Source organism: Paramormyrops kingsleyae, chromosome 15, assembly GCF_048594095.1.
Source record: "Paramormyrops kingsleyae isolate MSU_618 chromosome 15, PKINGS_0.4, whole genome shotgun sequence".
Classification (NCBI taxonomy): domain Eukaryota; kingdom Metazoa; phylum Chordata; class Actinopteri; order Osteoglossiformes; family Mormyridae; genus Paramormyrops; species Paramormyrops kingsleyae.
Window position 1 is genome coordinate 17,261,004 of NC_132811.1, and position 115,525 is coordinate 17,376,528.

General features: G+C 43.0%; 7 protein-coding genes and 1 long non-coding RNA gene across 12 annotated transcripts; 5 read left to right on the top strand and 3 right to left on the bottom strand.

The window, feature by feature from the left end:
• Positions 1–10,403: 10,403 nt before the first annotated feature.
• On the top strand, positions 10,404–13,388 carry dmrt2b (doublesex and mab-3 related transcription factor 2b). The gene is made up of 3 exons (XM_023794438.2): positions 10,404–11,078; positions 11,545–11,638; positions 12,189–13,388. Exons 1-3 carry the CDS (start codon positions 10,734–10,736, stop codon positions 12,929–12,931), a joined length of 1,182 nt encoding a protein of 393 aa, XP_023650206.2. The 5' UTR covers positions 10,404–10,733; the 3' UTR covers positions 12,932–13,388.
• A 19,863-nt stretch (positions 13,389–33,251) lies between these two features.
• cfap144 (cilia and flagella associated protein 144) lies at positions 33,252–35,422 on the top strand. The gene is made up of 4 exons (XM_023794382.2): positions 33,252–33,436; positions 33,532–33,591; positions 35,002–35,105; positions 35,233–35,422. Exons 1-4 carry the CDS (start codon positions 33,304–33,306, stop codon positions 35,344–35,346), a joined length of 411 nt encoding a protein of 136 aa, XP_023650150.1. The 5' UTR covers positions 33,252–33,303; the 3' UTR covers positions 35,347–35,422.
• ebna1bp2 (EBNA1 binding protein 2) lies at positions 35,337–40,122 on the bottom strand. The gene is made up of 9 exons (XM_023794381.2): positions 39,918–40,122; positions 39,544–39,627; positions 39,214–39,386; positions 38,483–38,606; positions 37,874–37,963; positions 37,688–37,763; positions 36,917–36,998; positions 36,605–36,782; positions 35,337–36,051 (listed from the first exon to the last, which is right to left on the bottom strand). The coding sequence occupies exons 1-9, from the start codon at positions 39,996–39,998 to the stop codon at positions 36,004–36,006; spliced, it is 936 nt and encodes a 311-aa protein (XP_023650149.1). The 5' UTR covers positions 39,999–40,122; the 3' UTR covers positions 35,337–36,003.
• Positions 40,123–51,085: 10,963 nt separating this feature from the next.
• On the top strand, positions 51,086–54,915 carry tmem125a (transmembrane protein 125a). 2 transcript variants are annotated; one of them, XM_023794401.2, is made up of 3 exons: positions 51,086–51,623; positions 51,828–52,024; positions 53,548–54,915. In XM_023794401.2, the coding sequence occupies exon 3, from the start codon at positions 53,602–53,604 to the stop codon at positions 54,268–54,270; it is 669 nt and encodes a 222-aa protein (XP_023650169.1). In that variant the 5' UTR covers positions 51,086–51,623; positions 51,828–52,024; positions 53,548–53,601; the 3' UTR covers positions 54,271–54,915. The 2 variants fall into 2 exon arrangements, with proteins under 2 accessions (XP_023650169.1, XP_023650168.1); XM_023794400.2 differs by having other exon boundaries at positions 51,086–52,024.
• A 1,508-nt stretch (positions 54,916–56,423) lies between these two features.
• On the bottom strand, positions 56,424–71,236 carry ap1m3 (adaptor related protein complex 1 subunit mu 3). Of its 3 annotated transcripts, none has more exons than XM_072699567.1 (12): positions 70,778–71,236; positions 65,747–65,903; positions 65,520–65,587; positions 65,268–65,407; positions 63,907–64,054; positions 62,723–62,849; positions 60,872–61,011; positions 60,437–60,508; positions 60,010–60,168; positions 59,285–59,410; positions 58,741–58,816; positions 56,424–57,129 (listed from the first exon to the last, which is right to left on the bottom strand). In XM_072699567.1, the coding sequence occupies exons 1-12, from the start codon at positions 70,817–70,819 to the stop codon at positions 57,107–57,109; spliced, it is 1,278 nt and encodes a 425-aa protein (XP_072555668.1). In that variant the 5' UTR covers positions 70,820–71,236; the 3' UTR covers positions 56,424–57,106. The 3 variants fall into 3 exon arrangements, with proteins under 3 accessions (XP_072555668.1, XP_072555667.1, XP_023650488.1); XM_072699566.1 differs by having other exon boundaries at positions 60,872–61,014; positions 70,778–71,235; XM_023794720.2 differs by having other exon boundaries at positions 60,872–61,014; positions 65,268–65,398; positions 70,778–71,234.
• Positions 61,668–64,111, top strand: LOC111834898 (uncharacterized). The gene is made up of 2 exons (XR_002836095.2): positions 61,668–62,067; positions 63,490–64,111. It is a non-coding gene; the product is annotated as an uncharacterized lncRNA (long non-coding RNA).
• A 287-nt stretch (positions 71,237–71,523) lies between the features above and the next one.
• Positions 71,524–79,634, bottom strand: c15h1orf210 (chromosome 15 C1orf210 homolog). Its single transcript, XM_023794398.2, has 4 exons — positions 79,511–79,634; positions 76,949–77,069; positions 76,064–76,160; positions 71,524–75,239 (listed from the first exon to the last, which is right to left on the bottom strand). Exons 2-4 carry the CDS (start codon positions 77,054–77,056, stop codon positions 74,857–74,859), a joined length of 588 nt encoding a protein of 195 aa, XP_023650166.1. The 5' UTR covers positions 77,057–77,069; positions 79,511–79,634; the 3' UTR covers positions 71,524–74,856.
• A 12,751-nt stretch (positions 79,635–92,385) lies between these two features.
• On the top strand, positions 92,386–114,200 carry tie1 (tyrosine kinase with immunoglobulin-like and EGF-like domains 1). Of its 2 annotated transcripts, XM_023794703.2 has the most exons (23): positions 92,386–92,699; positions 94,609–94,905; positions 97,049–97,159; positions 97,754–97,909; positions 97,992–98,123; positions 99,120–99,260; positions 99,727–99,855; positions 99,954–100,099; positions 100,215–100,359; positions 100,794–100,952; positions 101,138–101,275; positions 101,551–101,835; positions 102,243–102,533; positions 103,166–103,359; positions 103,852–104,062; positions 104,494–104,604; positions 104,896–105,086; positions 107,112–107,225; positions 108,835–108,905; positions 109,613–109,653; positions 110,553–110,649; positions 113,210–113,309; positions 113,433–114,200. In XM_023794703.2, the coding sequence occupies exons 1-23, from the start codon at positions 92,657–92,659 to the stop codon at positions 113,502–113,504; spliced, it is 3,375 nt and encodes a 1,124-aa protein (XP_023650471.1). In that variant the 5' UTR covers positions 92,386–92,656; the 3' UTR covers positions 113,505–114,200. The 2 variants fall into 2 exon arrangements, with proteins under 2 accessions (XP_023650471.1, XP_023650472.1); XM_023794704.2 differs by lacking the exons at positions 92,386–92,699; positions 94,609–94,905 and adding an exon at positions 96,013–96,057.
• The last annotated feature ends 1,325 nt before the right edge of the window (positions 114,201–115,525 follow it).

Genomic DNA, 115,525 nt, shown 5'->3' on the forward strand with positions numbered 1-115,525 from the left:
TATTTACTCTGAATAAAGCAAAAGTCTAAAGGAAACTCCAACTTTGTTTTAATTTGCATAATTGCTTAATGCGGAGATGCCACGGTCCCATTTCTACGACCAAAGTTCTCGTACGGTGTACAACACCGACTGGTTGGAGAGCTGGTCGTAAGTCCGGGTGGCCGTTAAACAGGTAGGTCGTTAAGTGAGTAGTGTCTGCATAGGTAAGAGTGAAGTTTAAGGCCCCTAGAGCCGTTGCTATGGGTTTAAGGGCCTAACAGAGACATGGGGTTTTGAACTGGTTCACTGCTGGTTCACTGCTGATCACAGGCACAGAGACTCACCCTCTGAGCCACATGTCACCCCCAACAAAACTGGCTTGAACCTGGGCCCCTCAGCACTGATCTCAAACCTATCAGTCTATTGCCTGATGTCCATTTTGATTGTGTCCATATTCATTGTCATGCAAATGGATTCAGTAAGTTGTCTGTTTTCAAGACACACATTTACATTAGCATTTCCTTTTGTTTCGAAGTCGGCTGCAGGAAGCCAAATATACTAATGAAGACGCCCTATCAAATGGTAGATACAGTCGCTTTCAAAACACTCGGAATGAGCGAGCAGATGACATCTAGAAAAAGCTGGGAATCGATACTTACCTGGCGGCTTTTATAACCACACGAGGCGGATTTGTTGGGAATGATTGAAGCCTGACTGGCATGTGTTAGAGAGTCCAGGGCTAGACAGAAAAAACCCAGGAGTAGCAATGAGAGAGAGAGAGAGAGAGAGAGAGAGAGCAGGATGAGACGGCATGAAATGTGACAAGTCTGTGACAGCAGGCATACGAGACCAGTACCGGGAAGCCACTGGGAGCGGGAGTGGGTGCACTCCCGCTGATCGCTGGAAGGTGGCAGCACTGAACGTACCCAAGCTGGGCGGATGAAGGGGACCATGTGGCTGTTTAACTAAACAGGCCCTAAAATGCACCCATACCACTGCAGGTAGCTCAGGAAGGCCGTTCTCCTGGAATTTTCCCACCAGAGCGACAGCAAGCTGAGTTCTTTTAATCAGACCTTTCATTTGGAAAGAGCTGCAATGTTCGAGCCTAGGTCACGTACGCATAACTCCTAGGTGACTAAGATGTCCCTCTGATCTTTAAAGACCCCAAAGAGCTAGATGGTACATCAAAGGTTGGATCTTCTGCATTGTAGCTCAGAAAAGCCACCAAGAGTCCCACCAGCCAGACCCTTGACTTGCACCAGGCAGGATTAACAACTAAATATTTGTCCAAGGCCTATAGCGGGTTAGTGCTCCAAAAGGAAAGTATGTTTACTAGACAAAAAGTAGCTTTTTTCCCTACTACTGATATTGATACTTTTCTTTCTGTGGGATGGCTGCAAAACTATTGAAATTAAATGTTTATTCAAAAGACATGTAAAAATGAAGATATTACAATGGAATAGGCAAGTCCTACAGGCAGGAACGCTGCTAGAGATCATACTGGGACCTCAACCCAGACCAATCCAATTATGTTCCAATTTTTTTTTAGGGCCTCTGTCATCCAGGGGCCCTTGAAATCATCTTAGGGGGCAGTGTGTGGCTCAGTGGGCTAATCCTCTGTGTCTGTGATCTGAAGGTCACTGGTTTAAGTCCAGCCTCGGCACATCTGTGGGTCCTTGATCAAGGCCCTTAACCCCCAGCTCCCTGGGTGCTGCCCTTTGTGACCAGCCTGCTATCACCTCCCAAGAGTAAGAGAATTTCCCCATATGGATCAAAAAAATATTAATTATTATTATTATCCCCCACCTTATGGCACCCCAGCCTACATGACAAAATACTGCTGTAAAACTCATCTAGGTTTTAATATTTGAATAGTCAGCTAGCCAAACTCTGATGACAAATTAAGTATCCAGTTTTTGCTTAAGCAACATAATTTGGTAACACTTAACTTGGGGCGGCACAAGTAATTTAGTAACTTAGATATTACTCAAGTACAAATCATGACCAAATATAGTAGCTGCATGCAATACGCTCATGGGAGTTTTACTTGCAGAAAAATGTTAATTTAAAATGAAAAAATGACTGGTTCAGAGAGATAACCATTCAGATTGTAAAGGAGGTGGGCCCAAGCAACTAGAGGAGGCCGGACCAGTCAATCTGATGTCTTTGTCCTGCCTCCTCTAGTTCTTTAGGCTCACCTGCTTTACAATCTGATTGGTTATCTCTCTGAACCAATTATTATTTTCTACCCTCAACACATTTTTCTGCAAGTAAAACTCCCACCAGCATTAAGTAAATGAACCACTATGATGAGCTATTACTTAAGTTCTCCCCAAACGAGCTTGATGGGCCGAATGACCTTCTCTCGTTTGTACATTTCTTATGTTCTTATGATTGATTAATGATGAAAAACGTGGGATTGGTACGTAACCGACACTCGATTTGTGGTTAATTAATAAATTAAGATAGAGCGTACAACTGCATTATTTGTGCCCCTTCAACTAAAGTGTTACCCATAATTTTATAATATAGAAAAATAAATAACATAATGGGTAGGATTGCCCTCAACGAAGTCATGAAATGCATTGGGAAAGGAACGGGTTTATGCTGGGTCCTCCGAAGCAGATGTTAGAGGACGGTATTTATACAATATTTTACATTAATGCCAACTATTAGAAAGGCCCCATTATAAGAAGTTGCGTCTGTGCGTTTTACGTGATTACAAAAGTAAACAGCCCTCATAAAATGCCAGAGAGAGAGAGAGTCCTTTTTAAATATTAAAATATATTTTAAATAACTAGACTTAATCTTATTATGTTCAGCAAAAAAAAAAAAACAGAGAATGTAGTAATATATTATGGAATTAATATTCCTATAATAAACTCCAGTCACAGAAATGCAAACACGTCCACGCACGCTGGTCTGTTTGCCAAAGACGCTCTTTACTTATATCGAAATATTATTTATGAGTTAGCGCATTATATGTATTGCCCCCCTCCGCCATTTACACATTTTCTGGTGGTTTATAAAACATAATTTTGTTCACAAATGGATTCAATAAGGGAAGCAGAGAATAATAATGAGATGAGGGCTTGCATGGTAACTGCACTGTTCACACGTGATTTTATTCAGTGAACTTTTAAAACGCATCTGCTGCAGTGACCGGACGCTCATAATCAAATTTGTTATAAATAAATTCGTAATTTTAATAGCGGCATTTTCTCATTTTTCCCATATGTCTATATTTATTATAGACTTGATTGAGATCACCATTAAAGCGTGCATATGTTTTTAAACGATTCATAATTATTTTTTAAAAGCATTTCTGAATGCCCGTGGTATTCTGGGTAATGTCTAGTCTTTTTTAATATACCGACGGGCAATTATTTTTTATCACAGTTTTTGTATAATATAATTAACTAGCAATTTGCATAAGGACGTGTAATTTGGCTTCTCCATACAGAGGTCTCAGAATAATAAGATTCTAAGATAATAGGTTTGGCAAATGCAAAATAATGCAAAACACATATTTATTCCGCTTGGACTGACTTAAAATCTCCCAGACCTTACATTTCTAAAACAAAAGAGTAGATATGAGAATAATCACATAAAGTTTATGTTCTTTTTTTAATCTTTCAAATAGTCTGCGCAGACGAGCGTTTGGTTACCAGTGAGGGGAAAAGGCGGATCAAAGACCTGACGCACTGCCAAGTAAAAATCCCAGGTATGGGTGTATAAATTATTCAACAGCTCTCATTAACCTCGACCAAACCGCTAAAATCAATACTCCTGCTGACGCAGAGCGCCCCGCTTTTATTGCCTTTGGTTCTGTTAATGAGCGACTCGTCGGCGGAGGTAAGACGCATAATAGCGGATAACGACGTCAAATATCTCCGCGTCTAATCTGGAGCCGAAAAACTGCGTTGATTCTTCAGCCACATGCATGTTAAACAATAAAACCCAATTACTTTTTTCCATCATTGTGGTCCTCATATTCACAGACTATCTCCAGCAAGGGCTCAGTTATATTCCAAAATCTTTCACCTAAGTTAATGTGACACTTTCCACCGACTCCCACCAATCTATATGCAATATGCAGAGCAGTAGCAGTGCCGGAATTGTCAGTTCAAATGGGCCAGAATGGAGTGAGTGGTAGGTAGGAGGTTTACTCTGGTGATTGAGCAACAGATCTATGAATTCTGTGCAAGTGTGCAGTACCTGTCAAGGATTCCATTGCACAACTATTAATATGGAAAGGTCTAGGTATGGTCCTGAAAGATAAAATAACGTTATCTCTTTCTAACCATCCCTGAACTTCAAGGACTGTCAGTTGGTGTGTAGAGATCCTTTCAGATCTTGCCAGAACTGTCCACTCTCCTCTTTTGATGATACCCATCAAAGCCTTCTTTCAGCTTCAGTATTACATTTGTCTCTGTACCGTTCCTTTGGAGACATCCTGAGGACTTATACCTTTGCATTCTCCTGCAGCCCCATGCCCATTGGTCTGTAAACACTCCAGGAGTCCATGTGCGTGATGATATGCGTCCATAAAGGGCCGGACAGGTAAACTGACAGGATGTGATCATTTACCCTGATACCGACACAACTTTCCCCGGAAATGGACACATTTCCCGTAACTGTACTGGCGGGGAGTCGGGGAGTGGTATTATAGATGAGAATCACATGCCCAGAGTGCCACCACCCACTGGTTCCTAAGTGCCTATGAAGCGTTTAATCTGCCATCTTCTGCTGACCCCTCGTGACCTGGATGGAGCCACAACTGCAAAATCCTGTCCCACGTCCCCTTAGAAACCCACTCGTTTGTTTTTGCTTTCAATCCTCACCAAGGAGCAGTATTCTCCTCCTGCTTACTCAGTGTGGGCTGTCTGTGCAGTTGCTACTTAGCCCCGTTTCCTATGAAAAGGGCACTTTTTTCCACAAATAAAGACCCTGTTCCCTGCCCTGCTGTGTGCTTCAGTTCCCAACCGGAGACTCTCCCACATCTACTTTCTGTTTTTTTAATCCGTCCCATACAAACACGATTTGTTTTCTGACTTTAATATGATATCCTCCCAACCATATCTTCCCAGCATGGCTAACTTGTAGCAATAGTTTAATCTGACATTATCTTCTGCTCAACACAAACCACAATCAAAAGCAATATGTGTATCTTATCAATTTATACATTTACCTCTTTATTCGAAGATAATTCAAGTTAGGTATCCTGGTCAGGAACAACAACAACTTCCTTGCCTTTTGATGTGCAACTTTTTGACCAACATAAATATCTCCAAGTAAAATGCTTACTTCTGCCTTAAATTATCTAATAAATTAGCCATTAGAGTTTCTCTATGTTCTATCTCAAGCACAATCCAGGAAATATCCAACAGAACGATGTCAATTAATGACAGTAGATGCTTACAAACATTTGGCAGTGTGGCTTTCTGAGAGGCTACTCTGCTCGTAGTCTCATAGAGATCATCAGGAAGGTGACTGGTAGGCTTGAAGACCAGTGGTGGGGGGGGGGGGGGTACATTAAAATGTGTTGGGAGAAACTGGACAATCATTGAGCATTTTAAGAATGATCAGAATACACCTTCCCAGGAACTAGAGCTGACAGGTAATTATTAATGCCATCAAAGGGGGAATCCAGAGCATACTTATGGTGCTGCTGTTACTCCACCACAGAGAGCTGGCAGTTCTTCTCCAGTTTCATCAGTAAATACAGAGAAGGCTCACGTTCTGGAGGTGCTCCGTTGTCACGGAGGCGCGTTTCGCTCAGCAAGTTTGCGGCATTTCAGTTGACAGGATCTGACCTTTAATTCAATCGGCTCCTCCTGTCAGTCCGGTTCCACGGAGGACAGACGGAGGGGAGAGGGGGGTGCCATGAGTCCCTGGGCGACGGCACGCTCACGCGCAGAACCGTGTGGATTAACAGGCGAACATCTGCTCCTTCTGTCCCCCGGAGGGCACAGTCAGGCTTGGGGTGGTGGGGATGACGTCCCTCACAGAGGGACGCTGAGGCTGCAGGAGAGCGTCCCAGCAGACCTCACTTCTAGAGTTTTAGAGTGTTTCACACCTGAAACAGCTGCTGAGGTGACATCTTTGCAAAGTACTTAAGTTAACCAGACACTAATCAGTGTAATCAGGGGTGATTCTAGGACAATGATAATCCATAATTCATACAAATGGGGCAACTTCATCATTAGGCAATGGTGTGTTTTGAATCAGAGAGTGACAGCGGAGGGGGCACAATGGGGGCCAATTAAATTTCAGCTGGGGCCAGTGCCCCTTTGGCCCCACCCCTGTATATGACCACCCCCCCCCCCCACACACACACACACACACACACACCCCTCATTAGTTAGCATCTCCTTGTTTTGTTAGGTGACTGACATCTACATGTTATTGTGGGGTGCTATAAAAATATTTTTGAGTTAAGATCAGGAACTGGATTTGTGTATTAAAAGGTAAGACGTCTAAACTGATGGAAAGAACATTAACATTTTGATACCCAACAGTACGAACATAACAGAGACAGCAATTTTTTCCCACTGTGGCTAGGAGTGTCACTTATACATTCCAATAGATGGCGCCAGTATTATTTTTTTCTCACACTTGCCGGTACCCAGTTACTATAGACAAATTTGCTTAAATGAACGCGCCATATAGCTAGATTTAGAGTTGGCAACAACAGGAAAGATAAACTGATAATAATTACATATTCATGTTCTTTACAAAACATTATTATCTTGATATAATGAAGTATGTAGACCAATGATATTCTCAGCACTAAATCCTGCTCTGCGTAAAGAACGGTACCACCAACAGAGATAATGTACATTAAAATACACATTGAAAATCCATTTCTTGAAATGGGTTTTGCAGTATTGCAAAGCAAACTTGATACAGAATTCTAAAGCTGAATGCACCACATGTGAATATATATTATCTATTCGCAAATAAGAAACTTTTTAGACATCCTGAATGAGATGTGAATTGTGATTTGCGTATCAAACTAAAATGGCACGAAGTGCGTACACGTCACCAGGGAGTCTACGATCGAAGTACACATTTTTTCTTCGTGCTTGGAGATGGATGAATCAATCCGAGTGCAAAATAAGCTGCAAGTGCTTTTCCACCAGGCGATAGGAGTGATCGACCCAAAACATTCAAATGGTCATACATTTTCAGCCGGTGTCCCCAAATAAATCATTTATTTTTGATTATATCATGAAACCACAAATATCTGAAATAAAAGAGACCGGGCTTATTTCAAGAAAACGCCAAGAAGTACGAAGGCTCATTTTTAAGAACTTCAGGTCAGTTTTTTTTCTTGTAGAACAATTATTAAAATTTACTTTGGGTCACCACAAGGTGGCACTGTTGGCATGCCAGTGTGGACACGTATAGCCGAGTATGTATTTTTAAACATTATTAAAGGTTATCCGCAGTAAACGGTCTAATTTTATATAACTACTTTGATGCGCTACATTGGACATTTAATCTTCAAATAAGGGCCGCAGCATAATTTAATCCCTTTAGTGTTAAGGATGCTAAACCCAAATGCTTTTGAATAAAGACTGGGCTTTGCCACAAGTTATAAAGCTGAAAAACAGCAGTTACCAGCTTATTGTTCAAAATCATCTAAAGCCACTTAAATATAATTTTATGCACTGCATAGCACAAAATAATAGCAAATTAAAGCAACTATTAATCACTTAAACTTTTAATCACTTACTAACAATAATATCGGTTCTAATAATACAGGCCTAATCAGGGGTGTTGTTTGGCCTGTTTTCTCTCTCACCCCCAATGTATTCATTGGCCTAAATCATTCATATTATATACTGTATAAGTTTGCCATCCCCCTCCCCAAAGTTAAATCTCAGTCCCCCTGTCCATTCATCTCTAACTACACCCCTGGGTCTAATTAATTAATCCATCCATCTATTTTCTATAGGCCTACAACCACTGTTTATAAACATTTATAAGCGAACTTTGACATCATTTTTCGAGGAGCGAATTAAATGTATTTCGTTTCGAAGGAGGTTTGACATTAATTGTTATTTTAAAAAATCACCAAAACTAGCTAGAATTTTTAACACCTGCAACCCTAATTATTGTGTTACAATCACATTTGAAATCTCCGCTAAGGGCCCTTTGGACATGATGGTCTCAGACACACTGGTGGGGTCTTATCTAAGTTTTAATCATTGTATACGAAAAGAAGGCGCCTGTTTCTGCTGTGGGAAACTTCGCGAAATGTGCCCGCGTCAGTAGCATACAATCGCTGTTAAACGCTGATAACACCCGCGTTGTAATTGATGCTGGAATCGGCAAAATTGCAACCCCGTATTTATGAAAGAAATATAATATATATGCGACAAACCTGGCAAACATCATGAATTGCAACAAATGCGTGAACTGTGACAGGTAGCAACTGCATTTTCCATAAGCATTCCCTAAAATATGCAGCCGTAGCTTCTTAGCAAACTTTTATCTTTATCTTACGACAGCCAACGAAAATTTACTTTGCAGTAATAAGTCTCTAATGATTACTGTTCATTTGGAATTTGCATCCGTTTTAGATACATTTAGCTTCAGTTCTTTGTATTCAGCAGTGTTGGTGGGTCAAGACAACGTGTCGACGGTCCTGTGATTATTCGGCCAGAGATTATAATCGGAGCCTATAGAGGTTTTTGGGAATGTGATAAAGTGTGAAAACCCCATGAAAGAGAACAAAGGGTCCCCCGGCAGTGACAAAGAGCTTCACTTTCAATGCACCGAAAACACAACTGTGACGAGGCAATGGTCAGGATAACTGAAGGAGCAATTCACACTGCTCAAAGAAACCTATGGCTTTTGAAATTCACAGAATGGGTGCTTGTTTGAGCTTCTTTGGGATAGGCGTTCATGAGGGGTTCGTAGACCGTCGGGCCGATGCGCGAGGCCCTTAACTCCTCCAGGGGCTATCGCTATCTGACCCTTCATTCTTGTGCATTGTTTTGGGTAAAACTATCTGCTAAATAGGCCTATGTACAATGAAAGAAAAAAGGGGTTTGAAATGTGTACCAGAAAATTAACCTGCTTAAACAAAAGCTTTTCAAATTTAAAGTTAAGTTTCAGCATTTTTCCATCAACATGCACAGATTACGGTAATATAAAACTTAAGCAGATATAGCCTACAAACCATCTTAAGGGCTTGCCTCTATGCACTTTTTTACGGCACAAAACGATGAACTGTGATGAATATCCTTATGGATGTAGGACACTGTCATGAAGAGGTGGGAAATGTAGTTCTCGTTTTCACCGCGGCTTCAATGATAGGACGAGCTCCCTAAACAAATTTTCGGATCATGTGGTTAAAATAATACGCAATTAATCCGACATGGGCCCCTAGCATTTAAATGAGCATTACTTTAACGAGTTAGCTAATTATAACATCGTATGTAAGATTCATTTAATGAGCCCATGTGGTATTTCGTTACAGTTTTAATACATTTCTGCTTCAGTGCGAGTAAAACATAACGACAGTAATCAAATTTATCCATCCGTTTGTCTTTGGACTGCGGGGGAATACCGGTATGACGCAAGAAGCGCGTGCTCCACGCCGGCGTGCAGGAACCCACCACCCCGTACAAGCTAGGCATCATTGCCATCAGCTGCACCAATTACTTGTGGATTTAGTTCGTGACTGAACTAACACAGGTGTTATTTATTGTATGATTCTGAAGGTGTTTTGTATTACTCTTATTCCGATATTATACTGCACTTGTTACTGGTTGGGGGCGGGTCTAAGGGGCGTGGTCATTTTCACATGTAAATACGCGTCCACGTGCTGCCAACCCACGTCACAATAAAAAAAACGAAATATATATTTTATTTTCTAAGCGGAACCATAGAATAGACGAAGTATAGTGCAGCTCCAAAACCCTACCCATGCAGATAGCACACATATGTTGAAATGACACTGATTCCATATCAGACAAAAAGGTTGAAACAAAGTTGATCTTCAATCTTTCACTTTATATCAACATTGAATCAAGGTTTTGCCACCATCAATTTTTCAATGTTGAAAATTTGACCAAAAATTAATTCGGTTTCAACCTTGATAATTTGACATATATATCAGCACTGGTTCACAGGTTGGTTTGCACGAAGCATTGAAGAAAACTGTCTCGTGTATAAACACATGCGAATTAAATAAGTAGGCATTATGTTTATCTAACTAGCATATTTTTGTCGGACCACCTGCACGCCACCAAGAACCCGTTATTAATAAAATTATAATTGACAGTCCATTTATATTGACATGGGGGAGTCAGTCTGGTTGCATAGCTGAACGGCGCTTCGGGCGGGGGGCAGAAGGGGGTTTTCCCTCAGTCAGAAGCCCTGGACTATGACGTCAGGGAATCTGGCTGAAATAGGAGACGAAGCGTTTCAGCCAGATGGCGGTATATGTCCTGTATCTATGCATTCCGAGTCATTCCTGGTACAGCAGCTCACCATGGGCTCGGCGGTGTCTCTGATCCTGGACACTTCGGCGATTTGTCAGTGAGAGGTTGCATAAAGCGTGACTTTTTTCAGTTTACAGTTGTTGCCAAAGCAAAAAAAGTGCTCCCCCTCTGCTTTTGCGCAAGTTCTTTGCGCCTTAAATACAGCATGAAACTTAATCGCGTCTTTAAACGTGGGCCAGTGTGATGTCTTAAAGCAGGGAGAGGGGATAAAGTTAGCAGAACTTAGGCCTATATATGTGCACTGTAGCGTTAGACTTAAATTCAATGAAGCTTGATGTGGTCAAATCCGAGAGCAATGAGGAGGACATTGACGTGGAGAGCATCGACGGATCTGTGCGTCCGGAATTGGACGGCGGCAGCGAGAAGGGAGGCAGCCCGGCGCCGGAGCAGCAGCCGCGGAGGCTGAGCCGCAGCCCCAAGTGCGCCCGGTGCCGGAATCACGGCGTCGTATCGGGCCTCAAGGGCCACAAGCGCTTCTGCCGCTGGCGCGACTGTCACTGCGCCAACTGCGTGCTGGTGGTGGAGAGACAGCGGGTCATGGCCGCGCAGGTCGCCCTGAGGAGGCAGCAGGCGACCGAGGTAAGACCACCATTCCCCGCTGGTGGCTCCGCACCGTTATGTTTTCATGTTGTTCAATTCATAAAATAAATAATTGTGACGATAAATTATAGATTATAGTAAAGCAAAAAAAAAAAAAAAACTTTATTTATACGCACTTATTTATGTAGTTGCTGTACTGCTACATTACTCTCGTTGATGAAGATGCTAAAAGACATACTGCCATTTAAAAAATGCGTTATTTCAGTGTTAAACATCAGTTGCCACATTATCACGTGTATTTAAACTTTTTCAGTTTTAATATCTGCTTTTTATAGTGAATTACTTTGGTTTTAGAAAGTAGTGCTGGATCGATCGATAATAAAATAACTAACTTTTCTTTAGTAAAATAACGCACTATTGAGATCCGTAGGCGGATCTCTGTCTCTTACATCTTTGAAAATCCGCCATGCGGTTGTCGTGGCCTTTACATTTTCTTCTTTTACAGGGGAAAAAAGACGGCAGATCATCTCTGTCATTTAGAAAATCAGCGTATCATCGGTACCAAAGACCCAGCTTTCTGGCAAACAGCATTTTGCAAGGTAAAGCAAAATCAACAAGGGGTAATTCTTAATCCCTCTAGGTATTTAATAACAGCTTGTATTTTGCAAGGTAACATATAAATAATTTATACTCATTCATCCAGAGATTGTGTTACCCATACAGTCCACTTAGGTTCCAAAATGAAGTACAGACCTCGTATGCAAAGTACATAACACATAGTACAATAGAATTTTTGCTACTTAGGAATGTAGAAAAATAGCAATTTCCCATTTCCATGATATTTCAAAATAGGATAAACTTTATTGATTCAAGTCAAACTTTCTTATATATAAAGCAGCAAGGTTTTTATTACCATGTATAAAATTTTACCATGTATGGAAAAATTACCTTTATTAATAATTTGCTGGATTACATATGATTTACTTGTATACGTGCACGTACAAAGACAATACATTGTTTTCTACTCAGTTTGGGATTTTTTATTTGCCTTTTGTGCATTCATGCATAGGAATTCTTCCTTGCACCATCCAGTCAGTAACATGCAAAATGTAACAATAATATTTATTGCCTCCCCCCCCCCCCCCCCAGGGTATAAGCCTATTTTGGAGGACCCCACCTGGCCAAGGAGAATGCACTACCAATCTCTCAGCGACCGCATGAGGAAAAGGCGAGCGTTTGCTGACAGAGAGCTGGAGGGCATCATGCTCGAGCGGGAGTTACAGCAGAGGGAGTTGGAGGAGCTGTCCGGCCTTAAATTCCTCCACCCCACGTTTCCTCCAGCCCCTGCCGTCCAGTGCTGCCCCTTGGCTGAGCCTCTGTCGCTGGCCTACCTCCCCATGCACAAAAACAGCCCCCTGCTTCTGAAGGTTCACTGTCACCCAGAAGAGATCTTCAAAGCCCGGGCGACGGGGAGCAGCTACGAGCCGCCGGCCGCCCCGTGTAGCTTAGCGCCCGGTGGGGTGGAGTTGGGGCTGCTGGAAACCTGGGAGTGCTGCACAGAGGACGAGCTGCCGGCGCCACCTGTCTGCCAGGGTTATTTCAGCAGCCTCGAAGGTCTGCATGCTGACTCTTTGGTGCCAAAAATCAACGTGAGTGGCTTTGGTGGCACCGCCGCGCTCGAACCCATCGCCAGCCGGCTGCCCCGCAGGCCAGAGCTGCTCTTCCAGGATGGTTCTCTCTCCTCACGGCCCTGTGGATCTTCTGAGTCCCGCCACTTTGCAGCAAAGCCCAGTTCAGAGAAACAGGCCCAATACTGGTCCGAAACGGACCCTGGGAAAAAGAGCGTCCCGTCTGCGTTGCCGTTTTCAGTGGAGTCGCTGTTGAACAACTAAAAAATACACCCCCCGCCCGTCACATGAGTTGCTGAGGCTTGCGTGAATGATTTTGAGCTGGGACCACATAGATATTCAGTTATACCTGGGTCTGGGAATTTAGAGAGGGATCCTGAGAATGAATGTAACACAGTTCGTATCACATTTATGTGCTATTGGGCCACCAGGGATTTCGTTGGTTTGTTACACAATTCTGTGTTACATGAAACTTTGAGTTGTAACACATCTACTGTACAGATATGTTATATTTCATAAAAGCGTATTTTGAAACATTGGCAACAATCTAGAAAAAAATGGTATTTTCCTAACCCTTTCTAAAACTTCACAGCTAAAGTGTCATTTTGTATAATTATATATTTTTTTAAATGAAACATTTATGGCTTGTTGAAAACAATCAGAATGCAGTATACTAAGTTTTGTAAGTCTGAATAAATAATAAATTTATTTTTAGTATTGATTCAAAGTGTATGTGAATATTTTAAAATGCATTATAGTTTGGACTAAAATTATTTACCCGATAGCATTGTAACATTAATTTAATCTAATTATATTGCAATACAGTAGTAATATTGTATTTGGCACCCAGGGGATAAATATTTTATTAACCAATATTTACACTCATGCAGTATGTTTTCTCTTTATAAAATATCATTTAACAAATGTATAATTTTATTAACGTAAGTTATTTGTATCCTTTATTCCTTATCATTAACAAACAATAAAACATGCTATAAATATAGAGTTTTTAATACAAATCCAACATCAAAGTCCTATTTCATTTCTTCTGCAATTAAAATATTAACTTCTTAAAGTAATCAGTTATTGGTAATGTAAAGTAATCACTTGTTGGTTAAAGCTCATTAGAAGCAGGTAAAATGAGAAATTAGTCAAATTATTTAGCAGATTTTCATATAACCTAAGAAATCCAGGTTTATAGATACTGTCTCACCTACAGTCACAGTATTATTCTTGTGATTCTGTTGCTTTTTGCTACTTCAAGATCATGGGGTGTTTGACCGCTGTGTGTAACCTGCTGCTTTCCCCATCTCCCCTCAGACCTTACGAGGCCTGAGCTTTGTACCCTCAGCAAGCTTCCCTTCCCATGGGCAAAAGCGTCGCGTTGGCAACATTGTTCTTTATGGCTCTGGCTGTTCTGGAGCCGCGGTGAGTGTGTTTGTGGCCCCTGCTGATCCGTATCTCGCATTGGTTTGTTTTGTTTTGTTTCCGCGCCCATTGTGCGCCGGCAGTGAGATAGCTTTGACAACTCTGGACCGTGCGGCGTCAACATGGGCGATAACTGCGCACAAACGAAGAAGTACGATGCTATCGTGGGGCCCCTGGGCATATGGGTGCCCAGCCCTCCCCCCCCCCAGTCTTCTGACGCCAGGCACAATGATACTGAACAGGATTTTGGAAATGTTAACGTTAAGATTAACATTTCCAGTGCCACAGACAAAAGACGTGAAGCGAGATAATTACTCTAAAAGATGGGTATAATTATTTCTCAGCTGAAAGGAGGAAATCCCTTTTTAAATTCTGAGTAATTGTGGTGTCTGTGGAACATCAGGCTGTGATGTAATGTATTCTGACCTCTCTGAATAACATGCATATTCCAGCCATTGTTAGGATGGTCTGAGCTCTGATTAGGCGCATTGTCCAATCCTTCAGAGATGCACTTCATTAGCTGGTTCATTAACATTTGGTTTGGCGGCTGAAATGGCCCAATGGCACTGAGCGACAGTGACAGCTTCGGCCAGTAGCTAAATTGGCCCCAACTCTGAATACATTAGGATTAGATTCTCCGTTTCAGTGGCATTTATTTCCCGAATATTTAAAATAAGGCCAGATCAATGCTTTAGCTCAGTATTTCCTCGGGGACCCCCAGACAGTCCACATTTTTGCTCCCTCCCAGCTCCCTGCCAGACAGTCCACATTTTTGCTCCCTCCCAGCTCCCTGCCAGACAGTCCACGTTTTTGCTGCCTCCCAGCTCCCTGCCAGACAGTCCACGTTTTTGCTCCCTCCCAGCTCCCTGCCAGTCAGTCCACATTTTTGCTCCCTCCCAGCTCCCTGCCAGACAGTCCACGTTTTTCCAAAAAGGAATGAGTTGGGAAAAGCTGCTTTAGCTAAATTCCTTGCTCCATCATAGCGACGGCGTGGAATGAAATAATAACGATACTGCAGAATCTCGTTCAGAGCGGGTCTGCATCGGCGGTTTGTGCGTAGCATGACGCCACCTTAACATTTCGGTGCAATCTGAACATCGCCCACCCTCCCTACATGGTATATCAGCAGTGTTTAGCATCAGGGCCTGACGCCGGGCTTTGATCTTCCTGCCAGGCCCCTGATGTGCCCCCCCCCCAGCCTTGTCTGGCAGGCCTGGCCTGCTCCACTGGCTATACGGTTACAGTCCTGGCCCAGGGTATCCCTGGCAGTACACGAGGGCCCACCGTACGTCACCTTCCAGGCCCAGTGACCCCCAAACCTAGCACAGGGTGTTTTCTGAGTGCAAGAGGGATGCAGTTATGGGGGGAAATCGTGAAGGAGAGTCATTGTACCTTTAGATCAGTGTTTTCCAATCTGGTCCTCGTGGACCCGCTGACAGTTCACGTCTGTGGGTCCCCAAGGTCGGGATTGGGAAACACTGCTTTAGACAATTCGCATATTTAGCTGTTTCTAAATCCTGTCAAAGGTTCAACATCTCCCTCCATCTCAGATGTCAGGCTCTCAGCAGACACTAAAATTCCATATTCAGGGTGGGGAATTTGGACTCTCCTACAGCTGCTAACAACTGTGGTTGTTTATGTAATGGAAAAAAATACACTGTTATCAAAATACAGGTATTGTTGCTTCCCTCCGCCGACCCCCCCTCCAAGATGTTAACTAAACAAACATCTGGCAGTAGTAAAGCCAGGATTCCTTATGTGGCATACCTTTCACTTGGGAAATGCATATGATTTTCAATAATGAAATGTACATACATACAGTCATTTAACCCCCTGAAGTCATTTAATCTTTTGTTTGCTCACATCTATTCATGTACATACACCCTAGTCAACCTCTGTAAAAATATCATTTAAGGAAAATAATAAACACAAAAATGCATATTTTTATTGCAGCCATTCGTACCGAGGGGCCCAGCAAGACGTTTGTTTATTCTTAAGCTTTTGTGTACTGTAATGGAGTGAATGATAAACAGGCTTTTACTTTTCATTTTTTTCCACTTTGCCCAGTTCTGCTGTCAAAACAGCAGATATTTACTGACAGATTTGGCCTCTGATATCCCCTCTGTCATCACCTGATCTCGGTTTTGTTCACCCAAGGCTTTTGCACACAGGCTCCCAAAAGAGAACATTCAAAAACCAGTTTGAAACCACAGGTGGAAATTTCACAGTTCTCAAAGTGTCACTGAAACATTTTCCTCGTATTCTGTTTCTGCCGCTCTCTCCCGCTTGGCCGCCGCCTCCAGGCCAAACTTTAATCAGCTCTGCATTTCTAGCTCCCATTCATTAGCTGTTGCTATACCAGCACTGTAAACGACGAGGTCACCGGCCATGTGACCACCCACGGTCTGCAACCAAATCATGAACATCAACATTCCTAGTTTGCACGGCTAATTAGAGCTTTGGCATCTCAAGCAAAATCTAAATGCCACTTCTGCTAATGGGGCGTTTTGTTCTGGATATACTGAACTCAGTTATTGGATGTAAAATTCAGGTCTGTATGTACAACGGCCGGTCCTAAGACCCAGTTTGTTTGTTCATTGACACCTCCTTCAGACCGACTGGTGGTAGCACATACTTGGTCATAAGGCCAAAAATGATTACACATGTTAAACAGAATTTTGATGTTAGGAGGTGGTAACAGTATATAAAACATAAAATAAAAATAACAGTCACTAAGCCAAGAGAAATTAGTAGCAGTGCATCTGGCTGGCAGGGAGAGATTTACATGATATGAGAAGCTTCAGCCACTTAGGGGGTTGGGGACATGGGAGCAGCCAAATACAGAGGCCGTGTAGAGGTTCCCTGACTGGCTTAACCACCATCGCAATCACTTATTCAGTACAGGGTCGGCATGAACACAAAGCACAGACATGTGTGTGTGTGGATTATGTTTATATTACATTGTGGGGGACCAAATGTCCCCCACAATTTAATAAAAACATATTTTATTTATTTTTTTTACATTGTGGGGACCATTTTCAGGTCCCCATAAAGATCTGTGAATGCAATTAAAACAGTAAAAATGCCGAAAGTCAAAGTATTTCAGGGCTGGGTAGGGGTTAAGGTCGTCATGTTGGGATTAGAGCTTTCCCCCTTAAAAAAAAATGTCCCCACAAAGATATAATTACAAACCTGTGTTTGTGTGTGTGTGTGTGTGTGGTCATGTATATATTAGATTGTGAGGAACAATGTGATAAAAACCTGCTATTTTGACCTTGTGGGGACATTTTTCCAGTCCCCTCAAGTTGAAACTCAATTTTATAAATAACTGTGACTGCAATCAAAAAACTAAAACTCCCAAAAGTCTCATATTTTGTTTGGTTACTTATGGTAACAGTTAGGGCAGGGTAGGGTTTAAGGTTGTCATGTTGGGATTAGAGTTTCCCCATAGAAATGAATGGAGAGTCCCCACAAAGATATAATTACAAACCTGTGTATGTGTGTGTGAGAGAGAGAGAGAGAAAGAGAGAGAGAGAGAAAATCCCCATTTTGAGAAACCACTTCAAATGGGAAAGCTATGGTGATTTTCCACAATACGTCCAATATGTTGAGATTAATTTTAAAATTTTGAGTATTATCAAGGTGGTTACAGGGCATGAGACCGGCCAAGACTGAAAAAAAATTAAACAAATAACAAATAAATAAGAACTCTGACATTATCCTTGTCTTTTTGTTTTGAGGCTCCTAATTCCTCTTTTTACCTTTGCGGTGAAAACGGATTAAGCTGTTTTGCATTCTTTGTGTAGTTTGTTATTCACACATGGCTGTGACCCTGTGCCGGATAGCTGGTTAGAGGCCTTTTTCTCAAAGGGTAATGGGGGGGGGGGGGCAGACCATCAGCTCCGACAGCCTTCATCCCCTGGCCTGGCTTCATGTGTCAAGGGGGGAGTTTTCTTATGCCATCCCCATGTTACTCTGGGTTTCATCCACCCATCCAGTCCTATACTAAATGGGTGCTTATGGATGCATAGATGTAACGGGTCAGTTTACAGTAATGGTGACTCTTCCTATTGTGCTGTGAACTAGCAGCAAATAACCTGAGAGTCTGGGATGACAAATTCCCCCCGACGCCAATAAGCTGCCTCTTTCACTTCCGCAGACATGGACCTGGAATGGGAGCACTGGAGTCCAGTGCCAAACCGGGATCTGAAGATACAGCCGCCGGGCAAATCCAGTGCATTTAGACCCAAACAAGCCTGAACAGAGTATGAAAAGCACCAGATTATAACCTGATTGAAGGAGTTTGCATTTGCTGTAGAACAAGCAGATCAGAGATGGCATCAGAACCACCAAGTCAGAGATTCTGTGATAGATTCTGTTTGCTCACATATATATGTAAATGTGGACTATATATGTATTTTAATGTACTTTTTATAATCTTCTACACCTGATCAGTTTTTAAGGGCAGTGTGATTATTAAAATTATTGACTACAAAAATGGCTACTAGATTTAAATTCAGTCGTCAGTGGTTATTTTCCATACTGCTACACAGCTCAGCATTAAGCTACCTTACAATATCCATCTTAGTTTGGAAACTGGATTCATGTTACCTATGTTATGTTATTCACTAGTTTACCTGGTTCAGGTTAATATTTATGATTAAGGTTTGCCTCTCAGGGCAAATCCTACAAATTCAGCTCTAAAGCCAACAGCTAAGCAAAGATACATTCCTGCAAAAATCATCAAGTGCCTCTTGCATAAATGCCTACAACACGCAAACATGTGACCGTGCAGAGACATGCTGAGGTCTCGCCCAAGTCCATGAACCAAGCTGAATTCACAGATTGCCACTGTCTTTACACGCTCTTCTGGGTAGGAGATTGATGCCACAAGACCAAAACTTATTAAAACATATCTGGTTTCACTCCCATCTAATTTGAGAAGACCGTAGAGGAAATTATTTGGAGTAGATTAGCATGACCTACAGCCTTCAGCTATGCATCAGAATTGCTGAGATGCAAAATATCATTTCTACTATTCCGATTACACTGGGAAAGTGCAATTATATGATATAGATATATAGAAAACCAAGACAAATGGCCCACACAGTCCATCCAGCACTGATGGCAGAAGAAGCCACTATGAACGGCAAATTCTGCAGGGATTAATGACACCAGAGCGTAAACAGTACTCTGCTTTAGCGAGGTCCTTCATGTAAATATTACTCTTTTCCCTCTGGCTCACGCTCACGGTTCCTGTTTCCCTGGAGGTTAGACTTCGATGTTTTCTCTGTAGACTTAGGACCGAATACAGACCTGATTGCATGTGTTACGACTCTGAGCCGATGGCTTTTTCCAAAAAAATATTTAGCTGTAACATGACCCTTGATGTGTTGTGTTTTCACTTTCAGGAGTAGTCATAAATCAAGTTAATCGCCCTGATTAACCCAAGCGTGAGGAGCGTGTCAGGGTGGCTTCTGTTCAGCCTCAGGTTCTAGGCCGCAGAACTCTCACGGCATTCTGGGATTGATAGCAGAACACTAGCTACGTGACAAACGATCCAGAATCCCGCCAGCGTCAAGCATGATGAATGTTAAAACTAATGGCCAACATAACACAAGACCCTTGACGGACTGATGCATGAAACCTTGGAAGAAACGTAGCTTCTCAGATGAGAGGTAATACAAGTGCTTTGAGTGACTGCGGGCAGCCATTTCAGCTCGCTGGGGGGACGGGAAGAACAGGCCAGGATCCAACCGGGTATATAAGATGCTGCAATGTGGTAAGGAGATTTCTTGCATCCCATGGAATCCCATGGAATCCCATGGAATCCCATGGAAACTCGAATCACATGGGCTCCATAAGATGATTAAAATCCATTCAATAAAGGAGAAGTCATTAAATTTAACACAAAGAGCTAAAATATGATGTGCAAAACCATGTCATGAAGTTTTTTTTAAATAAAAACACCCTTGGTGAGCATTGGTAAGAAGCAATTGATTCACATCCATTATCTTGCTGCTTCACTGAGTGTAGGGCCACTATTTTTGTTCTCTTTGATTCATAATGCAGGAATTCTGGAGGGTGGAGATGTCTCTGCACCCAGCTACCTCTTCTAAAGCAACAGCTAGTTTTGTTAGCGACTGATTCGGTGGGCATGTGCACATTTACAGGTGGCTTGCATGTATCTCAGAGGCTTTATGAAAACAGGGACATCCTTACGAATAGCGCAGATCAATTATAGAAAGTTAAAAATGCATCTGAAGGTCAAAAAATGGATTGTTCCAAACCTGGTGAACAAAATCAACCTTGGAGAAGAGTAGCTGGCAAAAACAGTGAAACCACCATCGCTGACTGTGAATAATTCACATTCCCCTGGCGGGGGCCCAGGGCTGCCCCCCTTCATCCTCTGCTCAGAACTGACGCGGATCCATCTCCGCCCCTGATACAGCTAATACCCGTGGCTTAGCTGCCGAAAGTGGGCAATCCACAGCGTGCTGAGCGAGCTGGGATTTCCTGACATGAATTCTTATTCCAGGAGCAGCAAACATATGTCGTCGCTGCAGAGGAGCGCCTGAATTCCGGAGCATGGACAGGACCTGTCGCACAAATGCCCGGTCCTGTTCTATGGGACAAAATTGGATAAAAGAAATGGGGTAGAACCGATGCAGGCAGTGGGGATGGGGAAAGGGTGTGGCCATCCCAGGGGTGTGGCCATCCCAGAGCCTGGCCAATCGAAAACATTCATTCATCTCACCCGTGCCTCAGTCACATGACAGGTTCTGTTTCACTCTTGGCCTTCAGAAAAAAATAATTTATAAAGCAGGTCCTTGAATAATGTTGTTTCGTTCAACGTCATTTCGTTCGACATTGTTTTGTTATAATGTTGATGCGGGGAAAAAAAACAAATTATTGTAAAATAAAAATTCCTGTAACCTTCTGTGATGAAAATGGCCAGGCTGTCACTCAGACATACCTTAACCAATCACCAGTGATGAGGATTAACCCAGGGTGTAACTGGTTTTATATGTTGTTTCGTTGAAAGTCGAAGTTTCTAAGAAATTATCAACGATGTTGAGTGAGGTCTTACCGTACATATCATTCGCGAAAAACACACAGTTGAACACATCAGACATCAGGCCTTAGAAATTCCTGTAGTGTGGAGTGGGTGCGGGCATCAGGAACCGGGGCCAACAATTTAACAGAGCCCCGTTTTATATGACTGGTATTATGGTACCGTACAGCACAACACAAAGGGAATGAATTCACTTATTAAAAAAGGTGATGGCTTACATTAACATCACCTTCATAATGGATTCATTATGCATTCATAAGCAGCACGTATGTATATTTTAACAACCGAACAAACTTTTACAGCTTTAATATACATTAATAATAACGATTATATGATTAAAATGTTTGTTATTATCAAATTATAATTGTTAGTAATGTATATTAAAGCTGTGAGGATATGTTAATGCTCTATGAATGCATTATGAAAACATAATGAAGGTGCAGTTCATGTTCTATGAATGCATAATGAATGCATTACGAAGGTGATGTTAATGTAAAGCGTTACCAAAAAAGAGTTTTCCTTAAAAATTTCCTTAAGAAACAAATGACCTGATTGGATCAATTTCCCTTTCTGGCTCACGCACCAATTACAACTTATATATGCATTCTTTTGTAAAACCACTAATTAATAGTGACATTTTATTTAGTTTTTTTTTCACTGCTTGTTTTCTAGGTTTACCATGGTAATTACAGAGTGAGCCAAAATACCAGCAGGCCTACATTTATAATCATACCCTATAATCTGAATCCGCTGAAACTAAACTCTGTTCCATTAAAACATCCTGTTGTTTTACCACAGGACTAAACAGATCTTTTTTTGCATAGCCGCAGTAAATCGCTTTTCAAAAGGACCAATCATGCATCTGTAAAATGATATCACACTACAGAGATCCAGGAAGTTAATCCTCATTAATCCATGGGTGGAAAAGTCACTTCCCCTCAGTGCCTCTCCAGGTAAACCATGGCATTCCTTAAAGACTGTGAGGCCTTCTCAGCCTCGCTGAAGAGTATCCAGTGAAAAACAAAAAACAGCTGATCATTCCGTTCTTCTCTAGAGTTTTTAACGCATTCCAAATCTATGGGGTTGACCCCCAATTTTAAGTGCACAATTTTTAGCAGCACAATGGAATTGTATGCCATCGTGCTACTATTTCTTATAGGTTTACAGGATTTATAGGAATTATATGATTATATATTTTTATATAATACAATAAAATCGATGGACTGAAATATAAACAAATATAAATAATTAATCATGTATACTGTCCAACCATTCAAATACTGGGCATTAATTTCTATCGTTGAATATTTCATAGTGGTTTTGTCCTTTCTCTTTTCTACTGACATCATATTTTACATTACTGCCAACAGTATGTAATTATTTAAGCGTAAACATGCCCATTCTGTCAGTAAATGAATCCTCTTTTAACAGTGATCTGGGCCGGTAGAGACTGACTTGTTAAAAGCAGACAGTTTGCACTGTGGCTGGTCCTGCGGCTCATCTGTAGGGCCTCAGTCACATCGACAGTAACTGGAAACGCACAGTGGACCCGTCATTAGCAGTGAATGGAGTTCTGGCTTGTTAGCATGTACCCATCAGCCAGGACTGGATCCCATTCACTACCCCTTGACATACTGATTCTGCACTCCAAGGACTACAATTAAGCAGAAAATGTCGACGAATTTCCAGAAAAATTCTAGCTGAGTGTGAGTAATTTCTTTAATGAGCCCTTCTCATAAATGAAGGCACTGATGACTGTAATTCTTCGGCCTCTGTTGGGACCCTCGGCCATCCACAGGGGGAATTAACACATTAAAACTGAAACCTGCCTCAACAAAATCACACCCCCCCCCTCCAGCTCAGGTTGATAAATTATGAGGAGAGACCAGCTGGTTTCTAAAGCCGTGTGTGTTTTCTATGTGTCTCAGTGGATTAGGAGACTGTGCCTTTGATCTGAAGGTTGTTGGATGAGCTCTCCAGGTCACAGGCGTGATTTTCTTGTGAGGCCCGTGAGCGAAGGCCTTTAACCTCCAGATGCTCACCCTATTTTGTCAAAAAATGTACATCACTTTGTGTAAAAGTGCCTGCTAAATAAATAAAATAATAAAATAATAAAAGCAATGACATTAGCTCAGGATATAACAAGACTTTCACCAGTGAGTTGAACTATAGCACATAAGAAACTGCACTTATATTTCTTATGCTGTTATTTTTAAAAAATTTCTCAGCTGGTTTATTTTCGGTGGCCTGTCAAGCCGGCCTGCCCTCAGGAGCTCCTGAACTGCCCTCACACCACGGTAGCGAGCAGCCATCGAACCTGGGATAATCCCCCAGACTTCCTGGCACAGGTTAGGCGGCATCTCCTCTGTGTTTGCTTTGGGCTGAGCCCGGGGTGTGGAACTGGGACTCGCCGTTGCTTCTGGGTCTCGGGTTGCCTTCGGCGATACACCTCTGCTCTTCCCAGTCTCAGTCCATTTTTTTTTTTTGGTGAAGTTTCAATTCCAGCAGGCCCCCACGAAGCTAGAGGCTAGAGTGCCACTATTTAAGTTTATTCACTTAAGTTCGTTAGGGAAAAAAATGAATCTAGGCAATTTATCACAACACTATTTAATTCAAGAATGTTTGTTTCAAAAATCACAGCAGAAAATTAAAACTGTCATGTACACAAGAAAACAGCAGGGAAAATTACAGCATTGCAAACAAATGAATCTGGGTTTTTTACTCTACTTTGGCGTTCCCTTTCAGGTGAGTGACTTCATTGCTTATGTTTTAACATAACAGGTCCACATGCCCAGTGTAAGGGAAATCCAGATTTTCGCTGACTGACTTTCTCCGGTGTCTGTTACCAGTCTTTCAGCTGGCATTGCTTGGCGTGGGTGTGGGAGGTAGCGCTCACTGGGCATCTTTCCGGTGGTCTGAAGGCTCCATGCAGAAAACTGTTCATTTCATCAGAATTGTCGTCACTAACCTTCATTCAGGTCGAGGGTCTCACATCTCCAGCATGGACTTTTGGAAAAATCCCAGTGAAAACACAGCAGTAATGAGTCATGTGCAATCATGAGTATAAATGCAACCTTTATTAAGTATGCAGTAGGTGTGGGGGCGGGATTAGAGGTGGCGACAGGGTAATTGAACACATATTTAGACACCTTGCATATCTCCATGGACCTTATTTACTTTGTAGACTTGGTAGTACATTCATTTTTGTCCATCCAGCCAAATGTTTTTTGAAACTGTTAACCAAGGACATGAGGTTAGAGAGTTGTGGCATAGACAGAATGGTGTGTGACTCACTGGGCTAGGAATGGTTAAAAAAAAAAAGGGAGAAAAAAAACGGAAGGTTGTGGGTTCAAATCCTGTCGTGTGGCTTGCAGAATAATCACACCATTGTTGGGCCCATAAGCAACAATCTTAACCCCAACTGACCCCAGGCTCATTTACACCGTGCCTCAGACAAAGGTGTCTGCTAAACACATAAATATGACTGCATTACTAATGCCGATATGACATCTGCATTTGGTGACCCATACCTCTGTTAGGAGGGTCCACCATCTGCCCTGATCCAAACAGTTATGCTCCTCCAGCATCCAGGTGGGGGCCGTATGCCCAGTGTGGTCCCTCCTGTCGTGCCGGCTGAGCAGCCACGGTGCGTGACCAAGGAGACACTCGACTCGATCGTCCCCCGATTGTCAGCCTGCGTGTCGGCTGTGACGCCACGCGGCCCCTGGCATTATCTCGGGCCCATCGGTGCCCCCCTGCCGCATTTCTCGCCAGTCTGCCCCCCCTGCCTTGTTTCGACAGCACAAGCCCCAGGTTTCTCTGATACTATCACCTGGCCGACCGCGCCCGAGTCGTCTCCAGGGAGAGAGAAGATACAGGACTCCATCGCTCTGTGAACGGGCTCCGGATCACAGACGAAACACAGTCAGAACGAATCTCATGTCTCACTTTTTACAAGGTATGCTGCTCTGCTTTCTGTTACAAGCGATAGAAACCAACTTGTACCAACAAGAATTTCTGCAGTTTTTCTTTTTAAATTAGTAAATTTAAGGTCTAAGCTCTATGAATCCAGAGAACTTCATTCGTTTGTCCTTAAATATCCAAAACATGACGATTACATATTAAATAACCGCATGTAACGATCACTGTGGGGATGTTATGGTAAGGAATAACTTGTCTAAGTAACTCTTATGTATCTGAAGAAGGAACTAGTCACTTTCTGTGGGTGAGTTTGTGTGCAGCTCCAGTGCAGGAAATAAGACTTATCTGTGTGGTACGTAAAGTGGAAAAACCGGGCCTTTGATACAAACACAAGCGGGCTTTCTGTTTAACAAACAGCCATTAGTGTCAGTGTGCCTGTCAAACAGGATCAGGGAGTTTTGGGGGCCCCTCCAATTAATATGAAACAAATTAGCCCGTGTTTTTCTTTGTGTGGGACCTACAGCTGGTTTGGAACTCTCCGGAGGGGAGGCCGAGTCCGTCATCTGCAGCCAGACCCATTCCCGAAACTCATCGGATTTCATGACTGGGGAGTTGTCCCCCCCCACCCCGAATCCCAGCCTGGACTTAGCTCTGAGGGGAGCTTTCTTTCCTTGCCCGTGGCGTCCGTGTGCAGGCAGCGTCAGGGAGCGTGCCCTGCTTGGCTCCAAGCCCGCCAGACCATCTCACCAGCGGCACGCCGGCATAGCCAAGAAACCGGAGAGCGCTGCTTACATACACTTTTCCGTGTTATACCCTGGGCCGGCCTACAGAGAGGGCTTGTTCAAAGCCCCAAACGCTACAGCCTGCCTAACCTGAGCCATTGCTTGTTTCTTATCTGCCTGAACGTCATACTTTACTGCGTACAGTACAGATACACTTCACTTTATCAATCGCTAACATGCATTGGTTGGAAAACACGATAGCTGATATCAGAATCCACACAATACTACATTCATAGTGCGGTGATAAGGTCAACATGTATGGTTATACATCTGTCTTTGCAACGAAATGTAATGTAATGAAAATTTTATTACGAATTCTTATCTATAAAAATTTAGGTTTTTCCAGTCACATACATGGGAATTTCCCTACAATCCATTTTCTCTGACTGCTTGTCCAATATGGGCCGGGGGTCATACAGAGCCCAAGGAACAACCCAGGCCAGGGCACCAACCCATTACCAGGCACACTTACACCATTGGGCAATATGCCAAATCCAATTATACTTAAGCATTTTTTGGGCTGGGGAGGGAAACTGTAGTACTCAGAGAAAATGCGATATGGGGAGAACATGCAACTCTCAATGCATAGAAGCCTGATCTGAGAGATGCGAGGCAACAGCGCTACCAAGGTCTCTCAATATAGACAAAAATAATTTAAAACAGACTAATTGTTCCGATCTCGTACACCCTATACACCATCAGGAAGATGGCCCACTGTGTCACGTCTGAAGGGGGGTGTATGACCAAACAGACAAGGACTTTATTGGGCTCACAAACAAGGAACCAGAAAATAACCTTGACGGGTGTAAACGGTGAGCAGGAAGGAACAATGACACAGAAGTAGGGTGAACCACAACAGGGACAATGACCAAGCTGGAGAACACAGTGAGAGCAGGCACGTTGTCACGTTCAGCTCCGAACGATCCTCGTGTGTGCCACGCCCCCTCATTACCTCATGTCGACTCCTGATTGTTCCCACCTATGTCTAGTTAATTCCAACCTGTCCTGTGTATTTAGTCCACGTCCGAGTCCAGTCCCGTCAGATCTGTCATTGACGTTAGTAGTGTATTGTCTGTGACGTCATGTTCTGTTTGGTGCTCATCGCCACACTGCCTTGAATAAACCCCCTTAACCTGTAAGCTTGGCTCCACTCGCCTGCTTCCCGGCTCGCCTGTTCTGGAACTCTGTCAGGAGTTCGAAGCTGAACGTGACCCATGTATACACTGAACACAAATAGTAAACTCAAGAAAAGTGTGGGTGGTTAAGACATTAGGGCTGGGAACAATTATGTGATTATGACATAGCCAGTGACCTCTGATGGCCATATGGGGACATGACGGAGGCAGATCATGACACACTGAGAGGGCAGCAGGTCACTCGCAGTCACCCTTATCCGGCAGGCCTTCTTTAGGTGGACTGCTAGCTTCACCATCACCCTGGATGAGTTTCTCTTCCTCGTCGCATATGACACAGCAGCATGAATGTGGAATTCCTGACGAAGAGAGCTTGCTGCTTCACTGGGAGGGATGAAATGAGGGAGCCCGCTGGAGGGGGTTTTGGGGGAGAACATGATGAAGGATGTCCAGACAGGAGTTTCACAAGTCACACTCAACCCTCCCACCATGACCGTCGGTTGTTTGTGCACCTCAGGATGCCAAAACTGCAAAGACATGCTGTCAGATGCTGCCAGTCATTCGTGTACATTGACCCGGGAGGGGGGGGGGGGGAGGCACTTCCCCTGAAAAATATATTTCCTGCTATTTTATTCGCTATTTACCTTAACAGGGATTCTAGAGTCTGAACAAAGTCTAACTCCATATGTCATGTGATGGCTGAAGAAGATGCTTGTCAGCATTGGCAATGAAAAGCTGTTATTTTACATCCATCCATCTGTCCATCCATCTGTCCATCCATCATCTAACCATCCATCCTTGTCAGGGTTGTTGGGACTATTTTAAGATGTGCTTCAAAAAAGATATTACAGTTTCGATTAACCTGTCCAATCATTGATTTGGGTTGGGGATATAGCTTTTGTTTGTTCTGCAGAGATCCAAAATCTTCAGCCTTACCGTTCTCCTTTCTCTGTTCTTCTGTCTTCTCTGATGTGGGCCAGACTACCCCCTCAGTCCCACAAGCCTCAGACACAGAGACCGGGGTGCTTAGCATAATTCATACTCTCCCCCAAATCTGCCAGTTCTAGGGTCATGAACTCTAACAGCTTTTACAAGTATAAAAATCCATAATATCTGCTACCTTAATTTACACCTTATTAAGGTAAATTCTTCCGAGTCTTGCCACATTTCTCAAGAACAAATATTAAATTCACATAAATGAGATTCCACCAATCAGCTCTGTGCATTTTACCTTTAATCCAATGCCTTATTTTTTTATGACTGAGAATGCAAGTGAAAAATAAGCTGAGGCTGTAAAACGCTGTTAAGTGGTACACAGTTGAAGGATTTAAATTACTGCATCAAAACTGTAACATTGGGGAACCTTCCAGGTGAAAAGCCTTGACGATTCTATCATGGTTGCCTCACTGTCATCTCGGAAAGTGTCAGATGATGAGGTATCGCTCCCCAGACATTCCTCATGGGAAGAGCTGAGCAAGGTGTGCTTTGAGTTACACCTGTGTAAACAAGAGACGAGTTAAGGAATTCCTCTATGTTGATAGTACTTAAAAAAGTTAAACATTTCCACATAATGCAGATCTTTGTAAGGTCTAATGTGCTGCTGTTGTTCCCTTCCTCAATATTAATCTCAAAACTGAATTGCTTCTGACCACAAACTAAGACACTACAGGAGGAAATCCCATATGATTTTTTAATTTTTACCTGAAGGTTTTCAAACTGAACTTTCATGGAATGTCAATGAATGTGTTTTTTTTTAATAAAGCATTGAACAAGAACCCAAAAAATTCTTGCAAAGGGTGGGAGAGGATTTTACTAGATTTCAAAAAATGTGACTTCAGACTTCAGCTGTCAGGTTCAATCACTCAGTGCTTCTTGGATACACTGCCAGCATGAAACTTAGATAAGTATCCTGTTAACTCTTGAAATGCATTACAAATATTTAGGAGGTTTTTAGCAAATTTGACCCATAAACCTCACTACCGCCAACTGGATAAATAGTTTAGACAATGGACAGAAACAAGGAAAGTAATCTTCAAGCAACTCTGCATGGGAATTACAGCTTAATTTGTAGTAAATTGAACTACTCAAATCTACATTAACTTCTCATCATCTGAGTCAGTCTTCATATTTATTCATGGTTACAGATTGGCATGGCTAAACCTTCTCTGCTGTTAAAGGGATCGAAATATAAACTTTTCCTGCTAAAGAGTATATTTTTGACCCCTTCATTTCTTCCCTGGAAATGGAAATCCAGTAGAACATCTTCACAAACAGTTACTCTACCCTCCTTTGTGGATGCATATTATTTTACACATATGACTTTTGTTTGTAATGTCATTTCCTACATACTGAGGTTACTTGATTCAACAAAAAAAAAAAGACTGACAACGCCTCTTAACAGATGACTAAGGTTACACTGGTTTTGCCTTCCTTGTCTACATAAATGCGACAGAGCTCAATGGGGAGGACCAAGTTGACAGCAGCAACAGTATCTCCACCACACTTCCACCACAGAGACCAGGACCCAGGGCCCACATGTTGTTCCTGCTTCTCAGCCCGAAATCCAACACTGCTTTTGTCGTGCGGCGAAGTGGTTAGCTGTGAACAGACCTGACGTTTAGTTGGCTTGTCAAGCAGAGGAAGAAACCACAATCGAATTTCCCCCAGCATCTTAAAGAAGAGTTGGTTTACCCAACTCGGGCATGATCTAATCATCCCCAAAGTTATGCTTTTAAAAGATTAAACAAGGAGCTGTCACATATTAAATGACCTACAAAACAAATCAGGCTCCTTGTACTGTTCTTGTTCCATGGGAAAAAAACAGTCAACCTACGTTCTTTATTTATATACCTAGGTAAATTATATGTGTAAACTGAGACGAGCGACTTAGAAAATGTGGAAATTCCTGGAAAATGAGCACAGAAAATAAAGTAATCAGAATTTCACTTTTCCAACGACCAGCAGAGTTTACCATGCGAAACCCGTTGATGGGAGATATGAATTCACCGACATGAGCAGTTTGAGTACTTCTGTACCATTTGACTGTGTATCAGTCACAATCAAGTCCCTTCATGGGAGAAATCACTCTTCTCTTCTCCTGATTGTTCTCCTTAAGCTCAAAAAACAAACATCTGCAAACCTTAAAAGAGTCCATGTAATGCCAACAATGAAAATCTGAAGGATTTCATCTGTAAACCTGGTCTTACTTGTGCCTTGTTCACCTGTCAATGAATCCCACAGTGGCACGACACGCCGGTGTGTGTACAGAAGAGATCCCCTTTCCAAACAAAGGCCACTTTACGAAGGAATGTGACATGAGCGATGGACCCATCTCTCACACAACAGGTCTGGGTTTAAGTGTCATTGCCTCAAAATTCATCGTGATGATTTACTGATCACTGGCTTAGAATGATGAAAAAAAGATGAATGTTCATGCCACAGTAACAAAATCCCCAAATCCTGACTACAATTTCATTTATTATAACCATTATGTTTCCTTTATAATATTACAATCATACACGCAGTTCAAAAGGGTTTTAGTATTTCTAACTCAACGGCTAAATTAGATCTACCAAGCCTGCAGATTGCTGAAAATGTCCTCCTTGTGTTTCTAATGAAAATATTTGTGTTGCACTAAGAATGCAAACACAAAGCGACAAATATTCTGTTAACACTAATAATAAATAATTGTTAATTGCCAAGAACTCCAAGTGTCTGAAGATTCGGATATATCTGCAGTGTTAATCGTGGTATTAATCGTATACATTTTCACTCACTGGGAAAAAACTTCATTGTGTATCATTGCAACTTCACTTTAAATGATGTTTAAATGATGATATGGCTGCATAACAGGCAGAAAACAGAATTAAAATAGTCATTAGATTAGCTGTGTGAAGCATCACTGTTTTTAGGTCAAATGAAAACACCACGTATGAGTATGTTTGGAGGTTTTGACGAGAGATGCACTCGACAGCCAATGGGACATTACAGAGGCAGGCTAACTAACATGGACATTTGGAGCATGGAATCCAGTACTAAGTTGACTGATAAAACATTAAATTAAATTGGCAGTTATTTCATATCTGTTCATCTTCTTGCTGTGTTTCAAAACGAATGCAGCTAAGTTCCTTCACTGGTTCCTTTATTCTGAGACAACTGTTGGGTTTATGTTTTATGTTTTATTTGCACTGCAATTTGAGAGTAAAATGTGTTGCTTCCCCTTGGCATATGTTATAACCCCACAACAGAAGGCGTCCCAAAGCAGGTTTAACATAACAGTAGCTGTCTTTAATATCTCCCATGCTGCTGTCCTTAACTCAGAGCCTGTTAAATATCAGAACTTCTGTCCTCTGCTCCCCAGACACATACAAACCTGAGAAGTACAATGTCACTGCAGAGACATAACAGGGAGATTAGCAAGAGGTGTGTGTGTGTGGGGGGGGGGGGGGGGGGGGGGGGTTATATTTATATTGCGTTGTGGGAACCAAATGTTCCTAACAATGTAATGAAAACCTGTTATTTTTACGTTATTTTGACCATTTTTCAGGTCCCCACAAAGATCTGTGAAAGCAAAAAAACTCAAAAAACTAAAAATGTTTTGTTTTTGTTTGGTTACTTGTGGTTAAGATTAGGGCTGGGTAGGGTTCAAGGTCGTCACGTTGGGATTAGAGTTTTCCCCATATAAATCAATGGAGAGTCCCCACAAAGATATACTTACCAACGCGCGTGTGTGTGTGCGCATGCGTGTGTGTGTGGCGGGTAGGTGACACGTACAATCTGACATCTAGGCAAAGTGCAATATGTAGACATTTCCTACAAATGAATTGCCATCCCAGCACCTGGGTGAATAAAAAAACAGTTAAGACAGTCATAGCTGATAGACGGGGGTGGGGGGGCGGCGGGTGTCTGTTTATCTCCAAGATTACGATTTTCCCGTCTCTCCCATTCGCCGGTGTTTAGGGGAAAGAGGTCTCCTCCATAATAAAGCCGCAGCCATGGAGCCGAAGGGCGATAGCGGGAGCATTCATGTGAACCCACACAGCTAGCGTTTTCCACTCTACACATGCAGTACAAAGCGATCTGCGTCAGATTAGCACTCGCTTTATCGGAAAGTCTGTGGAGACGATCAAGGATTTATTTATATGTCGTGTGCGATTGTGGTTACGGATGACTGGCGGTCTGAGACAGACAGAGAGCCCCGTTTCTGCACCGGAGACACTTTTCTCATGGCTTCGCTGCAGATAAGAGTCTCGCAGAGCGATCTTTCCATGCACCTGTGAAAGGTGAAACTTTAGAAAGAGAGAAGTCATGCATCTGACACTTTTTTCAGCTTTTACTAAAACAATATTGATGTTGGAAATGTAGTGACATTGTTACAAAATAGCACAGGCTTAGTAACGCATAGCTATGGAAATATTTCCTTTTCGATGTTTTGAAAAGTAACCAAACACTTGTTGACAAAAATCTATCCAGTAACTGAGCTGTATTAGTCAGTACCGACATTTTCTATTAATTTATAGGAAGCAGATATAAAGTAGGTGAACTTAAGAGAAGGGTTCGATCAAATTAAGATAACTATATATTTAATATAGGCTATTAAATAATTATTGCTAAATATTTATAGATTTCCTTGCTTTATAGTAATATATAAGCACATTCTGAGCACCTTTGATGGGAAGTCTCCTAAAATTATGCCAATCTAAAGTTAAATCCGAGATGTTGAAGAAAGAGCGACTCTTTACGCTCTATGCAGTTTTGTGTTGCCATCCTGACTACCAGCAGTTTAAGTCTTTAATGCTCATTTCGCCAGAAGAGAGCCCATGATTTCCACAAACTGCCAGCATTATATACTACAATGTAATATAACCTCATTTCAAAAAAATGCATATTTTGAAAAGTGAATCTGTGGTGATTATTTCTATTAGAACAATAGCTACTGGAAAAATAACCAGGTCTCACAACTAGGGGTCAACACCATGGCAAATTCTGACATTGTAATCAAAACGCAATTTTTAGTCTACAGTTTTTACTTAATTGTTTGTTTGTTTGTTTATTTATTACCACGGACACACACGTTGTACGGATAGGTTTACGATCCCTTCCCACAACTAAACACTAAACTACAGTTCAATGACTTAACTTTCAAGATTTCGTGCGCCGATAACTGCGTATGGGGCGCCCCCTGGCGGAATTATAATTGTTTCCCCTGGCTCGTTTACTGTTGCCGCGCAACGGAACCGCGTCCACCGACAGCTTCGCTTCGGTAGAGAGGCTTTGCCAGCTCCGTTAATCGGCGAAATGGCAGCCGTTAAACCCCAGGAAAAAGTAGTGGACGCTGTTCACCAAAATGCTATTCGGGTCGAGACGATACGGAAGGAACTACGGTGTCAGAAACTGTACACGGAGTTTCGTATCAATCCCTACACAAAGTGTACGGCCACACTGAGTTATACGATGCACGCCTGCAATTAAGAATAACTAAAATGTTACCTTGGTGTTCTTGACGTGTACCCATTTATGTTGCAGTCCATCCATTAACTGACAAGCCCATGGGACGGAAAACCGACAACGATGAAGAGGGGGACCGTAAGTGTTACATGTATACAGCTGCGCCGTGCGGTTTTCTTAAAAATAAAATAAAATGCAAGAGAAAGAAAATGTTCAGTTTGACCACTCAAAATGCGACAGAGGTGATAAAGAAAGATCTTTCGTATCGTTGGGGGCAACAGTCAGGACTTATTTCTAATGATGCAGCTAATCAAATTTTTATGCTGATAATTTGTAATGACACCACTGGTAAAAATCTTTCTATTTTGCATTCCTTTCTCATTAAATATTCATTCATCATTAATTCATTTTCTGTAAGTCATTTTCTGTGTTGTCCTATAAGTACGGAAGAGTTCATTACAAATTATCAGCATAAAAATTTTATTAGCTGAATCGTTGACTGCACTTGAGCTGGCGATGACTCCAGAAGTTTGTGCAAAACCTAATGATCCTTGTTACCCCAGCATGATTCGATGCTGTTCCAAAAAGCATCTTCCGATGTTACTGAATTATTGACTTTCTCGTTCTTCAAGTGCCCCCATAAATATGCTGTGAGGTTGAGGACATTATACTGCCCTAAATCTCAAACTTGGTCTCATCAGCAAATAGGACTTATTTCTAATGATGCACGGTGAAATGCTGGTATGTCTTTAGCTCGTGCCAGAACTTACTGTCTAGAATTAAATGAATGAAATCCCGGTTTTTCAACATGGTTTCACTTTGGATCGCACTGTATATATAAAAGAAACAAGATTCTGTTCTGAATCTACCAGCCAGGTTGAACTTGTCTGGTAGATCATTTCCCTAAGCAAATCTGTAAAGCTCACAGCATTCTTACTGCATTCTGTCTACTAGTTCGTTCTCAATTGAACCTGAAATCTCCTTGCGTAGGTCAAGGAATAACCGGTATTCTTCATCTGCATGAATAACTTCAAAATCACATTATTTTCCCATATATCTAAAGACCTGGTAAACATGCCTTCTATTTAACTATTTCAATAACTGGAACCTATATTTTATAATTTTCTTTTACAACACCCGACTGTAGCAGACACCTGTAAACCTTCCAAAAGGTACGCCATATAACAATGCATTGTCATAACTTGATAAAATGTAACAAATTTTCATCACATGTGATATTACGTGTTACACACCATGAAACAACACATTATGTGATAACTCAACAGAATGTAACAAATTTATAGAAATTACAATTTTAAATTGCAACATCACCCTATTATTATCATAATCATCATTCAATTTGTTACATTCTATCGAGTTACTACATAATGCATTGTTACACCGCCTTATCTTCCCATTCTTTTTTGGTGGTATTTGGTGTACTCATTGAAGCAGAAATTATAATCATTTCCTATCATCCATCCATCTTATTTTCTATAATTAGGATATATTTACCTACCAGAAGTAACTATCATCATTTTCTGTTAGGTGCTTTTCTGGAAGTAATCCATAGAGGTCAAATGGAACCAAGAAAGAAGTACACCCAGCCAATGACTGAGAGCCAGGAGATTGGCTGGATATCAACACCCTTGGTAAGGCAACTGACACACACAGCAGCTGTTAAATATCTGTATATAATCCTGCTTTCATTACCATTGCATTTAGGATTTAAATATTTCACATAAGATTAAACCTGACTAATGCTGCTTAAATGCACAGATCATTTCAGATCGTAGCGACCGAAGACTCAACTTCCCTCGTCAACAGTCCGAAATCACCAAGTTCATGGATGCAGCATGGCGGTTACAGGAGCAGACACGAAACCTAGGGTAGAGTTTTATTGTCCGAAATCATACAATTCATAGCTGGACAATACAAATGGTATAAATAAACTGTTGACATTCATGAACACGCTTTGAATCATGTCATATTGATGAAATGCAACAAATACACTGTACCCTTTCTACTTGTGCATAAAATGAAGTTTAGCAACATGACAAATGGCTATAATCAAGCAATCTTTTTTAAATCATTACATTGGCATATTGTCATTGAACTCTTCACACAACTATTAACATTAAATCCAGTCCTCTCAGTGGAAGAAGTCTTCTGGGGGGGGGGGGAAATCTGTCATCCTGATGAACCGCAGGAAACCGTTCCATCATGGGCTACTCAACTATAACAATAAAAATCTGCCGGAATGAAAAATGAAAAACTAACGTGCCTGGATAAGCACCACCTTGTTTCCCACGTTTGCGGAGGGGGTCAAAAACCAGACTTATTCTCAGACACCACAGCCCCCCAAACTCAGTCGCCTCAGAGAGTCTTACAGAAATGACAGTCTGTTCTGGTGCCGTACGCCAGAATGCAGGAAGCTCAAAGAAGCGCGTGTGATTTTACAGGCTACTACACCACACTCCTGCACAGAGGTTGTTGGTTCGTTTAACGACAAAAAAAAAAAAACAGCAGCCTAAGGACGCATGCAGGCCATTAAGATCGACTTTTCATCTTTCTTCGCGCGTTTTTGCCTGGTCGCTTCTGCAAGAGAATCATGAGATAAAAGGAATCAGACAAGCAGCAACTCAAAGTAACTCAAAACACTTTTGGCGCTTTTCCACTGGCATATTGAATCCATTCCATTCCGCCATTCTCTAGTGGGAATGCAGCAATACATTGCGATGTGCGATACAACTAATAATGAAAAATATATAGAATATATGCTTTCTCCTTCAGATAATCTATTCGCAGATCACTGGTATCTCCATGCATTTCGACCAATCAGATGGTGGTGATGCAACCAGCTGAGTTTGGTCACACTCGTAAGCTGGACCAGGTAAAGCTCAGATACTTTACAATGGAAAACCATCTGTTTGCGGTACGGCTCGGATCTTGGTGGCAGTGGAAAAGTGCCATTTGATGGAACATTGGTAACTTTTTGTGAAAATACAGAGCAATTCTTACACACAGTTAGAACTAGTAATCAGCCAAATAAACATAACAATTGTAAATGTTATAAATATGGAAAAAGTAACTGTCTTCAGAATTCGTACATAATGTTTATACAGATACTGTGGCAGAGGTGGGTACATACATTAGGGATCTTCTGTCCTCCTTTGCCAAACTTCTTCCCCCCTTTCCCATGAGCCACCTTGGCTCGGAAGCCCGACACATCATCATAGCTCTCCTTGGTGTTCCATTTGGAACCTCGCTTCTTCCCACCAAACCCAAACCTCTGGTCTTTGTACTTCCTCTTGGCACTGGGGCTGTGGCTGTGAATTCACACAATTATTTTGGCAAAACGGTCCACAAGCCTGCAGACGGGTCATGGCCACTGACATATTTACCACCGGCACATCTAGCAAAACAATTTACTGCTTTACTAATCTATGAAGACAGCTCTTACATTTTCTTCGCCGCAGCCTTGTCCAGCGCTTTCTTTCCTTTATCTTTATCTCCGTCCAGGAAGTCCAGCTTGTCAGATATTCCTACAAAGGATAAACAAAGTCACAGTAAATCTAGATCTTCATTTATTGTCTATTTAAGTCTATAGTATATTTACATTGCTCAAACTCTCAAATTTGTAGTAAATGCAATGATTTAAAGTGGACTACATAGCAGAAATGCTGTGGTGAACTAATTCTGTTCCAGTCCCACACTTAATTTTCACTGATGGGTGCAAGAACTCCAGGATTATGATACTGAAAACCTTCTCTGGACCAGAACCCCACGGAATTACTCCGGTCAGCAAACAACACTCCTACTAGAGAAAGATCACTACAACTAAATGGCATCATTGGTGATCTGATCTCTGTTTGGTTATCCTTAAATCGCTTGCTATCAGCCAGAAAGTCATAACTATGACACTGTCATGGAAAGTGGGAATTCTAAGATTCCCATGTTAAATTCCAGCAGATGATGCATTACAGTCTAGGTGTGTGAGATTTGCCGATATTAGATCGTGAACAATTTAAATTTCTCCATGACCTGCCTCTATGGAGAGATTGCTAGTATCGTGCTACAGTGTACATTCTGTCAGTTGCAGTTCTAGAGCTCATACATGCACCTAAACAAGCCAAATCCATTTTGACACACCAATAAACCAGTAATAGCAAACAGTAGATAGGGCCTTAGATTTGGACTTTGGCAAACAAACCAAACTGAAACAGCATCACACCTTTCTGGTATTTCTTTACAGCTGTCATCATGGCTTTTTTCTCTTTCTGTCTCTTCTGAAGAACTTCAGTTTGAACCTGAAAAACACACAACACACATCTTGATATTAAACACAATTGAGACGCTGAATGAAAAGTCCTGCGATTCTGTCATGTCGTTTGTAAAGCTGGCCAGGTACGGCACGCACCTTTTTGCCGTACTTCCTCTGTTCTCTCAGTTTCTTGGCCTTCTCAGACTTCTCCATCGCTGCCTGCTTCATCACTAGCTTTTTTCTAATCTACAAGGGGGAAAAAAAAAAGACAAGAACAATATGGTCACCAAACGCTGAAAAACTCAAAACCATCCATTACATTTTACCATTTTCTACACATGAATTTTAGAATATTGTGCAAAGCACGGAAAATATTGTGATACCATTTTTAGGGCATACCACCCAGCCCTACTCAAACCCATTCCCTGGAACAAGGCAGTCAAAGAAAAAAAAATAGCAATAAAAGGTACGGTCCTTGGCGCCATCCTATGGCGTTTTTTTTTTTTGTATGATGTATTTATTAAAATTAAATTTCACTGCAGTCCATTCATTTTGTCACCTTTTTCATGTTTAAGGGCAATTCTGAGAGAATTTTATGCAAAAATGAAGAGCTAAAGTTCAGAAATAATGACTTCAATTCCATTGTGATAATTATCAATACAGCTTGATATGCAAAAATTATCATAATAAAATATTGCCCAGTCCTATGTACAACCTTTTTATATTCAGGCTGGAGTAAAAATGCGAGCATCACCATAAACACACCTTCTGCATTTGCTGATCACTCTTGGCCATTTCAGCAAAGTAATCTTCAGGACGCTTGGTGGGAAGCTTCAACATCTGCAACCGTGGCAATGCCTCTAAGACAGCTGCTTGTGCCTGCCGGTAACTGGAAATAAGTTTGAGACGAAGCATTGTGTGTATTAAACAGATTTGATTTTAAACTCCTTAAATGCTGTAATTTTGCTAACCGATAAGCATTCACCCCAAAGGGGTTCCTTTCTCAAATAATTCAAATATGTTGTCAAATATATGGTGTATAGATTTTCATGTATTCCCATCCATCCATGCCTACTTTTCCTATTATTTTTAAGATGGATTTTTTTCCCCACTGGTGTGGGGGTGGATTTTTGGGATGGCCTCTCAATCAGCCAATAACAATGGGTGCCCAGGACTGGAGTTGAGAACCACTGCTTTATTATTGCCTGATGGGGAGGCCATCCCAAAAACGCACACCCACACTGGCCCTCCATGGAAGAGGTTCCCCACCCCTGCCTTACACACTGTAGGCCATCTACAAATGGTACTTCACCTAGCTACATGCGTCAGGACTGTGGGGTTGGGGTTTGTGCATTATGCTCTTTCACCATTTCCAGTAAATATGGGACTGATACCTTCCCTTTTATTATATGGGGAAGGAATAAAAAAGGATCCCTATATAAAACAGCATTGGAGTCATGTATCTTTAAGCTTTAAGCATCAAAAAAGATACTCACAAGTGCATTTCCCTCTGGAAGTCATCCTCAGCATTAATTTCTCCACGATCCTCCACGGATGTCTTGCCGTCAGCTTTTGCCACAATATCAGCTACAGGACCGTTGGTTAAGTCCAACCTTTCCACCCAAGGAAGATTTCTCCGGAAGTCAGCCAAGCATTGCTTGAGAGCCGCCTGTAAATGTTTCACATCGATATTCAAAAAATATTTTACAGCAGATGGGACACTAGCGCTTTTGCGCCAAACTCACAAACAAAAACAGACATTTCAGACGTTTTCGCTCATTAATCCAACAAAACATAAATTACATAAATGTTATACGCGTACTCACCACATTATTGACTTTCTTCTTAGCTTCTTGTAGAGGAATATTCAATCCCGGTTTTAGCAAACCTTTTGAAAAGGCTTCTTGAAGCTTAAAAAAGTATTAAAATCTCGATTATGAACTAATTTCTCTTCAACGTTTTATAATTAGTCCACATTTTCAATTATAATGGTAAAACTCGTTTAAAAAGCTCTTTATAAATCAATATCTAAAGGCCACAAATACCTTTTCGGTTATGATATGAGCTTAAATCAGTTACAACTTATTAAATGATTATATGACCCTTTCATTGAGTTACATCGCACGAACTATACTAATTATATAGCATAATTTAGGGTATATGGTTCAGTTCGGTATACAAGTATAAAATAATAAGATACCTCTCCGTCTGAAACATCGCTCTCTTCTTCCTCTGATTCAACACCCAACTGATTATCGTTCTCGAAATCTTCCATGTTCATTTAAATATACCTATTAAATAAAAATCTACAGTGAACTATAAACTCATGTCAAGTTAAGTTGATCGTCACATGGGTAACAGGAGGAAGTGAACCTCGTTCCGTGCGTAAATTGTTCCGAGCAACAGCAACAACCTCCAAAGAAAGGTTCCTGTTTGAATTCCGCATTACGGCGGTGTGTAGGCTATGTGTGCGGCTGGGCTCTGGTACGGGTGTAGCCGAGAAATATCGTTAATGTTTCAATCGTAGGAACTTTAATAATAAAGAACTAATGAGAAACTGCTATCACTTATAATCGAGTCTGCCATTGTAGAATTTACTGGTCGTCTCAGAGAGCATTCTAGTGTAGGTTGTTGTGATACAACTACTATTCGATAATAATTTTAATTTAATGAATATTGAATATAGTCAATTTTTTGTTTGTTTGCATAGTTCTCCTTTCAGTTATATATACACGCACGCACGCACGCACATGCACACACACACAGATTACTGCATTATTCAGATACATTATATAGTACAAAAGTACTGTGACACACCTCTTAACCATTAAATTCAGGTGTTTCATTCAGACCCATTTTCTAAAGTGTATAAAATCAACACCTAGCCATGCAGTCAGGTTTACAAACATTTTGTGAAAGAATGGGTTGTTCTGAACAGCTCAGTGAATTCAAGAATGGTACTATCATAGGATGCCAATAAGTCAGTTTGTGAAATTTCTTCCCTGCTAGATATTCCATTGTCAACTGTAATTTGTATTATTGCGAAGTGGAAGCATTTAGGAACAACAGAAACTCAGCCATGAAGTGGCAGACCATGTAAAGTAACAGAGTGGGGTTTCTGAGTGCTGAGGCGTGTAGCGTGTAAAAGTCGCCAATGATTCTGTTGATTCAATAACTGCACCAGGAGCTTCATGGAATGGGCCTCCATGACCTCAGTCCCATTGAGCACCTTTGGGATGAACTAGGATGGAGTTTGCAAGCCAGGCCTTCACATCCAACATCAGTGCCTGACCTCACAAATGCTTTCCTGAATGAATGGGCAAAAATTGCCACAGACACACTCCAAAATCTTGAGGAAAGCCTTCCCAGAAGAGTGGCAGCTGTTACAGCTGCAAGGGGGGGACCAACTCCATATCGATTACTATGCATTTAGAATGGGATGCCATAAAAGTTCCTGTAGGTGTAATGGCCAGGTGTCCCAGTACTTTTGTACATATAGTTAGGGATTCACATAACTTCATATAAAGGTTAAAATACACAATCATTTCATGTCATATCAGCACAAATACACATGAAATATGTATGCATTTGCTCTGTTATAGTAATCGATTGCCATTGTATCACTTTTAATGGTGAATGTGTACCAGTTAAGTGCATCCTTGCATATAGTGTACCATCGTCTAACATTTCTGCAGACAGAACATTCTGTGCACTTGGGCCTACTTAAGCAGAATGGTATGGCACCTCTGCCTAATTTACAATAATAGCAATGACACTTTATTGATCCCTGTGGGGAAATTCTCCTACAGTGGCACTTTTGGAGCTGGAGGATACAAGCTTGCTCAAGGGCCCAGAGATGGGACTATTCTGCTGAAGCCAGACTTGAACCAGCAACCATTTAATTACAAGCAGTTGCTTAGCCAGCTGAGCCAGACACTGCCCCCTAGTGTTTCTCACCCAGTCCCACCAACCAAGACTGGGGAGGAAAGGGAGGAAAACTAGTCTAAGCAAAGAGGAAAAGTGGCCCCCACCTTATGCTAAGGTCACAGCTGTATACGATGGGGAATAAGGAGAATTCAGCACTAAGAAAGGCAATTTACAGCACTGCACTTAAGAGCCTCGTTTTTACAGCAGTGGGGCTATACTGGACAAAGTTACCACATTCTAACTGTGTAATACCTCAGCTTTCACTTTTCTTCCATAAAGTTGTAAAGGGAATGTCAAGCTGAAAAATCAGAACTAATTTTACTGACTTTTCAAGAATAGTGAAGAGTGTTATATGCTGCACTGGGGCAACATTGCGTGATGGTGAGTCAGGAGTCTGCCCCAGCCCCCACCAGCTTGTCTACATGAGGTATTTATGTCAGTATAGCCCCCCCCCAAGGTCATTGCAGGCCCATATCTGGTTCTGTGCCCACGAGCTGTCCTGTCATTCCAAGCTGCATTTATGCCGTAAGGAGATTTAATCATCATTTTCATGTTTCTTATGGACTTATTCAGTGTAACATATACATGTGCCAACTATTTCAAGATAATGGCTTGTGTTTAGTGTGATATGTCTGTACTAGTACATATATTTTATTCCCATTTCTGTGACGTAACAATGAGATCATTTTTGCGTATACTATTATTCAACATTTTCACAAAAACTTTTTTTCATACTTTAATATTTTACTTAATCCACCTTCCATAATCACTTAACCATAGGCCACTTGCAAGAAATAGGCATGAGTTCACCCTACATGGGATGCCAGTTTATCAAAGGGCACACGTACACCTGAAGTGTATGGCTGTACGGAACCCAAGCAAATGTCACACTCAAGCCACATATCAATTGAAAGCGAGGCATCAGCGTTACTCTCCGCACCATTACAAGACCACAGAGTAAGATGAGAACTGGGAGTTTGTCTGTTCAATTTACAGCTCCATGGTCTTGGAACAGCCATGCTGCTATTGGCTTTTTCATCCTGGGAAGAGTGACAACAGTGATTGAAATCACGGAAGCGGGTTCTGCTTCGTCGTTGCTGGTGGAACTTTTCAGCTTTTTCATTTAAACTGGTTGGGGTTCTGTCAAATCAAGGGCCCTGCAGAATTGCTTAATAATTGACATAAATTCCCTTAAAAATCAAACAGTGACTGTGATGTTTCACATTTCAAAGCTGCACTGGACCTTCTTTTGCAATTGAGACATTATGGCTACAGGAGAATGACAATCCAAAGAGGTGAATCCAAAGTTAGAGTGAATCCAGAATTCCCAGGAATTCAACTGGCTGCAGATGGATGGCAATATTGGTGGAGGGATCGGAAATAAGACTAGGTAGCTGTTTTTTTCTCCCAGGGAAATATGCATATAAATGTAACTCATTGTACTGTACACATGGTCTGTGCAGCAGACTGATGTGTGTCGCTTATTCATGCTTTGACCGCTAGATGGCAGATCTTAACCAAACAATTTCAATCTACCATTTTTAATATCTAATAGGCGTAGCAGGCATCGCGTGTCTTCCAGGGCACAACCCAGGCACGTAAACATATCTTCAGTGGGACATTTATTGACTCACACGAATAATTCCTATAACGTAGCTGCCAATTCGCTTAAACCATGCTTCTTTGGATTATAGAGATACATTTGTGAAAACAGAACTGAAGGTAGAATGAAACACTTTGGAGACTGGAGGACTCCGGTATCATATATTAAAAACACTGATGCTGTATCATGTATGAATTAATACGTCCAGAAAACAATCAATAATTCCATATTTAGGTGTTTTACGGAATAAAGTTAAATATCGATTATTCCTTAAAAGCAATACATTTGCAAAGATATTGTAGCGTCGCATAGAGGTTATCCTTTCGCATAGAGGAGCTTATTTACATTTCCCGTCGTGCTCCGCGAGGCTAATTGTGCATAGCCCCATGTACGTTTTCTTCTTGTAAGTGCGCTGTGCCCCCAATTTATATTAATGTACTTACCGTTGTGTGCTCCGATATGTACCCGTTCCTCGCGTATTTCCGTGCCCCTTGTAAATAATTTCTGTGAGCAAGACCTTCCCACATCTCCGGCTTATGTATAGAAAGCTGTCTGCTTCGGAAGCCTACCTCGTCAGTTCCATTAACTTGGCCTGGCTGCATATCCATAGACCCCAGTTGATACAAAGTTGTTGAGGACTTGGGCGGTAGTTATCTAACAGTCTTTTTTCCAGAAATGCTCCATGGTGTACCTCTGCCAGTCAACTGCATCCAATTCTGCTGGATGCAGACCACATCTTCAGTAGAGAGACCCAGAAGCTTGAGAATGACAATCCAGATGAAGTCTAACCCGGGAGTGCAAGATGCTGCCCTCTCCCTGGGCTCTCCAGCTGAAGCAAAGCATGTTCTGAATCATGGGTCATCAAGTGGTCCACTTCCTTTGGGACAGCTCTCAGAAACAAGCTGAGTTAATCAAGCGAAAAGTTAGAAAAGGAAAATTTGCATTGCCCTGCGGGGACGGCAGACAAGCCATCCAAAACCGTGCTCAGTGGGCTACCAAAACAAAACCATGCTCAGTGGGCTACCAAATCAAAACCAAGCTCAGTGGGCTACCAAAACAAAACCATGCTCAGTGGGCTACCAAATCATAACCATGCTCAGTGGGCTACCAAAACAAAACCCCGCTAAGGGATAGCAGTTAGCCGTATTGGCAGTGGCAGTCAAGAAACTTGCTGGGCACACATTAGGTTCACTGCTATCCCTTCTAAAACACCCAGTGGGGCGTCTCAAAAAATCCAGCAAAAATCACTGCATTTAATCTTAGCCAAAAGGCTGAGAACTGGACGAGCAGCAGGGACAGTACTGGCAGGACTTGGGATGGTTACATGAAGCCACCCAGGCTGTGGAGTCAGAGCACCGTCAGCTAGACGAGCAGCAGGAGCAGTACCGGCAGGACCAGGAGCAGCTGGATGAGTCTACCCGGTCCATGGAGCATGAGCTCCAGCAGGGGAAGCAGATCCCCACAAAGCCATGCAAGACCAAGGGCTACCACCTGGGGGGGACCCACACCACCAGCACCCGCTAGCAGCTCAGCATCCATCAGATGCCCACTAGCAGGCTGGACTTGCTAACAGTCCCCAGCTGCTCAGCACTCAGTACCGGACCGCTATCAGAGAGGGAGAACTTTATCCGGAGCTGAGGTGGGGGACTGGTGGTGGTGGTCGCCGGGATAGTCAACCCCTGAGGGGGGCTGGGTAATGTTGGTGGGATGGCTTAAACATACCAGAGCTTGATTTGCATTTTCCACTGTGCTCTGTGAACCTTGTATATAACTGCATTTAATTTTCCTTGTTGTAAATAGCTGTACTGTGTCCCCAGTTTGTTATTGTACTTCCCTGTGTGTGCTCCGATCTCTGCCCTTCCCTCCCATGTTTACATATCCCTTGTAAACCATTTATGACTCACTGTCTTGTGTGAGAACTCACCACATTTCCCTGTTATGTGCAGTATTGATATTGGTGGTGTTTTTTGTGTATGGCGAGATTAGCTGGACAAGAGTCCTTTTAAGGGCTGTGTTGAGCCTGTGTTGAGCCTGTGCTGCCGAGCTTTTCACCTGCCACTCCGCAGCCTGGGTCTCCAGAGCATCGCAGTATTTTAATTGACTGTTGAATGTTGTGTATCGATTCTGTGAGTGTAGCGGCCTTTGTAACTAAATAACAGTTAAGTCTGTGGATAAATTTTAAAGTGGAACGTGCTTGTGTTCTGCCTTAAACCTTCACCCATGACTGCCTCAGTGACAGTAACCTTCCCACAGGACACTGACAGCTGTGTGCGAACTTGATGGTTGTTTAAGCTATCTTCTGGTGTCTCTAACCCCTTGACCCCAGCAGCGAAACTAAGTTCAGTTTCTGACAAGGAGGCAGACAGGATGAGTGTCAGACCCAACCTCTCAGATCCCTGTCCATAAACAAGCTGCTGCCTTATGCAGCACCTGACTCCCCCCCCCCCCCCCAGGAGGGGTGCTCAGGAAATAGGGGGACCGCTACTCTAGACAAGACTAGGACATGACATGTTTTATTTGGGGACATTGTCATACGCGTACTGTCCCCCCCGCCAAGGTGTCCGACTGCATCTTACTTCAGCTTATCACTGGATAAGCAGTTTTGGAAAATGGATGGATGGACATTGTTACATCACCCACCCATTTCCTGTAACCACTTATCCTATTCGGGGGGGGGGAGCCTATCCTGGGCAGGGACTAACACAGAATGGGGCGCCAACTGATATTGTTGCATGCTATAAAATATAATGGAATGGAAAGATCTAATACAACGCTGATGTATTATAACTAGTGCAAATTTCATGTTGAATTACTACACAATATATAAATTAAGACTATAGTTCATTTTTATACTAATTAATTAAAAGTTCTGCATTCAAACTCCATTGTATGTTTTACAGTTACACGTCAAACGATGCTATGCAGTAATGATCTCTTAGGAGGATGCAGGGGACACTTATCTGATTTAGTCCTGCGATCCTGTCCAGCATAAGCGTTTGGAAGATGGATGGATGCATGGATGGATGGATGCATAATCGTGATAGTCGCCGCGGCCATCGATTTCAGCGCAGGACACTGTGAGGGACGCAGAGGGGAAGGTCAAATCAAACTGAACGAATCCGCCTCCTCGCACCCCCTGCGCTCCCCCCAACGGAGATCCGCCGTGGAGCGAGCCGGCTTGGCCACACCTGCGGCAGAAAGTCGAGCCTGCACACCTGCCGGCACACAATTTAAATACGGTGCACTTTTATTTTTGGAAATAAAAAATATATAGCCTGCGAGGGTATTAGAAATATAATCATTCCTTCCATTTACGCAATACGCTTTACAAAAGACGACAAATCGCCGGCGAAACGGAAAAACTATTATGCTGCTATCTGAAGAGGAGAGGACTTTGCTCGCACCTGGCGAACAGCGCTCGTCCATTTAGGAATAATTGGAATGGCGTGTAAGTAGCCTACCTGGCGTAACGTGTGATTACCGGTAGATTTTATTTATACAGTTTGCGCTCGGTGCACGTAGAAGTAGCCTATATTCACTTGTTGAGAGAACCCTGATCCGCCTTGAGTTTGCACACATATAACATGTTTGCGTTACTTCTCTTCGTTTCGGTTTTTCCACATATGCGACTGAAAGGAGTCGATCTCCTGCGTGGAAGTCTTACAATAAAACGCTAAATATTAAATGCCGCAGTTACACCAGTCGGATTAATTTACCCTGTAACAATCACGTCTTGCATATTTGTATTTCATATGTGAGAAAACAATCGGTGGCTTTTTTTTTCTTTCGGATTGTGTGCTAAAATAGGAATTAGAGCAATACTGAAAAGACAAATGAAAAAATCAGCGATAAATTGTACAGAAATAGAAACTGGCTCATTAAGTTTTGAAATTAATATTGCATTTATGTAATTCATGAGTTTGCCAAATGTATGCAGTTTTGCTTTTTATGCTGTCTGTCCTTACAAATTCAGGATTGGCGATGCTGATTAATACATCACAGTACAGATTTTAAATATTTAAAATTAAGAGGAATAGCCTATGACACAGTCGTTCATGTATAATGATTAGTGCTGCAATTATACTGGACTAAAACGGTACCAAGTGGCACTCACCGCTTACTGTAAAATGAAACTTGCGCAAAGTTAACTTCCTGCTCTGTTTTTGCCCATTGTTTTATGTGGAGACTATTTGGACTAACTTCACAGAGTTATTGATACTGTTTTAAAATAGCAAAGGGAGCAAAGGCTGAATGGAACGAAAGAGGGCTTTTTAATTTGAACAGTTTGGGCCAAGTGCTGTTGTGCATAAATGTAATACCATAGTTCTATTGCCCTGTGGAGTCTGAAAACTTAAAATTGTAATTTTAAAAGTCATTTCTAAGTAGGCCGTTTTATTTTAACGCTATGGGAAATGAACGCAACAGTGGCAGTAGAGATGTTTTTCTGGTTGCTCTCCAGAGAGATCCCACGGAAAGCGGGGGCAGCGTGGGTCCCCAGGCGCTGCTGGCGGAGCAGATTGACTTTAGGTGCGGCGAGGAGAAGCGCAGGTGTAGCGCGGATCTACTGCGGATGGCGATCGCGACAGGGTGCGTCCCCTGCTATGCGGAAAGGCACGCTGGACCGGTGCCCTGCTGCTATCAGGTTCTGCCCAGGCTCCGGTGTCACTCAGCAGGCGGATTTGAATATTTTGGAGGCCAGGCTGAGCTCGCATGAAAGAGGAGGAAGTTTTGTCAGCAGTATAGCACCAAGGGACGCACAAGTTAATTGGTGATTTAATTAGCGTTTTGATATTGCAGCTGTGCTGAATAAGGGCAAGAGGGTGTCGGAAAACAGGGAACTTTACTGCAAACCATCTGCTCGGTGGATGTAGTAAACTTAACATTAACAATGATCAGGAAGAGAAAAAAAACAGCTGCAGTGGTTGAAATCTGAGAGCATTCAAACTGTACAACACCAGCGTTATATATGCTTAAAAAACTTTTAAACTACCTGTTTGCAGATATTTTTCTGTCTTCCTCAAGAGCACAAAATCGAGGTGAAATGAAATATCAGGAAAAGTAAATAAAAGCCGCGGTTGTGTGACAAGGTGGGGAGGGATAATGCATTGTCATTTATCTTGGCTGCCAACAGTCTAATGCAACCAGGGAGAAGGGATCAAGACGGGAGGTGAAAGGTAAGACGGCTGGGGCCGGATCTCGTGGTAGTCTGACGGTAACTGGAGATCACGTCTGCAGGAGTGAGGCGAGCAGAGGCGTCCGGATACCGCAATGTGGTTAAACTGTTTATGCAGGACGTTGTATTGTGCTGATAAGATAAACGTGCCCTTTCGACCTGAGGTATTATATCGGTGCCCGTTTTTTTACGTTATTTACATTGCGTTCTAGAGACTCCATTTTATTGTAGTTATATGCTCGTTTATTCGTATGAACAGGTACCATAACAAACAACGTTAGTCTCGATTTTCGTCTGAAATAAAGGTTGACAGCGTTTATGTGGATTGCATATTGGGAAACTTTGAGAATGTTTGTTTCTTGTAGCTGGGAATCTTATTTTGGATGAACAAATTCTTAACGGCTAGGCAGTCTAAAGTCATTTATCAAGGGTAGCTGCCCTTTCCCTCGCAACCATGATTTAGATGGGTGGATGGATGGATGGATTGTCATTCCTATAGAATATTTATTTTGTTTTGCATAAAACTGATTATCATATAAATTAACATGATGCCATGGTTCATGCACCTAATATTATGTTGTCCTGATAATGACAGCTGTTTAAAATATATTCTTATTCTTATTATGTTCTTATGTTCTTAACTTAATGGCATTGTCTCAACACAGAGTAAACATGAAGTCATGTTATTTATTGCATTGAATAGTCAGACAGTTATAGGGACTGGTCATGTGTCTATCAGCTGAGACAAATAAAAGCAGGAATTTGCACTCTTATTACAGTCAGTATAGCTAAAGAAATCAAACGTTCAGAAAACTCAAATAAAAACTGCAATAAATAATGTAAGGAAAAATGCAGAAGTACTTGGTAACAACAAAGAAACATAGTACCAGATTTTCGCAAACACTAAAATACATATTACATTGCTGTGCCTGTTTCCACAATGGGTTTATGCTTTAATGACCCTGATGATCTTACCCAGTCAATCTTATTGCTTGTTTGTTATGGAGATTATTTTGATTGCTGTAGTCAATATATTTTTCCAGTTAGAAGTGGCAGGAATTGGTTGGTTTATGTTTTTGTTTGCAGCTGGAAACACAAGGCATGCAGTCTTGCTTTTCAGCTTTATTGATTAATTGAAACATATATTAGATGTTTAAAGTTAACAAAACACCTGTAATTTTTGCATGTGGAATTGTCTGTATTTTTACCAAACAGATTATGTTGCTACTACACACACACACACACACACACAGTATAATAAGTAAAATTACAAATACCCTAGGACAGTGACAAGCTTGGTGGCACAGTGCCTCACTGAGAAGCACTGTGACCTCACACCTCCAAGGTTAGGGGTTTGAATCCCACCCCTGGTCTTGTGTGTTGGTTTTCCTGCCCCCTCCCCACCAACTGTGTGCTAGTGAAATATGCATATTCCCTCCTGGTTTGTGCATGTTTTCTCCCACAGTCCAAATGCACAAATGGCATCTAAATTTATATCTGTGTGTGTATATGTGTGTGTGTGTGTATGCATGTGCGTGTGCGTGTATATATGTGTGTGTGTGTATGCATGTGCGTGTGCATGTATATATGTGTGTGTGTGTATGCATGTGCGTGTGCGTGTATATATGTGTGTATGTGTGTGTGTGTATATATGTGTGTATGTATGTGCGTGTGTATGTGTGTGCGTGCGTGTGTGTGTGTATGCATGTGCGTGTGTGTATGCGTGTGCGTGTGTATGTGTGTATGCATGTGCGTGTGTGTATGCGTGTGCGTGTGTGTGTGCGTGTGTGTGTGTATGTACGCGTGTGCCCTGAGATGGACTGGCCCCCTGTCCAGGTTGTCCTCTGTCTTGTGCCCTGTGCTTCCTGGCAGAGGCTCCAGGTTCTGGATAAGCAGTATGGAAGATGGATGGATGATAATTAGACATTCTTGTGACCTTATTACAATCCTCTAGACCAGTGTTTCTCAATCCCGTCCTCGGGGTCCCACAGAGGGCAGGAAGCAAAAATGTGGACTGTCTGGTAGGGAACTCGGAGGGAGCAAAAACATGGGCCGGCTGTGTGTCTCCGAGGACCAGATTGGGAAACACTGCTCTAGACTATCCTGTATTTTTTAACTTTAAATTTTTAGGGGCTCAGTTGCATTGAATTGAAGATATTAAACTCTTCAGCATGATACCTTCCTAATGAATATTTTATTAGTTTATTTAATTCTTCATCCTTTCATCTCAGTCTGCTGGCTTATTATTATTTTAATGAAGTAAGACGTTTTAGCACGGCCCAAGAAAACAACGTGAAGTAAAAACGAAAGCCAAATATTAAGGGTTACTTAATTCCGAGAATCTCGTGAGGAATCTCTTAGCTGAGGCGAGCATGAAGACGTACTGCGCTGTAATCTCCTGTAATGGAGAACTTAGTCTCAATGCTCCTCCTGCACAGATTCAATATGTTCCTTTGATCCGGACAGGATTGGCAAAGGCTGGGCGACCCACGGGGTGGAAAGAGGCTCCGACTTCACTCATTGTCCCCATCCAGGGCCACGGGGTTTGTCCCATTTGTGACAGGAACGACAGCTGAATCACCCCATTCACCATCAAGACAGCCCCCCCCCCCCCCCCACACTTCCCCCCCATCCACAGGAAGAGCAGTGATGGGCCCCAGTCCCCCCCCTCCCCACAGTCCCTTGGCACAGATTCGCACCTCAGCTGAGGCTGCAGGACCCTGAACCCCCCCCATCCCATGGTCAACTGGAGCGGACAGAGCTGACGAGTGGCAGGACAGGAGGACATTGTCGGCGGTTACAGGAGGTCCAGCATCGCCAAGCCAGCCCAGGGCATCTCCTTAATGCAGTGGGATGCTCACAGGGACCCCCCTCAGTCCCCCCCGCGACCCCACTAGAGATCGAGGCTCTGAATGGGGAACCATCAGCCCCGGCGACGCCCTCGGAAGCCTCACTGCAAGCCGTCCACCCTTTCGGCATCTCGGGGCTCCGTGAATAATTGAGAGGACGTCCAGCAGGCACGCTCAGCAGCTTCAGCGCCCTCATTGTTCCCTTTGATTGGCGAGAGACGATCCGTCACTGGGGGGGGGGTCAGGCTGGACAGGGGAGGTGGCAGCAGGGCACGCTCGGATTGATCAGCCTTCGCAAAGTGCCAAAGAGCATCCTGGTTCCCTCCTGATGTGCGGAGTTTGACAAGAAGAAAGGTATTTTTTCACAGCAGATACTAGATGTTTTTTTTTCCCTACCTGCAAAGACGGGATTTTCAATTTTATAAGCACACTGTGAAGTCTGCAAATGTGTTCAAAAACGGTGCACGAAAACACGAGGAATTCAACCTGCCAAAAGGCAGATTTAATGACGACAGGCTGCTACATGCTTATGTACTTGGCGTTTGTGTGGGAAAACAGCTCCAGGCACTAATTAAGGGGAAAGCAGACCGGTGCACGCCGACCATGTGAGTCTGCAGCGGCTTCACGTGCAGCTGCTGACGCTGGGCCCCTTCTGAAAGCCTGCTGCCCCCGGAGCCACACGCGTGCTGGTGCGCCACTCTGCAGGGGCTCCTTCCCCTTCCCGCTGGAGGAGCAGCGGCGCCGGGATTTTCCAGGTATTTACAGGGGAATTTCCATTTTTTATATATAGTTACAAGTAATGCGACAAAATTCAAATATGTTGACTTTCTGAATATTAATATGCAGCCAAAACCTGTCTGTCTGAATAATAAAAAAAAAACAAAAACAAATAATGCATACAGCAACAGGAAGACAGAGGTGATATTTATTCTAAGTATTCAGGGCTTGTCAATCCTATACGCAACATTGTCTAGAGGGGGCCAACTTAGCATGTCGCTAACAGCTCCCCCCCCCCCCCCCCCCGCCCGCCTATGAAAGTGGATGGGCTTTGACCAGCACTGTGTATGTCATGTACTGCAAGTATTTAACGTTCTGCGATGGGTTGGCGCCCCATCCTGGGTTGTTCCTTGCCTTGCGCCCGTAGCTTCCGGAATAGGCTCCAGCCCCCCCGTGAACCTGCATAAGCGGGTACAGACAATAGATGGATTGATGGATGTATTTAATGTTATGTGAATGACTTGCTTTAGTAATTATTTGACTTGAGCCGGTCGCTAAATTGCTTCATCTACAGACTTGGGGAACAGGCTGTCTTGTCCAATGCAAATGCATCTTTAGTTTATGCAGAGACTCTGGGCAGGAGCCTGTAATTCCTGCCGTTGAGCATCATGGTGAGGTTGATGAGGAAGGACGCTTCTGATGGGATGGTAAAGACAAGCTGTCCACATGGAAACCTTGAGGGCTGCTGTGGCTGTGGGGGGGAGGGGGGACTGTCAGTGAAAGGATTGATGCTGGAGCCCATGACAAGGGAGGGGGGGTGTTTCCTAATGCCGTAATCTCAGCACCTCCTTTCAAAGACATGGCCGCAAAATATTAGTGAACGGTGATTTGTGTAGGTCAGGTGTCATGTCATGTCAGGGGGATTAGCCCAGCTGTCAGCAGCTGTGTGTGAGATTTTTAATTGCATTTTGCTATTTTCACTTCAGCAGGAATGGAGGTGGTTAGGGACCGTGGCAGCTGTAGAAAATTTTGATTGGGGTGGCCATCAGGGGCCAGTTATAATTACGGGGGGGTTTGGTGGCTGGGTTGCTTTTTCTGGGTCCCAGAGCCGATAGAGAAATGGGAGAGATGTAAAGTCAATAATCTGCTAATCAGCATGCGGGGTAAAAACTTCTGAGTAGGGGGGGCAGGGTGGTGCTCATAAAAATGGGCAGATTATTACCGAATGGGCGGGGTGCTTTACCGCATGGGGTTACCCGGGCACAAGCCCAGGGCCTGCTGTTAACCTTGTTTAATAAGATTTTAAACCTGAACCACCACCTGCCCAGGATTTTACAGGATTGTCCCATATTGAAAAATAAAATGCAGTTGCCCCATTTGTTCACATCTGGACGGATTGCCCCCAACTGATTTTGTAAGTCTTATTGTCTGGGATTTAATAAGGGGATGGTGCCATCGGATTGGTTGGGCAGGTTTACTGATTTGCAGTGCAGGGTGGGTGGGGCGCAGCCCCCTGGATTTCGCATGTGGGATAGTGATCGCCGTGTTTCGACGTCCCCAGGTGTCTGATTGTACGCAGGGGAGCCGACCCAGTGGGCGGGGCCGGCCGTGGAACATGCCGGAAATGGAGGACTTCTCGCCTCCGGCCCGCAGCCAGGCCGACCCAGCGCTGATCCAGCGGAATGTTCTGGAAGAGCAGGTGGAGCTGTGGTGGTTCCGGCAGCCGCGGCGGTCGCTGCTGTGCTTCTGCGCGGCGGTGGCGCTGATCGTGGCCTGCGGGTTGGGCGGCATCGTGCTGCTCTCTTCCACCACCAGCATGTCCAGCGAGTGGCGCCTGGGCGCGGGAACGGCGCTCTGCCTCCTGGCGCTCGCCGTGCTCCTGAAGCAGCTGCTCAGCTCCGCTGTGCAGGACATGAACTGCGTACGCAGCCGTCGCCGCATCGACGTGCTGAAGAGTGGCGGCCTGCTCGACCTCATGGTCCTAGTGCTCGCCGGACTGGCGCTGCTGATGTGCGGGGCCGTGCTGCTCAAACTGGCCATCGCCAACGGCCTGCCCCGGCCCGGACTGGCCCTCAACGACATGTTCATCTCCAGCGTGGTGCTGCTGTCCGTCGGCGGGGTCACCGTACTGGCCGTCGCCGTCTACTCCGCCGCGGTCTTTCTCCAGGACAGAATCGGCAATCCCCAAGGGCTCCGAGATCGGGCGGTGGAGGTGTTCACCGTGTCGGGCCACATGAACCAGGGCCGCAGAGAGACGACCTCCAGCTTGGCTAACCTCATCTGAGGAAAGGTCTGGTGTGTGGATGACCTTCAGATCCAAATCGATTTAGAAGAAATGTCTGACTGTAATACATATTCATCCAAATTATCATGAGGCCACAGTTGCACTGAGAAATGCCTTAAGAAGCTGAAGCTGAAGATCTGAAAGGCCACACCTTCAAAAGAGCAAATTTCCACAGAGAGAAATCTGACGAAACATTATAAGAGAATTGATCGATGTTATGTTGATACAAATTTTTCTACCACCGACGTGCTTAGTTATGAGGCACTGTGTCATTGAAGTGGTATCTATTGATGCTCTACATCCATGCAGGAATCAGTGATTAAATGAGACAAATAGCTTTTTAGCTGAGAATTCCCTCATCCCTTAACCTTGCGTGATGTCATACTGGATGCACTTATCAATCTGCTGCTTGGTGGAGGATGACTCTGATCTCAGGGTCATAAAGGGGAAATGAACAATGCTATTGCAAATATCAATGTGGAATAATGGCTTCACTTACAAACCAAATTCTGAAAACTTAAGTTTATTGTGTTGCACAGAACTTCCATTGAAATTCAATAATAATATTTATTTTTCTATACTAGAAATCAATTAACTAATTTGTTCTATTTCTGCAAGTAATAAAATGAATATTTTCCTGTGTAACCTCCTGTTGTGTGGAATTCTGCTGGTTTGTGGCTATTTTATGAGCTGGCTAGCGTGAATTTTGCTGCTTCTGATCTTCCATATGTCTTCAGGAAAACAGAATTAGATGCCAGGAAAGGGGTAGGAGGACATTTAAAACTTTCTTAAAATATTGAACAGAGGAGGAGATTATAGATAAATGTAGCTTTGAGACTGGAAAGATATAATTTGCTGAACTCATCATTCTACACACTTGAGGACAAAATTGTATATAATCACAGCTATATTATGATTTACACACATCACAGATGGAAATAATAGGATGAAAGATATTGATTGAAATGCCAAATGGCAAAAACAATGACGTCTGAGTAGATGCAGCCCGTCTGGCTGAAAAACTTTCCTCAACGATTGACTTTCTGGAGCTGTGCAGCCCAGCAGAGTCGCATTCAAGCCGCTCCACGACCCTGAGCCCTTGGCGTATGGGCAGGGCCAGCTGTGCCGGCGGATGCCAGCTCCCACAGCCTGCCCTTTGTGTGCCCGCGCCCGTCACTCACCCGCTGACAATGGCCAACTTTGTGCGCCCTCGAGATCCAGCCGGGAGCTTCCACACAAACCCCCTTGTTGGCCCGACACCCTCCTCTCCTTAAAAGTAAGATCTGGAGCATCAGATGGTAGGTGGCAGCTGGATGGGCACCACTGTATTGCCTAGCTATGCCAGGGATGGGAAGGTGTTGAGCAGAGGCATCAGAGAAACACTGAATATCTCATCTTCCCACCAACTTCCTGGTTGGGGTCGCGGTGGCAGCATGCGGAGAAGGTCAGATCAGACATCTCTGTTGATGGCCTCAGTCTCCAGCCCGTTCAGGGGGATCCTTGAATGTTTCCAAGCTGGCTGGACTTCCCCTGCAGCTACTGATCCAATCCGCCTGTCAATCGCACGTTCCCTCCGACAATCACTCCAGGGCTCTGTCTTCTGGAGCTGAACCTCCTGGTAGGGTCTATCTGGGAGAATAGCTCTCTGAGCAGATACCAGACACAGAACAGGGCTAGAGGGACCTACCCATGGGGGCATGGCTGCACCACCCAGGTCACCCGGTCGGGTTCAGCCCAAAGTGGCTACATGGCACCACCCACAAGGTGAAAGTTGGAGGTCCACTACCATTTGAGCAAGAAGGACTGAGCAGGAAGGATCCAGACAAATCAGACTCTGGCAGTGGACTATGTGAACTTGAGGATTAAATGTATTTCATAAAGCAATAATCATTATGGGAACCACTGTACCACAAACCTCCCATTTGCCACTTATGAATGGAAGTAACACAATAACAAAAACACTTATAATTTATAATTGTCTATTAATGATTTATAAAGAGATACAACCTAATAATCTGATTATAAACCATCCAAAAACTGTTTATACAGTAAGGGTAGTTTTTTTTTTTTACCCCACTATGACACAATAATGCTAATGCTAAATGTTAGCTTCTCTCCCCAACATTCTAACATTAAAGACACAGACAAAGTACTTGTGAAAACGTATTTATTGTTTAAAAAGGACAAAACGGGGAAATGTAGTCTTTCATTAGTAAGACTACACACATGCAGTAACCGACTTCAAAAGTAACTTGGATAAGACCCTGAAAGTAAGTAAGACATTATCCTCAATCTTATTCATTTATCCATGATCAAAAGTGAAATGTTTGTTCATCAAGACGGTGTTTGCACTTCAGTGCGTTTCATTTACTAGCTGTTCAGGAATGTATTTTACTGCAGGTACCTGAAAAATACGCAAATTAAATGTATATAACACAAAAAAAGAAACATGTTACAATTACAGATTAACAGAGAAAAAACAAACTAAGAAATCATACCAGACAATTAGAAAAATTCTTTTTATCCTTTGTGCTGAGTTCAGTTATGAAACGTTTTTGTTGCAAATGGGAATATTATTCAGTTCATTTCCGCACTAAAACAGACCCAAAGGACAGCCCTCTGCAGTAATGGCTTTCTGTCACGGCTCTGAAATACTTCTGTGACACCACTCGTATTCTGCTCACTGACCTGCTGATAACCAGTAAGCTTTCCAAGATGAATCTCTGTTCTTTGCTGAACATGGACGATGTCCTCAGAATCAAGCTGCAAACTATTGTTTTTTTTTCTCAAAAGCACGAGGAGGGGGTGGGGGTGGGTCAGTCTTGCCCAAGTGCCTCTAGTTTGTCCGAAGCTGGTAATCTGTGAAATATAACAATAAAGTGAGTGTTTATCTTAACAATGACATCATAAATGCAATTTGTCATAAAAAGAAGATATCAAAGTACAATTAAAGCTACAATTTAAGGTTGATAATGAGTGAAACTGTGTGCATCTGTGTGAACTTTAGCACCGTGTGGCAGTTCTGCTACGTGAACAGTACTGTCCGACAAAATATAGCATATAGCTAGTTACTGAGTTGTCATACATGCAGTATTAATAGATGGTAAAAGGTTATTAACTTTCCATAACTGTGTCAAACTAGATCTCCAATGCAACAGGCTTCTAAAATGCAGAATATGTAAAGAAATAGCCATTTGTCCAGACAGTAGGCTTGGGCTATCTATCATACGTCATACTGTCCAGACATTATACCGTGGTATATAGTATTTTGATGCCTAAATATTTCAAAATACTGTAGTATACCCAAAATACAATGGTCGCCCGTATTACCAAAATAACGCCCAAGCTTACCAGACAATAAATAACAGCAAAAGTTAAAACAATATGATTATGTGTCAATCTGACCGGTAAGTATACGGGGTATCAGCTGGCCACAGAACATAGGATATGGCAGTAGGAGGTTCAGAAACATGGAAGATATGTTCAGGACTCAGTATGGTCCATGGGATGAGTTAAGAGCAGATCTTACTGTCAGAGAGGATGACACTACTGGAACAATGACATTTACCCACTTTTTGTAACATTCAATGTAAAAATACTAAACAAATGCATTGTTCAGTTTCCACTTAAAGACAGATGTATGAATCGTTACTGTGTACTTGATCATAGGCAATTCCACGACTTTCCAACTGAATTCGTAATATTTCTGAATAGAAACATCGTTATAATGTATAAATAAAGATTCATTCATCTACCATAACCCCCGAATCCATTTAGGAGTTGTGGCGAATCATCCTACCCAAGAAGGTGAGGGTGGCAGACCATCAGAGAAACACCACCCACCCACACAACCCCCCCCCCCCCCCACACACACACACACACACACACACACACACACACACACACACACACGGGCAAAGACACCAGCGCACTTAAACACAAGACCTTTGTGCTGTGGGAGAAAACTCAATGAAATCTACACAGACCCAAGACAGTCACTGAACCGTTCCTCCAAAACCAAAATGCCCGTCTTAAATTCTCTTGAAATTCCTTTTAATTACTACTGTTCTGTCCAATGGCATAGGAGAGACTGTGATATTGTAGGGGAGGACACAACCTAATTTATATTCAAAGGTATATTTATTGGGGGGGGGGGGATGAATCCAAAAAAAATTTTGGGTGGACATGTCCCCCTCATCCTCTCTGGTTGCTATGTCCCTGTTTCTGTTATTAATATAATAGCTGTCAGTTGCTGTGTACTAGATTTTCTGGCTTTCTGACCACAAACATAAATACATTCCTGTCTAAACTAGATATTGATGGAAATTACTACGTCACATATATATTAATGCCTGTCAATCACACTGGGTAAATATCACAAAAAAAGGCACATTTGTGGCCGGACTGTGAAAATGAGAACAATCTAATCAACAGCTTTGAATGAAGCTAAATTAAGCAGAATAAACTCACCGCCGCTCTGTGTGATGTAGCGTACCCATGGTAACGCCCGGTAACCACTCTTCTCGATGATTTTCAGGTAGCGAACCTGTCGACACAATGGTGTCACAGGTAAGGGGCTGGACTCGTAGTCTCCGTCAGGGTGGAGCTAACCAGTGGCAGGTTTCAGAGGAAACTGAATTGGCTTTATTTGCAAAAACAACAAGTCAGCATGAGCTAACCTAGCTTTCACCATCTGTGAAAGCGTGTGGTAAAGTCTTTTCACCGCTGGTCCCTGAGCGAGGCCAATAATCCCCGATTGTTATCTAGCTTCGCAATCGCAAGAAAAATACGACGCTTTGGATGCAAGCATCTGCTAGATAAATAAAATGTAGATCAAAACACAATCATTGATTCTGAATATCTAGCGATCAAGCTAAACATATATCCAGTGAAGATATCCAACTGAAGTGATTTTAGTTATCGTTCTTAGGATGAATGAGAAGGTCTGCATGGTCCTTCAGTGGCGTCGGCTCTGTACGACGTCATGACCCCGCAGCTCGGTAAGGAGCCTCACCTGGATCCCGGACACGGTGAAGTAGGGGATCTCGAAGCTGACGGTGATGGGCGGCTTCCCCTCCATTTGGTCGGCTTCCACGCTGGGCAGGCCGAAGTGAGCGTGCATGTCGTGCTCCTTCCCCCCCTAGGAGCACATGGAGAGCACTCTCAGCGAGCGGCCGCCGCCAAGCAGGAAGCCCCGTTTCGGCATGAGCGGCTGGGGCTATTTATCTCCACCCTCTGATATACATGCAACGGATTCCACGGAATGCTTTAGAACTTTAATGGGGTAGAGGTTACATTTTTAACTAGCTATATGCTTTGTCCCTTACAATAACACTGCAATGTTAGCAGAGTTTGCCATTTGGGAACTTGATGTCAACTCCTCAAACAACATTTCCTTTGCATCATATACAAGCAGCTCTGGACTTTCGTAACACCAACTTAAGTAAATCAGGACTTATGCAAAATATATCCGCGATACAGAGAGTTCACGGACGTGTTAAGCAAAAAGGTGACATACAGCTGTGAGTCAATTTACAGTTTACCTTTTCATTTATTAAATATTTGTTGTTTAGTACCTATTACTACTATATTTTTGACTTGCGAGTTGTTTTGGTATGAGAAGGTAAATCCCACTTACGAAAAATCGGACCTACCTAAGGGCTTGCGAAACTGATTAGTTATGTCAGTCGTGAACTGCCCGTATATTCATACATTCTCAATTAGTGGCTATATTCCTACTGGGAAGGACTTTATGTTCCACTGCACCACATTCTTCTCCGGGAGCCACTTCGCAGTGCCTATGCTGGTCTTGAACTTTGGCGAGTCTGCGTCGCTGGGGACTGGCACCATGATGGCTACGTTGTTAGCGGTGGACCGGGTTTTGAACTGGCTCCGGGCCTGGATAGCATGGAGGGAAGGGGGTCACGGCTTTGGGAGCAAGTGGGAACTTGCTGGGGAGGTGGGGCAGTCCTGCACTTTAAAGGGCGACGATCTACAAGGGCACACGTCACACACATCCTGTTGCTGAAGCAATGTGCATTGGCACGTGTGTGCATGGAAGCGTGTGCAGAGAACCAAACACGCCAACCTCCACTGCCTCCTCTCTAGGAGCCACTCAACACCCATCACAAAGGAAGAGCGGGGGCTTGGAGACCCATGACCTTACCGTGACCTTGATCTTTACACGACTGTGGGAGTACTTTTCTATTTTAGACTCAATCCAGATGAGTGGTTTCACCTGGCAACAAAAGGGGAGAGAATTCAGAGGATCAGCCAATGAGCAACAGGCAGGTGACCCTGTGACCTCATCCCACGGACATATGATTGGTACATAACTTTGTCAGACCACCTGGGGTGTGCTCTGAATTCAGAAAGACAGAGCAGACCCAGACTTCAGCTAAAGGTGAATATGAATGCAGGAGAATGCAGCCACTCATAACAGAAAAAATATCAGCATGTTTCCACACTTTAGGAGATACAGGCCGCATCGATAATAAGTCTTTTAGCAACGATGCAGCAGACAGACTTGCTGGAGCAGGAATAGGAGCAGAGAAACAGGATGTTATTAGTTGGAAGGCAGGGCAGGGGGGCAGGCACTTACCGTGGTGTTGAGCCGGTAGGACATGAGTTCGCACTCGCCGTCAGGGGGGATGAAGGAGATGGTACGGTCATTCTCAAAGCGGGATAGGCGCACACACTGGTGAAACTTCACGTCCTCCAGTTCCACCGTCTTGCTCTTCTCTCCTCATGAGCACAAAAATTTGCACTATTAGCGTTTAGCGTAGCGCTGACCGCAGACTGCAGCCACACCGGAACACTGACCGACAATATCCCATCAATAATTACTTATCAGTTAGTTAATTAATGTTACGACAGAAACATACAACAATTTTAAAAGGAGGACACAGCTAGGCTGGTTTATTTATAAAACACCTTACATGGACACAGGTAATTCAAAGCCCATTATAAGAACATGACGTCAATTTAAAAACAAGAGGATGTGAAACTGCAAGTTAAACAGCAAAAGTAATGAACAGATTGTTCAGCGCAAACACGAGGCACCTGGGATCAGATGCCGAAGGGGGGAGGCGGGGGATATGTTCACAGAGAGTAAAAAAACACCAATTTAATAAATAAAACCCAGCTGCAGCTGGTAAGCCTGGCTTAATGGGTTCCGGGCCCGACCTAGCGGGTTGTGGACTCGCCACACCTATCCGATCACGCTTACGTTCACGGTGACCGTCCGCCACCTCTGTCATTGAGCGGGCATCAGTGGCATTTTTATGGGTAACAAAGGGGCCCGGCGACTCTTGAAGCCAGCCGGGGGGGGGGGGTCAGGTGACGGCGCTTTGGAGATCAGACACCCAGCAGACAGCTATAATGTCAGCAGGGACATTCATTGCACAAGCTTTCATTTCCAGAATAAAAAGGCCAGCCAGTGACATCAGATACTGGACGGAAAGGTTAGTGAGGTGCCCCCCTCCCCCAGCTCAGAATTTATTAATCCTGGGGTTGTCCCTGAAAGCCCACCGCCCTTAAGCTAAAGGAGGAACACAATGAAGACAGCCCACAGGCACGAAATTTCACAATGCTGAGCTCTGAGTCTGCCTTCCTTTTTTGATGGCGCAAACATGTGGAGACCACTCGCAAAATGCTGCCAACAGACTGTAAAGTGTGGTATAAGAATAGCCTTAGCACCTCTGTTAGTCTATATCGAGGGCTGTAGGATTGTCACCGGCCATTTTGTGATTCCAGCGGCAGAGAAAATCGCATGAAATGAAAAACGAGGGATCTGAGGTAAGCTTTTTTGCTATGCATGACTGTTTGTCTGGCAAGAAGCCCATTCAAACAATTCTGTGCTATATTTATATATCCGATCATTGAATACATAAATTCTGGTTTTCTGTATGCAATGCAAAGCTATCTTAGACAACAGCGGAGTACTGGAATGCAAATAAACAGAAAGATGTCTCTAGCATTTCTAAGGCAATTGATAGGCTTATCTGAAGGCCAGGGGACCAACAAAACACTTTTTAAAAGCATGTATAGGCAATTAACACTGTGATATGAAAACATTTCATTTTTGGGAAGACTTTTGCCAGGAAAGTGAAAATGATCGAGGCTGCTGGTCAATTAGATATTGATAAAGTTAGAGATAGCTGGACTCTCTAATTGCTTTTTTAAAAAGGGGGTGTCAGATATGAGTAGGTGTTTAATACATGATGTTCATTCTGAATTCTGCCTTTGTGGTTAGTATGGGAGGGGGTCCTTTAACCTGCCTGCTGAAATCTAGGGGTTTACCTTAACCTGACAGGCACCGCCTGCGGAAAAGATTAAGCACAGACACCAGTCAGAGGCCCCTCTAATCCAGCAAGAGTGGCAGAAAGGATGCGGGGAGAGGGAGTTGGGGGGGGGGGGGGTGGAATGCAGTGGTGCAAGCAGCCCCACTTACTGCCATTGATCTCAAAGAGGACTTTGTCGTTGAGGCCCAGCCGCAGCTCCGGCATGCCAGAGAGGACCACCTTCAGTTTGATGCTGCCCACGATCTCGCTGCGCAGGACACTGCTGTTAGCGTTCACCTAGGACACACGGGGGGGCGGGGAGGAGGGAGGATCAAGATAAATTAATAAATACGAAGGGATGTGGGGGGGGGGGGGCAGAGCAGGAAAAGGCGACGCCCCAGCACGGAAACTGAAGAGGAAAAGGAGGGTCGCTGTTTATCAGAGGGCTGCTGTAAATACACCTTAAAACGGGCCGACAGCCAGCAAGACAACCAGTAACAAACAGAGCGATTCCACGCTAATGGTCTGTTTGCCGTCACGTAAACAATGCCGGTAAAATGAAAGGTATTTTTAACGTGCATTTTGACACATGAATTTTGAGCATTTGTCTTGAAGATTCTTCAAGCACAGCATCCAAAGACGCACTGTCCACCTCCACAATCCCGGTGTGTTATTTTATTTTAGTGTGTACTTTTGCATATTTGCACTGCTGGATGCCTACATTTCCTTAGAGATCAATACAGTATGAATGTATGTATGTATGTATCTATCAATCTATCTACCTACCTGTGGTCCAAGAGGACACGTGAAAAAACATGTCTAAATGTCACATCCATAATGCTAGGATTGCCAATATCAAAATAAACAATCTTCTTAAAATCGCACGCCATTCGCAAATGGATTAAATAATGTATAAATTTCTCTCATTGCATGACAGGAACTGCTCTGTCTCCACTGCGACGCCGTGATAATCGAATGGGGCTGATTGGTTATGGGTTAGGTGTTAATGGAAAGCCCCAGACGATTGTTGTATGGAAGGAAATTCTGCAGCCACTTCCTAAGGATGAATTCATGGAAGTACGGGAGCAGCTTCTGAAGGCGCTTCAGACAGCAGAACCTACAGCCTACCACAGCTACCAAAAAAAATTCACATCAAGACTATGAGATGATTATTATACTAAATCAAACTGTAAAATCTGAGGACATTTAATACAACATTAAATGCAAGAACACACAAGTATTTCCATATTTAACACAAGCTTCATTAACATGAGAATGTAATCTGATAAAGTGTGATGCTTCACCAGAGCAAAGAATCACTTTTCATAGGTTTCCTTTGGATAAATCCTCCTACCAGAAGATTGACTGACTCAATGACATCCATAAAGACCTCATTCTTCCGATACTTGATGCCCTCTGACCTCCAAGAGACCGCGTTGGTAACGGTTGCTGGGGGCCGGGGGGCACCAACCTCCAGTTTGTGTCCTTTCTGCGTGATGTATCTGCAAAGACATAGATGACGAATTGTTGCAAAATTAAAAGACATAGAGTAAAATCGACCTTCTCTTTGCCTGACAGTTTTATCCCCATTGTGGTCATTGTGAGATTACACAATCACGCCTATGCAGTCTTTGTAAACACTTCCATAGAATGTGTTTGCTGTGTTGCCATGTTCTGTTGCCATGGAGTTTACACAGCCCACCTCCCATGGGTCCTCTTTCACAGCCCTGTTGTGTGTGCGGGGCAGCCTCACACACACCTGATCCCTGTTCCCCCTACCAACCACACTGGTCACGCAACAAAACCGCTTTGTTGATCAGTTTCCAGGTTTCTCCTGGCAGAATCACGGCCGGCCATGAATCCTGTCGGGGTCCTCAATGGTCACACATCCCTCCTCGTCAGCCTCCCTCCTCCCGGTTCCCTGCTTTTGGAGGCGAGATCGCTGTTGGCAGGGCTTGATAGTTAATCAATCCCCTGACGGGCGTCTCGAGGACAATCAAAGGCCTCGTTTGCGAAAGACTCCAGCCAGCATGCCTCAGCGGCCTTCTTTATAACGAGCCTTTTGCCGTGTCGTCCCACGAGAGCAGGGCACAGCCATGCAGCAAAAATAATTGCGCAGGAAATCAGCTCCGCCATAATCCATGCAGGGCATGATATCAGAGTTTCATTTCTAACCACGTGCCCTGATGTTCCTTAAAAAGCAAATAAGAAAACAATATGTTCAAAAAAAAAACAAACCACAAGAGTGTTAACTGGTTTCAGCTCCTATGTTCCTTTTCAGTACGTCATAAACAAACACGCACCGGGGGGGGGGGGGGGTTTATGACGAATCCCATCTGAAAATCTAATGTTAGCAGGAGAGCTGAGAGGGAAGTCACTGGTTAGGAGGAAGACACTGATTGCTGGGCCTGAATCCCCAAGGCTGACAGCTCATGGATAGTACAAGCTGTCCTGTACATAAGAACCTACCTGTAAACAACAAGCAAGCTCACACACTTGCCTAATTTTACATATTATTTATACGCGCATATGAAAATTACATACACCATGTCAGAGACGGAGTTGTCTTATCCTACGAAGAAAAAGCAAAATTGATTTTGAACAAACAGACCAAACCAGTTCTATTGGCAGGAGAACACAATGTAGAGCTTCCACATTAAGTGGTCCACTCCGCTGTACGGACCGGGCATACCAAGACGCCGCTGGGACACTTACTCCTGGAGGATCTTGCTATCTGTGGTCTGCGGGAAGCCAAAGTCCATGACCTCATCCAACAGCTCGTACACGGTCACGAAATTGTCCCGGATGCTCTCCTCTTCCAGCTCCTTGAAGTATTCCCGGAAAACCTTTACAGTCGACGGTGCGACAAGAAGAGAAACACTTAACCGACGGGCACTTTGACCATGCGAGCGACGCACATCGGTTACAAATGGGAATGTCAGTCATGCGTGTTGGGCTTTCAGATACCTCCACTATCTTGTAGAGGAAGGAATACACAAGGGCGGCATTGGAATTCTTCTTGGTCAATGCCACCACTAACGGCTGATGGTTAAAGATCAGTAGAAGCCTCTTTGTGGCGTTTTACACATCACTATGGTTACAGTAAATACTTGTGCCAAAAATCTGAACATCTTCCAGATCTTCCAGGTTCTACTGGAGCCTGCGAGAGAGGAAGGGAGCCAGGGAAAGGATACAGTAAAGGTTGCTATGCTTAATCCACAGAAAATGAGTTGCTCCATGGGCCGCCACTGGAGAGACATCTGCCTCCTCCTCCCGCTTCATCAGGATGGGCATGAAGTGGTCGATCTCGCCCATGTCCAGCATGCCCATGTAGTTCCGACATATTAACACCTAGAATCAAGGCAGCATAGTACCGTAAATGGGTTATTTGTTCCCTTTGTGAACCAGACCCAGCCGAGTTTTGGTTCCTCTTGACGACGGGGAATTTTCGCTAACACTCGCAGGACGGGGGCAAGCTGTGTGGTCGCCGTCGAGAAAATTAATTATCAGCCACAGCGATAAAATCCTGAACTTCCTTTTACAAGCAAGGTCAGCAGACGTGCCGATAAGTGAAGTCTACGCAACTAACACACACTTAAAACACGAAGTTCGGCAAAAATTACATATAATTCAAGTTACAGAAGGGATCACGTATGTGCAATTGTTCAGCTCTGGTTTTTATAATAAAAAGAAAACAAGATAAATAACCAGAAAATATATATAAACATCTAACCAGTTGTCCTAGTCAGGGTTACAGGGAGATCTGGAACCTCTTCAAGACAGAACAGAACAAAAATCTGGGGACACTCCGAATGGGACGCCAATCGATCGCAGGGTACGCATATGTGCATGCACACACACATTTAGAGGCGTTAGTTCTCACACAACCAGAGCAATATGAGGTAAACTCCCAGCTCTGAAGTACTAACTCACTCTGCTGCATGACTGCAGATATTAAAGTTACACTGTATGACCAAAAGTACACAAGCAGTTAAGAGTTTCTGCACACACTGAGATTTTCTACAACATTTACTAAAAATACACTCAATATTCTTTGCTATCAAATTTAAAGCATGTTCAACATTTGGGTACCTTTATTAGCGAGAAAATGTCATATCTTTGATTCATCAAAGTAACCTCCTCCAGCAGTTATAACAGCAGAGAAATTTCTAGGCATTAAATACAGTAAATACTTCTCTGTTTCATGAGATGAAACAAGTTAACTAGTGTATTTAAAGTTAAAGGACAGCCTAGAATTTGACTATGTCATCACCACATAACCAGTCAATAGGATGTCAGACATGCACTGTTACATACTCTTTCCATGTTATAAAGGAACCTTGTTTTATTTGACGTATATTTTCATTTATAGTTGTTCACTCAGGATTGATTGAACAACTCACACTTTCCAATGCTTAACGAGAATAAAAAATCTGCAGTTTATGAAATAAATTGAAAATTGTTAGAAACCTGTGGTGTGCAAAAACGTTTGACTGGTGGTGCATGTGGGCACCCCTATTAATTATACAAATTGGTTAATTAAGTCATAACCATTGGTGACACGGGTATATAATAAAGCATAGTCACACAACCTTCTGCAACAAATATTAGCAGCAGAATGTACAGCACAGGTGTGTGACTTTCCACGTGGTACAATCTTAGGACGCCATCTTTCCAACAAGTCACTTTTCTACACTTCCTGTCCTGCTAGAGCTCTCCTGATGAACCACAAGTGAAGTGGCTGTGAAGGTCAAAACGTCTGGAAGCAAGGTCAGGTGTGAAACGCTCGACCACACAAGCTCACAGCCGTGGACTTGATAGCTCAGCATCAACATCCTGCCTGATCGCCAGGAACCTCCACCAGCAATATTCCAACATCCACTGGAAAGCCTTTCCCAGCAGGACAGAGGCCATGACAGCAACGATGGGCCAAACAACTTCATAATAATTCCTTAGTTTCAGAATGAGATGTTGGACAAGCTGGTGTCCACAGAGCAAAGACAGTTCAGCTTTGATAACATTTTAAACCTCGTGCTAAATCAGGTGGGGTTCACACTAATACAGCTATCAACTATATTTATAATGTACAATGCAAATCCTGTACTGACAAACACAGTAAAACCTTAAAGAGGGAGAATTCATACTGAACTATGAGGTAGACTTTGGGTATTTGTGGCACATTGAGGCTTTCCATACAGTAAATATGTAAAAGGCACCCATGCATGATTATTACATAGGTGGCTGCATCTGTTGCCTTATCAACAGGTCATGTCTGAATGAGCTGACCTGTACACTTTTAAAAAATGACGACTTCCTCAGATCAGGGTTTTTAACAACAGGAAGAAAGTCAGCCCACATCACTATTCGTTTTAGCTCAATTTCGCTGGCGCCTCATCAGACGGCGGACGGACTGCAAAGTGCTCCTGCTGGTTATGGGATGGCAAAGGCCCCACTTATCTCTCTGACCTCCTTTCCTTTCCAACCTCCACACATCCTTCAAGATCCAGACAGTGTTTCTGGAACCAAATTATGCACTACGGATGACTGTAGCTCTGCTGATATCCCTCCTCAGTTATGGAACAGTCTTCCTCTTTGCAGGCAAACTGCATTCCTGGATTAATTAAAAACAGGCCTTTATGATTTTTGGTAATGAAAAGTGCTACAGAAATCAAATTAAATATTATTAATACCTGTGCCACATGTTACCATCACCAGGCAGCAAAACACACAGATTTTTGCCTAAAAATGCATAAAATTGACCTTAACAGCTTGCTGGCATGCTTTAATGTTGCTCAGCAGAATGCTGGAAAAACCATGACAGTGCAAACTGGTCCAGTGTAGTTACACCCCATCTGCTGAGAAGACCAGAGCTCTGCTGCCACGTATGACCCCTCCCTTAGATAAAGTCTCATGGAACAGTCCATCAGCGAAACACAATATGCAGCTTCATTATCAGAATTTAATGTCTAACAGCCCGAAACAAACAGCACATTTCGTTTGAAGATCATTTATGCCGCTCAAATTCAGCTGTTTATTACACACATTCCACCCACGACAAGAGTTTGACGAGGAAAAAAAAATACATATTCGAACAAAACCTACTGTCACAGATACACGAGCCAAAGGTTGTGAAGTTCAAAAACACAGCAGGGAACATGACGCCAACTCAGATTCACACTGTAAACCACTCTACCAGCATCCCACGTGGGAAAACCTGATAACGCAGGTAATTATCTCGAGTTTCCAGTCATAAACAACTCAGAACACAATAAGCCAGCTATGAGATCTTTAAATAATAGGCATATTCGGATGCTTTAAGTTATATAACTAAGCAAAAAAATGGTTTGCACTTTTATATTTACAAATGATGCATGACATGCATGCCTCAAATATTAGCATAATAAGCTCTTTATGATGCAGCTATTTTGTAATATCAAATTATCCTCCTTAATACAGCATACTTTGCTCAGAATGTCATCCACAATTTATCTGTTTAGCAGATGCTTTTACCCAAATTGACATCAATTGAGACAGCAGGGTCAGCCGGTCCCTGGAGCAATTGGCCGTTAAGGACCCTGCTCAGGGGGGCAACATTTAAATCAGTCTGCTGAACAGGGGCTTTGAACCGGCAACCTTCCGATCACAGGCACACCAGCCTACCCTGCAGACCCATACACTAGAAAGATATAGAGGCGTATGAATGTCACACAGTTATCCCTTACTTAAATCAGACTCTTTTCAGCCACAATAATCAACAATAAAATTTTATATATAATTAAACCCTAGTTCACTTTGAAAACTCCCAATGTGGACAGACTTTAAACAAAACAGTAGATTTTCACTCCATTTAGTTTTTAAAGCAGCTCACAGAAGGCTGATTCAGTGCACACGGTGCCCCATCACCTTAATGAAGATGGGTTATCCTAGGGTTCAGATAACGGAATGTTCCAGAGAGACTTCTGCAGCACTTATTATCTGACCCTGTGTCTGAGTGTGTTTAATCCATTAGATTGACAGCCTTAAGCTGATGAGTCTTTCATGTCTATTCGGTAGGATTTCTCAAATAAGAACTTGACTGTCTTAATTCCAGCTTTGATGTGCCCTTCAACTTCCTTTTTTACTGGTGTGTTTGTGTGTGTGTGTATGTGTGTGTGTGTATATATATATATATATATATATATAATTTTAACTTAATGGTTCTATCTGAAATAGTGGGTCAACTGTCTTGTTCTTCAAATACATATACCGTGACAAGATAGTGATGCAATTTTCCATCACGTCCATTGCATTTAACTGGGCTCTGCTTGATTGCGGTTCCCCTCCTCGTCAGCAAAGCACTCGGCGGTACAGTGAGGGACTCCCGTCACCCACAGCTGACCGCTTAACTCCCGGGGGGGTGGACCTAACCCCGGGTCCAGCATTTACTACAGCCTTACTACAGCCGTGCATGCATGCCATTAAAGAGGGCAGAACTGCGGAAGCTTTTTGGACCAGGAGTATTTCGAAATACATACTACTTATTCATTAAAACAGCTACGGGTGGCTGGGAATCACATGCAATACTTGAGATGATCGAAAGGATTTCAGCATCCAAGCGGATGCACGTCCATGCCGTATGTATGACATTCAGCAGTTCTTCTTTTTATATCATGTATAAGAAAAACATGATGGCGACGTGGCCGCCGCCGTTTGCGTAAGTAGCTCCAGTAAAACTTACAGGACGAGTTTCAGAGGCGGAGCAGGTGGGCTGCACGTCTTCGGTTTTCGTGCCTGTAATTGTCCGAGCAGCTAAGCGATCACGCCAAAATTTCAATTATGAACACATGCACAAATGTCACCAAATACAATTGCTCATCGGTCCCTTTTTGTCACCAGCCCTGAGCACAGTGTCCCTTGGTTTCCATATACAAACACTTTATTAATCGCGGCAGGGCAGTAACGGCAGATAAGTCAATACATTCCGGTTTAAAGATGAATGGCTAGCTGCCATCACATGCACCAGCGAGCAAATAAGGAAAGGTGTGTAAAACGCCAGGAATCGCTCCGTATTGTTCATATATCTGACAATAAATCGGTTGCAAATGACCCCCAGGAGTCTGCACTAAGCTTCGTGCACGGGGCCGGGATCCAAACCCAGCGCTGCTAATTTATCCGGACCGCTACCTGTTGATGTGAGAAACCCAGCAGGCGACACCCGTAAAACGCAAACTTTTTATTCCACTTACCTTCCCCTTCAAGTCCAGGATAAATATCGCGGACGCCGACATCCCTGCCCACCATACAAGGGAGACAAGTGGGCACCGACTCCGGCCGATATCGCCGTGCTATTTATTTATTATGTATTGTTATTATTATGTTTTATTGATTTGTAACCTCCCGATTAAATGGGCGCAGCCTGAGCAGGGTGATCCGTTCCTTCTTCCGGGTCCTGCGGCGAAACAGACCAGCCGAGCGGCTTTGGTGAGCCTCCATGTGGAGCCGGCTCAGCGCTGGCGGACCTCAGCCTCTCCTCCCCATGCTTGGCCGGCAGATCCGGGCTTACTGTAACGCATATGGGCGTGTAAAATGTCACCCCGAGCCTAAACAGGAGAAGGTGTATGACCTTCGGGCTCCCCGCACTATAAGCAATGCCTCTGGGATGAGGTGAGCCGTGCAAAGTCGTTCTGCAGCGGGCTGCACCGCGCCGGGTTCATTAAATACTCAAACTGAAATGTTCACGCGATATTTAGACGTTTCCAATTTTGACATCTATTTAATGCCCAGCTCTTGCGCAAAAGCAATATATTTTTAACATTAAATAAATCTGCAACACTTAAAAATGGTATATTGTTGATTCAAATTGAAATAATAATAATAACACGCAGTTTATATGGTTAAATTTAATCATATTGACTCTAGATCTATCAGTTCTACTGCAATGTGTAAAAATGCCCTGGGGAGTCAAGAAATTGGCTTGCTGGAGAAACCAAACTAAATTATATCTAGATTTGCATTTTAATGTATAAAGAAATACAGTAGTCAGGCAGACTTGTTACATCACTTTCGTTTGACTATACAGAGGTACAGGTGGTGGACAACAAAAAAAAAACCCAAGACAGCACATGAAAAAAGCATTTTAACTTTGATGTGACAAAATTATAATTACAAAAGCTTCTACAAATGATACTTCTATTTAGTTGAATGCCAATTAGCAACGTGTCAGCTATAAAAGAGGTTCCGAAAATCAGCTTTGGATTGGAGGACCTTTGGTCACAAGGGAAAGGCAAGCGGACAGCAATACATTTATCTGAATATTTGCAAAACATCAGAAAAGTACAGTCTGAGAAACTGAAAACTGAATCAGCTCCTTTATGACCTAGTCTCAGCAAAAATGGCACTTTATGACCTTCACAAAGCTTTATGGCAGGACTTCTGTTTTGAAACAGTGTTTATCTAGTGCTGATGCACAAACCTACATAAGCTCATGTAAAAGGGATGAGTCACCCTTATACGTACATCTGGACAGGTTTATGTTTGGCAAAAACTAAAGTGTGAAATCGCTCATTCATCATTTATTAATTATCAGACTCTGTGATTAACTATTATTTTTTTTATAATTGGGTAGAAGGTTAGGGAGTTCTGCTTGGGCCCAGATCACAGATGTGTTCAGGGTCACTGAAGAACCCTTCTGTTTCTCCGTTGTTCTCTTTATCCTAGTTTATAGTTTGACAGCCTTCAGTCTGTCTATGATTTGGATTAAGTGGGGTCTCTAGGACTGAAACAGATGCCTGAGAGCCATCTTTGTACCAGCCTACAAGGCCACTTGTATCTGTAAATGGACGCCTCGTATGCACAGGTTCTGATCAGATATACTCCTGGAGATTTCATAACGTTCTTTCCATTAATTAAACCATCATGCACATTATGTATCAAGAATATTTAAGAACAAGGTCACCCCTCCAGGGGGATGCAAGAGTTCACTTGGCAGGAGTCTGGGTCTCATCTCTTTGCTTTTTGTTTTACTTTGCTACTTTGTCTCCTGAGCTTCTCAATAAACTATCCATAGACTACTGACCACTACAAGGTTACCAACTTTGGTCAGCCGACTGGCATGCGATTTTCAACTCTAGACAAGTCCGCTCACTCATTTACATCTATGTAAGAGTTTTATTATCTTGTAAATAGTCTGTAGGGTCTGTAAACTACCTCAAGGCTTTTGATGTTGGTTATAATGGAATAATATAGATTTGCTGCAAGATTTCTTGCCTGACCGTGAGAGTCAGAAAGCGTGAGAGTCAGGCCACATGCGTGAGAGTCAGAAAGTGTAAGTCAGGCCAGATGCGTGAGAGTCAGAAAGCGTGAATCAGGCCAGATGCGTGAGAGTCAGAAAGCGTGAGTCAGGCCAGATGCGTGACAGTCAGAAAGCGTGAGAGTCAGGCCAGATGTGTGAGAGTCAGGCCAGATGCGTGAGAGTCAGAAAGTGTAAGAGTCAGGCCAGATGCGTGAGAGTCAGAAAGCGTGAGAGTCAGGCCAGATGTGTGAGAGTCAGAAAGCGTGAGAGTCAGGCCAGATGCGTGAGAGCTGGCAATCCTGCGACTAGAAACGCATTTTGCAAACATTGCTCAGGAAAAATTTCACAAGGAGAATCTATTAATAAGCATTTCAACACAACAAATTTGATTGCTCACCTTGAGGTGAGTCAGTGAAGAGTTTCTGAAAAACAAATCTGTTCCGATAAATAAGGCTGCAGTACTGCTACACTAGTCTATCAGTAATGCAAGTGATTGATAGCGAAAGAAAATTCAATGCAGGCAGTGAAAAATCAAAATATATTACTTGGAAAATTATGGAGTTTATCACACTAATGATCAGCCCTTCTCTGTTATAAATATAGGAGATGTATACAATAATAAAATATAATGCTCTGGGACTGTTGTATGCCAAAGTTGGTGTTTTCTTTCCTGAAAATAAATACTTTTTCATATTTTTATAATGTAATTTATTTATTTTTTTATTTGGGTGGAGTGTCCATTTAACTTATTTAAGCAGAACTTCCCAAACAATCATCATCGGTATCAGTGTCAGTTTTTGAAATAAGTGGCTATTGGTATCGGCCAGAAATGTCCTTATCACTGCTGGCAGTCCCATCACTATTGACTACTATTGTTGATTCTTTGATAAAAGGATACTTTCGACCCACAGCGTCAGCTGGAATGGGCAGCCGTCTCACTTAAGGCCTTAGATCTTACGATTGTTCTGTATGGTCATATAACAGCCAAAGATTATGAAGCAGCTTTACAGGACCATCTGCACCCTGTACTGTAGACAGTCTTCTGTCATAATGTTTCCTTGTTCCAAGATGATAATTCCCCCAGTCAGAAAGCTAAACAAATACTAAAGTGGATTCATGAACACAAGTGTTAGGCATGTCAGATCCAGAAGCCACAAATCCAGACCAAGATTTTGTTTCTACCAACCAGTTGAGGTCTCTGTGACTGTGACTGTTTATACTGAACTGGTTGGTAGAAACAAAATCTTGGTCTGGATTTGTGGCCTCTGGACCTGAAATGCCCAACACTGTCAATCACTATATCAGAATATCAAACCACCTTTATGGGGAGTTGTGGAGCACAGTGTGGAAAATAGCTTAATCCCTCAAAGAACTGGAGGCCTTCCGCTGTGAAGAATAGCCCAGTATCCCACTACGCATAAAGCAGGACTAGTATGTATGACATCATTCCAAGAAGGAGTGAAGATGATTTCAATGCAAAGAGTGGCTCTACTCTTCATGGGTTCCTTGATATTAATATACTACATTCTGTCCAGCCTCTATAAGCCCAGAGATTACGGTAAGAAGGAAATCAAATCAAGTAGAAAAACAGCACAGATAAAATCTATATTTAGTCTCCTGAATTAATTTTCTTACTTAAATTCTACCTGCCTGTGACTTTGCCTTAAATTGTTAAAAATGAAATTTAGGAAGACTGGAAAAAAAACAAACATTTTTTATAAATCTGTATGACCTGCTTGAGGTAGTTCTGACTTTGTATGTTACCAGTGGAGTGTGCGGACAAAATTCCTGTCATGAGAACTACAAAAGCGTATTATTTATGATTGCGTATATCATACAATATTAAACAGCATAGGTCACGCCTGCATAAATCTATCCACAGCTTATGGCTCCGAGCGTCACAGTTTCCTACATCACGTAAAAACATTGTGAATCGGCCATATTTTTAATAAATTTCGCCTTAGTAAAGGGTCAGATGTCCTGAGGCACCTCGGGCTGGGTCTGTATCTTCTCTTTCCTCCTCTTTGCAGGTCGTTAACCAATGGAAAATTGAACATCGGCGCTCCCGTCGTCCTCCTCCACTTCCTCGGCGGCCCGCTGAGCCCGCTCCCGCTCGCAGTCCTGGATGTAGTTGTCCTCGATGAAGCCGTCGTCATCCATCTCCTCGCAGGCGCCGCTGTGTCGCCCCAGATCCGCCACGTCATACCCGGAGAGGCTCATCTCCTGGCCCACGGGGACTCCCTGACTCACCGCATCAACCTCGGGCAGCAGGGTGTGCCGGTAGCTGGCCAGGTAGCGGTAGATGAGCCTGCCCTTCGCTGCCAGGCCGATGAAGACAGAGATGAAGATCGCTGATGCCAGCACAGCCACTGGGAACACCCAGCTCTTGGAAATCCGTGGTCTGTTGACATCTATGTCTGTAAGAAAAAGAGTAAAGTCCAAACACACTTTATAATGGATCACTTTTTATTATTCTTAACTCACTTATCATTCTGTAATAAAAAAATAATAAAACCATAAAATATGTCTAGGTATACCATGTTTCTTCTTTTCTGGTAATTACTAAAGCCAAGTATGCTTACATCTATTGAGTCAGTCAATTTCTTTTGCATTGATATATTTGAACTTTATTTAAAGTGATGGTAACACTTCACTTGACAGGGCTCAAATAATATACTGATACTTATGTATTAAGAACAAGCTACGTCATAGTTACATAGTGATCTCATGTTAATTCATCATTAATGAATCGTGATACATGTTTTATCCCAAAGAGTTACTATATTTGTTACTATGTCTGTTAATTCTCTAAACCTTTGTAAACTACTGAAGGAAACACTAAAGGAACAAGTAACGAATAACACAAGTGAAATACCGATCTCATGTTTGTTCATCAGTAATTAATTGTGATGCATTTTTTTATCTAGTAGCAACTATATTTCTTTATGATTTGTTCATAATTTGTACTTGAGTATTAACACTTATTACTAAGTATTTGTGCCCCGTTCAGTAAAGTGTTACCAAAGTGATTAGCGTTACAGTTAATGAAAAACCTATTTAAAAAATCTTACAATAGCTATCTGTTCTGTTTCTTCTGGGAATTTCAGTTTCTTCCTGAAATTTATTTCAAAAGAGGTTGAAGGTGTTTAAGTGATTTTTATTTACTTCTGTAAAGCTGAAAACAGTCTGCTGATTGCTGTTTGCTGTGTGATTCGAAGTTGTATGAAAAGCTGACACATACCTTGAGATCGATTTCCTGGCGCTGTGTCTGCAGGCCGTGACGCGTTCGCGATGTTTTCCAGTGGATTGCTTTTGAGTTCGTTGTTTCGCGAGAGGTCCTACAAGGATAACGTTGTCAGATATATCACAGAATTGCGTAGGGAGTCTTGCAGTTTTTCTTTGAAGCGTTGTTTATAATTTGGGTAAAACCTATAATGCTCCAAACTCTGTGTCTTTCATCCGGCTTCTGATAAGGTCTAACACATATGGGAGTTAGTCGGTGTCTAGGCTGTCTTTCTCCAGCAGGGGGAGGTAGTTCCTCGATAGATTCAGCATTACAAATCAGTTCAACCTTTGCGGACCCTTCAGTCAACTCCGGGTTGTTCTGAAAGGAGTCTAGCATATTTACATTATCCCACATCTAGCTTGGGAGAATTGAGAAGCTATTATTTCTGCAGTTGAAAGACATCCTTTAAAATGAAAGTCCATCTTTAAAAGTCCAAATACAGCAGCCCCCAGAAAAGGTCATTTCAAGTACCTTTGAGTAAATTAGTATTTCCAGTAATGCATCTGCAATATAAAAATTAATTTACATCACTGTAATTACTGCAGTTCCATAACAACTTGCAAAATAGTATATTTACATCTCCTTCAATAGTGAGTAGTGGGGTATCAAAGGAAATTGCAGGCAAGGTCACTTAATTAAAATGGAAACAAAACAACTGGAAACACTTTAAGCTGAAAAACTGTTCAAGTGTCACTTTAAATGGGGCATAAACACAGTTCACTCAGAATAAACTCGATCTGTGTCATAAAAACAGGAAATGCTTACAAACAGGATATTCCTGGTGTAACTATTATTTCTGCATTGAAACTCACAAAAAAAATGTGTCAGTATCTCTCCTACCTCACTGGTGCTGACAGTGCAGATGGCAACGGAGACGTGATGCATGTTGCAGATAAGTGTCATCAAGAAGCACAAAACAATACTGGGAGTAACACCTGGAATCTCCATTCCCTCCTGATGGCTATAAAATGAACAGATTCAGCAGAACGTCACTAACAGATGCTGAAGCAAGATGCATTAGACCTGGACATGCTCTCAGCTTGTAACAACACAATATGACAATGGGTTAGGATTGCTTTTAATTGTGCTATTATGGCATCTATTTTGAGTATGGAGAATCATCTCAATTCTTCAAAGTACCTTCAACAGAACCCACATATGATATAGGTCTGCTAAAGATGGAAACAGGTAAACCAGTGTAAACTGCTCCATCCATCCATCCATCCAGCCATCTTCTAATCGCGTATCCTGAGTAGGGTTGCCGTGGAGCCTGGATCCCATCCCAGGCGAAAGTGGGAAATCCCTGTGTTGTTTCTTGCAGTGCTGCTCCTTTGTCTGACATAAGGAGTCGGAACTGGAGTTGCGAGACGTCGCCTCCCAGCCCCATAATTTAGCTCTGAATCATCAGTTCCCAAGGGAACTCAAGTCAGGGACATTGTCATAGTCATTGGGTGACACTGCCACCTCAGACCTCCATGAATGCAGGTTTGTTTCCTCACCCCGGCTCTGGATGTGCAGTTAGGAGAAACGTTGACTCTAACTGTGTCTGGGAGTGTACCATCCCAACTATGGCTTCGTATGCCTTGTGCCCTGCGCTTCCTGGGGCCAGGCTCCAGGAAAGGCTGTTATGGACGATGACTGGGTGGATGATAAGCTGATAAGCACTGAATTATCTTGGGATGAATCACACCAGTTATCTTTCCAGGTTCGAGGACTCATCTTTCCTGTCACAATTGGGTCGATATCGGTAATTTCATTAAAATCTCAACAAAAACCCTATTCATCCAGGAAGCCTTCAACCTTGACTCAATGTCAAACGGCAGCCCTTCTGTGTAACGCATAAACAAACATGAGGCTCATGAGTCATTCATGAAAGGTTATTCCAAGAGTCGTTTTTCATGGTACAGTAGCAGTAGCAGTGTCGTCTAGTACAGCCACATACAGCATAGCTATAGAACAAATACGGCTGTGCAATTTTGCAGGTGAATTCCACACTAAATCCAGAAAGCATTTCTTTACAGCGAGCCTAACAGCAATAGTTAATGTAACCAGAAATTATATTATGTTATATTGAAATGATTATCATTGTAGCATGTGCAGTTTGATCAAATCAAGCCGGCTGTGTTGTTGCACTCCGACACGGGGTGTGCATATTTCATGCTTGACGGCTTCCCAATTTCCACTTTCTTGGGAGCGTGCCACCGGGCCTCTTCCCCTCCGCTCTGCCTCCCATTGAATTGTGCATTGTTACCCATAAACACCCAGAAAGGGGCCCTGTTTTTATCTCTTCCTGTTCTCGTACAACAACACGCCGAGATGTGCGAGGAGCGGCCGGTTCCCTGACTCTCCCAGGGCCCTCGGCGAGATGCCATTAGCGCCGTTCGCACCAGTGACAGCGATTATGTTCCCCGGGTTCTCTCAACTCCGCGGAAGTCCCGCGGAAAACGGTACCCGCGTGACCCCGCTGGTGACCTACTGCACAGAGCTAAACCACACTCACTCTCTGCATTGCCCTACTTGCCATTTCCCAGTTTTTCGTGTAGACCGGGATGACCTACTTTCCCAAAGTACCTTGTTTTCCTGACAATAAGAAAAAAGGTTATAATCTAAACACTAGAGGCACCCATAAATACTGAGAAGATATATAGGATTTTTGTTTTTTGAAACACAATACTTTTTTGTAGAAAATCATGGGGCCTCAAATTACTGTCTGGATATTTCATCACAACTGCCAAGCTTACAGCTTAGTTAATCTAGAGATAGTAGAAACATCGTGCATCAACATGGCATCAAAGGAGTCTGTCTCTGACAAAGTCCTGGCAGGAAAAACCCAAGAAGTACCTTGTGGAGTATCACGTCTCTTCACAAAAGTGGTCCAGGTTGTACTCAAACTAACAATCGTTGCTCTAAAACTACAAGACGCTGACTCTTTCAAGGGTCACACCTATTCTTATATAACAAAAATATATCCTTTAAGACAAATAAATAAATCTAAATTATCTTATTAATTTACTCATAACCTAACTTGATTAAGTTAGTATTAAATCTGTACCCTTTGTTCCTTTTCAATTATTCAAGGTTCCATAAAAATGTGTTAAACTTGGTTAAAATTAAATGGGACATTTCAGACTATGGCTCAAAGGGGCTAAGCTAAAAGAATTATTCAGCAATAACAAAAAAAATGCTGTTTATTTTTTCACGTTGAACATTAAAAACAGCAAACAGTAAATTTAGCAGCAACACATAGTTTCGATCTTGAATGTCCTGTCGTTTCAGAAGCACCAAATCATGAGAAACAGCGAAAAAAGCTGGTTGTCATATGTTCTTACTGTCTATGTTTACTATATGAACTATTACGAAACAGATATAAATACAGAAAGATGACAAAATAGTCATTCATACCTGGCGCTAGGTTCACCTGTCCTTGTAACCCCTTGATCTTTTTGTGGTGACTTTTAAGGAATATATTATTGTGTTTTAAAATTAAGGTTTCGGGTTCAAAGGTTGGAAGTTGTTTAAGGCTAAACTATCTCTGTTGCAGGAAGTTAATGAGTTACTATATAACCAAATAAAGCAGCCCTTATTGTTTGAATTTTAACCCATCACACACCAACGCATTCCAGTCTGATGATATGGCCAACTGTAAGACATGCAGGTGTGATCAGGAGAAAACTCTTACATATATGACAATTTTAAACCATGATAAACCTGAAACAAGGTATTGCAACACCTGGGTAATAGGGTGGGTCATTTGAATATTCATGGATTACAAACCGTTCAACCAGCTCCCTGTTACCAGAAATTCACTGCCAACTTCCTGAAACCTTTCAATACCTGTTTTGAGCTTGCCAGCAAAATATAAATGTTTTCAGTTTGTCTATGAAGCGTAAAAGGATCCTGAAGGAGTGATGTCAAGAAAAACAGCTGCTGAATGGTAGCACTCGTGGGAGTTTTACTTACATAAAAGTGCTCTGAGAGTAGAAGGAAAAATGATTGGTTCAGAGAGATAACCAATCAGATTGTAAAGGAGGTGGGTCCAAACAATTAGAGGAGGTTGGACCAAAACATCTCATTGGTTGGTCCCGCCTCTTCTACTTGCTTGGATCCACCTTCTCTCCAATCACATTAGTTGTCTCTCTGAACCAAACATTTTTCCTTCTGCCATTTTTGTGTGAGTAAAACTCCCATGTATTCCCATATACATTGGCAGGGATGCTACTGAGAAGGGTGGGACCTTTAAGCTTCAGAGATTCACCCTTACTTAATCACATGTGGCAGCAGCAGATGGTTGCATGGCGCCCCTGAGGTTTAGGGGCCCCCTATTGGACATGAACAGTCACTACACTAGATATTAAATAAATAAGGTCCTTATTTAGGAGCTGCTGAAGCACAGGTTCTGCTCATTAGCTAGGTATCTACGATTTTCTGACTCTACTCACTAGCTATTTATTTAGTTTTTAAAGTATCTGATTGGGAGGTGGGAGGCCCAAAAGTGGCTTTTTGAGTGGGGTCCCAAAAAAACAACAAACCTGCTTCTGGTCAGTCTTGAAGAAGGTCCTTCAGTGCCTGGAACGTCCAGAATTGTCTAAGGAAGATCTGAATGTCACCACCAATTCTGAGGAACTTTTACAGATATGCTGCAGAGTCACTCCTCACCAATGGCATTATATCCTGGTATGACAGCTGCCTGATACGAGACGGGCCTTGGTGACGGGCCTCGGTGACGGACCTCGGTGACGGGCCTCGGTGACGGACCTCGGTGACGGACCTCGGTGACGGGCCTCGGTGACGGACCTCGGTGACGGGCCTCGGAGACGGGCCTCAGAGTAAGGCCTCGGAGAGGGACGCATTCATGTATCAGCTATCTTATAGAATGTTTAAACATATAAAATGGGGGCTGCAGATTAATTTACATGGGCCCCCCAGCCTGACCAGCTTTCCCAGCAGCAACCTAGCAGATTATCAACGTTACGTTGTTTTTTTATTCTGTCTCGCTTCTCTTTTGGCTCAAAGCTCAAGCGGCCCGTTTGGGAGAGCGCCTCCTAGCCCAGGGCTCTCAGGTTACCACAGGATTTGTTCCATGCTGATGTTAGCCTGGGGCACCCAGATAACTTAATGCTGAAGCATTTGGCCAAAGTGGGTGGTGAAGACCCTCAGCTCAAGGTTAGTCAAAGTTATACGTCACCCCCCCCCCCCTTAGGAAGGCAGCCAGTGTCACAAAGGGCACTGGTCACCCCACACTGTCACCCTTTGCTGTGCTCCACTCTGGCAGACGGTAGAAGACACACTGAACTGTGACCTCAAGATAGAAGGATACAGCTTTTGTAATTAGGTTCCCAAATAAATGCTAATTATGCTCTAAAATAGTTTCCGCTCCTACAGTCTGTCACTTTCTTCCGCAGATTTGACCTCTGTGTTGTTCCTATGTGTATGTGGAGTGTTGTCAACAGTTTATCTGTTTATCGTTATATATTATTCTTCAAATTGTCCTGGCACAAGTTATATACACATGACAACAAATCTTTGAAACTTCAATTTTAACAGACTGTACTACAGAAACTGATTTTGGTGAGTACGTTAGACAGGGCCAGGTAGGGACTTATGAGGGTTGTAAGTGCTTGATTGGGTTGGGTAAATTTTGTCAAGAAAATTTGACCAGGCTGCAGTTTGCTAAGTCGGTGATGGTCAGTAATTGAGAACCACTCAGGATCTCGGGGGGGGGGGTTTACTTTTAAACATTCTGGCAAAAGGGGCAGGTGCTCAGGTCCCTCCTCCTCCTGCATGTCCCTTACATTGAATGTAATTCCATACTGGAAACAAAGCAAAAATACAACACTAATATCATCAGAAATGTGTACAGCTTGTAAGATCACTGCGTATGGTCAAGGGCACGATGGTGCTATGGCTACTCAGTCAGCCATGGGATCTGAACTGGCATCCTCCCGGACACAAACACAGAGTCCTAACCCACAAGGCCTCACACCACCCTGTGGAGAGATTTGATGATGCAGAAAAGTGGTGCTTGACAATTGAAATGTTCCCCGATTCACTAATGTTCATCATTGTTGCAGTTTATTCCAACCCAAAGCTTATAGCTATTCCAACTGCAACCAGACTGGCAGAAGGTTACATTCTCTTAGAGTAATTAATAGTTTAATATGAATTACTGCAGTAACATATCATAATGTGGGGGATGTTGTGTCTGTGATCAGAAGGTCGCCAGTTCCAATCCTGTGGCCAGCAGAGTGATGTCACTGTTGGGCTCTTGAGCAAGACCCTAACCCCCATTTGCCTACAAGGACTGGGTGACCCTGCTTTCTCCATTGTGTGTCTATTTGAATAAAAGCGAATACTAAAAAAACAAAATGCGATATATACATCTAAAAATTTAAAATCTGCTTATCCACTACTGATTGCTATAAATAGTATATAACCATTTATAAAAGAGTTTTCTTCCTTATCTTTAGGTATGTGCCTTACATAGGCACAGTTTACAGATCTGTTTAGTCTGCATATGTATTGTTAAATGCTCTGAAAGAGAGTGCCCTTGTTTTGCCTAAAACAACGTCCTAGTGTGAGTAAACAGGTCTGCCCTGAGCTGAAGGGAAGTGAGGAGTAAGACAGGGAAACAATGGGGTAATTTCCTCCCTGTTTCAGCTGGGACCGCAGACCGTGGTGTAAACTCTCCCTGCAGCTAGAGGAAATCCCTGCAGTCAGCGGGGCCGGGATCAAGGGGCCCCCCACCCACGGCAGCAGGGGCCGCCGCTGTTTTTCCCGGAGGGAGCCTAAGGTCAGCGGTGGACAGGTGTCGAGACCTGGCTCGATTTAGAAAGGGAAGAATGACTCCCAGCAAAACAACTGAAGAGGGAGCAGATAATCAAGCCCATTTTTGGACTAGTTTTACTCTGTTAGCTGAATTAGCATGCTAGCTAGCAGCGTGGCTCTGTAGGTAGCACAGTTGGTTTGAGCCCTGCCCCCCCACCCTGTAATGACACATATTGACATCATATTATTCCAGGTACATCAGCTCTTCCCCTCATATCCCATCTTGCTCTCCATTGAGACACACAGTTCAGATTATAGGTTGGGTTCTGAGCACAACATCAGCCATTTATTCAGCTCCCCAGGTCCATTGTTCTGGGGGTGGTTATGGGCTTTGATCAAGAGCCCATGTGGCTACTCTCCTAAGCACAGGAATCAAACTGGCGACCTTCTGACCACAAGCATGCAGACTGATTCACACACCAGCTGCCCGTGTGTGTGGAGTTTGTATGGCTCATCGAGTTGTGGGTTTCCTCTGGGTACTTCAGATCTTCCAGGTAAGTTGGCATCCCTGAATTGCACATAGTATGTAACGGTGGGTGTGCTGTGATGGATGGGAGTCCTGTGTGGGGTGCCCCCCTGTCTCCGATAGGCTTTAGGAAACCCCATAGTGGGTGGGAAATGGATATTATAGTTTATATTCATATATATTTTGCAAAACAGTTTCTGGACACTTCAATTTTACTTTTGTTTTGTTTTTGTTTACACAACCACAAGAATTAACCGCAAGAATTAACCACAAGTGAAAGGCAGATTAGTGATCGTTTTTCGCTAATATTTACTTTGGCTTCACTCGCAAGCACGCAGGCTCAAACAATGCTTCTGCAGAGGTGAAGCCTGGGGTGAAGCAGATGGATTTACAGGGGATAACATCTGTACTTCAGGGGCTGTTCTGTACACACAGCAGTAAATTACACTACTTCCTACCCCCCTCACCTTTTAGAAAAGGAATCAAAGATTGAATATTTTACACAAGCTGAATGCCACAATATGAAAAAATATATGAACTGGAATTAAAAATAAACCGTTGAATCAAAAAGCATCATAGGAATCACACAGGGGCGCAAAGGATGTGCTAATGGCGCTGCATACTCATTGTTTGCCGACAGCAAACTCGAAACAGATGAGAACGGAAAAGAGACTGAGTGCATGTGAAGCGCTGTGGATCCTGACCGAGGGAGTCCATTTCTGACTCAGAAGAAGAGTATGTTAATGGCTGCCTCTCATGTCCGTCATCAGTCCCACGGCAAGGGAACACTCACAGAACGATGGCCCCCTCCCCCATGTCAAAGCTGGTAGTGGCCCAGCTAGGGACTGCTCTCCAATCCCCCCTCCTTTCTATTTTTTTGTGGCAAACTGGGGGCCCCGGCTAAGCAAACACGGAGCAGACAGGAGACTCGGAGACTTGGCTGTTTCTTCCTGGACCCCCTGTTTGATTCCTTCGCTGGGTGTTTCCTGGTCAGATAACAGACCAGCAGCAGGGCTTCCTGTATCGGCCTGCCAGCTGACCCATTCTCCCTCCGAATCTCTCTCTCTCTTCTTTTTTCCACCATGCGTGGCCTGTCCCCTCACACCGTAAACAATAAACTCTCCCCACATTGATAGTCACGAGAGCTTCTCCCCGCTAATAAGAATTCAATCTGTTCTCTGAACTCTAAAGCCGTAATTCGAATACCAGGCCTGGTTAATCGTGGGCCAGAGTTAAATATTACAAAAAAAAGAGGAGAAAATGAGGACAGCAGTACAGATGATAATGATGTGGTTGAGAAAACATGGCGGAAAGAGCTTCTGGTTTCCAAGACCACATAGTGACTCCTAAAATGTGATCTGATTACCATCTAGCTACAACAGGGCCTAATGAAATTCAGCAGGGTTGATACTCTCCTTTGAAGTGGACGTCCTACAAGTATCAGCACAAGGGCACACCAGAGATTCCTGATCCAGGCGACAGGTACATTCATTTTGCAGATGTTTTTATCCAAAGCAATGTACTACAGAGAAAACGGGGTCAGCCGGAACCTGGAGGATCTGGGAGTGAATGGCCTTGCTCAAGGGCTCAGTGGTGAAACTGCTTTACTAACCCTGGAATTTGAACCAACACCCTTCTGATCACAGGCACAGAGTCCTAACATGCTGGGCTACATGCCAGCTGCAGAATCTGCAAATATCTGCAGGCATCTTGATAACTTGATAACGTCTGCATTCATGAGTCCACAACCTGAGAAACACTGAACAATGTGGTGGGGTTTATGATAGATACCCATGCTGTCCTCGATGAGAGGGGCCGTCACTAAGAGTGAAGAGCAGAGCCTAAAGTGTCACCTGCACTGGCAAAGCCATCCCGCCCAGCACCCCCCCGCCCACCCCCGCCAGGGTCCTGCCGAAAGGTGTCCAGGTCTAATGGGGGGTTTGCACCAGCTCTGGAAACTCAACAGACAAGCCAAAATAGAGAGTACAGTATGTTGACGGGGGGGGTCTCCTCCCCAGGCTGACATACATCCCATTGCGAATGGAGACAAACATGGAACCAAAAACCACCCCATTCAACTTATTTCAGATTCAGATTTCTCTATAGAAACCATTGTGTTCTGAGTCCATATGTATACATTTCTTTCATTCAGAGTTTTTTTTCCCCTGAATTAATAAATATGCTTCATTATTACGTAAAATTAATTCATGACAAAACCCTCCCCCTGCATTTGCAAACACAGGAACTGTATATTAGTTTTTTAATCCGGTATTTCACCATATTTATTTATTGGTAACCACCATGGCCTGCAGGGATGATGTGAGACTTTGCTTTTCAGATTTTGCAAGCTAGTGTGGGTCACTGGTAAACTGCCAGAACCCACTTGAAAGTGACTTCAAAAGGACACATAAACTGCAGCGATTTCTTGGCTGCCTGAACTATGTATGAGAAGGAAAAAAAATACTGTATGCTTCACCTAATGGGTATTTTGGCTATGAAACGACCCCAGCGCAGTTTGCTGATGGCTGTCACTTCCTGATGTCAGCCGTATGTAGTGTCAGTGTTTCGGGACCTTGCTGGACCTCACAGAATCTCTGACTTCCTGTCTGAATTTGGCAAAACACGAGTCAAGCTAAATAAAATGCACAGTCATGCTCTCTGCTCCGCATTCGTTTCCCTTTTTCACCTCCAGTTTCTCCTCATGTGGCAGAAAATGAGTGTAAATCATTTTGACATCGAAAACCAACATGGAATCATCAGTGACCCATCAGGAATTTTGGCATTTATCATATATTTTCAGATACTCATTTGACCTTTGATTTCACCACAGTAACAGGAACCAGTCAGATATTAAACTGAAGATTGTCCAACCAAAACTTTAGCGCAAAAGCATGAATCTTCTGCTGGGTCAATTAAGTTAAAAAAAAAGCATCATTTTATTTGTAAATGAGATTATATTATTGTTTCTGTATCAGTGTAACAGAGAAACACTCAGATAGCTTTTAATCACACAACACTACTATCCAGATTATGTACCTGCTTCTTCTACACAAGGTTCTGGGGTGTCCAGTAGGCTATGGATGTAAGGCACAAGCCAGTAACTCCAATCAAGCCAGAGGAAAGACAACTAGGGGAGAACATGCAAGCTACACGCACATGGAACCAGGGCAATGACTTGGCCCCTGATCCCAGAGGCGTGAGGCAACAATGCTGACCACTGCAACACTGTCAATTCCTTGGAGGAAGCAAGCATATATTTTTAATTACCAGGCCTAAAAATGCAATTTTTCAATCATTTTTGTTTTGCTCTTCGTTTGTTGTTGTCATGTGAATCTCTGTTTCTGCTGGGACACATCTATTTCAAGCTCTTATGTGGAGTTTATTTGGTCCCTAAATTTACTGACAGCTTGGAGAGACCCTTTCGCAAGCCTCTCGATCTGTTTTTCCTCAACTTTTGGCCCCGGCAAACAAGTCCCCCTTTCTGTGGCACCAAAATGTCCAGGGTCAGAATCCCATCTCCACTCGTTCAGCTGACTGAGTCGAAAATTCCAAGATGGTGAGATTGTGTTTATTGTTTCAGAGTACGCAGCGGGGTCGGTCCCCCCCCCCCCCCCCAGATACGAAAGAGGGCTGGATTATTCCACTAGGAAGGTTGGGTAAACACGAATGGTTTCACTCAGCAAGTTGAATTTGGAGCCCCTGCAGTTACAGGGACGTCCCTGCAGTGGATGACAGAAAACCCATGGCACGCACAAGGAATTCGCAGCATTATTCCACGGCCGTTTTCCCCTTTATCACGGGGGACTTCCTGCAGAACGCCGCCAGACCCAGATTCTATCACAGCTCCAGGAGTGACAGAGAGATCGGGCGAGCAGGTGGGTGGGGCCACGACGTGTCAGCGGAGCCCCCCAGCCCCCGCCGGTGCGTGTGGGACGCTGCCAACTCCCCTCACAATGGGTGGAAATCGGACCGTAATACAAACTTTCTCACAAAGCCTCAAAGCTTCGTTTTTCCCCAGCTAAACACATATAGGAACAAACGAGTTTTTTCACTTTGTGCTCACCTCACATATCACATTTCTGGAAACAGAAGAAAAGATGATGAAACGTCCTCCTCTTTTCTAATTCCAATCCTGGTTGGAAATTCTTCTCGACTCATCTTGAATTCAAGGGCTATGGCAAAAGAGTAGCACTTAGTCAATATGGCACGTGAGTTAGTAGTTACATACCAGGAATGTCACTAGAGATTTATGAAATGGGGGGCATAGCTTTTATTAGGGGGTCTAATTATAATAAAAATGAATGAAAACATGTTATTAAAGCTAATTAGGCTACATTTTTTTTTCTTTGGAGGGAACTAAAGAATGTTTTAGGGGACTCAGGCGCCCCAAAAAACAGCCCTATCAACATCTCTGTAACATACTGCTTTTTTGTCTCAGATAGAATAAGATCTTGGGTCTGCATTCATCTACAGCACTGTGCAAAAGTCTTAGACAGTCAAAATAAATGTTTAAAGCTATTTATCTAGGTAGTAAATGCATTTTTGCTCAGAACAAAAAAAAAACTATTTAACAACAGAACATATAAGAGTAACAATAAAATCTAGTACAATTTTCTTCTGTTCACCAGAAAGTTACTGATATCTAGTTGGATAGTTAGATGATCACCACTTCAGGTCCAAACCTCTCCTCAGGGGCACCTCAGCCGTTACATGGATTTATTAAATGTCACCACCAGCTCACTTAATTAATTAACTTACTGTAGTTAAATAAGTCATTGAGATACAAATATGAGATGAGCTAGTGGTCGAGTAAAAAAACACATGGGTGTGTTGAATCGTTGCTGAAAATAACAGGGTGGTTTTAGCAGAGGGTTCGAAATGGCTGAGCTGACACACTTTGACAGGTATAATGTCATAGTTTTACACCAACATAAAGACCATTTAAACATAATTTTTCTGGCTGCCTAAGATGTACTTTTGCAGAGTACTGTGCATCATTTAACCCAATGTAGACCAAGATTAGGTACAACATGCTCAACAAAAGCTTTTAAGAGTGATAGGATCCGTGTGTGTGTGGCAGGGGTCGGCTGGAGAGCCATGCTGTGCTCAGACCCAAATGCATACTTTCGGCCGCCATTTCCTTCCCCTGCTCCCTCTACTCAATGGCCAGGACCTCCACCCACTGCGTCACCTCTGGTTAGGGCCTCGGCATGGACGGCGGTGCCAGAGGAGTGTGAGGACACGCACATGTCTGCTGTAAACGGGAACAGGCTTGGTGAGGCAGCCCGTAGCTATGAACACAGGAAACAGGAAGTACCTCTCAAGGTGACTTGCTATTTGTGGCATTATACACAGACACAAACATTCCTCAACCTTGCAGTACTTCACTGCAGGGCCGGGGACATACAGTAAGGCTCAGAATAAAATGGACCACACTGTTTCTGTAATGCTGATATGGATGCTGGGCTCCCAAATCGAGAGCAATATGGCGACCCCAAAACTCTGGGGGCATCAAACACGCTATCTCAGCCAACACGCTGACGGTATTATTAGGTCCAACATCACGCTACTGGGGGGGGGGGGAAAAATCCATTATTTCAAGCCATGATTTGAAAAACAGGAAAGTCCAAACAATGACAAATGCAGTCTTCCAATGTTGGGGGATGTCAGGAAATGTAAAGAAAACATATACACATCTCCATCAAAAGCTCGCCCAAATACACGCACATTAGGCACTAATTGTTCGTAAATCACTTTTATAAGTGACATACTGGTGCCTTGCCATGTAATTAAGGAAAGCAAGAAAGACAAAACATACTAAGGAAGCACTTTTTCAGACTGAAGACGGATTATGTGGTCTACGGCAGAGAAAGACTCTCAGCCTACAATGGAGAATTTATCTCCATTTACAGTCAGTTTATACAGCATAATCTTTTATTACAGTTGTCATAGAGTAGATTGAATATTAAACAGAATTACTGGAAAAGACACTGCGAGGAGAATGATACAAACTACGTTATTTAATCTTTAATTTGTGCATGGCTTTCTGGGACGTAAAACTCTAATGTTTATTAAAGCATAAATGCAGGAAATGCAGATACAGCAGAGCATAGGGGAGGATGTGTCACGACAGCACAAGTGAAAAGGAGTAGGGAAAAGAAGGGGAGAATACGAGAGGAAGAACAGAAAGGAGGGAAGGATCCAATAATGGTAAATACTTTATGTGCTATTTGCAGGAGTACATTGTAATTCTTCCTTTCACCTACCTCAGCCAATATGTGGCATCCCTCATTCTGGTCTTAAAATCCATACACAGTATGTAGACTGGATCATAATTTATCTGACTAACCAGGTATTAGCTACTAATAATGTATCACTGTCTCACCTGCCTCTAATTAATCAGGAAATTGAGCCTGCTCTGGGTTGGGTTCATTCAAAGCCCAAACTTAAATTCACTGCTCAGTCATCAGCATTGCTCTTGGAGCAGTGGGCTGATTGTAACCTTGGCAGAGGTTTGGTTTGGTTTTTGGGGCTTATCTATGTAGGTTCATTTTCTTTGTGCCTATCAGTAGCCAGCAGTTATTGGCTTGGTGGATTAAGGTACCTTGGGGTTTATGGTCTTTGACTGGAATTTGGCCTTGGGGTTCTGGTTGGCCAGTTTCTGTGTTGAGGCTACATGATCCTAGGTGGCCCTCGTTCCACAGCTGGGTTGCTGTGCTGCTGGCATCCTGTCTCTGGGGGTTTTGCCCCTTTAGGTTCCTGGTTCATGTTCTCCTGTCCTCTGTTTCACCTCATCCTGGTGCTGTCCATCCAGTCAGCGGCCCAAGTCCCCCTGGTTCCCTGTTCCCGGCAGTGTTGGGGCTGTCTGTCTTGGGGGCCAGAGGGCAGCAGACCTGGCATGGTGGATGGGCAGCCCAGGCTGGGGTGTTCTGTCACAGAACTGGTATTATGAAGGCAATAAATGTTTTTAACCTGAGAGTCGTGACATATCATATTAATTATAGCAAATGGCTTATAATTAGGGGTACGAGAAAACATCGATAAACTTCACACGATATTCAGAGTTGCCAACTCTCATGTATATGGCGTGACACTCGCGCTTTCAGATTCTCTATAAACCTAATATTAGCTACTCCAAAAGTGTCAGGGCAGTCTACAAACCCTACAGACTATTTACAAGATAATAAAACTCTTACATACATGTACATGTGTGTGCAGAATCTTGAATTGAAAATCTCATGCAAGCCAGCTGACCAAAGTTGGCAAACCTGGATATTATGATTTTGGATACTGTATCAATTCTCAAAAACAGTGTATCAATTTTTAATTAAAAGTTTACATGCAAAGATTTGTGGCAGATTGTGCATTTTATGTTATGTTTAAAGTCCGAACTGCTAGATAGCAATGTTGTAATCTATCTTCAGCCACTGTTCCACTGCAGCATAACAAGGTAAGCCGAGAACTATGAACCAAGATGGCGGCGTGCACAGGCATATAACCTGGAGCTCTCCAGTACCACTCATTTGTTGTGAAATGTAACAGTGATGTGCTTCTTTGCTTACAATACTAGCATTTTATTCTTTATTTTTATTTATTTATTTTATTTTATTTTATCTACATATTTATCTGTGGTGGCTCTGAGGCCAGGGATCTGTGCCAGAAAACTGGAAGGTTACTGGTTCAAATCCCGTGAATGCCCGGAGTGATTCTACTCCATTGGCCCCTTGAGAAAGGCCCTTAACATGCAATTGCTTTGTCCAGGGTATGATGTTAATCTGCATCCAGCCCTATAAGGAGGTCTTCCAACTAACTGGGAATAACTTGGGGGTTGGTGGCAGGATTGACACTCCAGCCAATGGAAAAAAAAGTCACACTGGTCCATTTGGACTAGTGTGGTGCTGAGGTATCACCTGCCACATGGCTGCACTCAGGTTCTCATCCCATCTATCTATCTATCTATCTATCTATTATTGATATTGGATGTTACAGGGACTGTGCTAAATGCAAACACTGACCCACTGTTCTGATTGCATTAAAAAGTACTTTTTAGATTTCATGCATATGGTGGTGTGTTCTTTATAGTACAACTGTTTCCCTAAAATTAGATTGAAAAAAAAATTGCTATATATCGCTTTGCTTACAATATTGCAATTTCTTGAATCACAATCCCTGTATCGTGATCATGTTGCCAGACCCTTGCCGATACACTTCCCCGCTTATCTGGTAAAATGCAGATTTAATGGCGTACCAGTTAGACAGAAAGGGAACAATGATCTGCCATCTGCATTTTTGAGAGGTGCCCCCCATCACATTGCCCCCACCTCTTGATCTATAGCAAACACTAAAGCAGGGGTCTCAAACTCCAGTCCTGGGGGGCCAGAGCCCTACACAGTTTTTGGTTCACCCTCATTTAACACACCTGATTCAACTCCTTGTGCTAATTACCACACAGCTCTTGAACTGAATTATTTGTGGTGGAACAGGGAAAGAACTAAGCTACACAGGGCTCCGGCCCTCCAAGACTGGAGTTTGAGACCCCTGCACTAGAGTATTATGTACGAGTGTCAATGCTTTATGTCGCATGGAGTAAATATTACAGGCTATAACGTTCACTTCATGTCAGGGCTGTGATTTCAGATGCGGGACCGTAGTTTAGGTGGCTGCAGATGCCTCCACATCAATCCAATTAGCTGATTTTGTACTGCCATTATTTTCGTATGCAAAATGTAGAATGTGGTGTGAACGCTAGCATAAATTAGATGTTTGATACTCATGCTTCAGTCATTTCAAATAGTTTTTAAAGAGCGTCACTTAAATACAATATGCGAAACACATTAAGGACTCTATACTGGGTGGAACCCTTTTCTGCGGTACTATTAGTTTAACTTAGTTTTTTCTTTAATCCAAGTGGCACAACCCGCGCCATTTGAGCTTCATCGGCGTCTTTCCCGTCGGTGATGCTTTTCCTTCCTTTCCTTTCCTTTCCTTTCCCTTCCCTTCCCACCCACAATAATCAGCTCACTGAGTGCAAGGTAGCGGAATAGTAGCTCTCCCCATCGCAACTTTTTTTGCGTCCCGAAGAAGAAAGTCCAGAAGAAGCGAAGCCCCCAAATTAAGAGGAATAAAGAGAAATGCGCATCAACGGGCTAAACTACTGTGCATGCGAGGACTGTACGCTGGAAAGTGAATATTTCTGACAGAAAAACAGCGCGGGCCATTGTCACTAATTCGACGGACACGCTTCAAACATTTAAATTATGACCGGCCTGATTTATTTCTTATTCTGCATTTCAGGATCAGGTATGGCAAAATATATATTATTTTTTATCTTTAGTTTTGTCTGTATTTAAGGGTTCCTTGATGAACCAGCGATTTGAAACGTAAAACGTTGACTGTTTAGCTCCATAAATCATTTATACCGTGCAGTTATTTGGTATATTGCAATAACGTAAAGGAGATCTGAAAAACTGTGTTAAAATTTGCATTTTTCATACTACACGTTAATAAATGTGTTTGGCTATTTGATAAATATAAAAGCAGTAACTCTTGTGGAAATTCCAGTATAACGTTATTTTGTCTTATTTAATTACTTTTTTTGTCTTATAATGTAAATGTACGTGTTTTATTATTATTATTATTATTTGTTATTTAGCCCCCACTCTTTACATGTCTGTCAGGATGGGTCTTAATATGTACAAAAACTACTGTAGCAACTGGGCGGCGTACGCGTCGCTAGCCGAACACTCCGTAAATGAAATTGGATATTCCTGCCACCACCTTTTTAGGTTTGCTGTTTAATTAACCCGCTGAAATTTTGTTTATGGAATTTCCACTAAGAACTGAAATATGCGTTTTAGAATAAGTAAAACTGGTTAATATCGCCCAGGACTAAATACTATTATATCTAAATACTATTCATAAACTGTAGCCTGTATACTGGACATATAACGTGGTGCCATCTTCAAGTTCTCCTTTTCAGGTCCTTTGTTTTTCTAAATTTTTTGGCAGGGGCCATGGTGAGGTGGGGGGGGGCGGTTGTTAAATAGAACTTATTGTGGAAATACATGTTCAAAATACTCAAATTCCATTCCAGATGGCTCGGTGGGTGTGCTGTTGTCTCACACATACAGGTTTTGGGGTTCGAATCCTGCCTCTGCTTTGCCAGTTTGGAGTTGGCACTCTCTCAGTGCAGTCTGGGTTTCCACCAGCATTTATGTTAATTTGCCCATTTTGTATGCATGTGGTCAATAGGGGGAGTCAATGCCACTGATTTTGTTTTTGATCTGATTCGATTCAATACTAAGGTTTTTATCGCCAATACCGATATTCGGTACTAGCCTGGCCCTGATGATAAAATTTGCTGACTGAGGAGGGCAAGTGCTATCAAATGGGTTGTTCGATTTTCCTATTTGCTAGTTTCTGAGCCCCTGAAGATCTTCCTCTTTCCCCACCTTATGGGCAACCCTGCCTGGTAGCAGATTATGTGCTTGAGAGCTATAATATAAGAATTTAAATTACTAGGTTAAGAAAAATTATATTTTAACGCTAAAATCGATTTTCAAAATGAAACATTCAGGTAGAAAGAATCAATATGTCAGTATCGATCCGAACATCCCTTAGTGGCAGGGGGGGCCCTGGGTGTTCTGGCACCCTAGGTGAGATTCTGCTGAGGGCCCCCCCCCCCCCCCCCGGGAATGATGTGCAGCGTTCCAGAAATCTGGCCACAGACTTAATAACAAACTTACACAGGAGTGTGACTACAGATCTTCTCCCCTCTCCCCCACCCTGTCGACAACTTTTACCATCAACACCACCCTCCCGGTCAATTTCACACACAGAATGCCCCCCCCCTTTCCCCCTACCCAAAATCAGTATGATTAACTGTCAGTCTCCCAAAGCCATCTTAACACTATGTTGTTTGTAGGTAATATTTGTTAACATAGAACTTATGAACAACGTAGCATTAAGAAGGCTTCGGGAAACTCACCCTAAGGTAGGATGTCTGATTCAGCATTTAAGCTCCAGTAATTTCAGGATTCAATTCTTTGAAGGACTGTGGCTGTGGGACGATCACATAAGATGTTTTTTTTTCCTTTAGATTTTTTTTTCACTTGGTTTCTGTTTCAAAAATGTAATAAACATGATCTAATAAGGTAAAATGAATGTGAACGTAATAGCCTCACCATTGTGTGTTATGTATTCCCTACAGGTGCAGTTATGGACTTGACATTAATATCCAATACAGGAGCTTCCTCAGTCTCAAAATTCTTCCTGACCTGCATATCAGGAGAGCGTGACCCTGAGCTGGTCGAGCTTCAAATTAAAAGGGACAACAGCATCGTCCAGCTGACTTCGCTGCCCACATATAAAACAGAGCGGTCCCGTCCGCAGGAGATCAAAGTAAACGAGTTCCACAACTTGAACAAGCAAGGCATCTTCTACTGCATCGCTCAGAAGGACCAGAAGTGGCTCACAACCGTCACACTCATCAGCAACTTTGAGAAAGGTACCATACTTGTACCCTGAATGATGTGATGACATCTGACACAAGATTTGGTAAAACTAAGTAATTCAGCAGTGCAGTTTCATTCGTGATAGAGCCCCCAGCCTTGTGTGTATGGAGTTTTCTCCATGTTTGCACTGCTGCTCCCACAGTTCAAAAATAACGTCACATAATGCACAGCTGTGTGTTGGAGTCCGGATTGGGGCGTTCCCCGGCCGTCTGCCCAGTACTTGTTAGGATAGATGCCAGACCCCATCCTATACAGCAGAAGTTCAAGAACCATGGGTTGTTGACACCTGGGGGGTCTTCAGGGTCTTCAAATGATTCAGAATGGTTACGAGTTTATTTTATGTCACCCCCACCACCTGACAGATTTTATCATGACCAATCAGTTTAGTTTTCGGTTGACGAATTTTGTCACACCCTGCCCCCCCCCACCCCTTGACCATTGTCAAAAAAATTGAGAATCACTGCCATGCACAATAAGTGATATGGAAGATGGATATGTAGACAGATGCTCATTTATTGCACCAATCCTCTCCCTATATGGCCATAACTTCCTGGTTAGAGAGAAGCATTCTGGGAATGGAAGAGTTAATTTAGCACAATTACTTACATTCAGACACTTATTTTCTTGCTTTGTTAAATTTCTCTTGTCTTGTAGTAATGCGGTATATATTAATAGATAATTCATGGGGGTAAAGTTTAAACACACCGTTGGTGAACATGCTAGCAGGACTATAGAGCTTGGTGAATTTCCAGCATGTTGTAACTGAGTGTGATTTACCAATTAAGTCTGTTTTTTTTTTGTTGAATAATATACTGCTTTTTGTGCCATTTACTTTGGTAAATGTTACATTTACTGTATAACTAGATGTACATAGGATGCCCAGAAATTAAGAATAGAGACTATGATTTTGTTTCAACCAACTAGATATACTTTCTGGAACTGAACTATCTAACTCTGTTTATATTAATGTTCTAATTTAGTTGTACATACACTACATTGCCAAAAGTGCTGGGACACCCCTCCAAATCATTGAATTCAGGTGTTACAATCACATCCATAGCCACAGCTGTATAAAATTAAGCACCTAGGCATGCAGACTGCTTCTACAAACATCTGCGAAAGAATGGGTCGCTCTCAGGAGCTCGGTGAGTTCAAGCGTGGTACCGTGATAGGATGCCACCTGTGCAATAAGTCCATTCGCCACTGGACTCTAGAGCAGTGGAGACGTGTCCTCTGGAGTGACGAATCACGCTTCTCTGTCTGGAAATCCGATGGATGACTCTGGGTTTGGCGGTTGCCAAGAGAACGTTACTCGCCTGACTGCATTGTGCCAAGTGTAAAGTTCGTTGGAGGGGGGATTATGGTGTGGGGTTGTTTTTCAGGGGTTGGGCTTGGCCCCTTAGTTCCAGTGAAAGGAACTCTTAATGCTGTAGCATTTGAAGCCATCTTGGGCAATTTCATGCTCCCAGTTTTGTGGGAACAGTTTGGGGATGGCCCCTTCCTGTTCCAACATGACTGCGCACCAGTGCACAAAGCAAGGTCCATATGGACATGGATGGGCACATCTGGTGTGGAGGAACTTGACTGGTCTGCACAGAGCCCTGACCTCAACCTGATGGAACACATTTGGGATAAATTAGAGCGAGCCAGGCCTTTTCATCCTACATCAGTGCCTGACCTCACAAATGCTCTAAAATGTCAGTTTCATCAGTGCATCTTAGATTTTCTAGTCTCCTGGATGCACAAACTGCAGGTTATATGAAAATTATAGTAAATATAATCATATGAACATATTGGTTATCGGTATTGGAATCAGACATGACAAGGACTTAATTATCAGGTATCAGTTTAAATTTTTCATATCATGCATCCCTATCAAAAATTCTCATAAACACACTCCTAAACCTTGTGGACAGCCTTCCCAGAAGAGTTGAAGCTGTTATAGCTGCAATGGGTGAGCCAACTCCATATTAAAGCCTATGTATTAAGAATGCGATGTCATTAAAGTTCACGTGTGTGTAAAGGCAGGTGTCCCAATACATTTGGCAATATAGTGTATGTATTGTAAGTAATTTTGCTAACTGTATTATACATATTTCTTATAACAATTTGTTTTTTTGATTTTCTTTGTGCAAGAACAATTTCATCCAAGTCAGCTTACAGTAACAGCCAGCCCTGGAGATACAGTCAATCTGGTCATGCGTGTTCTAGCCCCCCAAAAGAGAGATGTGACATGGAAATATAATGGTGAGTCACCATCTGAAATCATCAAGAATGATCAATTTTCCAGATTTACTGAGCAAGGCGCTAAATTGCTTCATTGACTGTCTGACTCTGCTTTTCAAATAAATGTAAAGAACATATTCTGTGTTTTAAGTAGGGCTGTCAAAATAAACACGTTAATCATTACAATTAATTTAAAATACTTAACTCGTTAAAATAAATTGACGCAATTAAAGCAATAAACAATGTCATCGCACCATATATTGTGTGGCAACCATGTAAACCATATAAATGATCGTATGAGACATTTTTTTTGTACTGCTGTTATTCATGAGCTACTACGTTGTTATATCTGAAATATACATCCTTTGTGATTATTCTGCATTGATTTTGTGATTGATTTTTACATTTAAATATGCATTATAACAAGCTTTAGCCTTAAGAAGTAAAAAAAAAAAAAAGTTTTAATTGCGATTAATCGTGATTAATTCATTGTAAAATGTGCGATTAAGTAGTTAATTTTAAAAAATTGATTGACAGCCCTAGTTTAAAGATATATTTTGTTCATATAAAGACAGTCTGTCTCACTGGCTGTTCACGTGTTCTGGGGTCCCGCAGGAAACTTTTACTATACTACACACTGGACTGAGTTTACGAACAACACGGCCACCTTGCTTATAGAGGGACTGACGAAAGGCCATGAAGGCGTCTACAGTGCCAACTACATGGGAGACAGCCCCCTGTATGGCACTTACATGAGGCTTATCGTTAGAGGTATGGCCACCGTTCTCCATGTCCAAGCTGAAACCTGCTGCATTTCCATACAGCCAACAACATGTGTGTTTGCATTCACCAGCATGCAGAGATAAGAAGTGGGGTCGTAATTGTGACCAGGACTGTCCCAACTGCCTGAACGGAGGCGTTTGTCATGACATCGAGGGTGTCTGCATCTGTCCACCAGGCTTCATGGGAACACACTGTGAAACCGGTGAGGCAACACCTCCAGGTCAGGCTTGTCGGACCAAAGCCGGAACGTATAAAAAGAATGCAAAAGCATTTATTTTCTTAAATTTGAGCGCAGATTGATTGTGACAGTGGATCAGTGGGTAGCTCTGTTTGCTTAGGCTCTCAGGGTTGGGAGTTCAAGTCATGTCATGTGGCTTTCCAAAAAACTCTCAACTGCCCATAATTTGTCCGTGTGCCTGGTGTTAAACTGGCATCTGGTCCAGGCTGTTTCCTGGGATAAGCTCCTTGTACTGGAAAAGTGGTTTGCATGAATATTCTAGGGATGCACCGATTGATCGGCCAGCGATCAGAATGGGCTGATTTTCAGCCTGATTGGTGATCGGCCGATCAGTGTCATGTATTTCCGATTACTAACTGATCTTGCGCATGCACAATAAATTATATGCATAGTTTCAGACACAAAAATGTATGGAAGAGGATTAGGGCCACCATGAAAATATAATTTGAATTCTGACTTTAATCTCAGAATTCTGAGATTAAAGTCAGAATATTTGTGGCTGAATATATTCTGTAAATTCACAGGTTGACCTAGAGTTAAGACAGGGATTTTCTCTATTTCAAAATCATTGAAATCACAATTGCCGCACATAGATAAAAGTAATTTGAGCCAATGTGTAATTTAAGTAGTTTTTGTTAAGCTTCTAAATGATTTTGTTTGTTTTTGAGGTTTGAGGGTTTCAAATGCCGTTTGCATTTTTAAGAAAGAATAAATGCAAAGTGAAGTAACATAATTTTGATGATTAATGTTTCAAGACTCTATATATCAAACGCGTAGAAGCTTCTGCTGCACATCAAAAATCACCAGAAATGCAGCTTGGGGACTCTGCAACATTTTCTTGATTTATTCTCCCGTGAACCTATACAGATTTATAGACTGCTGATATACACGTGGGTATTATTTCTTTCTCCGCTGTAAAACACTCCTGTTGGCTATGCTGGTTTTCTCATTTTCCTTAAGCTTGCAGAGAGGGAATGTTCAGCCAGAACTGCCAGGAATCCTGCCAGTCAGAGCAGAACTGCAAAGGATTGACCTTCTGCCTCTCTGATCCTTTTGGCTGCACCTGTGCCAGCGGGTGGCATGGAGCTCATTGCACCAGACGTGAGATTTTTTTTGTTCTGTTTCTGGCATTTTGTTAAAGTTTTGCACAAAGCATAAGCAGATTTTCCATAAAATGAGAAGGCCATGAATGTGTTATGTTTCCATTAATGCATGTCATGCAAATAACTTGTGTGATTTTTAATCCTGCAAGATTAAGATCTATGTCTCGTAATTCGACATGGAGCAGACTATGTACGAGTTAGTAGGTTTAGAAGAACTAATTATCATGTCCTACGTATCTACCAATTTGCAACTTTTGTCTCTATTGGTTTCCATTCCTTTTCAACCCACCACAAAACCACCTCTAGCAAACGTTGTGAGACTTGCAAGTTTTTTTTGTGGTATCTAAGTATTTCGTTACTTTTACAGTTTGCATATTCAAAGTACACATAGACTATGTCGATGGAAATGCCACTAGTAGAGGGAGCACTCCCCCTACTCTAAATGTGCCTCCCCAATCCGGCAGCTTGTGGCAAAGACACGTATGGCGCTGGTTGCAAGTTACACTGCAGGTGCAAGAACAACGGAGTCTGTGACCGATTCAGCGGGTGCCAGTGTCCTGCCGGCTGGCGGGGACGCAACTGCGAGAAATCAGGTAAATATGAATCTTGGAGGTATGGGATCATTATAAATCCACCTACAGTCAGCCAACGGCAACCTCCTGACCCTCGGTTCCTCATGTTCTTGTGGCAGACCATGCACCCCAGATCCTGGACATGGAGAGCAGTCTCGAGTGGAACCGCAATTCCAGCCCGAAGATCCTGTGCTCTGCCAAGGGCACCCCCTTGCCAAGCCACACCAGCATCGAGCTCCGCAAAATGGACGGCACCATTCTGAAGGTCAGAGGGGATCTTGTGTGGCATTATTAGTTGGGATAGCTCCAATGGCAGGGGGGATCGATATTCCATGCGGCGGCATTTTTGATGTAAACACCCCTGTCTGATGAACACTCAGGCCTCCCATACGACGATGGATTCCAACAAGAGCACGGCCCAATTTGAGATTCCACATCTATCCTTGGAGCATGGGGGGGTTTGGGAATGTCGTGTTGCCACCAATGGGGGGCAGGACAGTCGCAAATTCAACCTGACCGTCAAAGGTAAGGTCACCTGAATCCTTTTTTTCAAACGTACTTTTGCATGAGCCCTCACAGCTCTTTCCTTCACTAAGAAGTTTTGAAATAAGCTAAAGGCTGTATATTAAAATAACCCCAAAACTTGCATCAGGAGTTGCTGGATAAATGGGTGACCCAGCCCTTTGTCCCCAGGCTTTGCTCTGACATGTACATGTGTGTCTCTTAGAATAGCGACGTTGCATCTTCAGAAACCAAAGATTTCTATATACCTGTACTGTACTAATGCCAAATAGAAGCAAATTGAAAGCTGTTTAAACACCTGCATTAATTAACACCAGTGATTTGAAGAGTGTGCTCTAATGCCCATCTTGACTTGGGGCTGTTTGTTTACTTTACTTGACTTGACAGGGTTGTTTGTTTACTGTAGCCATTTTAGCATTTGTTTTGTTTCCCACCAGAGCCTCCCTGTCCCCTGACGCCTCCAAAACTATTGGAAAAGAGGAGCAAACAGCTGATTGTCAATCCTGTGGTCACTTACAAAGGCGATGGGCCAATTGTCTCCACCAAGCTCCTCTACAAACCAATGGAAGCTGAAGTTTCTTGGTCTTCCATCATAGGTAGTTCCATCATAGTTAGACAAAAGAAACCAAATCACACACAAAAGTAATGGAAGTTGGGTGTTTCTGAGCACAGTATATGTGTAAAAATTATAAATGCCACATTATCTCATCTTGAATCCTTGACATATGAACATACACGCCAATCTCTCTGGGTGGTGACCTTCTACCCCATCTTCTTTCAGTTTATGGCATGGAGCCCATCACTTTAATGAACCTGAAGCCGTCCACCAGGTACTTCGTTAAGCTCCAGCTCACGCGACCTGGGGAGGGAGGAGAAGGTCCTCCGGGACCTGAAGCGGTCATGGAAACGGACTGCCCAGGCGAGTACACAGAATGCTTCACCCTGTTTTCATGTATTCATCTTCTAACCAGTTTTCCTGGTCAAAGTCGGGGGGGCTGGAACCTAATCCGGGATGGGCGGGGGGTGGGGGGGGGACACCGGGGGGGGGGGTGTTAAGCCTGCCAATTACCATTCACCATGTTTTGAAATCCATAAATATTTATGAAGCTAAAATGAAATCTCGTGAATGAAACCTGGAGATCAGGACAGGTTTGTGTAGCAATGCCTGTCTGACTGAGCATCACGCGTTGATAGAACCCACAGTGAGGCCGGAGATCGATTCCAGCTCACAGGAGGGCCATAACGTCACAGTCCGCTGGTCATCTCCCAGAAGCTCTGACGTGGCCACTGGCTTTTTGGTCGAGCTCTACGGACCCCAGGATGTAAAGCTGGCCAATGAGCACACCCTGCTTAACGTGCACTCCACCAAGTTCTACAACCTGGAGTACTACCGGGACTACCAAGTTATCGTCAGACTGGTCAACTGTGGCAGCTTTGGTCCAGCCTCGAAACCCCTCTCCATCCGACTCAACAGCCTTGGTAACTTTCACCTTTTCAGCCTGCAGAGGGCACTCATTTCCTTCAGTCCCTCCAACCAACATACAGCGTTCGACATTCTTATTCATTTTCACTTTCGTCACGTCCTGGAAGGTGACAGATTACATCAACATGCTAAGTTCCAAGCTGCCTCACATAACAGTTGCTTTTGAAAATCAAACTATATTTGGAGTCAAAGAAGCGAATGTTATATGAGGAACACAAGTCAAAATGGTGTTAAGCATGTATTTTGCAAAAGCAACATAGATCAGTGTTTCTCAATCTTTGGGGCACCACAGACAGTCCATGTTTTTGACCAGGAGCTGGGAAGGAGCAAAAATGTGGACCATATGTGGGTCTACAAGGACTGGGTTGGGAAACACTGACATAGATGGTTTGTCCCTCCCCAGGACCATCACCCCCCAGGAATGTGCAAGCCACCCCCATCTCCAGCACCACTGTTCTGCTAAAATGGCAGCCACCGGAGGACCCCAACGGCGGCATCATCAAGTACATTATTGAATACCTCCCTGTGGGCCAGGAGAGTCTGATCCCGTGGGTGGATACGGACGATGGCAACAAGACCATCAAGCACGTGATGGAGCTCAACAGCAGCACGCTCTACCAGTTCCGGGTGCGAGCCGTCTCCAAGGTGCTGGGCGAGTGGAGCAAATTTGTCCTGACATCAACATACGGGGATGGTGAGGATCACCTTCAATCGAAGAACCATATCCAGAACTACACCCTTGTGCAAATTAATTGAAACAAGTTGTCACGTCTATATGCAGACAGACTGACTACAGTTAAGATGGGCATCACAGTCACATTAATTCATATTTTTCACCTTGGGTCTGGAATTAGGACCCGGTGGATTGATTAGAAATATATGAGATTATTGCAGGATGGGTCACGCAGTTCATTGCAGGGCAAACACACGATTCATGCCTATGGGGAATTTGGCAACTCCAGTTTAACCTCAGCATGATTTTGGACTGTGGGGGGAAACCAGAGAACCCCATGATGACGTGGGCAGACGCCCAAACCCCAGGACATTCACTTGAGACATACATGGATGGATGAAACACAGCCATGCCACCCAGCTCTAAACCCCATCCGAGCAGATCTGCCGGTCTGTGGGCACAGTGCCTCCTCTGTCCATCCACTCAGCGTACTCTCTGCCCTTTTGGCTGTGCAAAGCATCAGGTCCCAGTCCACTGCATGCATGTCTGTGTGACAACTTGCTTCAGTTAGTTTGCACAAGGGTGTATATGCGCACACTTTTGTTCTGTTTCTTGGACCGTCCATTAATGACATTGTTGTTCTTGTGCCGCAGGCTCACCCAGCTTCCCCCCAACTATGCAGGGTGTGGGAGGACGGCCAGGGAAGGACGACTACCAGCTCCTGGTGGCCGTCGTGGGCTCCGTGACAGTCACCTGCGTGACCATCCTGGTGGCCCTGCTGGGACTCTTCTGCATACGGAAGCTCGTGTTCAGTCGGCGCAAAACCTTCACCTACCAGTCTGGATCCGTAAGCAGCACTTCTGTCTTACACAGGGGTGGGATTGTTGCTTCAAGAGCCTAATTCAAAAACTCACTTTAGGGCCCTCTGCCCCCCTCAGATGATTCAAAAACTAAATAAATAGCTAGTGAGTAGAGTCAGAAGATCGCAGCTAACTAGCTGGTTAACAGGACACACTGCTTCAGCGTCTCGTAAATAAGAAACATGTTTATTTAATATTCAGTGTAGTGACTGTGTCAGAATCTCAAGGGCCCCAGACAAAGGCATGGGTGGCAAGGTGGTAATGACCACCACTGCCCTCAAGGTCAAGCTAGGGCTGTTTTAATACTGCTGTTATTTACATACCAGGGATCCAGTCTAAAGAAAACTCAACAATGTAGCTATTTAATTTTAACATGATTCTTAACGGTACATGTGTTTTTTAGCATTCTGGTGCATAGACACATAATGGTGGAAGACCAAGCGTGAGTAAGTAAGTGTTCCCAACGGTTGGTCATGCAGGGAGAGGAGACCATTCTGCAGTTCAACTCTGGGACACTGACGTTGACCCGCCGGCCCAAGCCGCAACCAGAACCGCTGACCTACCCCATCCTAGAGTGGGAGGACATCAAGTTCGAGGATGTCATCGGGGAGGGCAATTTCGGGCAGGTCATAAAAGCCATGATCAAGAAGGACGGCAGCAAGATGAGCGCGGCCATTAAAATGCTGAAGGGTAAGACGCAACGGGTGAATCTCAATATTCATACTCAATCGTACTTCTCGTGTTCCCGTTTTATGTCATCTTCCATTGCCGAAGACCTGTTCAAATACTAAGAACACAAGTACATGAGCACAAGTGGTAAAAACTCCCTGGATATTGGTTACAGTCCACCCCAAATATCAAGGATACATTGGTTGCATCCATGCCAAATGAGACCAATCATATGAGTCATTGAGCCCCAAGTTCATTGAGATATTGAGATTCACCCAATGAGTCCATTAAGCGAACAAAAGTGCACATGAATAGCTATAGTGTCAAGGCATACGTGTAGGTGGAAAGCTCATCATTGGATACAAGTGCGAAATAAGTAATTTTTTATTTGTTTAAAAAATCATTGATAGGTTGCTCTTTCTAATTGCTGTACGATACCTCTTACCTTGTAGAGTTTGCGTCAGAGAATGACCATAGAGATTTTGCGGGTGAATTGGAGGTTCTCTGCAAGCTGGGCCAGCACCCCAACATCATAAACCTGATCGGGGCCTGCGAGAACCGCGGTGAGTGGCCTGACCTTTGCCCCCGCCCTGGGAGGGGACCTCAGAAACAGCCTTAACCTTAGTCTTAATCCTGAGTAACTAAGTTAAATGAGAATGACTACAAAGCTCTCAAAATGTGTTAAGGCTACCACGTTTAGGAGTTTACAAGACTCATTTGTCCTATACACAAAAGTTATAAACACAAGAAGTGATGTTGACCTTTGTAGTTTTAAATTTCTTCTGTAGGGAAGAAGCATTTTAATAATGTAATTAATTCCTGCACAGAATCTGACGTGAGCTTCATGCTTTTAGGGTATCTCTACATCGCCATTGAATACGCACCCTACGGGAATCTGCTGGACTTTTTGAGAAAGAGCAGAGTCCTCGAGACAGACCCCGCCTTCGCCAAGGAGCACTGCACAGCATCCACATTGACCTCGCAGCAGTTGCTGCAGTTTGCCGTCGACGTGGCCACCGGCATGCATTACCTCAGTGACAAACAGGTACGTCCTGTACGGCCAATCGTCTGTTAGTCCTCGGCCCCCATTTGCTTGTTATGTCTGATGTAATGCATGATGTAAAACTGTACCATAATGGTGGAACTGCTAACATTACTTACCATAACTTCAGCAAGGCATTGTTAAGGGTGAAAGGAGAGCTAAGTTCCATTAATTCAAACAGAGTTTGAGCTGTTCTCCAGGGAGGGATGATCTGTGCATCGGGACACGCTCGGTACGCACAATGAAATGATTGAAAACATTGCTTAACACGGGCAGAACCTAAATTCACAAGTAGATGTTCAACATGTGAAACATTATGCTAATTGTGCCTGTGAGGTTATGACTAATTCTGGTTACAGTCAGTCGTAACTGGCGGTTTGGGAACATTGTGGTTTTTCAATAAATTACACCAACACTGGAGAGAGAGTAGCTGATAAAACCACGACTGTCTCTCGACTCTGTTATACCAAACTGGAATATACTGCTGCTGCAGACACACCAGCATGCTGACTCGTTTGAGATGATATCACCTGGATTTAGTTCATCTTAATGATGTTATATATCATATATCTTATGATGTTATATTTTCAATTATATATATATATATATATTTATTATCTACAATGTGCAAATAAGCATCCCATGTTATTCAGACATGTCAACATGTCTTTGCTTTACAACTTTTCCAAATTGTGTTTGTGGTATTAATAATGAATTAGCTCAGAATAAATTGTGTTTTCCTTGTTGTACTGAAACCTTGAATTTTGTTTCCCATTATACCCCTAGTACTAAACATGAAAAAATTGCGAAAAATGGCTGTTTAGTTCGCATAGCCACTTCCTCTTCGCTTTCTGGTCGCATGGAAAGCGATATAAGGTCAATTTTTTAGATTTTTTTGTTTTAGATCAATTAGAACACTGAGGCACACAACGCTGCGGAATATTGGCTTGTACCCAACTTGAGCCCAGAAATGGTCTGAAACTGTCATATGATTCAAACATCATGACTTTAAGAAGCGGATTAGCATTAAACGGCCCAGGAGTGGTCCTGCCAAATACTGGGCTGCTCCCAGGTGCTTTATGGGGTCCGAAGCATCAACAGTTTTCCAGTCTTGGCTTGTCTGACTTTGCAGGAGTCTTGAGTGTGCCGTACCTTTAAGCACTGCTGTGTTGGCTCGTTGGTAGATCGCCAAGCCTGCCGTGTACTCACTTCTGTTGATAAGCAAGCAAATCATAATTAAAAAAGCAAAAGTCAAAAACAATTTTAGAGGGGAAAAATAATACTTATTAAACCATTTCACAATTTTTGATTAAGTTAAAAGATTTTATTCACAGTATGCAAAAAATATTTCTTTGCTTTATTTCCCAAAACGGTAAACTTAATACATATAACTTGAGAAATTGTCACAAGGTTTCCTGGATAATCTCTTCTTCCAGTGAAGTTGAGAAAGAACCCAGTTGCATAATAGAAACTGAATCTGAAGAGGCACAGTAAAAGTAAAACTTCTGTTCACTCAAATTGTACAGAAATTGTTTTAACAGGTCACACAGCAAAATTTCACCCAAGAAACAAGATCCTCAAAAGAGACTAAACCCGAAAACCACTAAAAACCACAACGTTCGTGCAGCGTCCTGGGGCGCCAAACACTTTGCCCATTAGCCTGAATAACGAGCAACACACGCAGAGCCTGGTGCATCTTTAACTACTAATTATTTAATTAACTTGTAAGCAGGTGAGCTTGAGTGAGAAAATCTGAAGTTTTCCCTCAGCTCCCTCTGGTGGCCAGGTGGAGAAGTGACTGAGGTTTACCTTGTAAGCTTTGTTTCGGCTTTTTCTATTAATACTCTAACTAAAGGAAGGAAATTCTTGATTATTAAATAATTGCTCTTTTCTCCTCCTAACAGAAAACTTGATTCACAGTTATCAGTGAATTGATCAAATATATTAAAAATACAAGAGAATGGTAAAACTACATTAAGAAGGGGATCTGGTCACAGTCAGTGATGTTCCATTTGCCCATCTGTCCAGTTTATTCACAGAGATTTGGCGGCCAGGAACGTGCTGGTGGGAGAGAACCTCATGGCTAAGATCGCTGATTTTGGGCTGTCCAGGGGAGAGGAGGTGTACGTGAAGAAGACCATGGTGGGTGTCGCCAGACCAGCTAGATGCCATCCTGAGCTAGAATGGATTTCGTTGCAGATGTGATGTTATGAGTTTGGAGGGTGACTTTACTCAGAAAACACAGGCGTTGATGCTAAGGATGGATGGATGAATGGATGCTCACCTGAGACAATGTTTGAAAACTTTCTGTACCTCTTCACTACCCATATATATTACTTGTAATTGCTTTCTGTCTATGATTCCCACATTAATGTACTTATTTTAATCTCAGTCATGTATACTTCCTGTTAAGCGCAAACTCAATCATATTATTAAAAACAACATTCATTTCTTTTCACGATTTTATATTACAATATAACCTTCACCATTTGATGGGAAATGAATGCAGATTTTATAAAGACCATTGCCACCAGTCACTAGTTTGTGGATTCTAGGTGTGGTGGTCTGCAGTGGTGGAGATTTCAGGTCCAGAGAGTACAAATCCATTTGTTTCAATCAATTAGTTGAGTACTCTGTGACTGTGACTCTTTATACTCAACTGGTTGGTTGAAACAAAATCTTGGTCTGGATTTGTATTCTCTGGACCTGAAGTCTCCACCTCTGGTGGTCTGGCAGAATGACTTACAAGAACATCTCTTATTATTGATTTCCCTTAATACAGTTGTACATGAAGTGTACTGGGTGGTCTGCATGGGTGGTCTGGTTGGTTTTACTCAGCAGTCTGGGGTTAGTACCTCTGGCTCCAGTTCCTGCTCAACTTTTCTGCCTTCTGAAAAAAACCATTCTTCTGGCTGAGGATCAGAGTCACACCAGGACCAGACCTTTGGGTTTATTATGTTCTTCCATCATATCTGTCACTTTTCAGTCTTTTTATTAGGCACTATGATCAAATCTCATATTCAGGTTAGAAGGGTATGGATATACAGCTGGAAACAGGTGGATTGCCCTCTAAAGACAGGACTGACCAATCGGCACGGCGTCTACAGTTTTCCAGGCGCTTAACCGGTTCGTCGTGGCTAAGAAAGAACTGAGCCGGAAAGCAAAGCTCTCGATCTATTGGTCCATCTTCGTCCCTACCCTCACCTATGGTCATGAGCTATGGGTAATGACCGAAAGAACGAGATCGCGAATACAGGCGGCCGAAATGAGGTTTCTCCGCAGGGTGTCTGGGCTCACCCTTAGGGATAGGGTGAGAAGTTCGGATATCCGGGAGGGCCTCAGAGTAGAACCGCTGCTTCTCCACGTCGAAAGGAGCCAGTTGAGGTGGTTTGGACACCTGGTGCGGATGCCTCCTGGGCGGCTACCCGGAGAGGTTTTCCATGCATGTCCTACAGGGAGGAGACCCCGGGGCAGACCCAGGACTCGCTGGAGGGATTATATCTCTCGGCTGGCCTGGGAATGCCTCGGCGTCCTCCCTGAGGAGCTGGTAGAGGTACCTGGGGAGAGGGAGGTCTGGGTATCTCTCCTGAAGCTGCTACCCCTGCGACCCAAACCCCGGACAAGTGGTAGTTAATGGATGGATGGATGGATGGATGGATATATTTGCTATTTCTGACTTTTTATTGCTATGGTCGTACTATAAAGATTAGTCAAACAATTTCTTTTTACATTCCTCATTTTTTTCTTTCAGGGAAGGTTACCTGTACGATGGATGGCAATCGAATCATTGAATTACAGCGTCTACACCACCAAGAGTGACGTGTAAGTCGTGCACCTTCAACAAGACGCTTTTAACTTGGGATCGGTGTGCATTTTCAATCACACGGGTCTCGGTTTATATCCTACCAATCAAAGGCAAATCAGCATGTTTTTGCAGTGCCAGTTTCACACAGTTCAGCAAGCTGGTCGTGGCACGGGTAGTGTTGTCCTGCTGATAATTGCATGTAGGGCACAGATAACATTACCAGGACGTAAAAGCAAAACATAGTGACTGGCGCCACTATTTTTATGCGCCAAAGAACACTCTGTGCCTAAATTGGAAATGAAAAGGAAACCGGAGGCTTGGCCACCATGAAGTTTGTGCTTCTATGAATTATAGGGCTGCAGTTGGGCCTGTCTTACAGAACCAGAGAGTGGTACATCTTGCACACCACAGAGAACTGGTGCAGAGATAACCTAAAGCCACAAGCGGCTGACCGTTACTTACTGTTTACTTAACAGAGAACTAAAATGTGCTTTGCAGCTGATTTTACCAGCAACCAAGAAGTATCTTATGGGTTCTGGGCAAAGGGGTGTTCATGTCTTCTTCCAGTGTTAATTTAATCCAAAAAAGAAAATAACACGCATGAAATTTTAATTCCCCTAACAGGAAGATCCTTAAAGCAGCTGTGCTCTGACACCTGTGCAGTATGCTTCAGGAGTTCATTTAAGCACATTGTTGCTAAACATTTTCCCTTCCTTTATTTCAGGTGGTCCTTTGGCGTGCTTCTTTGGGAGATTGTAAGTTTAGGTAAATGAACAGTAAGCTAAACAGATAATTAATGCTTGTTGAAGTTTATTGGCTTTTTTATCTCCTGAGGTAGCAGATCTTAATCATGTCAACTACAGCTGTTGACTTATTAGAGGAGCTCTGATCTCACTTACTACCACAGATCTAGTACCACAGGCAACCAGATAGGCCCTGTGGGAAGATGTAGAAACATCTCTGATAAGGAAATTTCATAACTGTGCCTGCAGTCAGGAATAATGGTTATCTGTCTGGTAATTAAGGTTAGATTTAATGAAAATTAATACTGAAGTAGGTGTTTTTACTGCTCTTATTGCCAAACAGATACCATCATCCAGACTAGGTCAGTTATTTTTTTGCCATGTAGCTATGAAGAAATTCAGTTGTGTGTGGAATCTGTTCTCCCCAGGTGGTTGTGGGATTCATTCTGAGTATTCTCGTTTCCGCCCCTGTTCAGAAAAGTGCTAAGGTGAATTGGAGTTACCAAATTGTCCGTAGGTGTGAAAGTGTGTGAATGTGTGTGTGTGTGTACCCTGCAATCGGTTAGTACCCCGTGCTGGGTTACTCCCTGCCTTGGGTTCGTAGCTTATGGTACAGCCTTCAGACTCTAGTAACCCAGCACTGGACAAGCGAGTATAGAAAATGGATGGATGGATGAATGGATGGATGGAACTTTATCAAAGGTATATGGCAGGGTCAACCCTAATGCTTAAAAGACTAACCCTCAACCTTAATTTAATTTAAGGTTTATCTATTTATCAAGCCCACACATTCAGCCACCATAAAACCCCACTGCCTTGTTCATTATCCATTTTTGGGTTGTGTCGCAAACCCACTGAGACTGTTTATACAACATGCAGAGATGAAGGTCCTGATACTGAAGTGTATCCTGTCTCCCCCAGGAGGGACCCCATATTGTGGGATGACCTGCGCTGAACTTTACGAAAAGTTGCCTCAGGGCTACAGGATGGAGCAGCCCAAGAACTGCGATGATGAAGTGTAAGTACTCACAACAAGCCAAGTATAAGTACTCACACGGAGTGTAAGTACTCGCACTAAAGATCAGCGATAGTGAAGTTTTCCACTGCACCAGGCACCATACTATTTAAAACCAGGGTGCCCAATACGTCGATCGCAATCCACTGGTCGATCGCAAAGTTCGTGTGGGTAGATCGTATGGCAAAAAAATAGAGGATGCGTGACGCGTTCAAACACGCCAGCTGCTGCAAATTTCTAGCAAGGTACCGAGTCCCCTAGTTAGCCTCCAATTTATTTCTACTAAACTTAAGAAATGGTATAAAAATAAATGGGGGAGCTGGACCAAGTAAGAAGCTAAAATCCTACCACTTCCATTTTTTCACCATGTCAAATTCGAAGTATGTTTGCCTCATCTGCCAGTCTACTGTTGCTATTCCGAAGAAGGGAAATGTGGAGCGGCATTTTCGGACTGTTCATAAAAACTACGACATTAACTTCCTTCCAAAAAGCGAGCTGAGAAATAGAAAGGTGAAGGAACTAAAATCCCAGTTCAATTCAAAAATACTTTATTTATCCCAAAGGGAAATAATAAGAATAATAATAATTATTATTATAATTACTATTATTATTATTATTATTATTATTATTCGTATTATAAATAATAATAAAAAATACTCCATATTTTTTATACATAGGCCTAAATATGTTTTTGCATTTTTATAGTAGGTAGATCATTTTGACTTGGTCATTTATAAGTAGCTCGCAAGCTGAAACCTTTTCAGGGTTATCGAGTGTACGTTTAAAAATCAGTTAAAAGTCTGCTGCTTTTGCATGAGCGCTGCATGCGTTCTCTGAGACACTCATAATCAGTTTCATCCTTGCTGTTTAAATCACTCCTAGATGGGTTTCTGAGAAACTTTTTTGCTTTATAAAAACCCCAGTATTTATTAAAACTAAATCACTTTCCAATGCTGTGCTGCCCTAATATATTATACAAAATAATTAATTTATTTCTTGTCATGCCATTTAGATCTTGATGTATCTGTTCTTTCAACCAGATCACAATAAAAGCTTGGATCTCTTCATTTGTCCATGCATCCATTATTACTACTTTTTATTTATTGTTTTAGTTTATTGTTGTTTTTTGAGTTCGTAACTTTTTTCAACAATGCCGTATATTTCTGTTACAGAAGCAGGCTATTTGCATAACCAATTGACCAAAAAAAAGCATTTCAAATCCCACCCCAAAGTACCAAAAAATTACTCCAGTTGGTTTGGCACTTTACTGGAACTTTCAGTACTGGTACTCGACCAGATGTCAATGCAGAAGGGAAAGTACCTGGTGCAGTGGAAAAGCACCCTCACTGGGCAGAAGGACCTTTGACAGTCTCAATATATGAAAGGAAATGATTTATTTGCCAGTTATACAAGTATGAGTACAGTAAGTAAGTAAAGTTTATTTATAAAGCACCTTTCGTAGACACAGGGTCACAGTGTGCTTTTCATTTTAAAACTGGTACATAAATAAATGTATAGAAATGAGTCTAATACCAATAAAAACAAAGGGCAGTGTCTCAAGGCATCATGAAAATAAAGATCCCCAGGGATTTGCCTGTACTGAGGCACTGGGGTTCACATAGGTGTGAGTAACACACTAATGCTACATGCTAGCCAAAGGCGAGTTTAAAAACAACTCGTTTCCAGCAGACATTTAGACTTATAAACTTAAGACCACAGGGATACTGGAAGATCATTGCAAAGTCTGGATGCAGCAACTGCAAAGGTCACCCTGGGTCTTTAAATGTGTTCGAGGAACCGTTAATAGCCCCTGAGCTGAAGACCCAAGGGACCGGCTCGCAGTGACAGTGTGTCTGTGACATATTCCCGGAGCCTGGCCATGCAGGGCTCTGTACGTTAAACGCAGGATTTTAGCATGAAGCCAGTGTAAAGAAAATGAAATGGTGGTGAGTTGTAAGCATCTACTGGACCTTGTTATAAGCCTAGCAGCAGCATGTTGGAGTATAGATACATTGGAGTATAGATACATTAGAATGCTTCTTCTCACGCCTCCTGTATCCTGCTCTCCTCTGAGACACACAGGCATACATACAGTACAAGTGAGAGTGAAGTTTGGGGTCTGATTGTGAGATTAGCCATTTTTTGGTAGGGGGGGGCTGGGTAGAGGCCTTTTTCAGGGGCTCGCTGACCATGTCACTATTTTGCCAAGCATGAGATTCAAACCAGCAGCCTTATGATCATAGGCACAGAGGCCTATTCCACTGAACCACACCCCCCCAAGTAATAATGATGATAATAATAATAATCAATGCTTTATTGATCCCCATGGGGAAATTGTCTTTTCACCTCCCTCAACTTGCTCTTCATAGAGTAAGCTGTCCATGAAGGGCAGCTACCTGTAGCGGTGCCCAGGGAGCTGGGGGTTAAGGGTCTTGTTCAAGGATCCGCAGACATGCTGAGGCTGAACCGGCGACCTTGTGATTACGGCACACAGGTTTAGCCCACTGAGCCACACTCTGCCCCTTGCTGTTATATAACATGTGAAATCTTGTCGCATCTGCAGGTATGAGCTAATGAGACAGTGCTGGAGGGATCGGCCCTATGAGAGACCCCCTTTCACCCAGATTTCCGTGCAGCTCAACAGAATGCAGGAGGCCAGAAAGGTAAGCCACAGACCCTAACCCATGTCTGGGTTTGTTTCAGTCTCTCCAAAAGCAGAGCATCTGCTAGCTGCTGACCTGGAACGGCTTAGAAATTACCCAAGAGCCCTGACTGTCTCCATACAGGCGTACGTCAACATGGCGCTGTTTGAGAACTTCACCTACGCTGGAATAGATGCCACTGCGGAGGAAGCCTGACTACCAGCCCACCCGGACCCTGGAAGCCTTGGTAGCTGTATCACCTCAGACCGTTACTGTCTTCCACCTGAAGATCACCGCACCGACGGACTAAGGATATCGCTTGGGGCACAAAGACTGTAGCTGAAACACTGGGAAAGGACACTGAGGGGAATGTCCAGATAGAAAAGCTGTGAGTTCCCAGAGCCAACAAAAGGTGCTCTGGTGGTTATTGCCGAGCTTCTACGCCTCCATAAATGAGCGTTGGCTCTTCTCACCAGACGTGAGGATGGATTTAAGAGTGACTAATGCTACTTCGTCACGCCGGGTCCGTGGTGTGTATCTCGTAGCCTTTGTTTTGCTGTTTTTCTGTCGTAAAAAAAAAAGTGCCAAAAAGAGAGATGCAAAGCGAAGTCATACAAGTGAAATGAAATGTAAATGTTTTCTTGCATTTATAATTAATCAACATAACTTGCTGATATGAAAACCAGTTTTATCAAATCTGTAAAGCACTTCATTATGAGTCTTTAAAATGGAATATTTTCCGTGCAAATAACCGTGATTTATTTTTCGATGTTGAATTTGACCTGGTTATTTCTTTACATGTCACTATCAGCAAATATCTATTTGTTGTTATCAAGTGAAAATGTACAAATTTGTGTATTCCTCATTTTTTTTAAGTAAAGTGTCTCTGTGATGACTACATTTACCCAAAAATGGCATGGACTTGTGGAGAACACATGATCTATAGATGTTACACCACCAAGGTGTTGTCTGTGAAGAACATTTGAAGGTAGAAGAAGAGGTCACGCATTCTGAGATGATATTTCTCTTCTTAATGTGATCCTGCATCAAAGTAGAATATCTCTAAAGGTGCTTCCTTCACCTGTTCACTTCTAAAGACCTTTGAGGTCATAAGAATTGACCAGGGATACAATATTCACGTTGTACACTAGAGGAGTTCCTCGCTCTACTCTGAACAGTTCACCAAAATGGATCATATTCCTGTTGCACAAGAAGCCATTTTTCAATTGCAACTTGTGTTTGCCTCTATTGTGAGACAATTTTCTCACCCAGTGCCGGGGGGTGAGGGGGTTGGGGGGGGGGGGGCAGCCCACGTGTCAGCTTCTCAGAACCTTGTGGTCTGCGAGGGCCCGGCGTTTTCACTGCTGCAGCTCGCTGATCTGTCAGGAGATTTCCTCCTGCAGCGAGCCGCAGCCCGGGAGCTGTCACTGTCACGCAGGGGGGGTTTGGTGCCAGCATCCGGTGTCTTGTAGCTGCTGTCCGCAGCTCACATGCTTCCCGTGGCTGCTGGGCCTCTTGTGTTTACAGGGGTATGGGCAGAGTTTGGTCTCTGGGCATCTCCTCTGTCTCTTTGGATGCCATAGCTGTCGTCCTTGTCTTGGGGGCCACTAGACCACTCACATTGTGATAAATTACATTGGTAAATAAGGCTCATTTTCTTGCTTTTCCTTTTTGTTCAGCTACCTTTCCTTCAAAGGCTTCGTATATTCATGCTTTATCATTTAGAAATATGTTTTTAACCGTATTCATTATTAGGTTTATTGTCAGTTAAGAATAAGCTGTGATCGCTTTAGATTTTCAAAGCTTATTCCAAATGCATGATAACTGTGTGTTCAAACATTGCCATGCTGGGACGCTGTTTGCTGAAGAACATACATTTTCTAAATATTTCCATTGCAGGAGGTGAAAGACTGACAGCATTGAGCAGAGGATCTCCACAGGTTTAGGCTCAGCACCCACAGTATTCTTTGGTCAGTGAGCCACGAACCAGATTCATGATAAAAGTAGTTGATCTGTGTGGGAGATGATAAGTTTTTGACTAGATGGGGTGTGACAGCAATAAAAATATCCAACGGGGGGGGGGGGGGGGGATATATTTTTTTTTTTAAACAAAGCCCTCCACAAAGCAATGAAAATGGTCTCATGACCCGCTTCTGGATTGCGACCCATTTGAAAATCACTGAAACAGAGGATTAGTCGCTGAGGACAATTCTGGAGTATAGCTCCATGACCCCAAA

What these genes read in the sequence shown, in the direction of transcription:
- tmem125a (XM_023794400.2), top strand. Translation starts at nt 53,602, where the DNA reads ATGCCGGAAATGGAGGACTTCTCGCCTCCGGCCCGCAGCCAGGCCGAC.
- ap1m3 (XM_072699566.1), bottom strand. Translation starts at nt 70,819, where the DNA reads ATGTCGGCGTCCGCGATATTTATCCTGGACTTGAAGGGGAAG. An exon ending in TTGAGTCAGTCAATCTTCTG is followed by an intron (nt 62,850 to 63,906) that starts GTAGGAGGATTT and finishes CGTGTGTCCTAG; the next exon opens with GTGAACGCTAACAGCAGTGT. An exon ending in TCACCGTGTCCGGGATCCAG is followed by an intron (nt 58,817 to 59,284) that starts GTGAGGCTCCTT and finishes TTGTGTCGACAG; the next exon opens with GTTCGCTACCTGAAAATCAT.
- tie1 (XM_023794703.2), top strand. Translation starts at nt 92,657, where the DNA reads ATGACCGGCCTGATTTATTTCTTATTCTGCATTTCAGGATCAG. An exon ending in CATCCGACTCAACAGCCTTG is followed by an intron (nt 101,836 to 102,242) that starts GTAACTTTCACC and finishes GTCCCTCCCCAG; the next exon opens with GACCATCACCCCCCAGGAAT. An exon ending in GGCCATTAAAATGCTGAAGG is followed by an intron (nt 104,063 to 104,493) that starts GTAAGACGCAAC and finishes CTTACCTTGTAG; the next exon opens with AGTTTGCGTCAGAGAATGAC.
- cfap144 (XM_023794382.2), top strand. Translation starts at nt 33,304, where the DNA reads ATGGCAGCCGTTAAACCCCAGGAAAAAGTAGTGGACGCTGTTCACCAA. An exon ending in CAACGATGAAGAGGGGGACC is followed by an intron (nt 33,592 to 35,001) that starts GTAAGTGTTACA and finishes ATTTTCTGTTAG; the next exon opens with GTGCTTTTCTGGAAGTAATC. An exon ending in GCTGGATATCAACACCCTTG is followed by an intron (nt 35,106 to 35,232) that starts GTAAGGCAACTG and finishes TTAAATGCACAG; the next exon opens with ATCATTTCAGATCGTAGCGA.
- c15h1orf210 (XM_023794398.2), bottom strand. Translation starts at nt 77,056, where the DNA reads ATGGAGATTCCAGGTGTTACTCCCAGTATTGTTTTGTGCTTCTTGATG. An exon ending in GCACTGTCAGCACCAGTGAG is followed by an intron (nt 76,161 to 76,948) that starts GTAGGAGAGATA and finishes TTATCCTTGTAG; the next exon opens with GACCTCTCGCGAAACAACGA. An exon ending in GCCAGGAAATCGATCTCAAG is followed by an intron (nt 75,240 to 76,063) that starts GTATGTGTCAGC and finishes TTTTTCTTACAG; the next exon opens with ACATAGATGTCAACAGACCA.
- ebna1bp2 (XM_023794381.2), bottom strand. Translation starts at nt 39,998, where the DNA reads ATGAACATGGAAGATTTCGAGAACGATAATCAGTTGGGTGTTGAATCA. An exon ending in GTGATCAGCAAATGCAGAAG is followed by an intron (nt 37,964 to 38,482) that starts GTGTGTTTATGG and finishes TCCCCCTTGTAG; the next exon opens with ATTAGAAAAAAGCTAGTGAT. An exon ending in AGAGGAAGTACGGCAAAAAG is followed by an intron (nt 37,764 to 37,873) that starts GTGCGTGCCGTA and finishes TGTGTTTTTCAG; the next exon opens with GTTCAAACTGAAGTTCTTCA.
- dmrt2b (XM_023794438.2), top strand. Translation starts at nt 10,734, where the DNA reads ATGTGCACTGTAGCGTTAGACTTAAATTCAATGAAGCTTGATGTGGTC. An exon ending in GGAGGCAGCAGGCGACCGAG is followed by an intron (nt 11,079 to 11,544) that starts GTAAGACCACCA and finishes CTTCTTTTACAG; the next exon opens with GGGAAAAAAGACGGCAGATC. An exon ending in GGCAAACAGCATTTTGCAAG is followed by an intron (nt 11,639 to 12,188) that starts GTAAAGCAAAAT and finishes CCCCCCCCCCAG; the next exon opens with GGTATAAGCCTATTTTGGAG.